Source organism: Ornithorhynchus anatinus, chromosome 14 (assembly GCF_004115215.2).
Source record: "Ornithorhynchus anatinus isolate Pmale09 chromosome 14, mOrnAna1.pri.v4, whole genome shotgun sequence".
NCBI classification, from domain to species: Eukaryota; Metazoa; Chordata; class Mammalia; order Monotremata; family Ornithorhynchidae; genus Ornithorhynchus; species Ornithorhynchus anatinus.
The window spans coordinates 48,198,593-48,332,508 of record NC_041741.1 but is presented as its reverse complement, the minus strand read 5'-3'; the positions used below and the strand labels follow the sequence as shown (position 1 = coordinate 48,332,508).

The 133,916-nt window shown below is 56.7% G+C and overlaps 4 protein-coding genes across 7 annotated transcripts; all 4 read right to left on the bottom strand.

Moving 5' to 3' along the window:
- Positions 1–5,117: 5,117 nt before the first annotated feature.
- On the bottom strand, positions 5,118–28,949 carry MAPK12 (mitogen-activated protein kinase 12). The gene is made up of 12 exons (XM_029079504.1): positions 28,682–28,949; positions 28,426–28,555; positions 20,083–20,141; positions 16,994–17,105; positions 13,602–13,631; positions 12,826–12,873; positions 11,561–11,675; positions 10,701–10,772; positions 7,958–8,037; positions 7,113–7,191; positions 6,247–6,420; positions 5,118–5,725 (listed from the first exon to the last, which is right to left on the bottom strand). Exons 1-12 carry the CDS (start codon positions 28,804–28,806, stop codon positions 5,655–5,657), a joined length of 1,095 nt encoding a protein of 364 aa, XP_028935337.1. The 5' UTR covers positions 28,807–28,949; the 3' UTR covers positions 5,118–5,654.
- A 5,781-nt stretch (positions 28,950–34,730) lies between these two features.
- Positions 34,731–50,466, bottom strand: MAPK11 (mitogen-activated protein kinase 11). Its single transcript, XM_029079489.2, has 12 exons — positions 50,189–50,466; positions 44,071–44,200; positions 42,467–42,525; positions 41,646–41,757; positions 40,667–40,696; positions 40,525–40,572; positions 40,012–40,126; positions 39,831–39,902; positions 39,030–39,109; positions 38,550–38,628; positions 37,599–37,772; positions 34,731–37,415 (listed from the first exon to the last, which is right to left on the bottom strand). Exons 1-12 carry the CDS (start codon positions 50,299–50,301, stop codon positions 37,342–37,344), a joined length of 1,086 nt encoding a protein of 361 aa, XP_028935322.1. The 5' UTR covers positions 50,302–50,466; the 3' UTR covers positions 34,731–37,341.
- Positions 50,467–53,830: 3,364 nt separating this feature from the next.
- Positions 53,831–65,744, bottom strand: LOC100086109 (acyl-CoA wax alcohol acyltransferase 2-like). Its single transcript, XM_029078685.2, has 7 exons — positions 65,657–65,744; positions 62,079–62,189; positions 61,753–61,823; positions 59,789–59,993; positions 56,898–57,069; positions 56,123–56,322; positions 53,831–54,984 (listed from the first exon to the last, which is right to left on the bottom strand). The coding sequence occupies exons 1-7, from the start codon at positions 65,742–65,744 to the stop codon at positions 54,830–54,832; spliced, it is 1,002 nt and encodes a 333-aa protein (XP_028934518.1). The 3' UTR covers positions 53,831–54,829.
- A 5,023-nt stretch (positions 65,745–70,767) lies between these two features.
- On the bottom strand, positions 70,768–132,482 carry PLXNB2 (plexin B2). Of its 4 annotated transcripts, none has more exons than XM_029078712.1 (37): positions 132,389–132,482; positions 106,339–106,388; positions 97,828–98,986; positions 96,359–96,541; positions 96,119–96,247; positions 95,332–95,432; positions 94,597–94,723; positions 94,135–94,288; positions 92,691–92,805; positions 91,868–91,976; positions 91,551–91,652; positions 90,535–90,627; positions 90,048–90,129; positions 89,105–89,265; positions 87,156–87,304; positions 86,909–87,017; positions 85,798–85,934; positions 85,509–85,679; positions 84,863–84,992; positions 84,205–84,432; positions 82,932–83,108; positions 82,373–82,512; positions 82,065–82,165; positions 81,578–81,807; positions 80,817–80,998; positions 79,960–80,026; positions 79,533–79,679; positions 78,548–78,704; positions 77,791–77,891; positions 76,120–76,204; positions 74,885–75,039; positions 74,260–74,420; positions 73,868–74,015; positions 73,596–73,660; positions 73,168–73,243; positions 72,680–72,754; positions 70,768–72,010 (listed from the first exon to the last, which is right to left on the bottom strand). In XM_029078712.1, the coding sequence occupies exons 2-37, from the start codon at positions 106,350–106,352 to the stop codon at positions 71,906–71,908; spliced, it is 5,625 nt and encodes a 1,874-aa protein (XP_028934545.1). In that variant the 5' UTR covers positions 106,353–106,388; positions 132,389–132,482; the 3' UTR covers positions 70,768–71,905. The 4 variants fall into 4 exon arrangements, with proteins under 4 accessions (XP_028934545.1, XP_028934548.1, XP_028934546.1 ...); XM_029078715.2 differs by lacking the exon at positions 132,389–132,482 and adding an exon at positions 122,729–122,852; XM_029078713.2 differs by lacking the exon at positions 132,389–132,482 and adding an exon at positions 122,148–122,253.
- Positions 132,483–133,916: the final 1,434 nt, after the last annotated feature.

The window sequence follows — 133,916 nt, the reverse complement described above, 5'->3', positions numbered from 1 at the left end:
TTGTCGCTGCACCGTTCTTTCCGAGTGCTAAGAACGGTGCTCGGCCCCCAGGAACGGCTCGATGAATATCAGTGTTCGATTGATTGATTGGAGGATTTGTTAGCCATGGACGCGGGCACAAAGCCCAGAGTGGGGGCTAAACGTATAAGGACCAACTGAGGATTCAGGATGGGAAGTCATAACGGCCAGCCCCCTGCCTCCAGATAGGGGAGGGCCAATCCACCCAGGATTTGACAGGGTCTATCTTCTTTGGGGCGTCTGGGGGGATGTCATCACCAGGCCCCCCTCTACTTTCCCGCACCATACAGTCGGTTTGGCCCTCTGGCCTCCATTCCCTCCTCCCCAGCCTGACCCTAGCCGAGCGGGCCAGTGGCACCGTACCAACACCAGTCCCCTAGCTGGGACGCTACGGGAATTTCCTCCTGGTCTACCCTGCATCCCTCCTGCTGCTGGCTTAGGGGCTGCTTTCAGTGGGGGCAGAAAACCTCTTGTCCTTCAGCTCCCCTCCCTCAAGGGGCTGTGTCGGGAAACAACGTTCTCCCTTCTCCTGACTTCAGCAGGAGAGAATGTGCTTGGACATGAGAAAGGACTTCCTCACTGTCCAGGGGATGGAATGAGGTCCCTGACCCTGGAGGTTGATAGCGTGGCTTAGTGGAAGGAGCCCGGGCTTGGGAGTCAGAGGATGTGGGTTCTAATCCCGGCTCTGTCTCTTGTCTGCTGTATGACCTTGGGCTCATTCTCTGCGCCTCAATTTCCTCATTTGTAAAATGGGGATTAAGACCGTGAGTCCCACGTGGGACAACCTGATGACCTTGTATCTACCCCAGTACTTAGAACAGTGCTTGACACATAGTCCAGCGCTTAGAACAGTGCTCGGCACGTAGTAAGCGCTTACCGTGAGAAGCAGCATGGCTCGGTGGAAAGAGCCCAGGCTTGGGAGTCAGAGGACATGGGTTCTACTCCCGGCTCCGCCACTTATCCGCTGTGTGACTTTGGGCAAGTCACTTAACTTCTCTGTGCCTCAGTTACCTCATCTGTAAAATGGGGTTTATGACTGTGAGTCCCACTTGGGACACCCTGATTATTTTGTATCTACCCCAGCGCTTAGAACATTGCTTGGCACATAGTAAGTGCTTAACAAATATGTGGCTCAGTGGAAAGAGCCCGGGCTTGGGAGTCAGGAGTCATGGGTTGGAATCCCAACTCTGCCACTTGTCAGCTGTGTGACCGTGGGCAAGTCACTTCACTTCTCTGGGCCTCAGTTCCCTCATCTGTAAAATGGGGATGAAGACTGTGAGCCTCAGGAGGGACAACCTGATTACCCTGAATCTATCCCAGTGCTTAGAACAGTGCTCTGCACATAGTAAGCGCTTAACAAATACCAACATTATTATTATTATTATTAAGGGAACCACAGATCCCAGCTGTCTCATTACCCTGGAGGCAGGGGGATGGATTCCTTGACTTCTTGGATCTCATCCAGCTCTGGGGGTCTCAGCTTTCCCAGTCCGGCCCTGCACCCCCAACCTGTCCATCCAGCACCCCCTCTTTGGTCTGAGAATCTGACCCCAGGCCAGGCTGGTTCAGGGAAGAGGGGCCCGGGGAGGGGAAGCAAGGGGGGTGCAGGACGGTGGGTGGAGCCAACAGGGCTGGGTGGGGAAGGGGAGGATGCCAGAAGCCCCTCCCGCTCTCCTCAAAACATCCTTCCTCGTTGCTCACGGGGTCAAAGAATAGTCTCTTAGGAAATGGCTTCTGTGTTGCAAGATGGAGTCACTCCTGCTCGCTGCAATCCTTAGTCTCCCTGCCAAAGGGGAGGGGGCAGGGTCCGTGGCCCCAGGCCCCTCTTTGTGCCCCTTCCACCCCCTCCCCTCAACCTCCTGCCTTTTGTTGGGATCAAAGCCAGGAAGGCTGTGGCGTCAGGATCCCATCTGGCAGCTGGAGACAGATAAAGTTGTCTCCACCCTAATGGCTGGCTAACAGCTGGGGAAGAGGGAGGGAGGGAGGGAGGGAGGGAGGAGGTGTGTGTGTGTAGGGGGGATTTCAGCCTCCTGGTCAGGGTGGGGATAGGAGAGAGGGCACAGGCAACCGGCGCCCATCACCGCCTGGGGAAGTCCGGCACCATCCGGTAGCGCCCCTCCTGCTCTCCGCCGACCACCAACGGGCCCTGACCAGTCGGACGGTGACGATGGAATAGCCACAACAGTATACACTGACCACTCTCTCGGTGCAATGCACTGTGCTGAATGCAGCTCCTCCACTTTTCTGCTGTGTGACCTTGGACAAGTTATCTCACTTGTGCCTCAGTTGCCTCATCTGTAAAATGGGGATTGAGACTGTGAGTCCCACATGGGACAAGGACTGTGTCCAACTCGATTTGCTTGTAACCACCCCGGGGGTTAGTACAGTGCCTGGCACATAGTAAGTGCTTAACAAAAACCGATATTATTATTACAAAACAGCATGACCAAGTTGGAAAGAGCCCCAGTCCCGAGAGTCGGAGGATCGCCATTCTGACCCCGGCTCCACCACTTCTCTGCTGTGTGACTTTGAGCAAGTTACTTCATCTTTCTGTGCCTCGGTTGCCTCATCGGTAAAATGGGGATTGAATCCTTCTCCCTCCGATTTAGAATTGGAGCCTCATGCGGGACAGGGACTGTCTCCAACCTGATTATCTTTTATCTACTCCAGCACTTAGAACGGTGCTTGGCACTAGTAAGTGCTTAACAAATACCGTCATAAAAATAAAAATAAAAAAATAAGGAACGTCCACTTTAATAGTGGAGGCAAAGGGAAAACTATTTTGGAAGAGAGGAATAGTAGAAAGTCGCTGAAGGTATAATTGAATAACACACAGACGGAAGAGCTCAGGCAGGGGATAACTTGGTTCTGGAGGTGGCTGGTGGGTCCTACCACTGGGAATGGACTGGGGAAGACCCGCTGGTAGGAGGTGGGTTTCTACGAAAGCTCTGAATGCGCTGTCATCTGTCAGAATTGGGGAAGGAGAGTATTTCAGGCAGGGGGAACAGCATGGGCGAGGGGATGAAGAGAGAAAGGGACAGTTACATTAGCTGGAGGGGGTTAGACGTTTTCAGGAGAGATGTTAGACTTTTCCAGCCCTCAGCTGGTGGCAAGGTGCCCCTCTCCTCATTATCTGCAGTAGCCACCCGCGCCTCCTTACCTCCCGTAGGTCAGCTGACCAAGAGCCAGCCCTTCAGGTGATAATAATAATAATAATGTTGGTATTTGTTAAGCACTTACTATGTTAAGCACTGGGGTAGATACAGGGTAATCAGGTTGTCCCACGTGAGGCTCACAGTCTTCATCCCCATTTTACAGATGAGGTCACTGAGGCACAGAGAAGTTCAGTGACTTGTCCACAGTCACACAACTGACAAGTGGCAGAGCCGGGATTTGAACCCATGACCTCTGATCCCAAGCCTGAGCTCTTTCCACTGAGCCACGCTGTCACAGTCACCAGCCGGAGAGTTCTAGACAAGACTTCCTGGCCTGATGCAGGACCTCCAAAGGGTCATGCCATCCAATCCTCTGCCTCCATCTTCCTCCTCCTCGGATCTCCAGCTGCTCCTGCCCCACACCCTTCCTCCAGCCATCATTTATGCCGCCCAGACATGAGATACCTCCCCTCTCTTTTTTTTATGGTATTTGTTAAGAGCTTACTATGTGCCAGGTGCTGTGCTAAGCTCTGGGATAGATCCAAACTTATCAGGCTGGACACAGTCCCTGTCCCAAATGGGGCTCGCATTCTTAACCCCCATTTCACAGGTGAAGTAACTGACACCCAGAGAAACGAAGCGACCTGCCCACGGTCATATGGCAGAGACGTGACGGAGCAGGGATTAGAAACCAGGTCCTTCCGACTTCCAGGCCCATGCTCTTTCCACAAATCCATGCTGTTGGGGGGGGGGGCGGGCTGACCCTTCACCCCCCAGTCAAGGTGCTGTTGCCCTCCAGTCCAGCCCCTCGGAAGAGCCTTCCTACATCAGCCCCAACCCGGTCACTCCAGCTGGACCCCACTATCAGGGTGGGGGGGAATTGGGGAGTCAGGCGGGAGCAGTGTCTTTTCCTCCAGGCAGGCCCTCGGTGCCTAGATGTAGCCCTCCCGGCTACCGTCCTCTTGCTTTACTCCAGCCCCTGCCCAGCTTCCCCGGTGCTCCCTCCCCCACCCTGTTTCCAGACATCGGCTCTCAAAGGGTTAACAGCTCCAGGAAAAGGTGGAGGGGCGCCATGACCTAAGAATACAGTGTGGCTGAAGCCCCCCGGAGATGAGAGAGACCCTCACTCTCCCCGCTCCCCCCAAGCCTGGAGAGACCCTTAGACTGTGAGTTTCTGGGCTGACTTGGTGAACCCGTATCTAGAAGCAGCGTGGCACAGTAGAGATAGTAATAATAACAATAACGTTGGCATTTGTTAAGCACTTACTATGTGCAAAGCACTGTTCTAAGAGCTGGGGTAGATACAGGGCAATCAGGTTGTCCCACGTGAGGCTCACAGCTAATCCCCATTTTACAGATGAGGGAACTGAGGCACAGAGAAGTTAAGCGACTTGCCCACAGTCACACAGCCAAGTGGCAGAGCCAGAATGCGAACCCACGACCTCTGACTCCCAAACCCGTGCTCTTTCCACTGGCCTGGGAGTCAGCAGCTCCTGGGTTCTAATCCTGGCTCCGCCACTTGTGTGCTGCGTGTGATCTCGGGCATGTCACTTCACTGTCCTGTGCCTCAGTTACCTCATCTGTAAAATGGTGACTAAGACGGTGAGCCTCACGGGGGACAACCTGATTGCCCTGTAGCTACCCCAGCGCTTAGAACGGTGCTTGGCACATAGTAAGCATGTCTAAATGTACAGTTACCTCATCTGTAAAGTGGGAATTGAGACTGTGAGCCTCACATGAGACAGGGACCGTGTCCAACCCGATTTGTTTGTATCCACCCCAGCACTTAGTACAGCGCCTGGCATGTGGTAAGTGATCAGCAAATACCACAATTATTATTATAGTAAGTGCTTAATACCACAGTAATAACGATAATAATCCCCCAGTGTCCCCTTGCCCCCCTATCCTGAGCGCACAAGGGGAGAAAGTAGCCCAGCCAGCCACTGCCCTACAAAATGATTTATTCCCACACCCCCCTCGGACACACGTGACGGACAATCATGGAGACTGACAGGACAGTGACCCAGCATCTCCCGTGTGTCTCCCTTCCCGACCAGTGGCCCTGATCCCCCCGACCCTAGGGATGGTAACGTCAGATACCTTTGTGAACAGAGAGAAAAGACTTGGGGTCTCCCTGGGCCTGAGTTGGCTGACTGGGGAGCCCTTCCTCCAGGCACGGGGTGGCCGGCCCCTTCCCCCATTTGTTCTCGCCTCTCTCCCCTCCAGGGCCACGCTGGAGAAGTCCTCAAGACCTCGTGGCTCTGCTGCTCTGTGCAGAGGGTGGGCTCCGGGCAGTGCCGGGCTGCAGGTGGGCCGGTGTTGGGGTGGGGGTGGGGGGTCAGCCTGGCCCGCCCTCACCGCACATCCCTAGGAAGCAGGCCGTGGCCAGGTCCGTCATCTCGGGCTCTTAGAATTTCACCGTCCAGTTGCTCCAGGGACCCCCACCTTCCTCCCTGCCTACCCGCCCCGTCCAGGGGGCTGTCATAGCGCTGATTCCTTTGGCGTGAATAGTGGGGGGGGCCTGAAGCTCAGGACCTCCTTGTAAGTGACCCCTGGGGATGAGAGAGAAACAAGGGGGAGGGGTCAGTGGTGAGGCCCGTGTGACTAGGCTTCCTGGGTCTCTCCTGACCCAGGGCCCACTCCAGCCTCTGGCAACCAGGCCCCGCCAAGCTGGACCAGGCTGAACTCGGGATCGGTCGGAAACAGGGTTCCGCGCTCACTTCGGGGACTGAGGTCCGGGTTCTTGGGCTCATTTCTGGGACTGAGAGTTCCAGTTTCCTGGGCTCATTTCTGGGACTGAGACTGAGATTCTTGGAATCACTTCCGGGACTGACAGTCCCAGGGTTCTGGGATCATTTCCGGGACTGAGAATCCCAGGTTCTGGGAATCAGTTCCAGGACTGAGAGTCCCAGGGTGGGCTCACTTCCGAGACTGAAAATCCCAGGAGCCAAGGGCCTGTGTGGGATAGCCACTCCGCCAGCCCCCAACTGGTCCAAGACCCCCAAAACAAGGAAAGGAGGGGGCAGCGCTGGACCGCTGCCCCTCCTCCGGGAAGCCTTCCCCCAGGACGTACTCTTCCACTCGTCCAGCGACCGGTCCATGTTGTCGAAGGAATCGTCGTATGGCTCGGCCTGGGGTTCCTCCTCCGAGTCGTGGACGGACTCAAAATAGGGGTGGCCCATGGCCTCGGCGGCGGTCACCCTCTTCTCCGCGTCCAGCACCAGCATCTGCTCCAGCAGGCTCACGGCTGCGTGCCGAGGCGAGGGGGGTGGGGGAGCGGGAAGGAGTCAAGGAGAGCCGAGGGGAAGGGGCGGGGAGGACAGGTGGCGAGGGAAACGGGCACTGAGAGAGAGGTAGTGCCCACCAGCTGCGTTGTCCTGACCCTCCCTCGCCCTTCCCCTGGAATCTCTGGTCCTCCCAACTCCAAGACCGGGTTTGCTCTATTTCCGGTACCAGCTCCAGTGGAACAAAGGCTCAGAGAGGGGTGGTCACTCATCCAAGATCACACAGCTAGTTGGGGACAGAGCTGGGGATTCAAACCCAGATGTCTTAGCTCCCAGGCTTGCCTTCTTGCCCACCCTCTTGCCTCCCCCAGACCCCGGACTCCCGAAACACCCAGTTCACTCTTGGTTCTCCACTGTCACGGAGAGGGGTGGGGGTACCTAAGGAAAGTCTGCATAATTGATATCCACAACGACATCTACACCCACACAGATACACACACACACATACACTCGGACCCCCAAACACCCCCCACCCCCAACACACACACATACACTCGGACCCCCAAACACCCCCCACCCCCAACACACACACATACACTCGGACACCCAAACACCCCCCCCCCCACCCCCAACACACACACAGGCAGACACGCAGACACACGGAGGTGCTCACAGCCCCTGCGTCTGGCTGGAGTCAGAGGTCGGGACCACGCACCCAGGGGGTTTGCATCCTTCAGGACGGAGGCGAAATCCTTCTTCTCCAACTCCGGAACAGTCTTCATGTAGTTTTTGGCCTTTGGAGAAACACCCATGAACCCCTCACTAAGCACGGGCCCTCAGCAGGCCGAGAAGCAGACAGGGGTAAATGAGCGCCTGCCACCCCACCCCCCTGCCTTTTTAAAAAAAATATGGAATTTGTTAAGTGCTTACTATGAGCCAGGCACTGTACTAAATACTGGGGTAGACACAAGATCATTAGGTTGAATACAGTCCTTGTCCCACATGGGACTCACAGTCTTAATCCCCAATATACAGATGGGGTAATAATAATACTAATAACTGTGGTATTTGTTAAGCACTTACTCTGTGCCAGGCACTGTACTAAGCACTGGGGTCGATACAAGAAATCGTTGGACACCGTCCCTGTCCTATATGGGGCTCACAGTCTTAATCCCCATTTCACAGATGAGGGAACTGAGGCCCAGAGTAGTGAAGTGATTTGCCCAAGGTCACACAGCAGACAAGGGGTGGGGACGGAATTAGAACCCAGGTCCTGCTGACTCCCAGACCCGGGCTCTTTCCACCAGGCCACGCTGCTTCTCATGGGGCGCTTTCCGCCGGACTCCAAAGTGACAGGGAGGCAGGGGGGAGATCCGGGGTGGGGCTGGCCCTTCCCACCTCTGGCTGGCCAGTGGGGCTACTGTCTGTCGCCCCTCAAGCCAGTTTCCCCCCGGGGCCCCGTGCAGGCCATGGCCGGGCCCCCCTGCTGCCCGGGGTAGAGAGGGCACGCCAAGCGGAGTCTCTCTATCCTCTGGGGCATCTCCTCGGGCAAACACTCACGTCCTGACTCTGCAGTCTCTGGATGAATTCGGGAGGCGGCGTCCCCGTCACCTTCATGATCTCGGTCAGCTGGTCCAGGTCTGAGAGGCTCGAGGTCAGGAATCACAGGCTGGGGGTGGGGTGGGGTCCTCCAGCTGCCCGGTGCCACGTCCCGCCTCCGACCGCACCGGGCCCTCCCAGACCGGGCCCGGGGAAGGGAACGGGGGCAGGGGAGCGGGCGCTGAGGAGGGCAGGTGGAGGGAGTGGAAACCCCTCGACAATTCCAACCAAGTCGAACTCCGGCAACTGCCCTGTGAATCCTTGACCTCCTGTGTTCAGGGGGATCTCACCGCCCGCCACCCCCTGCCCCTACACACCAGTGACGCCTCTCTCGCCAACTGCTCTAAGCCACCAAAGGGCCACAAACCCCCACTGCCTCCCAGAAGTCTTCCCAGCTTTCCCCTCCTGCCCGTCAAGACCCTGATCCAGGCGGGAAGTCAGACTCTCTCAGCACTCTCCCCCTGTGCCCATCAGTGACTCCTCTCTTGCCAACCATCACCCCTCGCCCCCTCCAAGCAGTCTTCCCGGATCCACTCCCCGAACACACACGGCCCTGGTCTTCGAGGGTCCGGCTCCCTCGGCCCTCTGGGCCAGCCCTGGGGCTGCAGCGGGATCTGCCCGGCTCACTGGAAAGAGCACGGGCTTTGGAGTCAGAGGTCATGGGTTCAAACCCCGGCTCTGCCACTTGCCAGCTGTGTGACTTTGGGCAAGTCACTTAACTTCTCGGTGCCTCAGTTCCCTCATCTGTAAAATGGGGATTAAGACTGTGAGCCCCACATGGGACAACCTGATTCCCCTGTGTCTACCCCAGCGCTTAGAACAGTGCTTGGCACATAGTAAGCGCTTAACAAATACCAACATTATTATTATTATTATTATCTGCCCTACGCTCCAGAGGGTTTCTCTCACCCACCAAAAGTTTGCCCGTGGTGGGTTCTAATCCGCACATTTGGACGTGGTTCTGATCTCTGCTCTGCCACGTGTCTGCTGTGTGACCTTGGGCAAGTCATTTCAGTTCTCTGTGCCTCAAGTTACCTCGCCTGTAAAATGGGGATGAAAACTGTGAGCCCCATGTTAGACAGGGACTGTGTCCAACCTACCTACTCAGCGCTTAAAACAGTGCTTGGCACATAATAAGTGCTTAATAAATACCACAGTTATTATAATTATTATTATTACATTTATAACACTGAGAAAAGACAACACATTCCCTGCCTTCAGGGAACTGACCTAGTTAAGGGGGATAAAGTGAAAGGGGGGGTCTGGGTCCTTGAATGAAAACCCTCAAATTTCCAGCAAGTCTTTCCTGACAGACTCCCACTACCCTGTTCACATAAACCCATCAGCCACCCTTAAGATTCTTGTGTCGATCCATTTATGTATATATTCCCCCCATCTCTTAGTTGACTCATTTTGGGTTGCCTTCTGGGGTCACCGACTGTATCTATGTTTTCATTCGATTGTTTATTCTTCTTCTCAGGTTGAAATAATTTGAGGTCTTTCCCATTCAAGTGTAAGTTCCCTTTGGGCAGGGACCGTGTCTTGTGATTTGGGGGAACAATTCCAAGCATTTAGTTCAGGCACTGCATTCAAGGGACCCTCAGTGATGAGGATGATAATGATGTTATTTGATAAGTGCTTACTATGTGCCAAGCGCTGTTCTAAGCACTGGGGTAGATACAAGTTAATCAGGCCAGACACAGTCTCTGTCCCACATGGGGCTCACAGTCAAGGGAGGAGGGCAACCAGGTCCGGAACCCTCATTTTACAGGTGAGGACACTGAGGCACGTAGAGTTAAGTGACTTGCCCAAGGTCACACAGCAGACAAGTGGCAGAGCTGGGATTTGAACCCAGGTCTTCTGACTCCCAGGCTCTTTCCACTAGGCCACGCTGCTTCTCGGTAAATACCATTACTATTAATATTCCCTTTTGCTCCCGTTGTACAAATACTATCTGGATTTTCCTGTCTCCCATTAGACTGTAAACTCTTTCCACTTTTTTGCATGTTTCCAAGTGCCCAGGATAGTGCTCTGCCCACAGTAGAGTGCTCAGCTCACAGTGGGCATCCAGTACGGTGCTCAAAAAACCCTGATGATGGTGTCTCCCCGCCTGTCTGCGTGCCCAGAGAAACCTTCCATAGCCCGGAATCCCGGGACCTCTCAGCCTTCTCTTCCTCGGATCTCAATGTGCCCGAGTCCATGAATGTGACGTTTCTCAGGTCAACTCCCGGCACTGCCCCACCCCACACTGGACGATCCGGTCAGCCCTGGCACTGTGCCCCCTACATCGGCCGGGCTGATCACCACCCTCCCCGCCCTCAGCACCACCCCGCATCCCGGTCGGCCCCAGCACTGCCCCATGCCCTCATCGGCTGCCCCGCTCAGCCCCGGCAATGCCCCGTGACCTCATCGGCTGCCCTGGTCAGCTCTGAACCGACCCGCACCTCCCCCAGCTGCCGCGATCGGCCCCCGGCACCGCCCACGCTGGCCGGCCTACTCGGCCCTTGGCACTGCCCCATGCCCAGCGGCCGCCCTGATCGGCCCTGGCATCGCCCCACACCTCTACCGGCTGCCTCGGTCCGCCCCCCCCCGTGCCCACTCCGGCCAGCCCAGTCAGCCCCCGGTACCGCCCCAAGCCCACTTGGGCCACCCCGGTCGGTCCCCGGCACTGCCCCAACGCCCACCTCGGCCGCCCTAAGGATACGGTCATTGCCTTTGAAGAGGATCTTGCCAGTGATCATCTCGGCCATGATGCAGCCCACGGACCAGATATCCACTGCGGGAGGTGGCCACACGTCAGACTGTGGTGGCTCCCCAGGGCTAAAGCAACCCTCCCCCTACCCCCAAAGCCAGACCATCCTGGCTGGAGATCTGGGAGCTTCCTTCCACTTGGGTGGGATCAGGTGGGAACAAGACCCTCACTCCACTGCCGGGCCCCACCCGTGAGAAGCCACCTCAGCAGGGAGACACTTCTTGACCTCCTCCCTGGCCAGGCCCGCGCGCCCGGCGAACGGTCCGTCCGTCGGCCGGCTCTCCTCTCCGAAACCCTCAGGGTCTTGCTGGCTTGGTTTTGACGCCTTTGTTTTCCCAAGTCCCGTTCCTCTCCCCTCCCCAGGCTCCACCCCAGCCCCACATGGCCTCGGAAGACACTCTCTCAGGTTGTGGAGAACTACAGTGCTCCGAGGACCAGGCTGAGAACTGCAGTGCTCCCAGATGGCAAGGTGAGAACCGCAGTCCTCCTGAGTGGCAAGGTGAGAACCTCAGTGCTCCCAAGCACTGGGCTGAGAACTACGGTGCTCCTGAGCACCAGGCTGAGAGCTGCAGTGCTCCTGAGCAGCAAGCGAAGAAATCGAGTCATCCTCACCCTTCGCTCTATAAAGGGAAGCAGCACGGCCTAGTGGAAAGAACATGGGCCTCGAAGACAGAGAACCTGGGTTCTAATCCCAGCTCGGCCACTCGCCCGCTGTGTGACCTTGGGCAAGTCACTTTTATTCTCTGTGAGGACCCCCCCCAGGACACAGGGCATCCCTTGGAGGGGCAGGGTTGGGGGTGGTCTGATGGTACCTGTCTGGGTATAGTGCATCCAGTTGAGGATGACCTCGGGGGCTCGGTACCAGCGGGTGACCACGTAGCCGGTCATCTCACTATCCGTCTGCCTGGCCAGGCCGAAGTCCAGAATCTGCCAGAAAAAGTCAGGATGTCTGCAGAGGTCCGGGCCCGACCCCCACTCCCTCCATGGATGTCCAGATGTGGGCATGGGTAAATTCCAGCGGGCTCGGCGGTCAGAGGTGTGTGCCGAAACCCTGGGTTCGCTCTGCTGCGGACCACCATGGACCGGGATCCCCCCACCCCGGGGGGATGGAGGAGAAATAGGAGCAGTGGTGTTCGGGGTTTTCCACATTCTTCCCTCTCAGGAAGTTCCTTCTCCTGCCTCCTTATGTCTCTCTTGCTGCAGCTTCCCCCTCATCGCCTCTTGTTTGGCCGCAAGGATGTGGACAACGGCTACCCACCCTCCACCCCTCCTCAGTCCCCGACTGGTAGATGGAGAACGATGACCAGTAGTAGTAGAGAAGCAGCACGGCGGAGTGGATGGAGCACGGGTCTGCGAGGCAGGAGGTCATGGGTTCTAATCCCGGCTCTGCCACTTGTATGCTGGGTGACCTTGGACACTGTGTGCCTGTGCCTTAGTCACCTCAGCTGTAAAATGGGGATTGAGATTGTGAGTCCCACGTGGGACAGGGTTTGTATCCAACCCAATTTGCCTGTATCCATCCCAGCGCTCAGTACAGTGCCTGGTACATACTAAGCGCTTAATAAATTCTTAACAAAAAGATCATTCTAGTCCTCTCTCTTGGTGCTATTGATATCTATCTCCTTGTTTCGTTTTGTTGTCTGACTCCCGCTTCTAGACTGTGAGACCCTTGTTGGGTAGGGATTGACTCTATCTCTTGCCGAATTACACATTCCAAGCACTTAGTACAGTGCTCTGCACACAGTAAGCGCTCAATAAATACAACTGAATGAATGAAAGAATGAATGGGAAAGGGAGGCCAGAGCGGGTGAGGGGAGGGTGGCTAGGCCTGTATTTCCTACCTCGGTTCTGTACCCTTTGGGCATTTGGTATTCACCCCACCCTCACCCTCAGCCGCACAACTTATTAGACATCCGAAATTTATTTATTTATATTAATGTCTATCTTCCTCTCTAGACTGTAAGCTCTCTGTAGGCAGGGATCGTGTCTACCAGCTCTGTGGAACTGTATGCTCGCAAGTGCTTAGTACAGTGCTCTGCACACAATAAGTGTTCAGTAAATACCACTGATTAATTACCTTCAACTCACAGTCTTCATTCACAGCCAGATTCCCCGGCTTCAGGTCCTGGAAAAAAGCCCCGTGTGAGAGCTGGCCTCAGGAATCTGCCCCCTCCCTCGTCTCCCCACCCCCTTCCCCGCTCCTCCACTTCGATTTCCCTCTCTTCAGTCCGGGGCAGGGGGGAGTCTCCCCATCGTACGGATTGGGAGACTGAGGCCCAGAGGGGGGCAGGGACTTGCAGTCCAGGGGCGGAACAGCACTCCAATCTCCCACACCAGCTAGGCAAGGGGCTGGAGGTATGTATGGAGGGAAAAGAATTTGGGCTGGAGGTCAACAGCAGAAGCGGGGAGAGAGTGGAGGAAGAGGGAGGAGGGAGAAGGGCAGGGAGCGTGGCCTAGGCCTGGGAGTCAGGAGACCTGGTTTCTAATGCCAGCCCTGCCACTTGCCCGCTCTAGGCAAATCATTTTGTTTCTCTGTACCTCAGTTTCCTCATCGGTTAAATGGGGGAGAAATCCCTGTTCTTCCTCCCCCTTAGCCTGTGAGCCTTGTGTGGGACAGGGCTATTTCTAACTTAATTATCACAACCACTCAATCATATTTATTGAGCACTTACTATGTGCAGATCACTGTACTAAGCGCTTGGGAGAGTACAATACAACTATACATGGACACATTTCATACCCACAAAGAGCTTACTATCTAGTCTATCCCAGTGTTTGGTGCAGTGCTTGGCACACTGAAAAAGAAAAGAAAAAGAAATGTCCAGCCCCGCCCCAGAGCCCGGCCAAACTCACCCGGTGGATGATCCCGGCGTCGTGGATGTACTGCGGGAAAAGAGATGGTGGGGTCGGGCCGGTGGGCGGGGGTTTCCACGTGGAGGGGGTGGCTCCCCCCGCCACAGGGCTCCTTCTCCCCAGCCAGTCCCTGGAGCCAGTCAGCCCCCGTCCCAAATTAGAGGGCCTTGGGAGGGGCGGAAAACTGGAGCTATGCACTCGGGGGTCCTGCCCCCCGTCGGCCCCAAACCAGAGTCTCCCTGAGGGGGCGGAAGATCCCTGGGGAGGTGGGTGGTGGGCTGCTGGTTGCCCTGTGTCCCCATGCCGAGATGGGCAGTGGGCTGCCCGCAGAGCCAGACCCCGAGACGTATCCCTGACACAGGGGCAGCCGCGGCCCGAGAGAGTGCTTGGAATTCCCCGATCCACCCGGACGTAGAGAAGCCGCTGGGTCTGGGCGCCTCACTCGGGTCTCATTTCCACAGGAAGAGGCAGGGCCGGGACAGCCAGGCCGGAGGAAGCCGGGGAGCCCCTTCGGATCACACGGATCACACGGGGCTGATCGTGCCCTGTGCGGGACTTTGCCTGGGCCCCCAGAAGACACCGGATGGAGATTCAGGCGGAGACTCCGGCCAGGCAACGTGTGCCTGTGGACGCCTGTGTATATATGCCTGTTTGGATACATACGGGCACACGGATGCCGCTATGTACCCCGGGAGTTGGCACATGCCGTGTATACAGACAATGAGAAAATCTCCCTCACGTCGACGGCTTCCCAGCTGAAAGGGGTAAAAAACAAGTTAAGAGAGACAGAGGAGGCTGAGGAGGCCTTGACCCCCTGTGGGTCACGGCTCCGGAAAGGACACTGACCAGCTGCTTTCTGAGCTCATCAAGACCAAACAAGAGCAAAGGGTCATGTTGCAGCGGGAGGCATTGCAGCTGGACATCCAGGGGGATGAAAGGTGGATAATAATAATAATTATATGGTATCTGTTAAGTGCTTACTATGTACCAGGCACTGCACTAATCGCTGAGGTAGATAAAAGCAAATCGGGTTGGACACAGGCCCTCTTCCACAGCGGGCTCACAATCTCAATCCCCATTTTACAGATGAGGTAACTTAGGCCCAGAGAAGTTAAGTGACTTGCCCAAGGTCACAGAGCAGACAAGTGGCAGAGCGGGGATTAGAACCCATGGCCTTCTGACTCCATGGGGGCCTGTGCTCGATCCACCGCGCCATGCTGCTTCTCATAAGCAAGTTAAGTTTTAGGGGGTACGGGATGGACCACGTCCGAGCATGAGGGGTGGGGTCCAGGAGGCGACCAGCACACGGCTCCTCCGAGCATCCTGACGCCACTTTTAGAGTCAGAGTCCCGGGTTGGGTGGGCCGTGGGGCTGACCCATCCAGGACCTTGTCTAGAGGCTGCTTTCTAACACCACAACGGGTCACCTAGGATTCAGAGTGGAGTCTCAGCCTGGGGAGATCATTCAAGGAAGAACAGACCCCGTCTGTCCTGGGGAGCTTTTGTTACTCACCCTCTTGGAGGTAGGGGGCTGACCCGGATGACCTCTCCATCACTAAATCCTATCGGTTCCACCTTTGTAACATCGCTAATATATGCCCTTTCCTCTCCATCCAACCTGCTCCCATGTTATCCTAACCCACCTGGATTACTGTATCGGCCTCCTCGTTCACCTCCCAGCCTCCTGTCTCTCTCTTCTCCAGTCCATATTTCACGCTGCTACCCGGATCATTTTTCTACAAAAACATTCAGGCCATGCTTCCCCACTCCTCTAGTGGTTGCCCATCCACCTCTGCATCCAGCAAAAAGTCCTCACCATTGGCTTTAAAACATTCAGTCACCTTGCCTCCTCCTACCTCGCCTCACCTCTCCTACCAAAACCCAGCCTGCACACTTCGTTCCTCTAACGCTCAACTTCTCACCGTACCTCAGGCTCATCTATCTCACCGCCAACGCCTTGCCGACTTCCCGCTTCTGGTCTGGAACGTCCTCCCTCCTAAAGTCCGACAGTTACCCTCTCTTCTTTCAAAGCCCGATTGAAAACACATCTCTAAGAGGCCTTCCCTGAATAAGCCCTCTTTTCCTCTCTTCCCTTCTGCGTAGCCCTGACATGCTCCCTTTATGCATCCCCTCTCCCAACCCCGCAGCACTTCCTTACATATCTGTAATTTATTTACATACATTAATGTCCGTCTCCCCCTCTAGATGTAAACTAGAGGGCAGGGACTGTGTCTGTTTGTTGTAGTGTTGCATTCTCTCCAGTGCTTAGTATAGTGCTTTGCTCATAGTAAGCACTCAATAAATATGGCTGAAGGAATGAATGAAAAGGTCCCTCTCAGGTCAGGGAGGCTCTGAGCCTGAAGCTGAAAACTCTGACCCCACTCTACTCCACTGATTAGCTAATGCTTCTTCCTCCGCTCCCAGCCCCCGGCTCTCTGGCTCCAGAGTCCTGCCCTGGTCTGCCCCAGGCCACAGAGTTGGGGAGAAGTCCGGACAGTAAAGGCACATCTGTCCTCCCGGCTGGCAACCATCGGCCAAGGAGTCCGTCCCCTCTGGCCAGGGGCAAAAATGGAGGACCATCAAACCTCAATTACCCAAGCTACTGCTATCAGGATGTAGGTCAGATAATACAACAGAGGCCAACCCCTGGGGTGACGGGCTAGGTGCCTGCTGGGCTGCGGAAATCGGCAGTGCCAGAAGAGCAGAAGCGGGGTCACTGGAGCCTGGAGAAAACTTTTATTCTGGGCTGTCGGTGAGTCGAGTGGGGGCGAGGCGAGGAGGGGGTGTCACAGATTGGGAGAAAGTTAGAGGAAAGGCAGGACAGTAACAGGCTGAGATCTCAAAAATAGCCTGTGCAAAGTCCACACTGTGGTTAGATAACCCACCCTGCAGATAGAGAACGGAGTGGCGGTCTTGCGAGACGGAAACCAAAGCTCAGAAGTCACCGGGAGAGTCCTCCCTGGCAAGGCCTGAGAGTTAGACCTGGGTTCTAATCCCGATGCTGCTATTTCTCTGGCCCTCAGTTTCCTCACTGGCCAAATAGGGATTCAATTCCTGTTTCTTCCTCACCTTTAGAGCGCGAAGCCCAGGCGGGACTGAGATTGGGTCCAATCTGATTGCACTGTATCTTTCCCAGTGCTTACCACAGTACCTGGTGCATAGTAAGCACTGAACGGATCCTACAGTTAGGATGATGATGATGAAGTGGGGAACTGAGGAATGGCCGAGGAGAAGGAAGAAACCAGGTGTCTGTCTGGAAAAGTTCTGGTTGAGGGTTTAGAGAGTGGGATGATTCCCCTGACTTGCCCCCTGCCCGCCCCCACCGAGCCCCCAGCTCCCCAGGCCCCGACCCGGGGCGGGGTCCACGACACGAGGGAACCGGGCACAACGGACCTTGAGACCCTTGAGCATCTGGTAGACCAGGAACTGGATCCGATCCTCAGAGAGCTTCTCGTGTTTCATGATTTTGCCCAAGTCGGTACCCATGAAGGGCATCACCAGGTAGCTGGGGGAAAAGAAGGAAGGGCCACGAGGACCCCCGGCAAACCATCAGTGCGAGCGCAGAGCCGGGGATTGAGGCAGCCCCCTTCCTGCCCACCAAACCCACCCAAGGCTGGTAGGCAGGGAAATAGGGAGCTCCCAACCTTCTCCTCTCCAAGCCACACACCCCCAGTGCCATTCCCCGCCCACCCAGATCCATGGGTGGGATGCACCAATAGCCAGCACCCCCACCGCGGCCTCCCTTGGAGCCCCTCTCCATTCCGGGTTCCGAGATCCCGGCTCTCAGACCGCTCGGGTCATCGGCCCAGGGCTAAGATGTGGGTGCAGGGGCCACGATGCGGCCGACTCCTGTCCCTAACCCAGCTGATTCTGAGCCACCCCATCCCTCCGGTCCTCCCTACACAATGCCGATTCCAACCAACACCTCGTGGGGGAGGGCTTCCTGGAGGAGGTGGCTTTGCGCTCTCGGTGAAGGTCCAGGATTCAGGACCGGGTCAGGAAGCTGCTCCACATGTGGGGACCAGTGCCATGTAGGTGGTGGGAGGACAGAGGTGGGAGGTACAGAGAGCTCAGGGTTGGGGGGGAAGGGGGAGTGGGGTGGGAGTCGCTATTGACAGGCAGCAGCCACTAATCACGGGTGGGCAGAGTCCCCTCCTCTCCCTGAACCCAAGCACCAGCTCTCCCAGCCAGGATCCAAGGGCAAGACGGGTCCTGGTGACCTCTGACCTCCCAATCCCCCCCACACCCCTCGACCTAGTGGATTGAGCCTGGGCATCAGAAGGACCTGGGTTCTAATCTCGGCTCCGCCGCTTGTCTGCAGGGTGGCAGAGAAGTCAAGAAGCCACTTGACTTGTCTGGGTCTCACTTACCTCATCCATAAAATGGGGATTAAGACTGTGAGCCCCCTGTGAGACAGAGACTATGTCCAAACTGATTTGCTTGTATCCACCCCAGCACTTAGTACAGTGCCTGGCACATACTAAGTGCTTAACAATACCATAATTATTATGAATAGTGGTAGTAAGAGCTTAACAAATACCACAATTATTATTAAATCCCAGGATCCCCTGGATGGGGCGGCACCTGAGTCACCGTACCAGAAGGCTTGGAATAGCCACAGTCGGATGGCTCCTAGGTGCCCCGGGCTCTGGGCTGGGAGGGCACAGTGGCATCGGGGGGGCGGGGGTAGGGTCGGGGGCGAGGCTGCTTCAGCAGCAGCCGCCAACGAGAAGGGACACAGACGCTCGGGATTTCCCCTGTGGGACCGACCGGTCGGCCTGCCGGGCCGGGCAGGCTCAACTTTCCCCTGGGGCCCTTCCCAGCTCCGGGTGCCCCCTCCCAAGGTGAAAGGGCGGCTCAGGTTACGGGCCCGGGGCCAGGAAGGGGGAGGGGATGGCCACTGTTGGGACACCGAATCCCCAGGACAGGGGGACGCCCAGAGCGCACCGACTTGCCCGAACACTGTGGTGAAACACGAATCCTCCAGATGCCCCAACCTCTTCCCTGGACGGCCGCCCGACCCTCAGTGTGACCTTCCCCGGGGAGGCCGCCCCTGGGGGGCCCCAGGACATCTAACTGCGTCTCCCCAGCTGCCCGGGTCACCGTTGGGGTCAGGCAGGCCAGCCCCCAGCCTCCGGGATGAGCTGCATCGACCGCCCTCCCCCAGTGGACCAAACCCCCATCCCCGGTCCAACCCTCCCTGTCCTGGGTACTTCTTGCGGGGGAGGTTCTTTCTCACATCCAGCCCCCCCCCCCCGCCTCTCCTAATAATAATAATAATAATAATGGGACTTGGTAAGTGCTTATTATGTGCTAAGCACCCTTCAAAGCACTGGGGTAGATTCAAGTTAATTAGGCTGGACACAGTCCCCGTCCTGCATGGGGCTCACACTCTTAATAACCATTTTCCAGATGAGGTAACTGAGGCCCAGAGAAGTGAAATGACTTGCCCAAAGTCACAGAGCAGACCTGTGGCGGAGCCGGAATCAGAACCCAGGTCCTTCTGCCTCTCAGCCCTCTGCTCTAGCCACTAAGCCACGCTGCTCCTGCTGCAGTTTCCTTGGCTTGACCCTCAGCCTTCTCTTCTCCCAGGATCAGTATCTCCAGACCCCAAGCAGCTCCTCTTTCCTGACGGATCCTCGTCCTCTGGGAGCGAGCGGGTCCGGCCCCCGCTGGAGGGGCCAGCTGTGTGTTCACGTCTCTGCCTGGGAGAATGTGTGTACGGGTATCCATGTGCGTGTGTGTCGTGCCCTGTGTGCATCAGTGTGCAAATGTGCCTGGGTGGGTTGTCTGTACGTGAATGTGTGTCTGGGTTTTATAATAATAATAATAATAGTATTCGTTAAGTGCTTACTATGTGCCAAGCAGTGTTCTAAGCGCTGGGGTAGATACAAGGTAATCAGGTTGTCTTAATCCCCGTTTTCACAGATGAGGCAACCGAGACGCAGAGAAGTTACGTGACTTGCCCAGAGAAACACATCTGACGAGTGGAGGAGCCGGGATTAGAACCGACGACCTCTGACTCCCAAGTCCATGCTCTTTCCACTGAGCCATGCTGCTTCCCCTATGGTCATAGTTTTATGGTCTTTTGTGTGTAGTATGAGTGTGTGTGTTTCTGTGTGCACGTCCCCTACGTGTGTACGTGTTTATGCGTGTCCTTACACATGGACCCGAGTCGACTCCTGCAGCGGAGGCCCCCACCCCGCCACCCTTACAAGGCTGGCTTATCCACAGGAAGACTTGTTGGGTGAAGCTGGGCTAGTTTAGCCTGGAGAAGGGAGGGCTGACGGGAAGGGACTGACCCCTCTGCCTGGACGGACAAGGGTGGGGAGAGGTGCAGTCATCTCCTTGGGCTGGAGGCAGGGGGCTGGACTGGTTGGGCTTTCCTGAATTCTCCAACCAGAAGAGACTTCCCTCCCCTCGCCAGGCGGCTGTGGTCCCGGGGTCCGTCTGTCCCCGGGGTGACGCTGGTGGTCACTTACAAGTCGTTGAAGTCGTCCAGGGTGTCATCGGGGGTGAAAACGTCCAGCAGACCGATGACCTGGGCAGAGCGGAGGGTCGGGAGACGAGTGAGGAGGGAGCATCCTCCACCCTGTGTGTGCCCCGTCACCCACCCAAGGCCTCCCGGCCCCCCTCGCCACCACACGGCTTCCTCCCGCGCCCCAGAACCTCCGCAAACCTCTGCCTGCCAAGGTCCTGTGAGCTCTGCCTGGACATAATAATAATAATAATGTTGGTATTTGTTAAGCGCTTACTATGTGCAGAGCACTGTTCTAAGCGCTAGACACAGGGGAATCAGGTTGTCCCACGTGGTGCTCACAGGGGACATGACAAGTCCCCTCTCCTCCCACCCACTCTCTCCCCCAGAGAAGCAGCATAGCTTAGTGGATACAGCACGGGCCTGGAAGCCACAAGGATCTGGGTTCTAATCCTGGCTCCGCCACGTCTGCTGCGTGACCCTGGGCAAGTCGCTTCACTTCTCTGCGCCTCAGTTACTTCTGTAAAATGGAGATTCAGAGCGTGAGCCCCTGTGGGACAGGGACCGTGTCCAACCTGATTAACTTGTATTTACCCCAGTGCTTAGAACGGTGCTTGGCACATAGTAAGCACTTAACAAGTACCATAATTATTTTGATTATTACTAGGGACCCAATCTGCATTCCACTCCAGCACTGCCCTGGTTCCAAGTTCTCCCAGAGAACCCCATTCACCCAGGGACAGGAAAGGGAGACAGAGAAGACTACAGTTCCCTTTAGTCCTCTGCCTTGCTTTCGTTAGGTCCGCCGTCTGATTTCTTTGACTGCCTCGTTCCCCGACCTCTTCCACCTCCAGTTCTGTCTTTAGGATCAGGTGACGAGTGACCAAGGTGGAGAAGAGCCAGGGACCGGGGGTGGGCCGTGCTGTGTGATCTTGGCCGAGTCACTTAATCTCTCTGAGCAGAGGGGATGGATTCTGTCCCCAACCCAAAACGCCGTGATTGTTCGGGTCATTGTCCTTATTACTCTTAATAATAATAACGTTGACATTTGTTAAGCACTTACTATGTGCAAAGCATTCATTCATTCATTCAATAGTATTTATTGAGCGCTTACTACGTGCAGAGCACCGTACTAAGCACTTGGAATGGACAAATCGGCAACAGATAGAGACAGTCCCTGCCCTTTGACGGGCTTACGGTCTAATCGGGGGAGGCAAAGCACTGTTCTAAGCGCTGAGGAGGATACAAGGTGATCAGGTTGTCCCACTTGGACCTCAGAGTCTTAATCCCCATTTTTCAGTTGAGGTAACTGAGGCATAGAGAAGTTGACTAGCCCAAAGTCACACGGCTGACAAACGGCGGAGCTGGGATTTGAACCCATGATCTCCGACTCCCCAGCCCGTGCTCTTTCCACTGAGCCACGCTGCTTCTCTCGACTGTTAGTGACTGCTTTGTGCCTCAGTTTGCTCATCTGTAAAAATGAGGCTAAAATACCTCTCCTCTCTTCTATTTAGACTGTGAACTCTGTGTGGGACAGGGAATGTGTCCAACCGAATTATCTTGAATCTACCCCAGTGTTTACTACAGTTCTTGGGACACAGTAAGCACTTTAATTCCATTATTATTATTGCTATTATTACTTCAGGGATCTTTACAACAGTTCCCACACTCGGTGCAAACTCTTCTTGATTACCTAACTTCCCCTCCCATCCCTCTTCTTCCCCCTCACTGTTCTCTTCCCCACTCTTCTTCCTCTTCCCCCTCCCCACCATCACACTCCCACCCTTGCTTCTCTTCCCGAGACTCAGACTCTGAGGCTCAGGGGCCAACCCCACCCTAGCAAGTTTTTCTGTTCTGTTACCGGCGAGGCGCAAGATGCCAACGTTTCTTTGGCTTCCCTGGAAGTAGCCTGGATTCAACTCCCCGTGCTCAGGTGTGAGAGAAAGAGTCAATTCGCTTGCATGAGCCTTGGGAACGGGCAGGCTGGTAAACCTCAGTCCTTATTTACAAGGCCATATTACCCGGGCCAACTCGGTCACCAGGCCCCGGCCGGGGGTGCGGCCCGGCAGGGATGTCAGAGGGGGAGCCTGTCTGGGTGAGAGGGGTTTCCCCCATCTCTGGGGGAAACATCAAGGTGCTCCCCAGTCCCACTGGATCCTGGAGCACACAGTCTTTTCCTACCAGTCCAGAGGGTTCGTCCATCAGACATACAGAGCGGAGGGCACGTGGGGATCGGAGGAGATGGGGCGCAGGGCCCACCGGTCCCCAACTCGATGGGGATCCTTCATGCCTCACCTTGTCGCTGCAAACCCCCTCGCCCCGACTCCCCAGGCCGGAAGTTTCCCTGGCCTTGCCCCAGGGTGGGTTGGGGGGAATGTGTTCAGGAAAGTCACTGGAGCCTCCGAGCTGATTTCTCCCATCGCCCTGGCCCATGCCCTCGCCCCCAGCCGCCCCCGTCCTCAATCTCCCGGGCCTTTCTCCACCCCGGCCCCTCCCACGAGCAGAGAACAGGCTCTCTCTGGCCCCGGCCCGGACCGGACGTGCCGCTGCTCTGCTGGAACTTCCCTGGCCGGGATTCCCCTCCCTGCCCCCACCCCCGGCCGCCTCCGACCCCACTGCTGGGTCTTCTAATCCCTTCCCTCCCAGCTGATGACTCAGGCCCTCTCCTGGCCATCAGCCTGCGGCCTGGGCTGACCTACCCTCCGGATCCGAGCCCCCCAAGCAGCCCCCAGCCTGGCCTTCAGAGAGCAGCACCCTGGACACCCTGTTCTGGGGGCTATTTTTGGGTGGTGACCCAGGCTAGGGGGGCGGTGGCGGCGAGGGAGGGGGTCGAACTCCTCTGGGCTCAGACCAGCCGCTCGGACGCCACCAAGGACTACCTGAATAGGGAAACGTGTATTTGGGGTGGGGGGAGGGAGGTCTGTGTATGTTCAGAGTGGGCAGGAAGTGAAGAACTGGGAGAGGTGTCAGAGCTGAGGGGCGGGAGGGGCGGAGAGGGGAGTCGGCCCCCGCGAGGAGCCAGCTGCGCCCCCTTTCCATTTCCCCCAAGGATGAAGGAAAGACCCAACAGACCGAAATGGAAGCCGAAGGGATTGGGGTTAGACTGGGGAAGATTTTTTTTTTTCTTCCTCTCATTCATTCGATCGTAATTATAAAGCGCCTTCTGCGTGCAGAGCACCGCACTAAGCTTTCCTGAGCAGCAGGGTAATCAGCGCGCAAAGATGATGAGTAACCAGTCCAAGATCACACAGCTGGTCAGGATCCACGCTCAGACTCACACCCCATAAGTGTCTGGCCTTGAACCCGAGTCTTCCAGCCCCTAAAGGGTCCCTGCTCAGAGAACCATTTCCAGCCGTTCTCTGTCTCCGGACAGAGCCAGAGGAAATAGGTCTCCCTGAATTATGAGGGAGTCAGGTTATGGCTCAGTGGAAAGAGCCTGGGCTTGGGAGTGAGAGGTCGAGGGTCCTAATCCCGGCTCCATCACTTGTCAGCAGAGTGACTTTGGGCAAGTCACTTCACTTCTCTGTGCCTCAGTTCTCTCATCTGTAAAATAGGGATTAAGACTGTGAGCCCCACGTGGGACACCCCGATGACCTTTTATCTCCCCCTGTGCTTAGAACAGTGCTTGGCACATAGTAAGCGCTTAGCAAATACCATCATCATCATTATTATTAGAGACCTTTATGGAAGAGGGGAGGGAGACAGGGGACTCTGCTTGGAGAAGAGGGAGAGTAAACTGGGGCACTTAATGGGAGGGTTCTTCCCATTTGGGCAAATTTCCACCATTTTTCTGAGAATCCCGTGTGAACTCTGTCCTGTGCCGCTTGAGGTCTCCTAGGGGGAGAGAGCAACTGAAATGGCACTTATAAAACCTCAGTGAACTCGAAAAGGGCCTAACAACCTCCTTTCCATCCAAGAGATGAGAAACTGAAATCTAAACAAAAGAGACCGTCCTCATCCTGCCTCAGCCACCCTGACTCCAAAGGGGGGGCAGCCTTAAGACTCGACCACCCTTTCGTCCATTCAATCGTATTTATTGAGTGCTTACTGGGTGCAAAGCACTGTACTAAGCACTCGGGAGAGTACAATATAACCGTAGACACATTCCCTGCCCACAAGGAGCTCACAGTCTAACACACAGCAAGTGCTCAATCAATACAACTGAATGAATAAATGAAAAGAGCTCACCCTTTGGGGCCTCTAGCCAAGGAGAGTCCCAGTATCCTGGAAGTCTCCCAAATCCCCCAGTCTCCCCACAGCCCCTAAATCCAACTTCTCCCTGAGCTGGGCTAGCGGGGGCAAAAAAATGTCATACACACAACCGTTGAGGGCCAGATGGGCTTAAACCGCAGCAGGAAACTGTGGTTGGATATAAAAATGGATTTCCTGACTTTCAGAGGAATAAATACTGGATGAACTCCATCTCTTCTAGACTGTGAGCTCATTATGGGCAGGGAATGTGGCTGTTGGATATCGTACTGTACTCTCCCAAACACTCAGTATAGTGTTTTGCACACAGTAAACACTCAATAAATGCAACTGAATGAACAAACAACCAGAGGATGAACAACAGTCCCTGAGCAGTGCTGTCCTGGGTCACCCTAGTGGTCCCTCTAAACTGTAAGCTCGTTACGGGAAGGGAACGTGCCAGCTAATTCTGTAGTATTTCACTCTCCCAAGTGCTTAGTACGGTGCTCTGCACACAGTAAACGCCCAATAAATACCAGCGTGGCCGAGTGGAGAGATCACGGGCCTGGGACTCAGAAGAATCTGGGTTCTAAGTCCCGGCTCTTCCACTTGTCTGCTGTGCGACCGGTCAATTAAGTTCTCGGTGCCTCAGTTACCTCATCTGTAAAATGGGGATCGAGTCTGTGAGCCCCACGGGGGACAGGGACTGTGTCCGACCTGATTACCTTGTATCTACCCCAGCGTTTAGAACAGTGCCTAGCACACAGGAAGCGCTGACAAATGCCATAAAAGAAAAGATTGGTCATTTAGTCCATCCGGCAGAGGACTCTGTCTTGGACAGAACGTTTGGAGGAGCCGTGTGCTGGTCGCCCTCCTGGACACCAACCCTCATGGTCCTGACCCCCTCTCCATCCCCGATTCTCCCCCAGTGACCCAGCAGGGACCATCCAACACCTCTCACTTGCCCCTCTCCATCTCTGACTGTCTTCCAGTGACCCAGCCTGGACCCCTCATCCATGGATCCAACCAAATCCCCCCCTTGGAGCTGCCGAGTTTCCGGCTGCCCAACGCCCTGAGGGAACAGATTCCAGGCTCTCACCCCTCACGGGGGGGGGGAGAAGAGTCTCCTTGTATTGGGTTTGAACCTGCCGCCCTCCGGCTCCGGCGGGGCCCCTCGCTCTCGTGGGGTGGGATTTGGGGAACAACAAATCCATTTCTGTCTTGGTCTCCCAGTTCAGGAAAGAGACCTCCCATTCTACAGTTCCTTGACAAAATCAGTTCACTGTGCGGCAGCAAAACCCAGATGAATGTTGGGCCCCCGGAGGGGGTCAGCACAGGTCCCGAGGACCAGTTCTGGCCCCGTCCGAGCCCCGGTCTCCCGCCCCGGACGCTGCGTCCAACTGGGGGTGCCGGGTCTCAGGATGGAGCAGGGCCGAGCTGGAGCTGGGGCAGAGGAGCGTACCCAGGAGGGTCAGGGGGATGGCGGAGCATCAGCACAGGAGATGCTGACGGGGTCAGAGCTCTCTAGCCCGAGATTGGCAGCCGGGGCCCCAGGGCCGGACCCGTGGTCACAGCGCCACGGAGCCGGGGAGGGGGTGGGCAGGGCAAACACAGAACTGCTGCTCCCTAAATCGCTCCCCACCAGGGTGAGGGGTCCCGCTGGAGCTGGAGGGCGGCAGGTTTAAGCTCGACACAAGGAGACGTGTCTTCCTCCAGCCCGGGGCGAGAACCTGGGATCTGTTCCCACAGAGAGTCGCGTAGACGGAAACCCCGGCAGCTCCTGGGGGAGTTTGGGTTGGAGTGGACCTGGCTAGGTCACTGGGGGGCAGTCGGAGGTGGAGAGGGGAGAGTCAGGAGTGTTGGGTGGTCCAGACCGAGTCACCGGGGGACAGTCCGGGATGGAGAGGGGAGAGTCAGGGGTGTTGGATGGACTGTGGTGGGTCTCTGGGGGAGAGTCAGGGATGTTGGATGGTCACTGGAGGTTGCAGGGGGTCAGTGGTGTGGATTTGCCAAGTGGACTGAGACAGCCCTGGGATTGTGCTCTAGCCCCAAACCCTCGACTGGGGTGTTGACCCCAGGGTGCCTGTGGAGAGCAGCCCCTGCCAGGCAGGAGTCCCAAGCCAATAAGGGTCCCAGCGCTGAAGGAGGAGCTGGTGGGGGGGGGGGGTCTCTGGGGCACTGGCCTCAGGCCCGGCGTCTGTTGAGGAAGGGCAGGCTGGTGAGGCAGAGATGGGGGCAGGTCTGGGGACTCCTGCTAATAATAATAATGGTATTTGTTAATCACTTACTCTGTGCCAGGCACTGTTCAGAGCCCTGGCGTAGAGCCAAGCTCATCGGGCTGGACACAGTCCCTGTCCCACATAGGACTCACAGTCTGAACCCCCATTTTTACAGATGAGGCCCAGAGGATAATAATTATAATGACGATGATGACGGTATTTGTTAAGCACTTACTATGTGCCACGCACTGCACTAAATGCTGGGGTAGATTCAAGTTATTCGGGCTGGACACAGTCCCTGTCCCACGCAGGACTCACAGTCTTAATTCCCGTTTTCACGGATGAGGCCCAGAGAATAATAATAATGATGATGATGGTATTTTTTAATAATAATAATGGTATTTGTAAAGCGCTTACTATGTGCCAGGCACTGTACTAAGCACTGGGCTGGGTACAAGTTAATCAGGCTGGACACAATTCCTGTCCCACACAAGACTCACAGTCTTAATCCCCATTTTTACAGATGAGGCCCAGAAAACAACGATAATGTTGGTATTTGTTAAGCGCTTACTATGTGCAGAGCACCGTTCTAAGCGCTGGGGTAGATACAGGGTCATCAGGTCGTCCGACGTGAGGCTCACAGTTAATCCCCATTTTACAGAGGAGGGAACTGAGGCAACGAGAAGTGAAGTGACTTGCCCACGGTCACACAGCTGCCAAGTGGCAGAGCTGGGATTTGAACCCATGATCTCTGACTCCCAAGCCCGGGCTCTTTCCACTGAGCTACGCTGCTTCTCTATAATGACGATGGCCTTTGTCAAGCACCTCCTATGTGCCGGGCACTGTACTAAGCACCGGGGTGGGTACTAATCGGGCTGGACCCAATCCCTGTCCCACATAAGACTCACGGTCTTAATCCCCGTTTTTACAGATGAGGCCCAGAGAATACCAATAATGACGATGGCCTTTGTCACGCACTCCCTATGTGCCGAGCACCGTACTAAGCACTGGGGTGGGTACAGGCTAATCGGGCTGGACCCGGTCCCTGTCCCCCGTGGGGCTCACGGTCTCCATCCCCATTTTCCAGATGAGGGAACCGAGGCACGGAGAAGTGAAGTGACTTGCCCGTAGAGCAGAGAAGTCAGCTGTGTGACTGTGGGCAAGTCACTTCCCTTCTCCGCGCCTCAGTTCCCTCATCTGTCAAATGGGGATGAAGCCTGAGCTCACGTGGGACAACCTCCTTCCCCTGGATCTCCCCCAGCGCTTAGAACAGTGCTCCGCACGTCGTAAGCGCTCAACAACTACCAACGTCGTTATTATTATTATTACCGGAAGGGCTGGCTCTTGGTCAGCTGACCTACGGGAGGTAAGGAGGCGCGGGTGGCTACTGCGAGAAGCAGCGTGGCTCAGTGGAAAGAGCACGGGCTTTGGAGTCAGAGGTCACGGGTTCAAATCCCGGCTCGGCCATTTGTCAGCTGTGTGACTTTGGGCAAGTCACTTCACTTCTCGGTGCCTCAGTTCCCTCATCTGTAAAATGGGGATTAGGACTGTGAGCCTCTCGTGGGACAACCTGATTCCCTTGTGTCTACCCCAGCGCTTAGAACAGTGCTCGGCACATAGTAAGCGCTTAACAAATACCAACGTTATTATTATTATTACTGCAGATAATGAGGAGAGGGGCACCTTGCCCCCAGCTGAGGGCTGGAAAAGTCTAACCTCCTCCAGCCAATGTGGCAGACGAGCGGGATTAGAACTCGGGTCCTTCGGACGGACGGAGGGGGGGGGTGAGGGGGCGCTCCCCGCTGTGACCACCAGGCGGCGCTGCTCCCGCAGTTACGGGGGGCGGGCGGGAGAGGGCGCTAGAGAGCGGGCGGGCGAGCGGTCCGGCTCGGCGGGCGAGTGTCCGAGCGCAAGGGGCGAGCAGGGGGGCGACGACTCACGTTTTCGTGGCGCATGTGCTTGAGTAGCCTCAGCTCCCGGTAGGCGCGCTTGGCGAACAGCTCGGACTGGAAGGGACGGTACAGCTTCTTGATGGCCACCTTGGCGCCGGTCCGGCTGTCGATGGCCGAGCTGGGGGAGGGGGCGGCACGTTACGGGCAAGCGGGGAAACCGAGGCCCGCCCTGCCCTGCCCCCGGGGACAAGGAGCGGACGGGCCGGGGGGGGGGGGTGGACCGGGCAGCGGGGGGCGCTCTCACCAGACGGCTCCGTAGGCTCCGGAACCCAGGGGCTGCAGGTCCCGGTAGAGCTCCCGCACTTCCCACAGCGTCTGGGTCACCTCCTGCCGGGAAAAGCCGCGCCGCGGGGGCGGGGGGTCGGACATGGTGACCCTCCCCGCCACGACGGGAGGGAGGGAAGGAGGGAGGACGGGGGGGGGGGGTCCCTGCGACGCCCTGCCCTCCGACACCGCGGCCGCGGGAGGCGAAAGAGGAGGAGACCCTCGCTCACTGCCCCGGACACGCCCATCCCCGCCCGTTGGTCCCGCCCCCGGCCGGGAGGCCACGCCCCCCGGGCCTCCACCAATCCGGACAGGTCCCCGCCGTTGGCCACGCCCCCATCTCCGGCTCCGCCCCCCCGGACACGCCCGGTCCCCTCAGGCCCCGCCCCTGACTGGCCTCGACCAATCCAAACGGAGCCCGCCCCTGGCCACGCCCCGACTCCAGGCTCCGCCCCCTGACGGTGTTTATTTCCCCAGACCCCGCCCACTGGTCGCGCCCACTTCTTCAGGCCCCGCCCCTGACTAGCCTCGTCCAATCCAAATGGAGCCCGTCCCTGGCCACGCCCTCTCTCCAGGCTCCGCCCCTGGCCACGCCCAGTCCTGTCAGGCCCCGCCCCTGACTCTGCCCTCGACCAATCCAAACGGAGCCCGTCGTGGCTAGGCCCCCGGATCCAGGCTCCGCCCCCCCGGACACGCCCAGTCCTGGCAGGCCCCGCCCCTGACTAGCCTCGACCAATCCAAACGGAGCCCGCCCCTGGCCACGCCCCGACTCCAGGCTCCGCCCCCTGACCTGCTTATTTCTCCAGGCCGCGCCCACTTCTTCAGGCCCCGCCCCTGCCTAGCCTCGACCAATCCAAACGGAGCCCGCCCCTGGCCACGCCCCGAAACCAGACTCCGCCCCTGGCCACGCCCATGCCCGCCCGGTCCCGCCCCTGGCTCTAGCCCCGCCCACCCCGGCGGGCCCCCGTCCAGTGGACGCGTCCCCTGGTTCAGGCCACGCCCCCCGGCCTCGACCAATCCAGAGTCCCCTCCCCTGGCCACGCCCCGAATCCAGGCTCCGCCCCTGGCCACGCCCAGTCCCGTCAGGCTCCGCCCCCAACTCCGGCCTCGACCAATCCAAACGGATCCCGTCCCTGGCCACGCCCCGATTCCAGGCTCCGCCCCCCCCAATCTTGGCATTTGTTAAGCGCTTACTCTGTGCAGAGCACTGTTCTAAGCGCTGGGGGAAATACGGGGTCATCAGGTGGTCCCACGTGAGGCTCCCAGTCTTCATCCCCATTTTCCAGATGAGGGAGCTGAGGCACAAAGAAGTGAAGTGACTTGCCCACAGTCACACAGCTGACAAGCGACAGAGCCGGGATTCGAACTCATGACCTGTGACTCCCAAGCCCGGGCTCTTTCCACTGAGCCACGCTGCCTCTCCGCTGCCCGGTCCTATCAGGCCACGCCCCCTGTGAGGCCCCGCCCCCTGACCAAGCCCCGATCCCAGTCTCAGGCCCCGCCCACTCCTGGCAGACTCATTCATTCACTCAATCATTCATTCAGTGAAATTTGTGAAGCGCTTACTATGTGCCAATCACTGTTCTAAGCACTGGGATAGATACAGGGTCATCAGGTTGTCCCATGTGGGGCTCATAGTCTCCATCCCCATTTTCCAGATGAGGTCACTGAGGCCCAGAGAAGTGAAGTGACTGGCCCCAGGTCACACAGGGGACAAGTAATAATAATAATAATAATGTTGGTATTTGTTAAGCGCTTACTACGTGCCCAGCACTGTTCTAAGCAGTGGGGTAGACACAGGGGAATCAGTTTGTCCCACGTGGGGCTCACAGTCTTAATCCCCATTTTCCAGATGAGGTCACTGAGGCACAGAGAAGTGAAGTGACTTGCCCAAAGTCACCCAGCTGACGGTGGCGGAGCCGGGATTCGAACCCATGACCTCTGACTCCAAAGCCCGGGCTCTTTCCACTGAGCCACGCTGCTTTGGCAGAGCCGGGATTACTCTTCAGGACCTCCCCCCCCACAGGAGGGACAGAAAGGCCCCGGCTGCCCCATCTCTCTCTCTTCCCTCCCTTCCAACCTCAAGCCTCAACTGCCTCATCTATAAAATGGGCATCAAGACCGTGAGCCCCACGTGGACCAACCTGTTTACCTTGTCTCTACCCCAGCGCTTAGAACAGTGCTTGGCACACAGTAAGCGCTTAACAAATACCATTATTATTATTCTATATCTATGATTCACCAAGATTCTCCCTTTCTAATCCGACTTCCCCTCTTCTGCTCGGTGAGAAAGGTACGGAGGGGAAGCAGAAGCTCCAGCGCTTACAGTGCTTGGCACATAGTAAGCGCTTAACAAATACCATCATTCTTCTTCTGCTTCTTGAGAAGCACCGTGGCCTATTGGTTGGAGACCGGGCCTGGGAGTCAGGAGGTCATGGGTTCTAACTTGTCGGCTGTGTGACCTTGGGCAAGTCACTTCACTTCTCCATGCCTCGGTTCCCTCATCTGTAAAATGGGGATTAAGACTGTGGGCACCATTTGGGACAGGGACTGTGTCCAGGCATTCATTCATTCATTCAATAGTATTTATTGAGCGCTTACTATGTGCAGAGCACTGGACTAAGCGCTTGGAATGGACAGATCGGTAACAGATAGAGACGGTCCCTACCCTTTGACGGGCTTACGGTCTAGGCAGGTAAAGAAGCAGCGTGGCTCAGTGGAAGAGCACGGGTTTAGGAGTCAGAGGTCATGGGTTCTAATCCTGGCTCCGCCGCTCGTCAGCTGGGTGACTTTGGGCAAGTCACTTCACTTCTCTGTGCCTCAGTTACCTCATCTGGAAAATGGGGATTAAGACCGCGAGCCCCGCATGGGACCTGATGACCCTGTATCTACCCCGGCGCTCAGAACAGTGCTGGGCACATAGTAAGCGCTTGACAAATACCAACATTATTATTATTAATCGGGGGAGACAGACAGGCAAGAACAATGGCAGTAAATAGAATCAAGGGGAAGAACATCTCATTAAAGCAAATAAATAGAATCAGGGTGATGTACATTATCTTGTATCTCCCCCAGCGCTTAGAACAGTGTGTGGCACATAGTAAGCGCTGAACAAATGTGATTATTATGAAAGGCAGCTGGGGCCCAAGGGGAGGGGCAGGTCTAGTGGGATTTGGGGGTGGGGCAACAGGGGAACCCTCTGCTACCTTCCCACACCCAAGCACCCCCAAGGGCAGAGGATGAGCAGGAAAAGGACGCAGATAAGTAGCCCGGAGCTGCAGCGGCGGGGAATTAGGTCAGATTTCCCTCTGTTCTTTCCTCCCTCTGCTCCTCCCTCTTCTTTTCCTCCCTCTTCCTCCTCCTTCCTCTCCCCTCCAGATGTGCAGAGCTCTCACTTTTCCCAGCTGGGGCAGCTCCAGGATTCCTCCCTTCCTCCCTCCTCCAGATGTGTAGAGTTCTCACTTTTCCAGCCCGGAGGGCACTAGTGACCTTCCTCCCTTCCAGCTCCAGATGTGTAGTACTCTCTCTTTCCCAGATTGGGAGGTTTCAGTGGCCCTCCCCTCTCCCTCTTCCCTTTTATTCATTCAACCGTATTTATTGAGCACTTAATAATAATAATAATAATAATGTTGGTATTTGTTAAGCGCTTACTATGTGCAGAGCACTGTTCTAAGCGCTGGGGGAGATACAGGGTCATCAGGTTGTCCCACGTGAGGCTCACAGTCAATCCCCATTTTATGGATGAGGTAATTGAGGCACAGAGAAGTGAAGTGACTTGCCCACAGTCACACAGCTGACAAGTGGCAGAGCCGGAAATCGAACTCATGACCTCTGACTCCGAAGCCCTGGCTCTTTCCACTGAGCCACGCTGCTTACTGTGTGCAGATTGAAATAGTTGACAATTTCTCTCTCCTGGGATCGATAATCAATACAATAATAAAGGAACTAGTAATCAAGAAATACACCCAAAGTTGATGTTAGGAAGACTTGCTATGGAGAGCCTGGAAAAAGTCGTGAAATGTGCTGAGGTAAAAATTCACGCGAAAATGCAAATTGTCAGTTCTATGGTGTTTCCAGTGACAAAGTAGGGATCCGACAGCTTGTTAGTGAAAAAACAGGATAGAAAGAACACCGATTCTTTTGAAATGTGGTGTGGGAGAAGGCTCTTGTGAATACCATGGACTGCCTGAAAAACAAACAATTGGATTTTGGAGCAAACTGAGCCAAAGTGGTCTTTGTAAGGCCAAATGACTCGACTTAGATCAGCGTATTTTGGACCATAATGAGGACGACTAATTCTCTGGAGAATAAATAAAAAAATAAATGGTGGTATTTGTTAAGCGCTTACTATGTGCAAAGCACTGTTCTAAGTGCTGAGGGATGCAAGGTGATCAGATTGTCCCACGTGGGGCTCACAGTCTTCATCCCCATTTTACAGATGAGGTAACTGAGGCACAGAGAAGTTAAGTGGCTTGCCCAAAGTCACACAGCTGGCAAGCGGCGGAGCCGGGATTAGAACCCACGACCTCTGACTCCCAAGCCCGGCCTCTTTCCACCAAGCCACGAAGACACTAATGCTAGGAAAAGTCCAGGGAAAAGGTGGAAAAGGCAGACCAGCAGCTAGATGGATAGAGAAGACAGGCCGTTCTGGAGAATATATATCCCGAGAGTCGCTGTGAATTGGAAATGACTCGTCGGCACTTAATAACTGTGTGCGGAGCACTAAGCGCTTGGGAGAGTACAATATAACAATAAACAAGCACATCCCCTGCCCGAAATGAACTTTGTCCCTCCCCACCCCAGATGTGCAGAGCTCTGACTTTCCCATCGGGGGAAGGGACCATAGCATCCTTCCTTCCTCCCTTCCTCCCTCCTTCTTTCAGATGTTCAGAGCTCTCAGTTTCCCAGCACCAGTGTCCCCGTTCTATGTTCAGCGTCCCTGGATGTCGTCAGGACTCCCTGATGGCGGGGTTCAGGCACAGACACCTTCACCCAGAGGTTGTTTCTCAGGGTGGGGGGCTTCGGACCCCTGTCCCACCCTGGCTGTAGACACCTGGGGTGGTTCCAAGGAGCAGGGAGGGCTAGGAGGCAGTCGGGCATAGGTGGGGGCAGGAAAAAGGCTTTGAGACTCCGAGTTAATCACCGTGGTACTCGTTAGGTGCTTACTATGTGCCAAACTTTGTTCTAAACGCTGGGGTAGATTGGACACAGTCCCTGTCCCACATGGAGCTCACACTCTTCATCCCCATTTTAAAGATGAGGGAACTGAGGCCCAGGGAAGTTTAGTGATTTGCCTAAGGTTACACAGCAGACGTGTGGAGGAGCTGGGTTTAAAACCCAGGGCTTTCCGACTCCCAGGTCTGTGCTCTAACCACTAAGCCACACTGCTCCCCAGCATGGGGGGAAGGAAGAGCACAGAGGCCCCCCAGAAGACCTCCCCCCTTCTCGCTCCCCGGGCCGAACTCGCAACCCCACACCACAACAAAGAAGAGTGGGGGCAGCCGGGCCGGGACAGGGGATAACAGGAAGGGGCAGAGAGACCCCAGGGAGAAGACGGGGATTTAACCGATCAATAGATTGTATTTATTGAGTTCTTACTGTGTGTAAGGCACTGCGCTAAGTGCTTGGGACAGTACAGCATAACAGAGTTTGTAGACATGTTCCCTGTCTACAGTGAGCTTCCAGTCTAGAGGGGGAGACAGATATTAATATAAATAAATTAATTACGGCTATGTAGGTAAGTGATGTGGGGCTGAGGGAGGGGTGAATACAGGGGGCAGACACAAGTGAAAGGGTGAGAAGAAAGTGGGAGAAGAGGAAATGAGGCCTCGGGTGGGGAAGACCTCTTGGAGATGTGCTTTTAATATGACTTTGAAGAGGGGGAAGTGATCGTCTGTCAGATATGAAGAGAGAGGGAGTTCCAGGCCGGAGGCAGGACTTGGGCAAGGGGTCGGCGGCGAGGGAGAGGAAAGTGATTTAGCGACGCTTTCGGGAGGGGCGTCTCTGGATCAAGAATCAGCAACCAGAAAGCCGGTCAGTTTGGGTGTTTATTCAGAGCTTAGTACAGGTCAAGTGCAGTGCTCTGGGGTTGTAAACAGATGGGATACATTCCCTGTCCCTGTTGGGGCTCACAGTCTAAGAGGTGAAGAGAGCAGAAATCATCCCCATTTTACAGTGGGGGAAACCGAGCCACAGAGAGATTAGGTGCCTTGACCCGGGCCACATTGCAGGGCAGGGGCAGGACTGGGATTAGAGCCCCTTTAATCGATCAATCGATCGATTAACAATAAGCTACTGCTACCCACCATGCAGGGTAGAGGGCTGGAAGCTGATGGGGCAAGCCATCTTCCTGCCTGAAACTTGCTCTGGAGGGGCAGGGGCACTAAGAACCAGCGGCGGAGGGAAATGAGCCCTCAGCCATGCCATTCTTGGTCAGTTCCACAGGTCATCCAGTCCACCCTCTTGGTCAAAGACGGGCCGTCCAACATTCCTAATTCTCCCTTCTCCATCCCTGACTCCCTCAGGGACCCCGCATGGACCATCCCACTTCCCTGACTGACTCTGACTCCATCACTGACTGTCCCCCAGTGACCCATCCTGGACCATCCAGCACCCGTGACTCTTCCCTCTCCATCCCTGACTCTCCCCCAGGAACCCAGCCTGGACCTCTCACCCATGGATCCATCCAAATCCCCCCGGGAGCTGCCGGCATTTCCGGCTGCACGGCTCCCTGTGGGAACGGATCCCAGGCTCTCACCCCCAGCTGGGGGGAAGAAGCATTTCCTCGTGGGAGGTTTGAACCTGCTGCCCTCCGGCTCCAGCGAGGTCCATAGCCCTGGTGGGGTGGGATTTGGGGAGCAGCAGTTCCGTACCGTCCCTGCCCATTCCCTCCTTGGTTCTACGACCTCCAGTCCCGTCCCTCGTCAGGCAGCCGAACCCTGTCCGGGTCAGCGTCTCCTGCGCTGGTGCTCCTCCATCTCCTGACCCTCCCGATTGCCCTGTTCCGTCCTGACCTATCTGAGATCCCACGACCAGAATAACCCCTTGAGCCGGAGGACAAGCAGGCAGTGGATTAGCAGAAATCATCCCCATGTTGCCCTGTGTCCTGTCTGTCCCTCCCTGGCTTTTCCTATCAGAGATCACTGTGTCTTTGGTTTGGACATTTGGTTTTGGTATTAGTGGGTGTGTGCGCGTGTACTGATTCTCCATCTGGCAGCAACTGTGTTCTCCTCTCCTAAGTGCCTGGCTCAAAGATGTGCCCACAGGGGACCAGGTAGAGCTGACCCTGCCCCTCTCCTCTGTCAGTGCCCAAGGAAGTCGGGACCGTTCTTTGCCCGGGCATCTTCAATCCCTCCCCTCCCTGCCCCAGGCCCGAGAGCTCAGAACAGGTCAGTCAGGGTACGGGGGACCACCGCCTCCCGTCCGGTGCCACTCCCTAGGCCTCCCACCCTCACCCGCGGGCACCCCAACCCTCAGGACCCTAATCTGGGTGCACACCAAGTCAGGGAAAAGGGCACTCGACACCCGCGGTGAGAACAGTCGGGCTTCCCGCAGGACAAGTTGGGGTCCTTTCAGTAACTGGATCCCGGGGGAGGCAGGAGACTCAGCTCACCGGCAAGGCCATTCAGGGTTCAGCGTGGGCTGGATCCAGAGGATCCAGTCCTATGCCTGACTGCTGCTGTTGCCTGCCCTGGCAACAGCTCTGTGGAACAACGCAGGCCGGTGTCCTCTGGGTTCCCGGCCTTGGTGGCCAGGCCAGCGCCTCCCCAGTGCCCGCTGCAACATCATCATCACTGTGGTATTTGTTAAGCGCTTACTATTTGCCAAGCACTATGTCAAGCTCCTGTCCGCACTGGCCCGGGCACTTCGCACAACTCCGCACATGCATGTAAGCAGCCACTCAGCCTGCACATCCACACATCCGACCCAACCCTCCCCCCCACCCCCCGCACGTGCCCTGGGAACCCAAGAAGACAAAGATTGACTACGTCGACTTTCTCCTTGCTGCAGCCCCCTGGCCCCGAGAAGACATTGCAAACCACCCCCTCCCCCCAAATCCCGAAGGCACTGGCTAAACATGGAACCTGACGGGCCGACAGACGGACAGATGGACGGGTGGTCTGACGGGGCCCAGCCCAGGATCTCGGCGGCGGCTTCCGGGCCAGCGCCCGCTCCTCATGACAGCAGCCACCGTCCTCCTGGGCAGGGAGGTCCAGGAAAGGGTTCACCCCCCAACCCCACCCTGCCTCAACAAAGCATCTTTTCTCCTTGTCCATCGTATGGGGGCTGGGGGCTGGGGACCCGGCCCTGGGGACGGAGTATGCACAGAGCCCCGAGCGCCAATCGAGGCTGAGGGGCTGGAGGCTCCACCCAGGGCCACCCAGGAGCGGGGTGGGGGGATTTTGGAATTCAGGCCTACATTGAGCCTTCCCCCTGACCACTGGCCCCCCGGGACAGAACTTGGGAACATTCAGGCTCTCCCAGTAAGGCCTTGCCCTGGTCCTCCTTCTCCAGGTCTTTCTTCTTCTTCTCCTCCTCCTCCTTCTTCTCCCCCTCCTTCTCTTCCTCCTCCTCCTCCTTCTCCTCCTCCTCCTCCTCCTTGCTGTCCTCCTACTCCTCCTCCAGCCAGGGCAGCAGGGCTCACGGCTCGATCTCCACGGTGTCCAGTTTGACGTCTGGAGGCTTGAAGCTGACCACTTCCCCATACGTGAGCTCTGGAGGGGCGGACCGGTGGACAGACGAGATGAATGAACCCCAGGGAAAATTCACATAACCCCGATCCGGAAATCCACCCCTCTCTGGGAGCTTGCCCTTCTGCCTAGGGACTCGCCCCCACCCCCCAACTGCCCCCCGGAATTAATTGATTGACTGGGGAGGAGCCAGGGGGCCACGCCCACCTCTCCACTCATCCACTGTCCTCTCCTTGTTCTCGATGGTCTCGTCGTAGGGCTCGGCCTCGGGCTCATCCTCGGGGTCGTGGTACTGGGCGAAGTAAGCGTGAGCCAGAGCCTCGGCCGCGCTGACCCTCCGTTCGCTGTCCAGCACCAGCATCTTCTCCAGGAGGTCCACAGCTGGGTGCGGGCAGATGGACGGACGGACGTTGGACCGGTGGAGGATGGACCGTGGAACGGACGGACGTTGGACCGGTGGAGGATGGACCGTGGACGGGGCAGGTGTGGGAAGAGGATAGATTGAAAATAATTCCCCTACGCCCACGTCCACTGTCCGGCAAAACCCCCTCCCACGGCTGGCGTAGACAGGGCAAAGCAGGCGAGCACCCTGCCTTTACTGAGGGGGGTTCGGAGTTCAAGTTTGGGGGAGGTAGGACTAGGGGAGGGAGACAGGCTGGGAGGACAGAGGATGGTTGAGGGAGATAGGCCAAGAGGAGAGAGGCCTGGGTGGAGGAGACGGACAGAGGGGACAGAGGACTGAGGGGGGTGCGGGAGACAGGCCGGAGGGACAGAGGACTTTGCGGAGAGATAGTCCAGAAGGCAGAGGACTGGGAAGAAGGCAATCCGGGAGACAGAGGACAGGGTGGAGGGAGACAGGCTGGGGCACAGAGGACTCAGTGGGGAGATAGTCTGGGGGGACAGAGGACTGTGGGGGCAAGACAGGCTGGGGAGATGTTGGACTGTGGGAAGAGACAATCCAGGGAGATAGAGAACTTCAGGGGGAGACAGTCTGGTGGGCAGAGGACTGGAGGGGGAGACAGGCTGGGGGGCAGAGGACTGGGAGCAGGGAGAGACACGCTGGGGGGACGGCGGACTGGAGGAAGAGACAAGCCAGGGAGACGTAGGACTGGGGACCCTCCCTATCTGATCCCCAACCCGGCAGTGCCCCCTCCTCACCAAGTGGATTGGCCCCTCGAAACACCCGCTTCAGATCCTGCTCTGGCATATGTGGCAGAGACTCGATGTATTTCCTGGCCTGTGGGTGAACAGCCAGTTAAACGACTTCCAGATAAAAGCAAAGCCCACGAGGTAAAGGGGGTGAGGATCTGTTTCGCCCTTTACCTCCGATGCCCTGGTGATGCCCCAACCTGCCCCAAATCCCCAGGGGAGCCCCTCTTCCGGCCCCTCATCAGCATTCAAGGCAGGCAGAGGGAAGAGGGTCTTCCTTCGGGCAAAGGGAGGATGAGGGTCCCGGACTCCCACCACCCTCTCCTCCTGCCACACCTCCCGCCCCCCGACGGGCAGCCTCTCCCCAGCCCCCATCTGCAACTCCCATCATTCCCCGGCCCCCACGGCTGGAATCCCTTGCGCCCGCTCCTGCAGCTGCCCTCTGCCCTCGGTCACCAGCAGTCTGGTCTGGTCCAGCCGGGGACTCACATGTTCAGACGAGATCTTCTTCAGCAGCTCCGAGCTGGGCGTCCCCACCACCTCCATGATCCTCTTGAGCTGGTCGATGTCTGGCTGGGCTCAGGGAAACGAAGATGCATCTGAGGGGAGCGGCCCAACCCCGGGAAGGAGGTGGGGACCCCACCCGCGACCCCATTCCTTCATTCTTTCATTCAGTTGAATTTATAGAACGCTCCCCAGAGTCAGGAACCCACCCTCTGCCGGACAAGACTTTGCCTGGTGCCGCTCTCACCCCTTGCCAGACCCCCACCTCCAACACTACCCCACTCAGAGTGCCCTCCCCGCCCCTCTTTGCCAAAGCACACCCCATCCCTTCTCTTCCACCTTCCCTGAAACCCTTCCTCCTCTCAGGAGAGCTTCCTGAGTCAGTCTCCTCCTGACCCTGGTGGCTCTGATCAGGCCAGCTTTTCATTCGTTCATTCAATCGTATTTATTAAGTGCTTACTGTGAGCAGAGCACTGTACTAAGCACTTGGGAGAGTACAGTACAACAATAAACACATTCCCTGCCCACAATGACTCCTAGGCCCCTGGGGGTCACTAGGCGGGGGTCTCTGCCGCTGGTGCTCGTGGGAACTTTTCTGGGCTCCCAGGGCCCTCCTCATCGGTCACCGGTCTGGCAGAGAGGGACAGACGGGCATGGCCGGAGCTGCCCAAGTGGACCACCCGCCACCCCCCCCAACACGTTGGACTCGTTGGCACCATCCTGGCCTGGGGGCGGGGGGACCTCTGCCGCATACGGGGTCAGAATTGAGGTTCACATCAAGGATACAGTCATTGCCGGGGAAGAGGGCTTCGCCCTTCAGGAGCTCCGCCATGATACAGCCAACTGACCAGATGTCCACTGCCAGAGAGAGGGGAATGTGGATCTTGATGGGGGCCGGGATTGGGCTGGGGGGGGAGGGGAATGGGCCAGAGAGCTGGCCCCCACCCCCTCCCCCAGGACCACCTACCCGTCTGGTTGTAATGCATCCAGTTGAGCATGATCTCAGGGGCACGGTACCAGCGCGTGGCCACGTAGCCGGTCATCTCGTCGTCCGCCTGGCGGGCGAGGCCGAAGTCCAGGATCTGGAGGGCACAGTGAGTTCCGGACAATCCATCGGTCAAGAGCACTGCCGGGGCATCATTGCTGCGGCCACAGCACTGGATGGAGCGTGGGGGAGAGCATGCCAGCTGAGGGGGATGTTCCCGTTCCCTCCCTGTCCTGGAGGAGATAGCCCCTTCTTAAGCTGGGCTGGGCCCACTCCCTGCAGGGGTAGGCCCAGGACAGTGGCTCCAAGCCGGGCCCCGTGGCCGAATGCAGGAGGAGGAGGAAGGGGCGGAAGTGTCCGGAGGGGACGTTTTCAGGAGCCGTGGAGGAGGGGGCCCTGGCTCGCCCGGCCTGGGTCCCCACCAGAGTGGGGGTCCGCGTGTCGGAAGCTCAGCAGGCCCCAGGACGGGATGACTCCGAGGGCGAGGGTCCCTACCCGCAGTTCACAGTCCTCGTTCACAGCCAGGTTGCTGGGCTTCAGGTCCTGGGAGCAGGGCAAAGAGGCGTCGGTCCAGCCGGGGGTGCCCGAGGGGAGACCCCGGCCCCACCCCCGGCCATCCAGCTGCCCCTCTACTCACCCTGTGGATTATCCCCGCCGAGTGGATGTACTGCGGGTCGAAGGGGAGAGGCATGAGGGTCCTGGATGGACACAACCGGACAACCCCCTCCTTCGCCCCTCACACCCACCTGCTCCCGCCACCTCCCCTGGCATCCCGACCCCGATCCCGGGACTCCCCGGCCCCTCACCCCCTGACACGGTGCCTCCAGTGTGGTCCCCCCATCTCCTTGACCCCGGGACGACCTACACCGCAATGGAATTGAAAGAAGTGCCGGCAAGCAGGCCCACTGCCTGGTTTCTATTCCCCTCACTATCTGATTTCCATTGGTCACTGGACCCTGTGGGCAGGAATAAGGTTTGGGCTGTTGCGGCTCGCTAGCTACTCATGGAGCCACCCAGATCCCCGTCTGGAGGAGGAATTGTGGGGTCTGTTCTAGCACCTTGGCCTTAAACCACATATACAAAATAATAATTCATTCAATAGTATTTACTGAGCACTTACTATGTGCAGAGCACTGTACTAAGCACTTGGAATGTACAAATCGGTAATAATAATAATAATAATATTTGTTAAGCACTTACTGTGTGCCGGGCATTGTACTACATGCTGGAATGGATACAAACCAATTGGGTTGGACACACTCCCTGTCCCACGTGGGACTCATAACCTCAATCCCCATTTTACCGATAAGGTAACTGAGGCACAGAGAAGTGAAGTGACTTTCCCGAGGTCACACAGCAGACAAGTGGCAGGGCCAGGATTAGAACACATTACCTTCTGACTCCCAAGCCGGTGCTCAGAGCGGTGCTCTATCCATTAGGCCACGCTGCTTCACACCCGCAAACTCACGCCCATACGCGCGCACACATGCACACACTCAGTACACAGACATTCGTACACTCATCAGACGCTATTACACATTCACTCGCAAACCCATAGACACACACCTGGACAAACTCCCACAACCAGGTAAGCGCACACGCACGGGGCTTCGCACCTTCAGGCCCCGGAGAAGCTGATAGACGAGGAATTGGATGTGGTCGTCCGTCAGCTTCTGGCACTTGACGATGTTGTTCAGGTCGGCCCCCATCAGGTTGGTCACCAGGTACCTGCAGGAAGGTGGTGAGCAGGGCGACGGGCGCTGGGTGGGGCCGTGGGCCTGGATGGGCAGGACCGAGGATGGGGTAGCGGGAGGCGGGAGATGCTGTGGGCAGGGCAGGCCCAAGCAGAGGCACCAGGTCCCACCCGCAAAGCCCCCACCAAATCCCTCCCTCCCCTGACACTCTGCCGCCGCAGGACCAAACACCCGCTCCTCCGGATGCCCAGAAGTGGCCAGCAAATATGTCCGGCGCTTCCTTCCGAGCCTTTACCATTCCCGACCCCCAAGGTGTCCGCTTCCCAGGCTGGGCACTCATTCATTCATTCACTCATTCAATAGTATTTACTGAGAGCTTGCTGGCGTACAGAGAGGGTACGGAATAACAATAAACAGTCACATTCCCTGCCTGCATCGAGCTTAGCGCCTGCCCAGCCCGGCCCCCGCCCTGGCCCCCAGCTGCCCTGATGAGAGAAGAATCAGCTGGAACATCGACCCTATCTCCGAGCCCGGCGTGACTGTCTGCGGTTGCCCAGGGACCCCCAATCCCAGTGTGACCGCCTGTGGGTGACAGGGGACCCATGAGCCCGGCGTGACTGTCTGCAGGTCACCGGAAACCCCCAAGCCCAGAGTGACTGCCTGTGGGTGGCCAGGGGCCCCCAGATATCTGCAGGAGACGGGGACCCCAGAGCCCAGCATGACTAGCCGTGGGAGAGACTTACACTTCGTTGAAGGTATCAATGGAGGAGGCCGGGGTGAAGACGTCCAGCAGGCCGATGACCTGAGACAAGACAGGATGACCGCTTAAGCTCCAGCTGGACAACCCGCCCCACCTCGGGACTCCCATGGCATGTCTCTTCCTTTCTGTCCTTGGGGCCGGGGGGACACAGGGCTCAGGCAAGGGGGTGAGATTTGGGGGGGTACAGGGAGAGGTCCTCTGTGAGGGCAGGGATTAGGGGAGGCAGAGAAGTGTCACCCACAGTTTGGGATGGAGAGTTAAGTCAGTCAGTCAATCGTATTATTCAGCACTTACAGTGTGCAGGGCACTGTCCTAAGTGGTTGGGAGAGTACAACATAACAGTAAGGAGGCAGATGGTCAGTCAGTGAATCAGTGGTGTTTATTAAGTGCTTACTGTGTGCAGAGCACTATAGTAAGCTTTTGGGAGAGTACAATATAACAGAGCTGGTAGAACTCTCTGTTTCCCAGAGAGTACAATATAACATTCCCTTTCCACTCCCCTCCCCAGCTCCCCCTGGGTAAGACCTTTCTCAGTTTGGCTGTGCTCCTGCCCCAGGGTGGCCAGGGATTGCCATGGGGGGGCTGGGGCGGGGCGGGGGTGATAGCCCTTGTCCAGGCTTGGGAAGCCGGCCACAGGAGAGGGAGGGGGCTGACCGGGAGAGCGAACCCTTGACCAGCGCTGGAGAGGGAGGAGGGCTTCCTGCCAGAGAAGCAGTGTGGCTTCTTGGAAAGAGCCCAGGCTTGGGAGTCAGAGGTCATGGGTTCTAATCCTGCTCCGCCACTTATCAGCTGTGTGACTTTGAGCAAGTCAGCTTCTCTCTGCCTCAGTTCCCTCACCTGTAAAATGGGGATTAAGACTGTGAGCCCCACGTGGGACAATCTCATTATCTCGTATCTACCCCAGCGCTTAGAAGAGCGGCTGGCACGTAGAAAGCGCTTACAAATTCCATCATTATTATTTCCCTCTTCAAAGGCCTACTGAAGGCTCACCTCCTCCAAGGGACCTTCCCAGACTAAGCCCCCCTTTTCCTCAGCTTCCCTTTCCCTCCGCATCTCCCTGACTCGATCCCTTTGCTCTATCCGCCTCTCTCCGCCCCACAGCACTTGTGTATATATGTACAAATCTATAATTCTATTTATATGAATTCCTGTTTCCTTGTTTTGATGAGTATATATCTATAATTCTATTTATTTATATTGATGCCTGTTTACTTATTTTGATGTCTGTCACCCCCCTTCTAGACTGTAAGCCCGTTTTGGGCAGGGATTGTCTTTATATGTATATGTATATATGCAGAGTACAGTAAGCACTCAATAAATACGATTGAATGAACATTTTTGTTATTAAAGAGGAACACTGCATCAGCATCAGGAAAGACGGTGAGGAGAGGGCCTCTCTGTCTCTTTCTCTCTCTCCATCTGCCTGTCTCTCTCCATCTACCTGTGTCTCTCCAACTCTGCCTGTCTCTGTCCTTCTGCTCCCTCCAGCTCCGTCTCCAACTCTCTCCCCCCGAATCGATCTCCGTGTCTCTTTCGTCCGTCAATCTCGGTCACTGCCTCTGTCTATCCGTCTGTGGGGCGACTCACGTTTTCATGCTTCATGTGTTTCAGCAGCCTCAGCTCGCGGTAAGTCCTCCTGGCGTGGACGAGGGACTGGAAAGGCCGGGAGAGCTTCTTCACCGCCACCTTCTTCCGGGTCTGGGTATCATATGCCGAGCTGGATCAGGGAGATGGGAAGAACCGGGACCCGTCCCGGGTCAGGTGTGGGTCCACCCCACACCTAAGCCGTATCCCCTCTGCCTCTCGGCCTGCAGAAGGCTGACCCCCTCAAGTCTGCTTGGGCCGAGGCTCCTCCATCCCCTGACCATCCTAGATGCCCGCCTCTACCCACCTCTGCCTTGCCCATCCTGAGAGACACTGTCTTGGTTTGCAGTAAAGTCCAAGGGGAGCCGGAAGCCCGGAGAGGATTGTGTGTCCCAGCTGGGGGTCGCGGGTGGGGCCACCCTGGGAGTCTGGACAGGCCCTGGGTCACTCTGACCCGAGAATCCAGGTGGGCTCCTGCCCCTCAGAGCCCTGGTGGCAGGTCTGTGAGCTGAGTGGTCCCTGGGAAGTGGGAGGTTCAGACTGGACAAGCCCTCGGCCACAGCTGGTCCAGCCTGATGGTTCTGCCTGGGTACACGGTGCCCCGACTCTGGGCACCAAATATCGAGTCCATCATGCCAGGACGATGCATCACACATATGCACTCCGCCCACTGGCACACCTACTCTCAACAAGCAGGCCCATCAGGGACCAGTGGCAGTGGTAATCCAAACTGATTACCTTGTATCTACCCCAGTGCTTAGAACAGTGCCTGGCACATAGTAAGTGCTTCACTAATACCATAATAAAGAGACACCCTGCCCACAACATTCTCATCCTATTCTCCTTCCCTACTGCATCACTCATACCCTTGACTCTGTACCCCTCAAGTGCTTAGCTAGTCACACTCCCCCCGACACCCACAGTACTTACTGTCCATGTCCTTACGAGCTATAATTTATTTGGGTGTCTATCTCCCTGCTTAGACTATAAGCTCCTTGCGGGCAGGGGTCATGTCAACCGACTCTATTGTGTTGTCCTCTTCCAAGTGCTCAATACAATGCTCTGCACACAGCAAATGCTCAATAAATACCAATGATAGATTGATTATGGTTTTCCTTCTCTCTCCCGTAAACCCTACTCATCCCCCACCAGGCCCTCCCACCTAATTCCCAGGCCCAGAATCCACCAAATAAAATTTTCTCTCTAATCAGTGCCTCATAGACCCCTTGGAGCTCGAGGGGACAGAGCCCAGTTCCCCAGAGAGAGACAGAACCATTGGGGACTGGGTAGGGACCCAAGCTGTCTGGCTCAGACCATCCCCTCGGCACTCTGACCTCCAAACAAACCGTTTCAGAGTCAGAGGCTCTCCTGAGAGGTCATCTGGTCCAACTCCCTGCCTCTGTACAGGACCTCCCCCGACCCTGCTCCAGCAGATGAGTCTCTCTTCCCTTCGGAACTCCCTTGGTCAAATTCTTGCCAAAGAGACCCCAAACTGGGCAGCTGGAACAGAAACAACCACCCTGGGTGGGGTGGGGGATCTCATCCCTTCCCAATCCCTTTACCGGGAAGCACCTGGATGGTGGAGGAGAGATGCTTTTTCCCTGTTCAAACACCTCAGTTTTCAGGCAAGAAACCTCCTCTGTCCAGGCTGGGAGGGGACAGGAATGGTGGTCACTGGTGGGGAGGGGAGCCCAGGTGAAGAGGGGGCCAGCAGGGGAGAGGGCGACACTGTCCTAGCGGTCTCACCCAGCCAGGTCCACCTGCCTCAATCAGCCCATCTCAGGCCAGGGAACCTGCTTCCAGTGAAAATGTTTTGATGTTTTGGCTCCTGCCCCCCGTGCCTCCTCCCTTCTCCTCACTGAATGGTGGGGAGCCCCCAGGTGGCTCGGGGTTGAGGGGCAGATCCCTCGGGCCTGGGCAAGCAGCAGGGCGCAATAGCCAAAGCCTCTTCACCCCCTAACTCATGGGGGGTTCTCAGAAATCCACAGCCTGTGCACCCCAGCTCCCAGGATGGGTAAACACCTCAGACAAACCCCCTCAAATTCCCTCAGACAAACCTTCTCGGAGAAACTCCCTCAAACTTTGTCAGACAAACCCCCTCAGACAACCCCTGAAACCTTTTCAGACCCCTTCAGATAAATCCCCTCAAATTCCCTCAGAAAAATTCCCTCGAACCCTCTCAGACAAATCCACTCAGACCAAACACCCTCGGAAGAGAAACCTCCGGGATTCTCACTCACAGGGCCTGGCCATCTTCTGAGAAATTCACTCTCCTGGCAAGAACACCTCTGAAAAAATAAATCCTCTAGAACAGAGTTTATTCGGACAGTTCAATTAATCAATCAATGGTATTTATTGAACACCTGCTGTGTGCAGACCCTGAACTAGGCTCATGGGGAAGAACAACAGAGTCGGTAGACAAAATCTCTGCCTTCAGTAAAAAACAATAATAATAAATATGGTACTTTTTAAGGGCTTATTACATGCTAAGCACTGTTCTAAGCACTAGGGTAGATACAAGCAAATCTGGTTCAACACAGTCTCTGTTCTACAAGGGGCTCACAGTCTTAATCCCCATTTTACAGATGAGGTAACTGAGGCCCAGAGAAGCGAAATGACTTGCTCAAAGTCACCCAGCAGACTTGTGGCAGAGCCGGGATTAGAACCCAGGTCCTTGATGATGATTATGATCGTATTTGTTAAGCACTTACTATGTGCCAAGCACTTTTCTAAGGGCTGGGGTAGATACAAACTAATCAGGTCGTCCCACGTGGGGCTCACAGTTTTAATCCCCATTTTACAGATGAGGGAACTGAGGCACAGAGAAGTGAAGTGGCTTGCCCAAGGTCACACAACAGACAAGCGGCAGAGTCGGGATTAGAACCCCTGATCTCTGACTTCCAAGCCCGGGCTCTTTCCACTAAGCCACACTGCTTCTCGAGGTGCCTCTGACTCCCAGACCTGAGCTCAATCCACTAAACCACGCTACTTCCCAAGGAGCTTACAGTCTAGCTGGGGAGACAGACATTAAAATAAATATAGGTCAGGGAAGTAACCAAATATAGAGATTTTACATAAACGCTGTGGGGGTGGGGTGAGTACCTAAGTGTTTAAAGATGGGACTGAGAGAATGGAAGAGCCAGGAAAGAGGGAAACCAGGGTGAGGAGATGAAAGTTTAGTCAGAGAAGGTTTCTTGGAGGAGATGTGACATAAATAGGGCTTTGAGGAAAGGGAGAATAATGGTCTGTCAGATGGGAAGGGGGAGATTATTCCAGGCAGGAGGGAGGATAAGGAGAAGCCTAGTCTTCCTGATGGAGGATACCAGGAAAAGCCCTGGGAGCCTGTCCACAGAGTTACCTTTCCTCATCCCCAGACCAAGCCTCCATCACCCCTGAAGAGGTTAATCATAAAGCACCCAGGGAACATGGGGCAGAGGACACTGGCCGGAGGCAGAGGGGGCCAGAGGAGGCCATGGGGCCTGAGGAAAGGAGAAAAGAAACTTCAGTCCAGATGAATGCCATGGGGATGGTCTGGCTAATGGCCGGGGCGGCGGTGGGGTGGGGTGGGAGGGATTCTGCCAGCATGGCATAGTAGCATGGCCTAGTGGGTATGGAAGTCAAAAGGTCATGCCTTCTAATCCTGACTCTGCCACCTGTCTTCTGGATGACCTTGGGAAAGTCACTTCACTTTTCTGGGTTTCAGTTACCTCATCTGTACAATGGGGATTGAAACTGTGACCCCACAAGGGACAGGGACTATGTCCCACTCGATTTGCTTGTAACCACCCCCGCGCTTAGTACAGTGCCTGGCATATAGTAAGCGCTTAACAAATACCATCATTATTATTACTATTATAATCTTGAATCCAAAGTGAGAGGGACCCTGTAAGGTCATCAGGTCCAGCCCCCTCCGCTCAGGTGGTTAAGGGACCACCCACCCAGGATAAACGGGGTCTGTGCTTTCCGTTACAGAGTCCCCGCCCCATCCCCTCTCTTGGGGAGGGGGGGGGTCCCAGGCTTTATCACCCCTGTCAGGCAGGATGTCCTCCTTGTGTCTAACCACAGACTTGTGTGCTTTAGGGTAAGCCCACTTCATCTCATCCGGTTCTTAAGAGAGACACTTCCTGCCCGGGGTGGTGGAGGGTGGGGGTGGGAGTTCACTTCTCCTCCCCTCGGAGTCCTGAGGGGAACCTGAAGTTTCTCTTCCAGAGCCCCAGGGAGGGGAGGACTTCGTCAAGTCCTGGCTTTTGAGGGAGCCAGAGCAGGAGCCGGGTGGGGAGGGAGAGGGAAGAAAGCAGGAGGGGCAGTGGAGATAGACCTGAGGAGGAGGAAGAGCAAGAGGAGGAGGGGTGGAGGGAAGGAGGAGAATGGGGAACAGGGGAAGGACAAGGGGAAAGGAGGAGAAGGAGGAAAGAGAAGTGGGAGGGACAAGGGGAAATGGGAAGGGGGAAGGAGGAGAAGGGGAAAGAAAAAGAAGAAGAGGAAGGGGGGGTGGGGGAGGGGTCGCCTGTGGTGGGGAAGAATTGGGGGCTCCCTTGCCTCCTCAGCATCTAGTTCCAGAGGACCTGGGTCAAATCCCTCGGCCCCAACCTCTGGGACCCCACCCTGTCTGCAAGCCAGGGTCAGACCCCTGCCACCCCAAACCCCGACTTTACTATCTGCCCTGGAGGCTGGAGCCTGCCTGATCCCACTCCCACACACAAGGCCAGGGTCACGGTCAGCATATCACACGAACACACATGCACACAGACACACACACATGCATACACGGTCACGGTCACTACATCATATATGCACAAACACAGTTCCAGGTTTACATTACCATATTATACACAAACAGAAGCACAGGATCCTAGGGACACAGTTACCCTATCTTATATACACAAATTCAGTCCCAGGTTCATAGTTACTGGATCATACACACATACACACAGAGTCACCATATCATAGATACACAATCACAACCCCACACTGTCCTGATGTCTGACACACAGTGGCGTGGTATCATACGGTGCGCAGAGCACTGCGCTAAGCAGTTGGAGAATACAATATAACAGAGTTGGTAGACACATGCCCTGCCTACAAGGAGCTTACAGTTTAGGGGATCCAGAGTCATCCCCCGCCCCCTCCCCTTCTCCCACCCCAGCCACAGGCGTGTTCTCTCTCTCTCTCTCTCTCACACACACACACACACACACACACACGCTTATACATACATGCCAGCTTTCCCAATAATAGGAGGGGGAATTATAGGGGAGGGGCTCCATTGAGAGTCACAGATCTCCTGCTAAGTAGTGGGAGGGTGGGGAGGCGGGAAGAAGGGGGCAACGACCCCAGAGGATGGAGACTTATCCAACAGTCTCTAGGGGAACTCTCATATATAGAGTGGGGTGGAAGAAGGAGGTGAGAAGGTGGGAGTGGAAGGGGAGGAGGAGGAATGGGTGAGGAGGAGAAGTAGGGGTAAGGAGGTAGAGAAGGTAAAGAGAAAGAGTGAAGAAGGTACGAGGAAAGAGGGAAAGAGGTGGGAGGAGGAGAGGGACCCTCTAGACTGTGAGCTCAGAATGGGCAGGGATAGTCGCTCTTTATTGTTGTATTGTACTTTCCCAAGCACTTAATACAGTTCTCTGCACACAGTAAGCGCTTAATAAATACCAGCAAATGAAGGAATGACGGGAAGGAAGGGAGAAGTGGAGGGAAAGGAGGGGTGAGGTAGGGGGAGAAGGGAGGAGAGGAGAAGGGGAAGTCTCTTTACGACGGCCACATGGCCAGGGGTCCCACCTCAGAAAACCGCAGATCCAGAGACACACACAATTACAGTCAGACCCTCACCGACTCAGGACCCTATCGACACACGCACACAGACACATGGAGACACACCATTAGTCAGAACCTCACAGACACACAGTCACAGTCAGACCCTCACGGATACAAGCCCGGAGAGACAGATACACACCCCCACACACACAATCGGTCCCCAGCAGGCACACACTATAGGTGGCCGGCCGAGGCAGGGTCTTCGAGGCGGGGAGGGACGGGTCAGGGGGCGATGGGAGATGAGGGATCCCCCCCACCCATTTCCTGGAGGAGCCCCTCACCACCCCGGTCCGGGCCCAGCACGTACCAGACGGAACCGTATGCGCCCGAGCCCACCGGGCTGAGGTTCTGGTACCGGCCCGGCACCTCCCACACCGTCTTGTTCAGCTCCTGCTTGTGGAAGCCGGCGCCATCGGTCATCTTCCGGAACCGCCCGGCCCCCGGCCCGGCCCCCGGCCCGGCCCCCGACCCCCAGGTCCAGCTCTGGTCCAAGCCCAGTTTAGCCCGGTCCCGCAGGAGCTGCGGGAGGAGACGGGGGAGAAGGAGGGACAGAGGAGGAGGGACCGAGGAGGAGGAGGAGGAGGGACCAGGCCGGGGAGGAGGAGGAGGAGGAAGAGGAAGGACCGGACAGGGGAGGAGGGACGGGGGGGCTCGGAGGAGGGCCTCCCCTCTCCCGCCCCCCATGCTAGGCTGGACCCCCAGCGGCTCCGGCCTGGAAAGGCCGCAATTCCCGTCCGCTCCCCGGGCAGCCCCGCACAAGGACCGTTCACCGGCCCCTCCCCGTGTCCCCGCCTCCCCGCCTTGTCCTCATCCCCCCACTGTGTCCCCCCTTCCCTCCCGAGGGATACCCCTCCCCCCGTACTAAAGCAGGCTGGGCTGGTCCGGCCCACGACAGCCGCTGGGCGGACTCCGGCCGAAAGCCCCAGCCTCAGCCCGAGATTCATTTATAATAATATATAATGATATATTATACATAATAATTATGATGGTATGCGTTAAGCACTTACTAGGTGCCAGGCACTGTATTTAGTGCTGGGGTGGATTCAAATAAACTGAGTTGGACACAGTCCTTTGTCCCACATGGGGCTCGGAGTCTTAATCCCCATTTTACAGATGACGGAACTGAGGCCTAGAGAAGCGATGTGACTTGCCCAAGGTCACACGGCAGACAAGTGGCCGAGCCGGAATTAGAACCCACGACCTTCTTTCCTGCACAGAGCCCAGCCCCGGACAGCCCCTGCACCCTGCCTGCCTAACCAAAAACCCTTGCCCCCCGCCCAGCCTCCTCTAGCCACTTGCTTATCTTGTATCTCCTATCTACCCCAGCGCTAAACAGACACCATTATTTTGATGATGATGATGATCATGATCATTCTGTGGTCAAAATCCCGTGGATCCCGCCTCTCTGACTACAGCTTCGCAACATGGATCTGCCTGCGGTCACAGGGCTCACTGTCCGGCCTGAGAAGCGTACGGAAGGGGTGGGGGTGGGGAGAGGCCTGGGGGGACAGGAGAGGGCCGAGGTAATAATAATGATAATTATGGTATTTGTTAAGCGCTTACTATATGCTGAGCACTGGCCTAAGCACTGGGGTAGATACAGGGTCATCAGATTGTCCCACGTGGGGCTCACATTTTTTTAATCCCCATTTTTACAGATGAAGTAACTGAGGCACAGAGAAGTTAAGTGATTTGCCCAAGGTCACACAGCAGACAAGTGGCGGAGCCGGGATTAGAACCCACGACCTCTGACTCCCAAGACCAGGCTCTTTCCACTTAGCCATGCTGCTTGGAGAATAGGTGGGGGCTGGAAGCTTCTGCCCCTTCTGTGTCGCCCTGACTTTCTCCCTTTGCTCTTCCCCGCCTTCCCAGCCCCACAGCACTTCCGTCCATATCTGTCATCTGATTTATTTGTACTGATCTCTGTCTCCCCGTCCACCCCCAGGACCGTAAGCTCGTTGTAGGCAGGAAATGTCATTGTTTACTGTCGTATTGTACCTTCCCAAACGCTGACTACGGTGCTCTGCACATAGAATGCACTCAATAAATAGGATTGATTGAATGAATAAATGAATGCTGTCTTCCCCTCCCCCATTGGGTCCGGGAGGGGGCTGGGAGAAGTGAGGGGAGGGGGTGGTTCCCTCCTCTCTTGACCCGTTCCCTCTCGCCCGATTGACTGTCACTGGAGCAGAAGGATGGAGTCAATGGGCCCTTTCTGGCCGGAGACAAAAGCCCAGGAGATGACAGGCCCCCTGGCTGCCCCCTCCCCCCTGCTTGCCCCCGGTTGCCCCCGACTGAGAAATAAAAAGGGCAGAAGCCCTCTCTCCATAATCCACGGTCACGGACCGAGGGAGGGCCTGGATAATTGAAATTGAAATCCGCACAGGGAGCTAGCTTTGACCATCTCTCCCTCCAGGTCTCCGGCAGGAGAAAAGAGGGGCGATGGGAGGGAAGGGGAGGAAGAGGTCTGGGTGAGACCGAGTATCGGGGCGCGGGGGAAAGGAGGGGAGTCTGGGGCCAGGGTGGGTGCCCCCTACACCCGCAACACCCTGGCTGGGAGCAGAGGGACCCCCTCAAGCTACAGCGGGTGTAGGCGTTGGTTAGGAGCTCAACAGAGGGTTCGGCGGGGGTGGGGGGCAGCCCCCTGCTTGACCCTTCCCCACCTGGCTCCTCCTTCCCCCCACCCCCAAGATTGCATGGCCTGATTCCTGAGCCCTGAGCTGCTTCTCCCGCACAGGCCTGGCCCTTTGGGACCCCGCCTGCTCTGGAGGATGCTTCAGTGAGACCTTCTTCTGTACTTGCTTTTCAACCGGCGTCTCCGCCTGGCCCCTCTGGTTGTTTGTTTCTTTGTTTTTATGGCATATTGTAAGCATTTACTATATGCCGGGCACTGTACTAAACGCTGGGGTAGATACAAGCTAATCGGGTTGGATGTAGTCCCCGGTCCACATTGGGCTCACAGTCTTAATCCTCATTTTCCAGATGAGGTAACTGAGGCACGGAGAATAATAATAGTAATAATTATGGTCTTTGTTAAGCACTTACTATATGGCAAGCACTGTTCTAAGCACTGGGGTAGATACAAGGTAGTCAGGTTGTCCCACATGGGGCTCAGAGTCTTAATCCCCATTTTCCAGATGAGTGAACTGGAGGCAGAAAAGTGAAGTGATTTGTCCTAGGTCACATAGCAGGTATGTGGAGGAGCTGGGATTAGAACCCAGGTCCTCTGACTCCCCTCCCAGGGCCGGGCTCTATCCTAGAAATGAGGGAGGGAAGGGAAATCAGAGTGCGGGAGTGGGGAAAGAGTCACGGGACAGAGCATAGATTTACGACAAAGACAACCCCCCCCCAAAACTCACCCCAGATCCTGCACCCCAAGGGTGTTTTGCCGGGGGATAGTAGACCCTCCCTCCCTCCTCCAATCTGCTAGACCACATCCCTCCCCTCCTCCACAACCTCAAAACTCTCCTCTTCTCCCGGATCTCTCCTGACTAGTCTCCATCATTCCTGGACATATCAGTCCATCAACCCCACAGGCGTTAGGAAGGATACGTTCAGGAGGATATATTTATTTTATTTATTTTTTTCATTTTGGGCTTTATGTGTGAAATCGGGGTCCGCCTGTCTCTCCCGTTAGACGACAAACTGAGCAGCAACGGCGGCCTAGCCCAGGCCTGGGAGTCAGGGGACCTGGGGTCTAATCTTGATCCACCGTCTGCCTGCTGTGGGACCCCGGCAAGTCACTTCACGTCTCTGGGCTTCAGTTTCCTTATCTGTAAAATGGGGGTTTCATCGCTTGTTCTCCCACCTTAGACTGTGAGCTCCGTGTGGGACAGGGACTGTGCGGGTCTGATCGTAATTACTCGTCCATTCATTCAATTGCATTTATTGAGCGCTTACTGTGTGCAGAGCACTGGACTAAGCGCTTGGGAAAGTACAATACTGCAATAAAGACAGTCCCTGTCCACAACGAGCTCACAGTCTAGGAGGGGGAGACTCAGCTCTCAGCACAGGGTTTAGCACGTGGTAAGTGCTTAACGAACACCAGGATTGCTATCATTTAGCTCCTCTCCTAGAGGAGCCCACAGACCGTTACCTCGCCACATCCTCTCCCCGTCCCCCTCCCCTGGCTCCTGCTTTAGGCTAAGGTGGGCGACTGGTGGGTGACTGCTTAAATTCCTTGTCTCTGGTCCCCTTCTCACCCCCGCACCGCGATCCCCTTGGGGGAGAAGAGGTGAACACGATGGCTTCGCCCTCGAGGCCTGCCCACCGCCCCTGGGGCTAGCCCACCTCCTCGGGGAGCTAGCCCACCGCCCCTGGAGCTAGCCCACAGCTCCGGGAGCTAGCTCATCGCTCCTGGAGGAGCCCACAGCTCCGGGAGCTAGCCCATCGCCCCGGGAGTAGCCCACAGCCCCGGGAGTTAGCCCACAGCTCCGGGAGCTAGCCCACCGCCCCTGGGAGCTAGCCCACCGCCTCTGGGAGCTAGCCCACAGCCCCTGGAGCTAGCCCACAGCCCCTGGAGCTGGTCCACCGTCCCTGGAGTAGCCCACAGCCCCGGGAGCTAGCCCACAGCTCCGGGAGCTAACCCACCGCCCCTGGGAGCTAGCCCACAGCCCCTGGAGCTAGCCCACAGCCCCTGGAGCTGGCCCACCGCCCCTGGGACCTAGCCCTGCCAGCGGGCAGACAGACGGACAGAGGTCGGGCCGAGCAGACCGACCAGGACCCGCGGCCCGGACAGCTCTTCGCTGCTTCCAAGGCTTGTGGGTCCAAGGATGGGGAGCTCCTCCTCCTTGCAGGAGCCGCCGCCCCCTTCCCCCAGCCCCCCGGGGCTCGGGACCCCCCTGAGTGGAAGAGGCGGGGGGAGGAGCGGAGGGGGGGGAGGGGGCCGCTTGCTCGGCCGCGTCCCCCTGGCCTCGGGGGCGGTCCCAGCCGGGGCGAGCTGGAGCCCTCAGACCACGGTCAGCTCCTGGGTGTCCGGCAGTCCGTAGTCCGCCTTGTGCTGGTCGAAGAGCCTGCGAAGGGCGGCCACGTAGAGGCCGTGGTAATGGGCCACCGTCTCCTCGCTGGGGGCCTGGATCCTGGGGAGCGGCAGCGGAGCCCCGACTGGAGGACAAGGGACGGACGGACGGACGGACGGACGGAAGGAGGGAGGGAGGCGGGAGGAGCAGGAGGAGGAGGAGGAGGAGGAGGAGAGAGAAAGTCATCCACACCCCTTCCACCCCCCACCCTAAGGACCGCCCCCCAGCCACACACACAGGTCCCTCCCCGGACAGTGCTTGGCACAGAGTAAGCACTCACCAGATACCATAATTATCAATTACTATCCCCATGGCCTTTCCCTCCCCCGCCCCCGTACTCCATGGGCGGTAGGAGGGGGAGAGGGAGAGAGGAGGGAAGGGAAGGGGAGAAGAGGGGGGAGGAGGGGAAAGGGAGATAGATGGGGAGAGGGGAGGGAGAGGGGAGATGAGAAGAAAGAAGGAGAGAGGAAGGGAGAGGAGGAGAGAGGAAGGGAGAGGAGGAGAGGACGAAGGAGAGGAGGAGAGGGAGGGGAGAGGAGAGTGGAAAGCAGAGGAGGAGAGAAGGGAAAGGAGGGGAGGGAAGGGAGAGGAGAAGAAAGGAGGGGAGAGGACGAGGAAGGAGGGGTGAGAGGAGGGGAGAGGAGAGGGAAGAAGGAGAGGGGAGGAGAGTGGAAGGGAGAGACGGAGAGGAGAATGGAGAGGAGAGGAAAGAAGGAGGGAGAGGAGAGTGGAAGGGAGAGGAGAAGAAAGGAGGGGAGAGGGCGAGGAGGAGAGGGGAGAGGAGGGTGGAAGGGAGAGGAGAAGAAAGGAGGGGAGAGGGCGAGGAGGAGAGGGGAGAGGAGGGTGGAAGGGAGAGGAGAAGAAAGGAGGGGAGAGGGCGAGGAGGAGAGGGGAGAGGAGGGGAGAGGAGAGGAAAGAAGGAGAGGGGTGGAGAGTGGAAGGGAGAGAGGGAGACGGGAAGGGAGAGGGGAAGAAAGGAGGGGAGAGGGCGAGGAAGGAGAGGTGGGAGGAGGGGAGAGGAGAGGAAAGAAGGAGGGAGAGGAGAGTGGAAGGGAGAGGAGAAGAAAGGAGGGGAGAGGGCGAGGAGGAGAGGGGAGAGGAGGGGAGAGGAGAGGAAAGAAGGAGAGGGGAGGAGAGTGGAAGGGAGAGAGGGAGACGGGAAGGGAGAGGGGAAGAAAGGAGGGGAGAGGGCGGGGCGGTGTGGGGGTGAGGGGCAGTCTGACCTACGGCGGTGACGGTCCTGTGGAAGGGCAGGAGGCCGCGGGAGCCGGGGCTGAGCCCGCTGCCGTAGAAGGCGCAGGGGTAGACGTGGCCCAGGGCGCGGAGCCGGTCCTGGAGGCGGCGCTCCCAGCTGCCGGCCCGCAGGCAGCGCTGACCGTACAGATCGTTCTCCCCGAACGAGTAGCAGGGCACCAGGGCCACCCTGCAAGGGCCACCCGGAGGCTGCGGGGACCCGCGGGGAGGGAGGGGGCGGGGGGGCGCTCTGGGCGGGGGCGGGGAGATTGGGGGAGGACTGTGCCCCCTTTGGGGGGATGCGGAAGGTCTGTGCCCGCGTGGGGGGTCTGGGGGCTGTCCGTACCCCCGAGAGGAGCGGGGAGGTCGGGGGAGGACCGTGCCCCCTTTGGGGGGGGGGGATGCAGAAGGTCTGTGCCGGGTGGGGAGCTTGGGGGGGGGGGCAGGAGGACAGTCCGTGCCCCCTTTGGAAGGTACGGGGACTGTCCGTACCCCCTGTGGGGAGCGGATGTAGGGGGGAGGTCTGTGCCCCCTGTGGGGGGTCTGGGGAACCGTCTGAACCCCCCGCGAGGAGTGGGGAGGTTGGGGGAGGCCTGTGCCCCTTTAGGGAGCATGCGAAAGGTCTGTGCCCGGCGGGGGGGCCCGAGGACAGTCTGTGCCCCCCGTGCGGGTGGGGAGAGGAGATGAGAGATGAAGGAGCGAGGGCCGGGGAGAATTCTCCATGCCTGGGGCCGGGGTCGGGGCCCGGGATGGGGGGCGTCCTACCCGTGCTGCAGCGCCTTGCGCACGAAGCCCCTACGGTTGCGGAGCACGAGGGTGCTACATCCGGGCAAACTGTAGTGACACTCGGCCAGGCCGCCCACCACCACCACCACCATCGTCCCCTTCCCTCGGCTCAGCAGGTAGTCGATGGAGTCCTCGCAGACGGAGCAGATGCCTGCGGGGGAGACAGGGGCCATGGCCATCCCGCCCCCGACACCTCCTTCCTCCCTTTCCTTTCCCCTCCTCACCCTCTTTTCCCTTCCCCCTCCTTTTCTCCCTTTCCTCTCCCTTCTTCTCTCTTCCCTGCTCCCTTCTCTTCCCCTCCCTTCCCTCCTTCCCCCATCAATTTTCTATCAAGGAAAGACCCCTCATCGAGCGAAACCTCCTCACCATCGACTTCAGAACTCCCCATCCCCTTGCCCCCTCCCACCTCACCTCCCTTCTCTCCTCCGTCCCAACCCTCACGCTCTGCTCCTCCGGGGCCACTAACCTTCTCACTGGGCCTCGGTCTCGCCTGTCCCCCCGTCGACCCCTGGCCCACGTCCCGCCTCCGGCCCGGGATGCCTTCCCTCCTCAAATCCTCCGAACGATCACACTTTGCCCCTTCGAAGCCCTACTGATGGCTCACCTCCTCCGGGAGACCTTCCCAGACTAAGCCCCCCTTTTCCTACCTCCCCCTCCCCATCGCCCCGACTCCCTCCCTCTGCTCTACCCCCCTCTCCGCCCCACAGCACTTGTGTATATATGGACATATTTACAATTCTATTCATTTATATTAATGACGTGTATCTACCTATAATTCTATTTATTTATATCGACGCTACCGATGCCTGTTTACTTGTCTTGATGTCTGTCTCTCCTCCTTCTAGACCGTGAGCCTGCTGTGTGAAGGGATTGTCTCTATTCGTTGCTGAATTGTATTTTCCAAGGGCTTAGTACAGTGTTCTGCACACAGCACTCAAGTAAGCACTCAATACATATGATTGAAGGAAAGAATGAATGAATGATTATACCTCGCTTTCCCCTTTCTCCATTCCCCTTTCGCCCTTCTGGGCCAATACGTCCCCTCGTGGCCAGCCAAAAAGCAGTTTAAACTTTCCCCGTGCCCTGCTACTTCTCATCTGGAATCCCACCTGCTCAATCGATCGATCGATTTTCTACCGCATCAGTCTCTCCCCAGATCTCCCTGCCTCCAGTCTCTCCCTGCTCCAGTCCCTACTTCACTCTGCCGTCTGGATCGTTTTCCTAAAATACTGTTCCGTGCCCATCTTTCCACATCTCAAAACTTTCCCCCAAGGTTTTCCCTTCCTCTCTGCAGCAAAGGGAAACTCTTCACCATCCACTTTAAAGCACTCCATCAGCTCTTTCACCATTATTCATCCTTTTTTCCACCCTCATCTCCTGCCAAACCCCGGCTCCCACACTTCATTCTTTTCTGTAATAATATTAATAATAATGGTATTCGAGCCATCTACTCATCGTGCTTTTTTCTCTTGACTTCTGGCTATGTCCTTCCTTCTGCCCGGGACTCCCTCCCCTTTTTCATCCGGCAGACCACCTCTTTCCCCATCTTCACAGCCCTTCTGCAACCCGCCCTGAATCCCTCAACTCCCTTTCCTATTTCCCTCCTACTTCTGCCTCAGCCACCCCCCACCCCTTTTCAGAGCACTTATCAATCATCGGAATTTATCGAGTGCTCACTGTGTGCAGGATATCGTGCTAAGCACTTGGGAGAGTGCAGTGCACATCTCTTTTTACTCTACTCAGGAAGCAGCGTGGCTCAGTGGAAAGAGTTTGGGCTTGGGAGACAGAGGTCATGGTTCTAATCCCAGCTCCGCTGCTTGCCAGCTGTGTGACTTTGGGCAAATCACTTCACTTCTCTGTGCCTCAGTTACCTCATCTGTAAAATGGGGATGAAGACTGCGAGCCCCACGTGGGACAACCTGATCACCTTGTATCCCCCCAGCGCTCAGAACAGTGCTCTGCACGTAGTAAGTGCTTAACAAATACCACCATTATTATTATTAGAGCATGGACCTGGGAGTCAGAAAGACCTGGGTTCTAATCCCAGCTGCACCACTTGTCTGCTGCGTGACCTTGGGCAAGTCACTCGACTTCCTGTGTGCCTCTGTTACGTCATCTGTAAAATGGGAATTAAGACTGTGAGCCCTGTGGAACAGGGACCGTGACGGACTGAGTTTGCTTGTATCCACCCCCGGTGCTTAGTACAGTGCCTGGCACAAAGTAAGCACTTGACAAATACCACCATTGCTATTAGTATTGCTTCCTCCTCACTAGTTTATTGCAGTGTCTGTCTGTCCCACTAGACTGGAAGTTCCTTGAGGGCAGGCATTGGGTCTTTTAAACCTACTGGGCTCCCCTACGTGCTCAGTACAGTGTTCTGTTCTTAGTGAATAAAGGTGATTGAACGATTGAGTCTGATCGTGCTCCCTCCTCCTGTGTCTCAGTCCACCTTGTCCTCACGGAGATGGAGACCCTCTCTGAGTGGCCTCTCAACCTACTCTTCTCCCAAGTCCATCATGTCTCCCCTCAACAACAGCCCCTCCCCTTGCTTTCTGCCGGTTCCTTTCTGGGTTCCCCATATTCCTTTAGGGGCAACCCCGACTCTCCCCTCTGCACCTCTAACTTTCCCTCCAGCGGTCCAGCGCTGACCTCTCCTCCCATGGGTTGGCCCAACCCCCTTCTGGGATCTGTAGACCGTGTTCCAGTTAGTGTCGCTCGTGGCCCACCCTGACCACCGGCATCCTTTTCCTGCCAGGGATGCCCCAGACACTCCCCACCTTGTCTCATCCCGCGCACTGGGTCCCCGCCGGGTATCGAGAATGGACGAGGCCGACCAGGTCGGTCCCCGGTGGGCCCGGTGGCCCCCTCACCCACAGACATGAGATAATCTCTCAGCACCGGGATCCAGAAGAAGATGTTGAGTGTGAGCAGCCGGGGCTTGAGGCCGGGGAAGGTCCGGGAGAAGTCGCCGCCCTCGGTGCCGAAGAGGCCGAAAGCGCTGTGGGCCATTAACCCGTGCGGGTGTGAGATCAAGAGGTAGTTCCGGTCCGGGGGAAGGTCATGGGTCTTCACCATCTGCCGAGGACAAGAGCGGGGGAGGAAGAGGAAGGAGCGGAGGTGGGGGACGGGGGTGCCGCGGGCATCTCCACCCGCTCCCAACTGGGGTGTGCCCCCTGGCACTTTTGCAAAGCTCCGTGTGTGTGTTATACACTGCAATGACCGACTCCTGGGCACAAAACACGTGTGTATTACGAACCACAGACGCACACCTCAAGTTACACACCAGACGTTTGGGTGTGTATGCACACTAAGGCCTCCTACATTCCAGTCGTCATTTCTATTCACTGAGTCCTTACTGTGTGCAGAACACTGTACTAAGTGCTTGGGAAGGTATAGAGAAGCAGCGTGGCTCAGTGGAAAGGGCACGGGCTTTGGAGTCAGAGGTCATGGGTTCGAATCCCGGCTCCGCCACTCGTCAGCTGAGTGACTTTGGGCAAGTCACTTAACTTCTCGGTGCCTCAGATACCTCATCCGTAAAATGGGGATTAAGACTGTGAGCCCCACGTGGGACGACCTGATTCCCCTGTGTCTACCCCAGTACTTAGAACAGTGCTCGGCCCATAGTAAGCGCTTAACAAATACCAACATTATTATTATTATTATTATATAACAGAGTTGGTAGATCCCTGCCCACAAGGAGTTTACAGTCTAGAAGGAGAAGCCGATTATTAATATAAATAAATCTATTACAGATATAGCGCTCGGCACATAGTACGCACTTAACAAATACCATCCTTATTATTATTAAATGTCCATATACACACTGATTTCTCTGTATGAGTTTCACAAGGGAAGCAGCGTGACTTAGCGGAAACAGCCCGGGCCTGGGTGTCAGAGACCCTGAATTCTAATCTTGGCTCTGCCACTTGCCTGCTGTGTGACCTTTTGCAAGTCACTTCACTCCTCTGTGCCTCAGTCACCTCATCTGAAAAATGGGAGATGGAATATCTGTTCTTGACCCCCTTAGGCTGCGAGTCCCCTGTGGAACAAGGACTGTGTCTCATCTGATTCCACTGCATCCACCCCAGCAGTTGGTATCCAGTAAGCACTTCACAAATATTACAATTGTACACAGCTGTAATTTATTTATATAATAATAATAATGTTGGTATTTTTTAAGTGCTTACTATGTGCAGAGCACTGCTCTAAGCTCTGGGGTAGATACAGGGTAATCAGGTTGTCCTGTGTGAGACTCCCAGTTAATCCCTATTTTACAGATGGGGTAACTGAGGCACAGAAAGGTTAAGTGACTTGCCCACATCACACAGCTGCCAAGTGGCAGGGCGGGGATTCGAACCTATGACCTCTGACTCCCAAGCCTAGGCTCTTTCCACTGAGCCACACTATATTAACCTCCCTCACTAATCTGTAAACTCACTCTGGGCAGGGAATGTTCATTGTGGTATAATAATAATAATTATGTTATTTGTTAAGCGCATACTAGGTGCCAAGCACTGTACTAAGCACTGGGGTGGATACAAACAAATCATACTGGACACAGTACAGGTTGTCCTCGCCCAAGCACGTAGTAGAGTTCTCCACACACGGGAAGCGCTCAATAAATATGATCGAATGAATGAATGAAATTACGACTGTTATCATTTCATCCCTACCCCATACCTACGCGTGTGTCCGCACCATGCAAAAGGACGCAGGGGCTCCCACGGCACATACCTGCCATCTCTCCACCCCTCCACCCCCGTGTACACCCGGACTCCCCGCGTGCCAGGGTTGGGAGCGGGGGGCTGGGCGTGGGTGGGGTGAGGGTGCTCACCTTGAGCGGAAAGTATTCGCAGTACCGCCTCCACAGGCACCAGCGTCGCACCCAGGGGACGGTGCGGCCTCCTGGGGACACGCGGGAGGAAGAGCTGGGGTCGGGGTCACGGGGTGCTGGGGCGCCCCGCCCTCTGTGCCCCCGGCCGGGAGCCCGCGGAGGCCGGGACCCCAGAGGGGCTCTAGGGCCTCAGTCCGGAACGGCCTGCCCTGCCACCTCCCCTTCCACACACCCTGCGGCCCTGCCCGGCCTCGGACCCCGGGCCAGGACCCCCTGACCCCGGCCAGCCCCGGCACCGGCCCCCCGGCTCGGGCCCGCCGCCCCACCTCTCCGAGGGGTCTTCCAGTCGTACAGAAGCCAGCCCAGCAGGAAGAAGAGCAGCTGCCAGGAGGAGGTGAAGAGGACCAGGTAGAGGCTGGAGAGGCCCAGGGTGACCACTGGAGTACAACAGAGGGTCGGTCTTATTTCCGCAGGCTCCCCCTACTCCAGTCAGAGCCAAATGGGGGGATGTGTGCACACAAACACAGACACACGCACTCTCTTTCTCTCTCGGTAATAATGTAATAATAATAATAGGAGGAGCCGTATGGCCTAGTGGCAAGACCACGGGCTTGGGAGTCAGAGGTCGTGGGTTCTAATCCTGGTTTCGCCACTTCTCTGCTGTGTCACCTTAGGCACGTCACTTCACTTCTCTGGACCTCAGTGACCTCGTCTGGAAAATGGGGCTTGAGACTGTGACCCCTGCGTGGGACAGTCTGATTATCTTGCATTTACCCCACCCTTTAGAACAGTGCTTGGCACATAGAAGCGGCGTGGCTCAGTGGAAAGAGCCCGGACTTGGGAGCCAGAGGTCATGGGTTTGAATCCCAGCTCTGCCACATGTCAGCTGTGTGACTTGAGGCAAGTCACTTCACTTCTCTGGCCCTCAGTTCCCTCATCTGTAAAATGGGGATGAAGACTGTGAGCCCCACGTGGGACAACCTGATCACCCTGTATCTCCTTCAGCGCTTAGAACAGTGCTTTGCACATAGTAAGTGCTTAACACATACCAACATTATTATTATTATTATAGTAAGCACTTAAATGCCATCATTATTAATCATTATTATTATTAATAATGTGGAACAAGGACTGGGTCTGGTCTGATTGCATGCATCTATCTACCCCAGCACTTGGCAACTACTAAGCACTTAACAATATCACAATTTTACATATCCATATTTTACTTATTTATATTTGTATCCATCTCCCCTGCTAGTCTGTAAGCTCTGCTATGGGCAGGGACGTGTCTGTTTGTTGTTGTATTGTAATAATCATAATAATTATGGTATTTGTTAAGTGCCTACTACATGCCAGGCACTGAACTAAGCCCTGGGCTGGGGTGGATACAAGCAAACTGGGTTGGACACAATCCCTGTCCCACGTGGGGTTTACAGTCTCAATCCCCACTTTTCAGGGGGGTTAACTGAGGCGCAGAGGACTTAAGTGACTTCCCCAAGGTCATACGGCAGACAAGTGGGGGAGTCGGAAATAGAACTCGTGACCTTTTGACTGGAAGATCCGAGTTCTATGCACTACGCCACGCTACTCTTCCTTAGTGCTGATATACCCTATCACAGACACACCCGGACACCTCCGGACTCTCCCCAAAATACCCTCATTCCCTGGGGGGGGGGGACTGGACATTTTGGCCTCTTTCTTCTCTGAATTGAAGACAGCTCCCCCAGAGCAGATCTCACCTTCAAAGGCGCCTTCTTGGAGCAAACAGAGGGCAGACAGAAATGTGTGCCAGCCTATTCATTCATTCCTTCGTTCAATCAATCAAATTTAATGAGCGCTCACTGCGTGCAGAACACTGAATTGAGCGCTTGGGAGAGTAAAGCGGGAAGCAGCGTGGCTCAGTGGAAAGAGCCCGGGCTTGGGAGTCAGAGGTCATGGGTTCGAATCCCGGATCTGACACTTGTCAGCAGTGTGACTGTGGGCAAGTCACTTCACTTCCTCTGGGCCTCAGTTACCTCATCTGTAAAATGGGGATTAAGACTGTGAGCCTCACGTGAGACAACCCGATTACCCTGTATCTACCCCAGCGCTTAGAACAGTGCTCTGCACATAGTAAGTACGTAACAAATACCAACATTATTATTATTACTATTAAAGTGTAACTCTGTAGGTAGACAGGTCTTCTGCCCTTACGGAGCTTACAGTCTAGACGGGGAGGCAGATATCATGTAAATTAATAAATTTCGGATATGTCTGTAAACGCTGAGGGGCTGAAGGCGGGCTGAATGAGGTGCGGGCCCCCGTGAGAGTCCGCTCTCCGAGAGCAGGGCCGCTCACCCCCTTTTATCAGAAGTTCCAAAGAGTCCAGGGCCCCAGAGATACAACCACCACAACGCCATCACCGGCGGACCCCGGGGGCCTCAAAACCTCAGCACGGGAAGACAGACCAGAACAGCAACAAGGATCAGTAACAGAGAAAAACCAGAACACGTGCGAGATCCCGCCACGATGCAAATGATGAACTCGGTTAAAGCTCAGGGGACTCAACAGAGCCTGGAGGGGCCGACCATGGACTCCCCATTCTCAACCCTTCCCGGATTCTTCCCGGCCTGTATCCCCCCTCGCTCCCAAGAACCTCCCGTTCTCGGCCCACCCCTGCCAACGCTTCCTTTCTTCGCCCCCCACCATTGCCCCCACCGACAGTCGCTATGGCAACAAGGTCAGACCCTTCCCAACATCCTACAGGAGGTCACAGCTTCACCCCTGCAGTATCGTGTGTGTGTGTGTGTGTGTGTTTGGTAGCTAGGGCCTGCCCCTTGTGCAGCAGTTTTCACACCCACAGTCCGTGTCCAGCTCAGCTCCGCACACGCAGACCCGCTCAGTGTGGTGGCCCTCTGTCCACTGAAGGAGCTCAATAAATACAGGTGATGATGGTGACGATGACAGTTGCTCAGAGATCCACAAGTCCATATACACGTTCACACGGACGTATACAGGCACACATATTTACACAAAGCACATACATAAACCCACAAACACATGTGCATAGGTAGACATGTATAGGTATACATAAGTAGTGCTCATGTACATAGAGAGGCACACATCTGCACGCGTAGACAGAGCACATACAGGTCCACACGCAGATGCATCTACTCAGGTGCAGTTAAAGCTCAGGGGGCTCTACAGAGCCCGGGACACCGATGCATCTACTCTACACATGTGTATTCAAATAGGCCTTGTCTTATGTTGTCAAGTTGTCTCCGATCCATACAAACAGGTACACACACACACATTTATGTATTTTCATACAGGTACTCACAAATACATGGATGCATGTTTGTACATAGAGAAACAGTCACACTCATATACCCTCATAGAGACAGATGCTCACATGGATAAATATGGCCAAATGCATAGACAGAAATTCAAACACACACACACACACAGACAAATATACCCAAGTGCAGAGAGAGATACTCACACAGACATATGCATATATGCACACAGACAGATTAATATGCCCAAATGACAGGTGACTACACACATAGAAACACTCAAGTCACACACACTTGGCGGCAGCTGCACACATGGACAAATATGCCCAGATGCACAGATAAATATCCACACAAGCTCTCACACAGATAAATACACCCAGGTGCGCAGCCAGATGCATGAAAGGACGAGGACACACACACACGGATAAATATGCCCGGCTTTGCAGTCAGATGCATACACGTGCGCGCACACACACACAAAAACCCACCCCCCACACATGCCCACATACAGATCGATACGCCCAGATGTGCAGATGATACACAAACACACACACCCTCACAAATAATTATATCATCGTTCTCCGGTCCAGCCGCACAGTCCCCCAGGGCCGCCCGTGGTCCCTGCTCACCGATGAGGATGCCGCTGAGGGCCCACTGGAAGATGGCCAACACCTCCAGGACTACCCGGAAGCCCGTTTTCCCGCTGGCCCCTGCCATGCCGACCATCCAGGCCACCCCGGGAGCCCAGCAAGCCGGGCCGGACTGGGCCGGGCCGCTGCCTTTTCTCACGTTGCTTCCCTCCTCGGGCCCGGGCCCCGCCTCCGTCCCCCTGCCCGCATCTCTGCCAGCCTCTCCACCTGACCGCCCGCCCACCCGCCCGCCCACCCTCCACACCCTTTCACCCATTTCGGCATTGCAGCAGCAATAAGGTGACGCAGGCCTGGGTTGGGACATCTCCGGCCCCGGTCAGAGAAGCAGGAGAAACCTGGACACCGTCCCTGCCCTACAGCCTTGAGGACCCGTCTCAGTGACTACTGTGTGGACAGCACTTTACTGAGCACCACTCAGGTGCAGAGCATTGTAGGGAGCATCACCATCTGGATGCAGAGCACTAAACTGACTGTAGTGGGAACAGGGAGACCGGTGTTTCCTGGATCTGGCTTAAGGGAGAGGGGAAGGATGGCATCCCCAGGGAACGTGTCTACCACCTCCAGAGTATTTAGTACACTGCTCTACACACAGTAAGTGCCCAATAAATACCATTGATTGACTGACTGAGTCCCAGAGCAACCTTGCTAGCCTCGACCTCCTCTGACCTACAATCTCACAACATTTCTCCCCTCCAGGGCATCTGGAGGTGGAGTAGCATGGCGTAGTGACCTGGGAGTCAGAAGGTCGTGGGTTCTAATCCCAGCTCCGTCACTTGTCCGCTGTGTGACCTTGGGCAAGTCACTTCACTTGTCTGTGCCTCTGTTTTCTCATCCATGAAATGGGGCTAGGGACCGTGAGCCCCATAGAGGACAGGGACTGTGTCCAACCCGATTCGCTTCGCTTCAACCTTAGCGCTGAATAGAGTGCCTGATACACAGTAAGTGCTTAACAAATACCAGAATCATTACTATTATTATTATTATATTATTATGATCTCCTCCTGGACAACCCACCAGCACCCCAAACCCAATAGTTCTAAAATGGAATAACGATGATGATGATGATATAATAATAATAATAATAATAATAATAATAGTCACTGGGGTATGTGTTAATTGCTGACTCTGTGCCAAACACTGTAGAAAGCACTGGGGAGATATGACTTAATCAGGTCAGACACAGGCCCCACCCTGGGGTTCAGACTGTAAGCCCGTCAAAGGGCAGGGACGGTCTATATCTGTTACCGATTTGTACATTCCAAGCGCTTAGTACAGTGCTCTGCACATAGTAAGCGCTCAATAAAAACTATTGAATGAACTATTGAATGAAGTACTACTGAAACTCCCCCGTAATTAACCTCCTGCTAACTTTCCCGTCTCTGTCCATTAAACACTCTTGTAACCTCCCTGTTGACCAGTCACGGGTACTTATTGAGCGCTTACTGTTTGTAGAGCGCTGTACCAAGCACTTAGGAAAGTGCAATATAATAGAGTTGGTAGACACGGCCCTTGCCCACAAGGAACTTCCCATCTACAGGGAGAGACAGACATTCGGAGAAATTACCGATTACAGAGTCTAAGCATATAGGCATAAGTGCTATGACACTGGGGTGCTTAAGGGGCACCCAGACAAGTGCATGAGTATCAAAGTGCTTAAGGGGCACCCAGACTAGTGCAGAGTTGGTGCAGAAGGGAGGGGGGTAGGGGAAATGAGGACTTAGACAGGCAAGGTCCCTCAGAGGAGATGTGACTTTAGGAAGGTTTCGAAAAATAATAATTGTGGCCATTATTAAGCGCTTACTATGTACCAGGGAGCGTACTAAGCACTGAGGTGGATACAAGCAAATTGGGTTGGACCCAGTCCCTGTCCCAAGAGGGGCTCGCAGTCTCAATCCCCATTTTACAGATGAAGTAACTGAAGCCCAGAGAAGTGAAGTGACTTGCTCAAGTTCACCCAGCTGACAAGTGGTGGAGCTGGGATTAGAATCCATGACGTCTAATTCCCAGGCCCGGGCTTCGGGGGTCTGTCATCCTGGACCCCTCTCTGACTTTTCAATTCTCACAATCGACCGCCACATGGTGCCAGTTCTTTCCTACGCAACGTCTCTCGGTCCATCCCTTCCCCTCCGCCCAAACTGCTGTTGCCCCAGTTCAGACTCTGGTCTGGCCACGTTTAGACCATTGCATCAGCCTCCCCGCCGGTCTCCCGGCCTCCAGTCTCTCCCCGCCCTAATTCACCCCCGCGCTTGCCGCTGCCAGGATAGTCTCCTTGGAAAGTCGCTCGGTCCCCAGGTCTCCATCAGGGAAGGCATCGAGTAAAGGGATTGTGAGAAAGCTGTCCCACTTGACTGGGAGCGGGGGGACGGGGATCGGGTCTGATCTGATTCTGTTGTATTGCCCCCCACGTTTAGCACAGAGTATGTGTTTCAGGACCAAAAAGGTGGCACTGTTGACAAGGGACTGCTGGGTGCTGGGCTGGTCTGCCTGTTTCCTGCCATTCATTCATTCAATCGTACTTACTGAGAGCTTACTCTGTACAGATCACTGTACTGAGCGCTTGGGAGAGTGTACGGCATAACAATACAAGACACATTCCTTCCCCACAAACGAGCTTACAGTCTAGACGGAGATAGGTTGCACACAGTTCTTGTCCCACTTGGGGCTCCTATTCTCAATCCCCATTTCACAGATTAGGAAGCTGAGGCCCACAGAAGTGAAGTGACCGAAGTGTCCCAAGGTGAACCCGCCGTACCCACCATCTCACGGTCAAATGCTATCTTGCGACTGCCCGAGCCAGCGAGGCGGAACCCAGAAGCGTGGGTGGGATACCGCCCCCACAACCAAATCCGCTAGATTGACGGCCCGGGCCAAAAATAAAGACGGTGCCTCTCGCCCCCGTGCCAATCAAATTAGGTGTGGAGTGGGGAGGGAGGAGATTGGATAAACTGAGGCTGGAAGCTGGAATGGCCTAGGAGCACAGGTGATAAATACTTGCGGCCTCTGACTTTCCGTGCAGCAGATCGAGACCCGCAGGTGCTGCGGGTCACCTCTGCCCAGGGCGTGGGATGCCCGCTCTGCCAAGTGAGGAACCGTGGGATGGGTGAGTGCCCCGCTGAACGCTCGTGGGGATGGAAGCTGGGCGCTTCACCTTGGGTGGGTAAGGCATAAATAGATTCCTCCACGTGCCAACAAACCAGAGGTGAATTCCTCCTGGGTGGGACCTGGGTGTTTTTCACGGACAACTAACACGTATGTTCCTCCCGATAGGGAAGTCTTAATATCATTAAATGATCACATTCCCCGAAAGGGGCCTCCGGAAAGGGAGGCTCAATCCTCTGCATCCAAAATGATAAAATAATTCAATTTGCCTCACGGGATAAAAATTTTGTATAAAACTCAGGCTTTCTGTTCCCGGTTTATCTCTCTCTGTCGTCGAACCCATCCCCGAGCGATGGGTGACACCAAGGTCACAGAGCAGACGAGTGGCGGAGCCAGGATTAGAACCCAGGTCCTCCTGAATCCCAGCCCCGTGTTCTCATCTGCAAAATGGGCGGGCACGAGCCAGGGAATGGGTCCATCCTGATTAGCTGGTATAAACCCCAGCATTTAGTACAATGCCCGGCACAGACTAAGTGCTCAACAAATACCATATAAAAAAACCCAACAGACCACAGCCCCTCCCATATTCAAATCCCGGCTAAAATCCAAACAAGCCATCTCCAGTGGGTCCTCAGGCCGTACAAACTCGTCAGCCTCCTCCAGCATGGAGTCAAATCAATTAACCAATCATACGTATCGACTGCATGTTGACTGTGTGCAGAGCACCATATTCAGTGTTTGGGAGAGACAATTCGATGGAACTGATTAGATGCATTCCCTGCCCATAAAGAGCTTATAGTCTAGAGAGGGAGAGTCATCCCCATCCTGAGTCCTCCTCTCTGCTTATTAATCAAACGTACATTCAATCAGTCATATTTATTGAGTGCAAACTGCCATTACTCCAACTTCCTCTGGTTACCCTTTTGTAAATATTTTTAATGTCTGTCTTCTCCATTCGAGAGAGTGAGCTCTTCACGGGCAGGGACTGCGTCCCTTCTCTGCTCTGCACAGAGAAGCAGTGGAGAAGCAGTGTGGTCTAGTGGGAAGATCGCAGACCTGGGTTCTAATCCTGGCTCTACTACTTGCCTGCTGTGTGACCCTGGGCAAGCCACTTAGCATCTCTCTGCCTCAGTTTCCTCACCTGTAAAACAAGGATTCGATATGCGTTTTTTCCCCCACTTAGACCGTGAACCACACGGGGGACAGGGACTGTGTCCAATATAAGCACCAGTGTTTAGTATAGTGCTAGAAATGTAGTAAGCACTTAATATCACCATTATTATTATTATTACCACTGACCATCCCAAGTGCTTGATATAATGCATTACCCATAGCCGGCACTCAATAGTTCTGCAGGAAGCAGGGAAATCCTGGCCATTAGACCAGGCCACAGATTGCTCCTTTTCCTCTCCCCTAGAGCAGTCCGTCGTTATTTATTGAGCAGAGCACCGTAATGAGCACTTGGGAGAGTCCAATATAACAAACACATTCCCTGCCCACAACGAGAGGGACTCAGGCCCCAGGGGACAAACATCCAGAGGCAGGGGACTGGACTGGATGATCCATGGCATAACGGATAGAGCCCGGGGCCTGCGAGTCAGACGGTCATAGGTTCCAGGCCCGCCATGCCATGTGTCTGCCGTGTGATCCTGGGCAAGTCACTTCACTTCTCTGAGCCTCCGTCACCTCATCGGTAAACTGGGGATTGACACTGTGAGCCCCACGTGGTAGAGGGACTGCGTCTTGAGGGACCCGGTTTGCGTTTTGCGAATGAGGGACCCGATTTGCTTATATCCACCTCAGTGCTCGGTATAGAGCCTGGTACATAGTAAGCGCTTAAGAAATGCCATTATTACTATTATTAATGATTATTATTGCTTCTGCTCCATGGGCTTGTGACCTGGTGCCGAGGGTCTAGACAGTCCCTCAGTCCCCCACCCTCTTGCCCAGCCGCACCCCTAGACCCACACAGCCAGGAAGGAGTTCAGACGTTTGGTGGAAAAGAACATTATATTTGCTGGACAATGAACAAGACTGACACACGGTGAAGGGGTGGGACTGCTCTCTCCCCAGCAATCCTGCCAGGCTGACTCCTCTTCCAAAGAGGCCCGAGACTACACACAGACACGTTTCGATATAAAACAGGAGGCCTCCCGTTCCTCTGAGACCGAGACGGCTGGGCCGAGACCACCTCTCCATCCGTCTCTCCGTCGATCCGGCCGGTCCCGAGGAGCCGAACCCGGTGGGAGGCTGGAGGTGGGTTGGGGGAGGAGGGCGGGGGGCGGGGGGCACAGGGACGTACCTATTTTTCCTCCTCCTACCTGCCGCTCGACCCCGGTGGCCGGGATCAGGGGTCGCCGCCTCGTCTCCGTGCGTGGGGGCTGGACCGGCAGCCCAGCCGCTATCCCTGTTCGGTCGACGGGGACGGCCTCCAACCCCCCCGAGGGTCTGGCGGACCTCCCCCCTCTCCCCGGTCCCCCCGACGCACACACGACGTCTCCCTGCGGCGGCGGAGTGGGGCGGGGCGGGCCTTAGCCCCTCCCCGACCCCAAAGTTCGGATAAGGCACATTAGCGTCGCCGCCGCGACCGGGACACTCGTGGTTCGGAAAGCGAGACCCTCAAATCCCTCAGCCTGATGCCCCCGGGGGGCCCGGGACCCAGCGAGCCCCTGCATCTGGCTAGCTGACTCCCTGAGCCCAGTGGGGAGGGGCGCCGTATCCGGGGCGGGCGGACCTCAAGGCGCCAGGCCGGCGGGCGCCAAGGCTCACGGCTCCGGGACGGCCGAGGCTTGGATGGGTGGGAACCGGCTGCCCTGGGCCCCTGCTCCGGCCGGGCTCCGGCCGGGCTCCCTCTGCTCCTCTCCAACCGGCCTCTCTCCGAGTCAACGCACGCACACGGGTTCCCGACAGAAGCGAAATTTACAGTAAAAATTCTCTTTACATTGCGGCTCGGCTATCAAAAATGCTGCCCTGCCCAGCGCAGCCCAGATGGGACAATAAAAATATAACACTATTTCCTGGACCGCGGAGAAGGAATTTCAACATCTTCGGCGGAGGGCGGGGGTTGGGCCGGGGGGGGCCGGGGACGCAGTTATTGCTGTTCTCGCGCCCGAGGTCGGAGGTCAGAGGTCAGAGGTCGGTGACTTTGTTCTCCAGCGCGGCGGCGATCTGCTGCAGACGGAAGGCGAGCTGCATCTTCTGGGCGGCCGGGTCTTCCTCTAGCGCGTTGGTGATCTGCAGGACGGATGGCCGCGTGAGATGAACCCGGGGAGGGGGGTGGGGCAATCCTGCTTTCTCTGAGCTTTCCGTTTGGTCGTTGCCCTCACCGGTCCCCGAGAATATCCAAGCCTCCATCCTCCACCTTCTCCAAGACCCCTGAGTGCCACCCCAACTCCCCCCACCCCCAAAGCGCTATCTCTATCCTGAGGCCGGACGGGCCTCGGCCCGAGTTCCCGACAACCCAAGTTAGAGACGAAAGAATCTTGCCCACGGGGGGAGGGGGTGGGGTTGTAGGGGTCCAGAAAAGGCCAGGGCGTGGGGAATTGAAGGCATGGAAGTGGTTGGGCGGGGGGCCTCCATCCCTAGATATCTTCAAGGGCAAGAGGAACCCCCTAATCCTGCCCCAAAGTGTCCAAGCCAGGGGAGGGGGCTGCCCTGCCCAGAGGCAGAGGGTTGGATGAGTTGATTCATGCACTGGGACACTGCAGGAGGAGATGAGGTTGGAGAGGTCGGGGAAGAAAGCCATCTCGGGCTTCCCCCAACATCCCCCTCAACTCCCCTACGTCTCCGGCTCCTCCCTCTCTTTCTCCCTCCCACCCCCCCGTCCAACCTGAGCCATGGAGGTGTAGGGGCAGGGAGGAGGAAGGGGCCCGGGAACACTGAGCGAGGAAGTTATGCACTGACCTCATCGTAGTATTTCTGCGTGTACTGATACAGCTGGTGAACGGCCACTAACGTGTTCAGAGAGTCCGTGTGTGCCTGTATGGGGGAGGGGGGGAAAGAGGGTGGGACACAGGAGAGAGACCGGAGGTGGGTGAGGTCGGGCCGGGAGCAGCCCAGGAGCCAGGGATGGGAAATCGGGCCTGGGGCTCCGGGGGCCGCCCGGCCAGGAGATGGCAAGGCCGAGGGGGGGCTCAGCCCCAGCCTCCGGGGGGCATCTGGCGGGGGAGGGGGGAAGAGGGGCCAGCTGCTCTCAGTGGACGAAGACCCAGGCTTACAGCGGCAGAGGAGGATATCGTCGGACACGAGTTGGGGGTTGGGCGGCCCGGGGCCGGGGTCTCCGGTCTCTGCCCCGGGGGATCCCTCAGGCTCGGTCCGCCCTAGTTGGGCAGCCTCTCCCGGGCCGGGTGGGAAGGCGGGGGCACAGAAGAGGGGTTCCCGCCCGCACTCACCCTGGAAATCTCGGCCAGGTGCGTGTTCATGTCCTGGTCGCTCACTTGTACCATCTGACGAATCCCTTTGTAGTAACTGCGGCCGGGGCGGGGGAACGGACGGAGGGAACGACGGGTCAGCTGGCCCCGGACTCTGGGCCAGCCCCGATCTCCCCGCAGGAACTGGGCTGCTCAGGGACCACTCGGACCCGGGGGGAGGCATAGCGAGCATGTCCCGTGCCCATCCCCGAACAGCGGGCCGGCCCCACTGAGCAGCGTGGTGGGGGAGCCTGGCAGGGATGGGTGGGGCTGGTCCAGGGAAAGCAGTTGGAGAAACTCTCCGTGACCCCGTCGAGGGTTCAGGCTGGAGGATGCCCTGCCCCTCCCCATCCCACCCGTGGGGTCAGCATCCAGACTGTGCCTCCAGCCCCCAGCCCCCAGCCACTTACTCTTCTACCATCTTCTTGTAGGTGGAGATCTCCTTGGCGTACAACAGTTTGTTGCTTGGGGAGTCCTGGGGACACATATCCGGAAGGGTCAGTGCAGCTTCAGGCCCTTAGGGTCCAGAGCCCCACCCTGTTTTTCTCCCCCAGCCCGGGAGAAAGCGTATCCGGTTGGGGAGGGAAGAGTTCCGGGATGGGGAAAGGCAGAAAGGGCGGGATGGCAAACAGGCGGGTGGGAGTGGGAGCGGGAGGGATGGGCGAAGGGAGGGGGAGCTTACACGGCTCAGCTTGTGCTCGGTCCGGGTGCAGGCGTCCATGAAGGTCTGGGCGATGACCGACAGAGAGGCATCGACTACCTCGTTCACGTGGACGTCGAAGATGAAGTGGGGATTCTTCAGAATGTTCACCCAGAAGCGGAGGGGCAGGCTGTGGGGGGGATGGGTGGGAAGCAGGAGACAGGCGAGCCGTGAGGAAGGGGTTCAGAGCCAGGGCCGGAGGGAGGCGTGTGCGTGTGTGTGCGTGTATGCCTGTGTGGATAACTGCAATGGTGTGTGTGTGCGGTGAGTGAGTGGGTGAGAAATGAACTTCTTCCCCAGCCCAGGGCCGGTGGTCCAGGGGGCTCGCAGGGGGCCTGGGGGAGTAGGAGTTCTGTCCTTCTGCCCACCCTCACCTGTTGGTCTTCCAGATGTGGATGGTGTCCTCGTCCTTGATCTCGTGCCTCTCGGCCTGCTCGTCCAGGAAGTCAAAGAAGTACTTGACGGCAGGGGGCACGGTGTGGCCGGAGGCGAGCGCGCTGTGGAAGAAGTCGTCCACGAACTGCTGCAGCGTCCCCTGGGGAGACAGAGGGCCGGCGGGTGGTCGGTCGGGACGGCGGCGGCTCCGGCTCCCCTGCCTCAACGGGAGGGGTCGGTCGGCCCCTCCCGGCGCCCCAAAACCACAGTCCGCTGCCCCAGGCCAGTCACGCTGACCCCACGGAAGCGGGTCTTGTTTCCCCTCCCTGCCTGTGAGGAGGGAGGGGGTCTTTGTGTGTGTCTGGGAAAGAGCCTCTCTCTCGTGTGTCTCTATCGCTGTCTCTGTGTACCGCTCCCTCCCAGACTGCCTTGCCCAGAGGAGGCTCGCGAAGTCACCCGGAAGGCCCGGCGGAGGCCGGTGTTGACGTCGGGGGAGGCCCCGGCCAGCCTCCAACCCCGTGACCCACTGGAGGTCCCAGCGAGGCCCGTGGAGGGAACCTTGGAGGGAGGGGAGGCGGCGGTCTGCGGGGTCACGGGGGGCTGGGGGACGGGGGAGGGTCCGACCTTCACGGAGAGAAGCCGCGTCAGGTAGATCTCGGTGATGGCCTTCGTCCGCTCCTTCTCCTTGACGCTGCCCCGCTTGGACCTGCCCTCGTCCACCTCGTCCATCGGCCGCACCAGGTGCCAGACTTTGTTCTCATCCTCCAGCAGGGCCTGGCCTGGAAACGCCCCCATCCCGAAACCCTCAGGTGGGCCAGGGGATTGCCACACCCACGGCAGGGTCAGGGGCGCTCCCACTAGTTGCCACCCACTTCCTGGGGGGTGAAGCGATCCCTTCGGCTGGGGGCAGGGATCGGGAATACGGAGGGCGGGGCGGGGGATGGATAGATGAGGGGTCGTGGGGCAACCAGAGGTTGGAATTGCCCACCAGGATTGACAGATTGTCAGAGAGGGAAGAGAGAACTGGGTAGGGCAGCAAGACGGGAGATGGCCTTTACTACTTCGGAAAAGCCCGACAGAAGCACGAGGCCCAGACCTTGCCCACAGAGAGCGACTCACAGAGACAGACAGATAGACGGACGCGGAGCAGAGGCTCAGAGACACACAGAGCACCAGACTGAAAAAGACACACAGACCCAGAGAGACAGACACCCCCAGAGAATCTCTTTGCTTCCCCGTCTCTGAGGCCAGGCAGAGAGCAAGGTCTCTGGAAATCCCCTCCCCGCCGGGCACCGGCTTCCCGGATGCGCGGATGCAGACGTGGGACTCACGAAATTCCCGTCTCCCCGCCCGACCGCGGGGGGTAGCCACCGGCGTCCGGCTGGGCAGAGCCAGCGAAGGGCCCCTCCCAAGGGTGTCCTTTCTGCCTTGCAAGTGGGGAACCCCACTTCATGGGTCCAGATGCTGAGGCCTTTGAGCCCAAAAAAGGGGTGAAACTCTAAACCCAGAGATGAAGCCCCAAAACCCAGTGGGACCAAGATTGGGGGCGGGGGGCACAGAGACAGTGTGTGTGAGAGAGACAGTATGTGAGGAAGAAACAGAGTGAGCATATGTGAGAGACGGAGACAGCGTGAGCACGCATGACAGGCAGAGACTGTGTGGGCGTGTATGACAGAGTGAGAGCGGGTAAGAGACAGGCGGGGCCAGAGAACGGGAGTCCTGCACGACGGATTCAGGGGGGAACATAATATAATATAATAATATCCACTGGGGTTTTTGTTAAGGGCTTATAAGCGCTGGGGAAGACTGCCCGCCTCCACCCACAGGAGCTGGGGGAAGAGAAGGCAGAGGCTACTCACGCTCCCCAGGAGCATCCTGCTGGTTGTCCTCCGGCTGCTGAGAGACGCCCACCTTGGACAGGAGGAGGGTGGCTCCGTCCCGCACCTGCAGGGGGAGCCATCTACATATCCTGTCTCGTCCTTTGGTACTACGGGTCACTCCCACCTTCTCCACCCGGCCCACGTCCCCGTCCCATTCCTGCGCCATGCTGGACCGTGGCCTAAAGAAGGAAAGGCCGAGGGCTCCAAGCCCTGGGAGGTTTCTGAGGGGAAGAGTTTGACCAGCTGCTCTCTCTGGCCACTGAGGAGCCATTGAGAGAGCACTGGATCTCCCTCCCGCCGTCCCACCCAGGGGACCAACCCTGGAATCGGCTCTCCGGGAGGAGATGGGGTCCACGTCCCGGAGCTCGTGCAGAGAAGAGTAAATAAGAATAACTGCGGTATCTGTTATGCACTATGTATGAAGCACTGAACTAAGCGCTGGGGCGGATGTGAGCAAATTGGGTGGGACACAGTCTCAGTCCCACGTGGGGCTCACATCAATCCCCATTTTACAGATGAGGGAACTGAGGCACAGAAAAGTGAAGTGACTTGCCCAAGGCCACTCAGTGGCAGACGAGTGGCAGAGCCGGGATTAGGACCCATGACTTTCTGACTCCCAGGCCCGTGCTCTATCCGCTACTCCACGAAACCCCGCCCGTCCTAAGTGGGTCGCCCCTTCAGCCGCCTGGTGGGAGTGGGTTGGCCTGGATGACCAGCTCTGGCTTTCTGGATTGATTCCCGCTAGACTGTAAGCTCCTTGTGGGCAGGGGATACATCTAATTCTGTTGTAATCATAATAATAATAATGGTATTTGTTAAGCGCTCTCCCAAGCGTTAAGTATAGTGCTCTGCACACTGTAAATGTTCAATAAATACCACTGATTGATGGTTCTGGCCTCGGGACATCCACGTCTCCCTCCCCCAGAGAGAAGACTGAGGTCAGTGACAGCCCAGACAGACCCTTCCTATTTCCTCCACAGATAGGATGAGGGGGTGGGGGCTTTCCTTTGCGGCATGAGGGATCTGGGGTTGAATTAAGGAAGGACCTCTTGGCTTGAGAGTTGGCGATCCACCAGACCGTGGGGCCCAGGAAGGATGGGGAGTCTCCTCCAGAGACCCTCTGAACAGAGTTCTGCCAAGGTTGGGTGAAGTGGGCCATTCAGCCCAGAGACAGGGGGATGGATCAGATAACCCCCTGAAGAGGCCTGGTTGGCTGGAGAATCTGGGAGCAGCTCTGAGCAGCTCCTAGACTGCACCCCTAATTTATACATGTTTCTGGGGCTGAAGTGGGTTAAGGATAATTTTTGTTGTTGTTGTTGCTTTTACTGCAGCAAGGAGGACTGGGGTTAAGACTCTGGAACTAGATCCCGACTGGGCAGAACTGGTAGTTGAGGGGCTGGGGCACTGCCTCTTCCAATTACTTCAGACCACGAGAGGCATCTTGTGGCTTCGCTACTTTGGAAGAAGATGTCCTGGGAGGTGGGGGGGATTAAGCGGGTGACCGCTCCCGACCCTTTTCAGCCCTATGGTTCTGTGATCTGAGTAATTTCAAAGGCGGGGCCCGAGATGAGCCACCCTTTCCCACAACCCCCTGAAGCCACGGCCACTTGCTCTCCTCTTCCTCTTCCCCTCTGCCCTACCCCTCCTTACGTTGTAGTGCATCAGCGTGTTGATGCGTCTCCACCGGCCATCCCGCAGGGAGGTCAAGTCCAGGTCCGACAGGATCTGCGCCGTGGAGCCCGGCCGCCACTCTGTGGGCAGACGTCATTTTCTGGTGATTTCCCCTAACCTCGGCTGCTGCCCCCGGCCCACCCTGACTCGGGCACCCGCTTGTCGTGCCCCCATCCCACTCGACAAGATCCCGGCACTAGAGAGGACAAGACTGGACCGACTCTCTCTCTGTCCCCCTCGCGTTGGTCGGGGTCCCGCATCCCTCATGAGGGAAGTCGGCCACGGGACCTCAGCCCCTGCAAGCTCCAGGACAGTACACTCTGGACTCTTGGACTACATGCTCCAGGCCTGCGGCGGGAGTAGGAAAGGAGGTCACGAGCCATCCCGACACGCGCTCATCTGACCTCGCCTCGGCCGTCCGCTTGGACGACTCCAACTGGGGGGCAGCAGCTGGCCCCGGTTGCAGAAACGCTGCAGGAATGCCTCTCCCTCTTTCTAGCCCAGCAGGAAAGCCCCCACCCCCACCCGGATGTCCGGGTTTCACATTCACCAGGTGTGGCCTCTAATGGAACCAGGCGGCTCCCGGGGGACGGTGGCAGAGATGACCGTCTTGGGAAGGCCTGGCCGGAAACACCCAGGCGAGGGTCCCCGGGGTCCCCCCCGACACGCCGACGACTAGAGGTGGCTGTGCAGAGATCATCCCCCGCGCAAGGGGAGGTGGGCGTGCAGGACGTACCGAGGACCACGCTGTCGGCTCTGGGCCACTGCGAGCAGGGCAGCGTCCGATACACCTGGTCGATGATCTTCTCCTTGACTTGGGAGATGGTGTCGCAGTTCAGGACCTTGACCGGGACGGGGTCCGTGCCTTCGTCCTGCACGATGACGCTCACCGTCTGCGGCCGGGATAGAGGTGCCTTCAGCCGGGGACCTCGTTTCTAACATCCGGCACCATCCCGGCTCCCAGAGTGAGAGTGATTCGCCCACGGGGATCCAGGTCAGTTTCTGTTATCGCGCAGTTGACCTGCCTGCCTGTCTCAATATCTGTCCCAGGTGGTTCCAAGAGCTCTGAGGACAGAGCTCTGCAGTTGACACTGGGGGAGGGGCAGACAGAGGAGGACGAACGGGCTTTGCCCTCGAGGGGCTGCCAGTCTGACGGGGAGACAGGGGACATACATGCATGTGCATACACACTCACACACATATGTTCTAATGGGCGCTGGGGGAGGGACGGGGGAGACAGAGTCACTGTCCCTGCTCTGGAGGGCCTGCCGGTCTGATGGGGAGCCAGAACACAAATAAACACACACAAACACACTTCTCTGCACTGGAGCAGGGACAGACTGTCTGCCGTGGGGAGACAGGACAGGATGGGCACCAATACACAATACTCCGTGCACATCCTGAAGAGGATCTCAGAAATGAACATCAGAATTCTGCCCTGCCAACACCCTTCTCTAGGCTGGCCAGCCGGGGGGCGGTTGCCCAGATTCGGCAGTCCAGGAAACACTCCCTGGCCCACGGTGCCCTTTGGCACATTAAGCGGGGTATCTCAGAACCACGGCAGGGTGTCATGGGCAGAGTGCTGGGGAGGCATCGTAAGCAGGGCTCCTCGAGTAGGGTGTCACGGGCAAAGCTTTAAGCAGGGAGCCATGAGCAGAACAGCACGCTCAGAGGGCCGCAGCTGTCACCATGAGCGGGCGCCACGGCCGGGGGGCACTGACCAGCTGGCTGTACTCGACGTCGTCGCCCAGCAGGCCCGTGTCGTTCAGCGTGTACTTGGCTTTCCTCTGCACGGCGTCCACGGGCCCCTTCTCCACCTGGTGCTTGATGGCCTTGAACAGCTTGTACAGAGGCTCGCCGGCACTGTCCTGGTGAGGGGACCGGACCGTGGGTGGGCGGACGACCTCTGATCCCGGCCCTTCGCCAGGCACCCAGAGATGCCCCTGCTAGATGCCCCCACTACCTTGTGGTACTGGTCCAAACCAAGAGACATCCACTGGTCTGAGCACCCCGCTCTACCTCCCGCCTGACCCTGGAGATGCCCCCCCATCTTAAGATACTGGTCCGGACAGATGGACATTCAGTTGGTTCCAGCCCCCCGCTCTGCCCTCCTTCCCTCATCCTGCCCGTCTGAGACGCCCCCGCTACCTTGAGGTACTGGTACAGACAGATGGACATCCAGTTGGACAGCATCCTTTCCACCACCGTCTCTGACCTGCCAAACGGGGAGGGCGTTTTATCATTAGCGGAACTGAAACCCTCCAAAACCCTCTGGCCCCGAGTCCCCATCAGAACCGTGGCCTCCTACTTCTGTCCCCCGCCCCATGGGACACCGAGGGTCCGCAGCTATGCCAGCCCGCTGCCAGGCTGTCCGTGGCCTTGAGTACAAGAGAGAGGAAGAGCCCAGACCCAGGAGCACTCAGGTTGGCCCAAGAGGTCTGGGGAGGACTATGGGAGGGGGCAGAGGAGATGGGGAGGAAAGTGGGAGGTTAGAGGAACTGTAGGGACTAGGGAGGGCTGCAAGAGGAACTGGAGGGGACTGGAGAGGACTGGGAAGGAAGCAGAGTGGCCCAGCGGATAGAGAACGGGCCTGGGAGTCAGAAGGTCATGAGTTCTAATTCCGACTCCACCACTTGTCTGCTGTGTGACCTTGGGCAAGTCGATTCATTTCTCTGGGCCTCAATTCCCTCATCTGTAAAATGGGGATTGAGATTTTGAGCCCCATGTGGGACAGGGACCGTATCCAACCCGATTTGCTTGTATCCATCCCAGTGCTTAGTACAGTGCCTGGAACATAGTAAGCACTTACAAATGCCCTAATTATTATTATTATCATTATTATGGTAGGGACTGAGAGGACTGAGGAAGACTTCGAGAGGCCTCGGGGAAGAAGACAGGAGGAGTGAGGAGGACTGGGGGGTACTGAGAGAGAGCGGGAGGACTGGGAAAAAGCAGAAGGACTGCCGGGGGCTGTCGGAGAACCCAGCGGACATGCCCCGCCGTACCTTCGGAGCATGAGCTTGGGGTTCTTGGCCCCAACGTACTGGTCCATGAGCTCGAGGAACAGAGTGCGGAGGATATCGGTGTAATACTCCAGCTTCCCGTGCAGAGCCACCGTCAGCAGCGACGCAAAGTACACCTTGGCCCGGGCGGAGAACTCCCGCTGGTTCTCCAGTGTGTGGATGAACTGGGGGCAGAGGGAGCCGGCGGGGGGCCGGGCTCAGCCAGGGAAGGCAGACACAAAGCAGCCAAGCCCTGGGAGCGGCCTGTAGCGGTTTGACCACAGCCTCCCAACCCTCTCCTGAAGCAAACCCACCCCCCCGCATCCCTTGACCCCAGACCCGGAGACCCACAAAACTCCAAAAGCCCAGGAATCACAGCCTGGGGAGCAGTATATGGATTTTAGAGCCATTGCCTGATTCTTTTAGGGCTGCCTTCCAATTTGTCTTAAGTTCCAATTCCGATAGTTGGAGGAATAACAGTGGCCGAACCTCGAGCAGGGGGATTTATTCCTCCAACAACTACCCTGCCCCTGCCCCCGCCCAGTCCCCCTTGCTCCCCACTTCCCCACCCAGAGTTGGGATTGACCCAAACTCCACCACAGCTCCGCTCCCTCCACTGGTCACCTCTCCATGGTTAAGACATTCTAGGGCCCCGAGTTGCCAGGCAGACCCAGATGAGTTGTCCCTTCTACACTAAGCCCAGGACCTTCTCCCCCCGGCTGGTGACGCCCCTGAGCCCCGGCAGGCCGTGGGGTCGTGCTCACGGTGATCAGAAACGTCTTGCTGTTGAGCAGGTTGGAGAACTGGTTGAGGGCCTGCTCCACAGTCTGCCTCCGGGCCTCGGGGATGTCCAGCTTCCCGGTGATCATGACGTCCTTCTCCCCATCCTTGGACGGCAGGAAGAACACCCGGTCGGTGTACGTCTTGTAGTCCAGCACGGGGATCCCGGCGTCGCTCACGTCATTGGTCTGGTCCTCCATCTCAATCATCAGGTCTGTAGGGAGAACCGGGCCGGGCGGAGGCGATCAGAGGAGGTGGGCAGGTGGTCCCAGCCTCACGAAGGCCCCACCGGTCAGTCAGTCTGACTACCTGTTTGTCACCCCACCTTCGCCTCTCCTTCCAGCTCCTCCGGTCCATCCCATCACCCCTCCATCCCCAGCCACCCACTCCCCCAGAGCTGCCCCCTCCGGTCCACCCTCCCATTCAGCTCTCCCCGGCCTCCCCGCTCCCTGCAGTCCAGCCCCGTCGGACCTGTGAACTCCTTCTTGCAGCGATCCCGTACGCTCTCCTCCAGCCCCTCCAGCTGCGACTTGATCTTCTCATACTCCCTCTCTGCCTGTTGGCTTTTCCGCCTTGGGGAGGAAGATCCCAGGTCACAGGAGCACGAGGGCTGGGAGGAGTCCCGGGGGGACAGAGGGGGACAGAGCACGAGGCCAAGCGGCAGGAGGAAGGGCTGGTCAGCCTGGTGGTGGGGGAGGCCATGGGCCAGAGAGGGGCCCGGACGGGGTGGGCCAAAGCTGCAGCAGGAAGGCCGCTGGTGAGAGCCAGGGTAGCCCTACCTGTAGCAGTAGATGGAGATGGCGATGATGGCGACCATGGGGATGATGACCAGCGGCAGGATGACGCTCAGAGTCGTGTCGCTGGGCCGTGTGTCGTACTCCACCCGCCCCAGGGTCCACTCGCGTGTCCCGAACCGGACCTGCGTGGGGTGGGGGTGGGGAGCGGGTGACTCTCTTGCTAAGCATAGAGGCTTCGGGTCAACCGTGGATATCCGCCCCCATGCTTCCCCGGTCCCCTACTCGAAGCGGAGCTGCACATCACAACCCTTTCCTCAATGAGCACTTAGTACAGTGCTTTGCACACGGTAAGTGCTCAATAAATGCGATTGAATGAACCGGAACAAGCAACCATGGTCCATCCCTTCGACCGAAATGATGTCACCGGAAACCTGAAAAACTGGAAACCACTTCCACCTACCAAAATTCAAATTCAAAATTCCCAGGTGCGCCAGAATTCAAAATCTCGCTCCCGCCTTTCCCCACATCCGACCTTAGGGTGGGGTTGCAGTGGGAGAAACAGAGGTCCGAATGAGGGGGCGGGGAGGGCCGGACGACTCACGGTGAACTCTGGAAGGTTGGCGGTGGTGTCCCTTTTCTGTCGCTTCTTCGGGGGCGGCTGCACCTCGGGGGGCTCGCAGTACAGGTCCGTCTCCGTCAGGGTCTTCATGAAGCAACGTTCCTCTCCGACGAAGGCTTCGGCCTCGTGGATGGTCATGGCCTTGTTCAGGTTCGTCCCCTGTGACGGGGAAGCCAGGTGGCGGGCGGGAGGTTGGCTGGGGGCTCGGACCTCCCGCCCCTGAGCCTGTGCCGTCCCCCTGCCCAGAATGCCCTCCCGACCCCTCCTCCTCTCCTACCCCCTACTGCTTCCAAATGCCCATCCCCTCAAGTTGGACTGACCAAATGACCCTCCCCAGCAGACTCCAGTCCCTCCGACCCCTGTCCCCACCCTCCTGCAATAGTAATTGTGGTATTTGTCAAGCGCTCACTATATACTAAACCCTGGGGTAGATACAATATAAGGAGAGATTGGATGCAGATCCTCTCTCACCTGGGACTCAATGTCTGAGGTGGGGAGAATGGGTATTTTATCCTTTTTACGGATGAGGAAACTGAGGCCTAGAGAAGTGAAGTAACTTGTTCAAGGTTACACGACAGGGCAGGGACAGAACTGGGATTAGAAACCAAGTCTCCTGATTTTCCCTAGGCCACCCTGTATTTCTTCTGACAAAAGGGCACGGGTGTGTGCCCAAGGGAGGAGGAAAGGACCCAAATTTTATTGGTGGGGCTTCCTGGGCCCAGGGAGGCTGGGGATGGGTGTGGATTGGTATCCCGGCTCTGCCACTTGGCAGCTGTGTGACTGTGGGCAAGTCACTTAACTTCTCTGTGCCTCAGTTCCCTCATCTGTAAAATGGGAATTAAGACTGTGGGCCTCACATGGGACAACCTGATTACCCTGTATCTACCCCAGCGCTTAGAACAGTGCTCTGCACATAGTAAGCGCTTAACAAATACCAACATTATTATTATTATTATTAAATTTCCTCCTTATGTGCATGGCTAGGATGTCACTGGCATCCAACAAGATTATGCCAGTTTGAGAGGAGAAGGCACTCTAGTTCTGGGTTCTAATCTCAGGTCAGCCCTGGCCCTGCTGAGCCACCTAGGGAGGGCTGCTGCCTCTCTCTGGGCCTCAATTTCCTCATCCGTGGCCCGACCCCCCAGGGAAGAGGCGGCGGTGCTGGAGTCGGTTTGCTGTGCCTCACGCGTTCCTCGCCAAGTGACTGCCGGGTGTCCGGATGCTCAAACGCCCTTGCCCGCAGGCGCCGGCTCACCTTAGCGTGGATCAGTTTGTTGACTTGTTTCTTGATGCCGTCGGTGAAGTTCTCAAAGGTGGGATCGGGCACGTATTCGAAGGTGCTGGAGTCTGTCTTGAGGGGCACCCGGTGCCCGTCCATCTGGAGGAGGGTGGTGATGTTGTACGGTTCTGAGTACTCCGGCAGGGGAGGAGACAGGAAGACGATCTTCGTGTCGCTGTACCTGGTGACGTTGGTGCCCACGACCTGAAAGGGAATGGGACGACGATGGGCTCAAGGGGCAACAGAGGGATTGGGGGGTAGTGGAGGGCTTGATGGGTCTGCAGTGGAGTGGGGAAGGGGATGGAGGACTCAGGGATGGTGGCGGGGGCCGCAAGAGTGCTCCGGGAAGTGGGATCGAGCTTGGGTGGGCAGTGGAGGGCAAAATCTGCCCCCATTGCAGGGATTCTGGGGCCCTACCCTACCACCGGCCAAGCTCAATGGTGCTTCAGGGATCCCCAGGATCAGCCCCATAATCTATCCAGTTGTCGCTGGCGTCGGCTTCAGGACAACTGGAGGAGCTGCATGATTGGCGTCCTACTGGACACCCACCCTCACGCTCAGGGATGGACCATCCACTGCCCCGACTCCCCGACTCTAACCCTGACTCTCCAGCAGTAACCCAACCCAGACTGACCGTGGTGGCCTGCGGGTTTCTGGCCTGGCGCCGCTTCCGCCGGGAAGGCACGGGCTGAGCGATCACCACCATGGAGAAATTCTGGATCAGGGCGAAGCCCTGGCCCGTCACGTTGATGTTCCGGCCGCCGCTGCGGGGCAGATGACATGTCAAATCTCCTTGCCATAAGCCTAGCTCTGGGGCTGGGGGCCCTGCTCCTCTGATGCCCTTGGTGCCAAGAGCCAGGCCAGCCCCTTCCAGGACTCTGGACACTTAAGACAGTGGTTTGGGATACCCAGGGGTGGAAAAGGGCAGGTGACTGGGAGCAGCCGGATCCCAGTAATAATAATAATAATAGTAATAATAATGATGGCATTTGTTAAGCGCTTACTATGTGCCGAGCACTATTTTAAGCACTGGGATAGATACAAGGTGATCAGGTTCCCACATGGGGCTCACAGTCTTAAACTCCATTTTACAGATGAGGGAACTGTGGCACTGAGAAGTTAAATGACTTGCCCAAAGTCACACAGCTGACAAGTAGCAGAGCCGGGATTAGAACCCAAGCCCTTGCTCTTTCCACTAAGACACGCCGCTTCTCTAATCCCCCCACAAAAGTGCCCACCCACTAGCCCCCTCCTCTCAGGCCCACCCCAGCGGCTCCCACCTCATGAAGCTGCGGCCAGGCTCAAACCCTTGGACGACCGGGTTATCTCGATAGAAGAAGACGATGTTCCCATTGGAGGCCAGGAAGCTTCCGTAGGTCACCGACACCGACGCCTCAACCAGGGAGCTGGAGGGGCCCGTCCGGCACGTGATCTCCTTACCAAACGAGACCCTGGAGCCGCGAGGAAGAAGCCAGTGGTGAGCGAGCGCTGCCAGGCCCCGTCCGCTGGTGAGGCGGGGGTTTTCGGGGCCGGCGGGGTGGGAGGCCCCGAGGGGTCAGTCAGACTTACACAACGCAGGGGATATTTCCCAGGGAGACGTTGACGTCTTCACGGAAGCCGGTGTCCAGGTAGTCGCCGGTGACGGTGATGAGGGTCCCTCCGGCGAGGGGCCCCTCTATGGGCTCGATCTTCGTGGCCTGTGGCTTCTGGGCAATCAAAATGACTGAACTCAAGAGACTGAGCCAGGTCCCCCTTCCTGCTGCCGACACTGGACCCAGGGGACTAAGCCAGGCTTCCCTCCCCACCATCCGATTATATACTCTACATAACATGGATTATATAAGATCTATTATACACAATATATTATGCCTAAGTATATTATTATATACTATAAATGATTTATTTATATTAATGTCTGTCTCCCCCTCTAGACTTTCAGCTCATTAGAGGCAGGGAACGTGTTCACTAATTCTCTTGTACTCTCTCAACCTCTTTATATAGTTCTCTGCACCTAATAAATACCACTGATTGATTCATTCAGTTACTCCCCTCCCTCCCCGCTGGACCCAGGACACTGAGCCAGGCTCCCTGCTGAGAAGCAGTATTGTTTAACGGAGAAGCAGCGTGGCTTAGTGGAGAGAGGCCGGGCTTGGGAGTCATGGGACATGGGTTCTAATCCTACTCGGCCACTTGTCTGCTGTGTGACTTTGGGCAAGCCACTTAACATCTCTGGGCCTCAGTTACCTCATCTGGAAAATGAGAATTTAGACCGTGAGCCCTACGTGGGACAACTTGATTACCTTGTATCTACCCCAGTACTCAGAACAGTGCTCGGCACATAGTAAGCGCTTAACAAATACCATAATTAATGAATTCATCTAGACTGCCTCCTCCCCACCCTGAACCAAGGGGACTCCTCTCCTTACAATACGCACGGTGCCCCTCACCCCCGTCCCCGTCTTGCACTTCAGTCTACACTACCTCTTGCTTCACAATCTAGACTGCTCTCCCCACCGCTAACACCCACTATCCCCATTACCCCACCCCATTGCCCCTCCATCCCCATTACCCCGCCCCATTGCCCCTCCGGCCACACCCAAGACAGTGAGCGGGTGTGACCTGTGCCCCCCCCCCACTGGATGGACATCCCCCCGGGGGAGACCCCCTCGGCCGGGCCGACCTGGTACTTGAACTGGACATGGGGAGGGGACTGGCCCAGTTTCCCATTGATGTCGACTTCGATGCCGCCAGTCATATTCTCCTCTCCGGGCTCGACCGTACACACGATCCTGGGGAGGGGCACGAGAGGAGGAGGGTTGGTGAGGCGGCAGAGGAGGGGATGGGGGCCTGCTCCCTTCTCTCAAGGGCAGTGGGGGAGAGGAACAGGAGGGCAGCACCCCCCAATCTCCCCCCGGCCTCCCGGGCACCTGGTGGACACGGAGTAGAGGGCCGGGTAGAAGGTGCAGTTCCGGCCGGCCACGGTGATGCGCTGGACATCGCTGGCCTGCACTCCCAGATTCGAGCCCATGATGGTCAGGCGGATGCCCCCGCCCAGAGGCCCGGTCTCCGGCTGGATCTGGTGGGAGGAGAAAACATCAGCTGAGGGTCTTTGCCCAAAACTGTCGGCGAAGCAGGAGAGGACAACCTGCCCCAGGGTGACCCAGGTCTGGCTCAGCCCCGCTGCCTGTCCAGCCCAGGATTCTGCATCTGGTGGGGGATTCAGAACATTTGTAGCCCTCTAACCCTCCTAGATACCCACCTTCATGGTCAGGGACAGATCAACTGACACTCCTGACTCTTCCCCAGTGCCCCAGCATGAACTCTCCAACATCTCTGACTCTCCCCCTCCACCCCTGATTGTCCCCCGGTGATCCAGTGTGGACCATCCAATACCCCTGATTCTCTCTTCTCCGTCCCCGACTGTTCTCCAGTGCCCCAGCCTGGTTGGCTCACCCAAGGGTCCATCCAACCCTCTTGGGAGCTGTCGGCGTTTCCGTCTGCACGGCTCCCTGTGGGAACGGATCCCAAGCTCTCGGCCCCCACCCGCTGGGGGAAGAAGTATCTCCTTGTGTCGAGTTTGAACCTATTGCCCGCAGGCTCCAACGGGGCCCCTTGTCCTGGTGGGGTGGGATTTGGGGGGCAGCAGTTCTGTTTGCCCCCTTCCTTCCTCCCTCCCCACCCCCCCAATCCCTATGGTTCTGTGACCATGGGTCTGGCCCTGGGGCCCAGGCTGCCAGTCTCAAGCTGCAGAGCCCTGACCCTTCCGTCAGCATCCCCTGGGTTGACGCTGCTCCATCCCCCTGACCCGCCCGGGTGCCCTCTTTTGCCCCAGCTCCACCTTCAGCTTGGCCCTGCTCTGTCCTGAGATGTAGCACCTTGAGCTAGACGCAGTATCCCGGGGCAGCAGTCCGGGGGTCAGACAGGGCTAGAACTGGACTTTGGGACCTGTGTACCAACCGTCCCTGGGGGTGGAGTCACCAGAGGTAGGGAGAGTGAGCCTAGAGAGGAATCCCATTTCAGGGGAGTTGTGGAGAAAGCACCTACAGAGACTCAGAGTGCCGGAGGTGGAGGGTAGTTCTCCCTTTGGCCCTTCCCCCCTCCACAGCTATCTCCCTCCTGCCTTCTGAGACCCTGAGTTTCCTCAAACCCATCCCGACTCCTTGGGAAGAGAGGAAGAGGAAGGCCCTGCTCGGATCCTTGCACTTGGATATTAATGATGGTATTTGTTAAGCGCTTACTACGTGTAAAGCACTGTTCTAAGCACTGGGGAGGATACAGGGTTATCAGATTGTCCCACGTGGGGCTCACAATCTTAATCCGCATTTTACAGATGAGGTAACTGAGGCACAGAAGTTAAGTGACTTGTCCAAAGCCACACAGCTGACAAGTGGCGGAGTTGGGATCTGACCCTTTAGGCACTTGGTATTCACCTCCTCCTCAGCCCCACGGCACTTATGTCCACATCTGTAATTTTTTTTTATTTATTTATGCGGTCTATCTCCCCTTCTTATGACAGAAGATGGGACATTCTGAAGAGGGTGTGTCCATGGAATCGCTGTGGTCGGAAACGACTCGACGGCATTTGAAGATGATCTCCCCGGCTAGACCATAAGCTCCTTGAGGCCAGGGGACAGGTCTACCAACCCTTGTACTGTCCTCTCCTAAGGGCTCAGTCCAGTGCTCTGCACACTTTCAGTGCTCAATGAATACCACTGATCGATCGATCGACTGAAGAGGAGGAGGGGAGAGCGGCACTGACCTCATTTCCCTTCTGGACCCTGAGGGTTAAACCTCCCCACTCCCGGCCAGCCCCCAAGCACAACCCCCCAGGCTGCTGGCCAATCCCAGGCCCCTGGCCAACCCCGGAGACCCCCACCTTGGTGATGACCGGGTTGGGGCACTGGGTGGTGGGATCGCTGCAGGAGGCCTGGTAGAGGCAACGGCCCTGCCCGCCGCACCAGACGCACTGATACTCCGAGCTGGCCGCTAAGCACAGGCTGCAGTCGCTGCGGCCGAAGGAGCAGTTGTACAGGGTCACTGTGGGGACGGACACGCAGACAGATACGGGGGAGATAATAATAATCAGTTACGGTATTGGTTAAGGGTTTACTACGTGCCACGCACTATTCTAAGCGATGGGGTAGATACGAGATAATTGGGTTGGACACAGTCCCTGTCCCACACGGGGCTCACAGTCTTAATCCCCATTTTACAGATGAGGGAACAGAGGTGCAGAGAAGTTAAGACACTTGCAGAAGGTCACACAGCAGACAAGGGACGGAGCCGGGAGTAGAAACCATGACCCCGGCTGGAACCCGGGGGCTCTGGACAGATCATGCCGACGGGCCTCAGACCTGGCTCCTACGGCCCTCCGGCCACCAAAGAACATATAATTACAATAATAATAATAATAGTGATAATTGTAGTATCTGTTAAGTGCTTACTATGTGCTAGCTTCTCTAGCCTCTCTACTAGGCGCTAGAGTGGATATATTATAAGTCGGGTTGGACACAGTCCCTGTCCTACATGGGGCTCATAGTCTCAATCCCCATTTTACAGATGAGAGAACTGAGGCCCAGAGAAGAGGAGTGACTTGCCCAAGGTCACACAGCAGACAAGTGATAGACCCCGGATTAGAACCCAGGTCCTTCTGACTCTCAGGCCCACGCTCTAGTCACTAGGCCATGCTGGGGTGGGGAAGATGGCCAGACAGTAGGTGGGAGGAAGCTGGTGGTTTTGCTTGAGTCCCATGCCACTCCTACCCCTCCCCGCCAACCTGCCCCCGAGTCCTGCCCTGTGCCCCTCAGCAGCTCCCTCACCCTGCAGTTTGCTGTCGATGTGTTTCCCGTAGGACCGGACATACAGGTTGAGCGGCACTGTCTCGATGGTGTCCAAGGACAACTGCAGAGGAGACCCGCCGAAGACATCAGGTGAGGGAGGGAGAAAGGGAGGGGGGCATGCGTGGCCCGGGGGCTGGGGGGGCCCTGAGATACCCCACAGGTGGGAAGTGGGGGAAGGGCCCAACCCCACCCCCCGCCACTCGCCCCTCCCTGCCTAAAGCTCCTACTGGAACCCTGGGGGCACCACACCACTTTCAGAGTGGACTTGGAGGCTGAGGCCACCCCCGCCCCACACCCACCTGTACCACCCAACCAGGGGCAGCGCCGGGGGTCATCCGAGGTCGTAGCAGTCCGCTGGAACCAGTCGGTGCAGAACTCAGGACAGACCCGGCCCCTGTCCAGTGTCGAGCCTCACCCCTCCGCCCCCCGACCTCTCCAGCCCTGGGCCTTTGGACTTCAGATTTACCTTGGGGGTCCGGAAGGAGAACCTGCCCTCTTCCAGCATGATGGCTGGCTTCTCAAATGCCAACAACTCATTTCCCACCATCAGGGAGGTCATCTGTGGGACAGGGAGAGGAGAGAGTCATCTGGACTCGGGTCCGAGGGCCCCTGCCCTCCTACCTGTCACGACTCCTAACCCCTCCCAGCGAGGGGTACCGCACCCTGGGCCAGGGAGGTAGACCAAATCGGATTCATCCTCATCCCATTTCTTTGCCAGATGGAGGAAATGAGGCCCAGAGAGAGGCAGGGGCTAGTCACGGGTTTCATAGCAGTTTGGGGCCAGAGTTTGGACTTAAACTGAAGCGGGAGTGGCCCACAGGCCCCTGTGGGATCAGGTCTCAAACTCAGAGAAAAATCTGAGACGAAAGGTCTGAACCGTGAGGAGCTCAGAACCCTCCCCATCCCTCAGGGCTTAGATTTCATTTTGGCTGAATTGTGTCTCTGCCTTCCCCAAATCCCCAAGGAGGGCAGTGGGGCCCGGGCCAGGACACGATGTCCTGGGGCGGGGTAGGGCGGGGGGGCCGGGGGAAGGGATGCTTGAGGGTGGTCGGGACGACCCTCTCTCTGCCGGTCCCACATTCCACCCCACCGGCCGGTGACCCAGGCCAATGCTGACCACGGAGGCAGAGTCAGTTCAGCCCAGGACCCAGACAGATTGTCTCCTCCCGCTCCGCCCCTGGGGGTGGTTCTTGGTCCCTAGGGACAACAGCAGCAGCAACCGCGTAGGGGAGGAAATAACTGGAAGGTGGGAGTGGGAGGAGGAGGGGAAGAGGAGGAGGAGGAGGAGGAGGAGGAGGAGGAAGAGGACAACAGATTCTGTCCAGAAGCACAACACGCGCAGGGAGAAAGGCAGGAGAGGAAGCACTCAGACCCGATGGCTAGGTCCTTGTGGAAAGGGTTCATCCACATGCCACGCGGGGGGTCCCCCCAGGCTTCATATCCCCCCACCCACCACGACTCCAAAACCACGGCTCCTCCCACCTGGACGCTGTCCAGATTCTTTCCCTGGAAAGTCACGTCGGTCTCGTGGTTCATGGGGATGACCAGGGGGTTGGGGTCCAGGAACTGTGGGCAACCGTCTTCCTGCGGAGACCAGTGTTTGGAGGCCTAATTAAATCCAGTCCCGTCACGGGGACGAGACCGTGTCCCCCTACCCACAGCGTCGCGGACTCTGCCTCGAGCTAAACCTTCCTTTGGGCTCCAGGCCCGGAACCTCTGGCCAGCTGCTTCATAGTCCGGCTTATGGCCCTGGCCCCTCTTCGATGATGGCCCGGTTTCCCCACCTCCAGGCCCCTCACCATGTTTGACTTGATGATTCCTTCCTCTGGGTTGGGCGAGGATTCCCGGCACACGTGATATTTCAGATCCCACTGGCAGTTCCACCGGTTACTGGCACAGGAAATGCACCTAAAAACCAATCGGTCGATTAATTGATTTGAGCACCTATTGTGTGCACGGCACTGTTCTAAGTGATTGGAAGAGTGGGACAGTACAGTAGAGTTAGTGAATCTGACCCCTGCCTTTGAGGAGCTTACGGTCTACTGTGTGCAGAGCGTTCGACTGAGCACTTAGGAAAGGACAATACAATTAGTGGATCCAATTCCTGCCCTCAAGGAGCTTACAGTCTACTGTCGGAAGAACACCGTACGGAGTGCTTGGGAAAGAATTATAGAGTTAGTTGACAAGATCCCTGCCCTCAAAAAGCTTATGGTCTACCGGGGGAGACAAATACTAAAACATTTTCCAAATAGGAGGAAGAAGGAAAATGGATCTGAAGGTGGGTGAGTGTATAAGTACAGGATCTGCACAAGAGTACTAGAGGACTTCGAAGTACAAAGACGGTGTGCTTGGGGTGGATACCAAGAGCCTGGCTAGGAGTTGAGAATAAACCCAAGGGAGAGGAATAATCAATCAGGGAAGACCTCCTGGAGGAGATGAGATTTCAGCAGGGCTTGGTTGGAGGTTTCGTGGCTAGTTAGCAGGCTGGCCACTTATCAGTAAGACTAAGGTGCAGCGACACGGGAGGTTGGGAGACCTGGAGTCAGGCCTGATCAACCCCGGCTCCAAAGATCCACCCCGATTTGCCGGCCAGCACCCCCATCCCGCCGGCACCATACGTACGGGAGGTTGGTGGTCAGGGTCATGGCCTCCTTGCAGTCGTAGAACGGGTAGATGTGGGAGGTGAAGAAGATCATGTTCCTCATGAAGGTGAGCGTGATGGGGACGGCGACGTGGTCTGAAAGGCGGGGGAGGAAAAGTCCTGCAGCAGCGCAGCTCCCGGCCACGGTGCCCGCGGCCTCCCCCGCGCCCCCAGTGTCCTGACCCCGGCCAGCCGGGCTGGGGGAGGGAGCACCGCCATCCAACTCTCCTCCTCTGCATGGGCACCGCGGAGAGACGTGGCCCAGAGGAGCTTCGGGGAGGTGTGGCAGGGAGGGATGGGAAAATGCCAGCAGAATCGGGACCCTCCCAGGCACGGGCTTCTCCCTGGCCCAGCTCCCCCAACTCATCCTGCCACTCCATCTCCCGTCCTCGCATTTGCCCCAGCACCCCATTTCTGGCTCCCACCTCCCCATCCTCCACAGCTCCCTGTCATCTCTCCCTGACTCTATTTATTGTCATTGTTCTTGTCTGTCTGTCTCCCCCGATTAGACTGTAAGCCCGTCAAAGGGCAGTGACTGTCTCTATCTGTTGCCAACTTGTTCATTCCAAGCGCTTAGTACAGTGCTCTACACATAGTAAGCGCTCAATAAATACTATTGAATGAATGAATGAATCTCTCGCCTCATAAAGCCCTCCCTGGGGTCTCTCTGACCCTGCAGGGATCCTACAGACAGTCCGGACCCCGAGCCGATCTCGGGGAGGTCGGTTCGCTAGGCAAAACTGGTTGCAGCCAGATCATCCAGGGCTGCTCCCCACCCACCATTCGGCTCTCCGTGTGCCCCGCTCCCTTTTTCCCATCTGGTTCCCTGCCCTCCCCTGCCAGTCTCGCCTTCTGAGGCCGAGGGACCGGTTTCCCAACCGAGGCTGCTCACGCGGCCTCCTTTCTGGTCTCCTGGGGGGCATGGGAGGGGTTGCTTGCTGGCCTGCCGGGAGGCCTTATCTGACCGGAGATCCTGGGGCCCGAATCAAAGGTCCCACGTCCCGGCGCCTCGGCTCCTGAAGGGCCTCCAAGGGATCCGTCCCTCCCGGCCCCTTCCCTCCCTGTGGTGTGGCCAGGCCCACAGCCCCCGGTCATCCTGGGACATGGGGGCCCACCCGCAGGGAGGGCGGGAGGCTCAACTCGGGAGGAGCCCAAATTTGGATGCAGGTCTGCCGGCCTCCAGGCCCCCAAACCCCTGGAACTGGACCTCCGGACAACACTCCGGTCACCCCTACCATTCTGGACCCCTTCTGCCCCCCCCGCCAGCACTCCAGGGGGGCCGACAAAGGAGTCTCGCTGTTTTTCAACTGGAGAAACTGAGCCCAGCTAACACGAGTGACCGGTCTGCAGAGGAGGGCGAGGGCAAATCGTCCTAATCTCAGCTGGGGCCGACCGGAAGTCTGGGCCGGAGGGGCTGGGGGTTACCTTGGCCCTGGGGCGTTGGGGGCACGTTGACCGGGGAATCACACACGATGGTCCCGCTGTCCAGGTGGGCGGGGTGGGATGGCTCCTGCCCAAACTGGCACAGGAACTCGGTTGTTTCCATCCACGTGGGGAAGGGGCTCACGGTCAGACGGACCTGTCCGGGGCCCAGCACGGCATCTGTTCATTGGCCCGCACCAGCCGCCTCCCCGCATAGGGGTCATTCCATTCCACAGCCCCCAGACTCATCCCCACGGGGGTCACTGTGCCCTCTTCCCACCTCCCCTCCACTCCCCGCCACCTCCTTAGTAGAGGTCACTGCACCCCCCCTCCCCCCGCCTCATTGTCTGTCACCCTGGCCGCTGCCCCAGCAGGGGTCATGGCGTCCTCCGCTGGGCTCCCTTCCGACCTCCACCCTGGCCACCCCCCTTCAGGGGTCGCAGTGTCTCCGGGGCCGCCCCTGACCTGGCCGCGAGCCCGCCGGCTCATGTTCTGCGGCTGGGCGCTGGTCACTGCTGGGCAGGAACTGTTGCGGCTCCAGAGCCAGCGGTCAGCCTCCTCCGCCTGGGAGCAGTCGGTACGCCGGGTACACCTGGGGACGGAGCCATGGCACGCTCGTTGTTGGGTAAGGATTATCTCTATCTGTGTCCAAATTGTACTTTCCAAGTGTGCTCTGCACACAGTAAGGGCTCAATAAATGAATGGATGGATGAATGAATGGGGGCGGGGCGCACACGTGGAGTTTAATGATGATCTCCCACTCCGCTCTGAACCCCCTAAACCCTCTAACCCTATCACCGGCCCTGTCTGGCCCCCAGACTCCCAACACCCGCAGGCCTGCCTGATGCCCCCCACCGGCAACGACTCCTCCCATCCTCACCCTCCTCCAGGAAGCCTTCCCAGTTTGACCCCCAACCTGACTTCCACTGCCCCAGCATTCTGGCCCCCTGCCCCTCCCCATCTCATCTCCCTCTGTCCACCACCAGCCCCCCTCCTACTCTAAGGCAACCATATGAGTCTGGTGGGACCACGGAATCCCAGCCCCAGCCTGGTCCAGACCGGCTGGGACAGAGCTCCACTGACACCTGCTTCCAGGGTGGGAAAGGTGGGAAGTGGTGCTGAAATGAGACTCCCGGTTTGTCTCCTGGGACCTTCCCGCCCAGCCCCGGCCCCACCCCCTCGGATTACGCGGCCTCTCACCTGCCCTCGAAGACGCACCACCCGCAGTATGGATCCATCGACTGTCTACACTCCAAGCAGGTGGAGAGGGCCGTGCAGTCCTGAACTGGCAGACGGAAAACCTAGGGGACAGACGCGGTCGCTGGATCTTCGGGGGGCGGGGAAGGGGGACGGGTAGGTGTGTCCCAGCGAGGACGGCAAGGGGAGCAGTTCCGACCGGGTCTGATCCCCCTCTCTGCCCCGTCCCCTCCTTCCTCCAACACCCAGAACAGGATGGGGGGCGGGAGGGGAGAATCAGGTTCAATTTATTCGATGAAAGATCCCCTAGTTCAAGAGCGGGCCTCTGGGCACGGTGCCAGCAGTGGCTGGGTCGGAGGCTTGGGAGTTCAGGATTTCAGGGAAGTCAGGACCGGGGCCAACCAGCACAGACACAGCAGGCTGGACCATAGGGGTGGTCGTGGACACCCTCAACCCTCTGCTCGCCTCCCGTCCATCCCCGACGCTGGCACGGGCTCGGGAATTGAGCCGGCACCAGGGTTGGGGGTTGGGCCGGAGGAAAAGCCGGCCAGGAAGGGAGAGGCCAAGGAGGTCGCGTCTGAGAAGCCGGGGGCAGCCAGGCGGCACAGAGCAGGGTCAGACCCTGAACGTGTCACTGGGATGGGGACGAGATTTACCGGGGGACTTCCCTGTCCGGGAAGGCGGTTGAGGTGGCGGGGCCAGGGGAGGAGGGAAATGTGCCCAGCGTCACCGTGCGAGCCAGGGACGGCGTTGGGAGCACCGGTTAGGAGGGTCGAGTGGCCACGGGTACCTTGTCCTGCGTCATGGAGTAGATGTTCAGCCCGTCCGCCGACAGTAGGAGGTCATTCTTGATGCGCTTGTTGAGATCCACCGTGATGGTCCCATACTCCGTGGCGTCTCCGCTGGCTGCCAGGAACACCTGTGGATGGCGGATGGGAGGGGGATCGGTGGGGACGGTGAGGGGCCGAGGAAGGCCGAGTTTGGGAGGGTGGGGGGGACAAGGAGGGGGAGGGGGGCCGAGCTCACTCACCTTGAGGATCTGGCCGTTGGACGTGCCCAAGAACGCCACGTTGTGTCCCTCCTCGGTTGCCACTGCGACGGCCGTCAGCTTCAAGCCCTCCTTCTGGAGCAGAGGCTCACCCACCAGCCCATCCCGGCTGCCCAGCGGGTAGGGAAGGTGCTCGGAGCCACAAGGGAAGCGCAGGCTGTCCCCCTGAGAGGGTGGGGACAGGGATCGGGTCAGGCACGAGGTGGGCTCGGGGTGGGGGGGGAGCCCGGTCTACCACTGGACAGAGAGAGGCCGCAAGACGAACCCGACTCTGCCCTCGACTCCCTTTGCTGCTCCCTGGGAGAAAGGAGGAGGGGAAGGGAGATGGGGGAAGGTCCCACCATAATAACCTCTATGGTACCCATTAAGCGCTCATTAGGTTCCGAGCACTGTATTAAGTGCTGGGGTAGATACGAGATAAGCAGGTTGGACACGGTCCCCGTCCTATACGGAGCTCACAGTGAAAGGGGGAAGGAAGGCAGGTCATAGTAATAATAATAATTAAAATAATAATAATAATAATTGTGATATTGGTTGTGATTACTATGTGACAGGTACTGTTCTAATTACTGGCACTCTCACAGTCTCAATCCCCATTTTACAGATGAGGAAACTGAGGCCCGGAGAAGCTAAGTGACTTGCCCAAGGTCACAAGGCATAGCTGGGATTAGAACCCAGCTCCTTTGGTTCTCACCCTCTCCATTAGGTCACATTGCTTCTCCATTGAAGATTGGGGTGGCTAGGAGCCTGGAGTGGGCCAGCGGCAGCAAGGGGCCAGGAGCTAGGGCCATATCTGGGGATCCAGATACATGAAGCAGCATGGTGTAGTGTATAGAACATGGGCCTGGGAGTCAGAAGGTCATGGGTTCAAATCCCTGCTCCGCCACTTGTCTGGTGGGTGACCTTGGACAAGTCACTTCACTTCTCTGGGCCTCAGTTACCTCATCTGTGAAACGGGGATTGAGAGAGTGAGCCCGAAACGCTTGCATCCCCCACCCAGTGCTTAGTACAGTGCCTGGCACACACTAAGCACTTAACAAATACCATAACTATTATTATTATCCAGACCCAGCCACCCCCAGCCTGTCTGGTCCCGACATTCATTTGGCTCGTTCCCTCTTGCCCAAGTGCCCCGCCACCCCTCTGCTGGATGACCGGAAGAGGCCAGGTGGTCCGTCGCCCCACAGTGATTCGTCTACATCCCAAGGGGGTCTGAGGTCTGGGAACGGGGGCCCCCCGGGGCTTCCACCCCAGTCCAGGGGGCTCCTCGTCTCTTTCCCGGAAGCCCCATCAAAAACACCTCCAAGCCAACAAGACCCGAGGTTGAACTCGGATCCCGGCACCCATCTCTCCGGCCTCGCGGCGGACAGCCAACCTTGCACGGGATAATCGGGCTGATGGGCTAGCCGGCCAGCCAGGAGGGGCCCGGCCTGGCCCCCCGCCCCACTCACCTGCGCATGCTTGCCGCACTGGGATTGCAACTGCTCCCCGTGGAAAGGCTTGTAGAAGATGTCTCGGCCTTCCTCCCGCACCCGGGTGTAGCACGTGTCCCGGTTGGCCTCCATCTTCTTGTTGATCTGATCCAGCGGGAAGGAGCAGAGAGCCGAGCGGAGGCCCCCTCCGCTCTGGCCGTCTTTGCTGTAGACGGCGTACAGCACCTGCCGGCTGGGCGCCGTGCCGCCGCCCTCCGCCCCCGGCTCCGGCCGCGGGGACGCCGGGCCCCCCGGCGTGGCGACCGAGGCCGCGAGGCAGACGCCGAAGGTCTCCCCGTCCCGGTGGCACTCCAGATCCATCTCGAAGTAGGAGTAGTACGACGGGTCGTGTTTGCACATGCGGGCGATGAGCGTCCGGTTCTTGGCCGGGTGCTTGTCCTGATGGTTGAAGATGAAGAAGACGTAGGCGCCGTCCTCGAACACGGCCACGAACTGCTGCGTGTTGGGCACCAGGTAGCCCGTCTTGAAGGCCGTGTGGTCCGTGTAGGCCTCGAAGGGCTCCTTGCCATCCTGCCGGTCCAGCAGGCGCGTGCTGATGATGATGCCGTTGTCGTGGGGCCCGTTGCCCTTGCCGACGAAGAGCACCCGGTCGCACGGGCACTCTGTCCCGGCCGGGGCCCTGGGCAAGTCCGTCACCAGCCCCACGGTGGCCACCCGCTCGTCGTTGCTGGCCACGAAGGACTTCTCGCCGCTGTCGTCTTCGTAGAAGAGCACCTCGGAGATGTTGTCTTTGTGGTGCAGGGTGCAGATGCCCTTGAACAGACTCCCGCACACGACCAGCCGGGCCTTGGGCCTGTCCAGCACCAGCAGTTTGTTCACGTTGTCGGTGTCCATGGCCTCTTGGCAGTGGGTGGTATCGATGGGCGGGGTGCACTTCTTATTGTCTTTGGCCGGGCCCGTGATGTACTCCTGGACCAGGCGCAGGTCGGCCGTGAGCTGGTACAGCCTGTTGACCGCCCCCAGGTAGACGGTGCCCGTGGCAGGGTCCGTGACCAGGTGGTTGAGCTCGGAGGGGCTCGAGAAGAAGTCCAGCCGCCGGGGCTGGGAGGCGCCAGAAGCCCAGAAGCAGCTGAGGATGGTCAGACCCCAGACCCATGGAGCCATCGCTCGAGGGGGCCTGGAGGGAGAACGGAGAAGGGAGTGGAGGAGTGCTCAGCTAGGCCCAGACAGATAGGACCCCCTACCCCCATTTTAGGGCCCAACCCCCTCAACCCACGCCATCCTAGCTCACGCCCTTCACCCCTCCCTCTCCCTCTTCCCATGGCCGGCAGCCCAGCTGGAACTCCCTCTCCCCATCCTCGGAATCTCTAAACAAATCTCGCTGTGGGCAGGGAAGAGGTCTGTTCGTTGTTGTATCGTACTCTCCCGAGCGCTTAGTACGGTGCTTTGCACACAGTGAGGGCTCAATAAATACAAATGAATGAATGAAACCACCGCTTTCAGGAAGTGTTACCTGATTCCCACTTCCATCTCCACGAGAAGCAGCATGGCCTAGTGGAAAGATCATGGGCCTGGGAGTCACAGGTGCAGGATTCTAATCCCTGCTCTGCCTATTCCTTGCTGACCTTGGGCAAGTCACTTCACTTCTCTGTGCCCAGTTCTCCTGTTCTCCCCCCTACTTAGACTGTGAGCCCCATGTGGGTCAGGTTGTGTGCCTGGCCTAATTTACTTGTACCTAACCCAGGGCTTAAAACAGTGTTTGACACAGAGGAAGCGCTTAATGAACACCTTTTTAAAAAAATATGGGTGCTGGAGATCGGTGCTTCTCAAGTATAATGCCCCTACTGATGGGGGGCACCGGTTCACTGTCTATACCCACATAGGCCACAGGTGATGGAACAGGGATTAGAACGCAAGCCTATCCTCTATCCACTAGGCCACACTGCTTCTGGTTCCCTTCCCTGACTCTCTCCCCTGCCCCGGATGGGCTTCCTGCTAGAAACAGCCGTGGTTTTTAACACTGCGACAAGTCTTGGGCCATTTGGTCTATCAGTTCTGGTCATGGGGTCCAGGGGTGCCACTTCCTGCCCCCAACAACCCAGCGGGCTGGATTCCTGGCTGTGAGGGTGCCTGGATCTGACCCCTGAGGTCCCCTCCTCTTCCTGCTGACCCCCCACCCCACCCCCAGCTCCACCCCCTGCCTCAGGCTATTTCTCTCTCAATCAGTGGTATTTATTGAACATTTACCACGCGCAAGAACACTGTACTAGATTCTTGGAAGAGTACAGTAAATAAAGTAAATAGATCCTCCCTCTCTACTCTAGAGAGTAGACCCGATCCCTGCCCTCGAGGAACTTTCAGTCAGTTGGGGAAAGTGGCCAAGTTGGCAGTCGGGTGAGGATCTAAGTGCCTACGGAGCGATTATGAAAGTGCTCCGTACTGAGCGCCCCCACCACGAGAAGCAGCATGGCTGAGTGGAAGGAGCCAGGGCCTGGGAGTCAGAGGACCTGGGTTTTAATTCCAGCTCCACCACTTGTCCGCTGAGTGGCCCTGGGCAAGTCACTTCACTTCTCTGTGCCTCAGCTACCTCATCTGTAAAATGAGGATTAAGGCTGAAAGCCCCATGTGGGACAGGGACTGCGCTCAACCTGATGATCTTGCATCTACCCCAGCGCTTAGTAGAGCGCCTGGCACATAGTAAGCGCTTAACAAATACCACTAAGAAAAACAAATAAATAAATAAAAAGTCCAGGCAGGCCCGGCAACACTGTGGGGTTTGGCCCAGCTGTCTCCCCGGACGACAGCATTCAGCAGCCAGCTGTTCTGCCTCTCTGCTGCAGAAGGAATGCACGGATCAGACTGAACACGAGGTTGGAGGGATTTGGATTAGACTTGCAGAATGTCTTCCCAGTCGGGGAGCCGGGGGCAAGGCTAGGGGGGCAGGTCACCGTGGGGGAGCTTGCTGTTTCCTTCTTCCTGCTCTGGAACTGGAAGAGTTCCACCAGGAGGCAGGGGGCTGGACTTAATGATTCCCATTCAGTCATTCGTTTCACTGAAATCAGGCTCCGAATAAAATCGTAATCGACCCCCAAGGCGGGGCGGACGGGCTGTGATCATTCACCCCAGGGAGAGCGGATGCTCGGTCCAGGGACGACGGGCAGGGGAGACCAAGGCCCGGACTCCCTTCCTCCCTCCTGGGTTGCAGCTGCCTGGCGCTGCCCAGGGAAAAGCACTGGCCTTTTCCCTCCTGGTTGCCATGGCAACCACCAGACTCACCCCTCCCCCACCCTCTCCTCCCTGGCCCAGCCAGAGAGGGCCGAACCACGGAATGCCCCCTCCCATCCCCCCTCCCCCCCCCCCCCCCCGCCAGGGGGGCGGAGCGGCAGGGGTGTCCAGAGCCCCAGGGGTGGGGGCCGTAGACAGGAGCTATGGGTGAGTGGGTCGGGTTGGGGACAGAGGCCCTGAGATCCTCCCTTTCTCTCTCCCTCCCTCTCTTCCTTCCTCCTTCCCTCCCTCTCCAGGCTCCTCCCGCTCCTGGAAAACAAGCCTGTTACCTATGGGAACTCGGATTCTCACCCAAGCTGGAATGCCGCCGTCACTGCCGGCCAACGACGAGACAAGTGCCCGGTCCCACTGAGACAAGTGCCCGGCCCCGCTTCGCTGAATCACAGAAAACACACACAGACACACAGATACACACACACACCCTCCAAGATAAACACATGCAAACACAAACAGTAACAGTCCCAGGGACACGCACACAGTCACAGGCACACCAAAGTCACACTGACACGCATTTATTCATTTTAAAGTCAGCCTCCTCCTCTGCAAGTTCGTTACGGGCAGGGAACGGTCAACCAACTCAGTTGAACTGCACCCTCCGAAGAGCTTAGTATGGGGCCCTTTCCTCTGTAAGTGTTCAATAAGTAAGAGTGATTGATTGAACAGCACAATTATTCCCGCAGCCAGAGACACAGCCATAGCCACCTCCAGTCAAACAGCCCCACGCAAACACAGACAGGCATATGGTCACAGACACACAAGAGCACAGAGAGGGACACCTAGAGTCAGGCATAAGACATGGAAAGACAAACAGTCTCACGCAGAGACAGGAACACTGTCAGAGAGACACGCAGACACACAGGCAGACACGAGAAGCAGCAAGGGCTATTGGAAAGAGCACAGGCCTGGGAGTCAGAACTCCTGGCTTCTAATCCCAGCTCTGCCACTTGTCTGCTTGTGTGACCTTGGGCAATGTCACCTTAGTTCTCTGGGTCTCAGTTCCTTCACCTGTAAAATGGGGATTGAGACTCTGAGCCCCATATGGGATCACCTGATTACCTTGTATTGAGCCCAGCGCTTACAACAGTGCTTGGGACTTAGTAAGCACTTAATAAACACCATCATTATTTTATTTTTTATTACCCCTAGCCCTCAACACCTTGTCTAAGCCCTAGCCCACTTCACCGCCCCCAGGGCTATCGGGGTCCCCAGAAATCCGCAGAGCACCGAGCCTGGAGGAAGGTGGAGATGAAAAGAGGCCCAGTGGAAGTTGAGCTAACTTTGTGGTTGCTAGATTTGGGGTCTATCGGTCAACCCAGAATCAAGCCTCACTCCCAGCCACCCGGTCTCCAGCCGCCGGTCTGTGCAGAACCCCCGCAGCCCCCTGACATGGGACCCTCAAATGCCATAACAAGATAAGCAGTTTAGACTTTCTGGAGCCCTCAGGTCTGGGTTCAGTGGTTCCGTCCTGGCTGGTTTGTCCCTGCTTCCTGCTTTATCCTTGGCCTTCTTCCAAATTCCACCAACTGTAAATAGCTTCTATCTGACTCCCCGACTAGAATGTAAGCTACAAAAGGGCAAGGGAGCATGTGTCTTGGTCTTCTCGTCTCTCCCAAGTGCTTGGTTCAGGGCCTGGTAATCGGAAGGCACTCAATAAATTCCACTCATTAGTGACCTCATTTGTAAAATGGATATTTAAACTTAGTCCCTCCTTCTTAGACTGTGAGCTCCATAGGGGACAGGGACTGTGTCTGACTTGATTAGCCTGTATCTACCCCACAGCTTCATACAGTGCTTGGCTTAAAGTAAGTGGTTTAGTGGATAGAGCACGGACTTGAGAGTCAGAAGGACATGGGTCCTAATCCCAGCTCCACCGCTTGTCTACTGTGTGACCTTAGGCAAGTCACTTCACTTCTGTGGGCCTCAGTTCCCTCATCTGTAAAATGGGGATTGAGACTGTGAGCCCCACATGGGACAGGGACTGTGTCCAACCCAATTTGCTTGTATTCACCCCAGCGCTTAGTACAATGCCTGACACAAAGTAAAAGCTTAACAGATACCATAATTATTATTAGCAAGTGCCATTAAAAAAATGATTAATTGACCAATCAATCGGGCAATCAGTTATCTTAGATTCCTCCACTCTGGCCACTAGCAACATCAGCCATTTGCAGGCTGAGTGACCTTGGGCAAGTGACTAAACTACTCTGGGCCTCAAGTTTCCTCATCTGTAAAATGGGGGTTCAATACCCACTCTCCTCCAACTTAGACTGGCATCCCCATGTGGGACAGGACCAGTGTCTAGCCTATTTTGTATCTACTCTAGTGCTTGTTAGAGGTTTCACACTAATACTACTAAGAATTGTGATATTTATTATGCACTTACTATGTGCCAACCACTGTCATAAGCAACAAAGTAAACAGAAGTTCATGAGAGGAAACCCAGTCCCTGTTCTAAATGGGCTCATAGCAGTGTTTCTGTCTGTCTCTCCCTCCCTCCTTGCTTTCTCCCTAGTTTTTATAGATTGAATCATATTTATTGAGCGCTTACTGTGTGCAGAGCACTGTACTAAGAACAATGAGGCCCAGAGAGGTTAAGTGACTTGTTCAAGGTCACTCAGACATCCTCTGTGGCCGAACTGGGACTCAAATTTGAGTCCCTGTCTCCCAGGCCTGCGTTCATTCCACTGGGCCCCACCGCCTGGGATGGACTGTTACTCCTTCAGTGGGGGAGGTCCTGACAATTTGAGGATTCTGGGAACCCTCCCCCCACCCTCGCCCACCGCCCCCCGTGTTTGCCAAGATGTTTCCAGGATGAAGGATCCGGCCGGCGGCCCACAGCTCATGGTGTTTCCAGGAAAGTGGTTTCACGGTTTCCTGTTTTGGAAAGGTTTCATCGGAAACCCCTTGGAGGGTGAACAGAGCAGGGGTTTTCCTTGGGCAAGTTTACGGCAAGGCAGAGCTCTTGAGGGGTCAGACCCCTCCTCCGGCTCGAGCCAGGTCTCTTCCTGGTCAACTTGGCCACTGATCCAGCTCAACTGGCCCCTCCTCTCGCCTGCTGCCCCTTTGTCCAGCAAAGCCCCTCGGCTCTGGCCTCCTCCTCAATGCTCTCCCATCCTCCCTGCCCCCCTGCATAAGCCAGGGACCAACCTACCGGCATTTTCACATCAAACGGGAACTCTGACCCTCAACTTCCTGGCTCCCCACCCACCGGCTCCCTCTCCACTCCCTTCCCCAACTCCATCTCATCTCACGCTCTTCGCTCCTCCCAAGCAAACCTCCTCACTGAGCCGAGCTCGGGGCCTCTGCTTTGGGTGAACTGACAATCTACCCGGGGAGACAGAGAGGCCCAGAGAGAACACAATCAGAATTAGTTCTCTGTCAAAACAGGGCTGTGCTCTTGAAAAACCACACAGTACGGGTTGCATTGCCAACACGGGGTCAGATGTTGCGTCCCAGAGTCCTTCTGCCTGTGCCTGGTGCTGTCTGCCCCTCCCCCCATCCCACAACAGTGCTTTCCCTGAAAATGCCCAATGGAAACACGCACTATGGCAGAACTGACCGTTCTTCCACAAAGGAAAAGAAGCAGCTGGTTAGAATAATAATTATGGAAGCCTTTACTCTGTGAAAAGCATTGTGCCTAGCACCAGGATAGACATAAGATAACCGGGTTGGACACAATCCCTGTGCCAGACAGGGTTCATAATCTAAAAGCAAGGAAGAGTGGATAGATGAGGAAACTGAGGGCCAGAGAGGTTAACTGATGTGCCTAAGGTCACACAGCAGGCCAGTGGCAGAGCTGGAGCTCGAGCCCACTCCCGGTCCTGTGCTCTTTCCACTAGACCACACTGCCTCATACTGGCAGCAGCTTATTTTAAGGATGGAGGTGATGGTGGGGGTTGGGGGGGGGGGCGTCCTTCAGTGGAGGGCTCTTGGGGATGACCGGGAGGACCTGGAGGACAGCCGGTGGTTCTTTCCAGACTAAGCCCTCACCCCTCTACTCCTTGTCTTCCCTTAATAATAATAATAATAATAATGTTGGTATTTGTTAAGCGCTTACTATGTGCCGAGCACTGTTCTAAGCGCTGGGGTAGACACAGGGGAATCAGATTGTCCCACGTGGGGCTCACAGTCTTAATCCCCATTTTACAGATGAGGTAACTGAGGCACAGAGAAGTTAAGTGACTTGCCCAAAGTCACACAGCTGACAAGTGGCCGAGCCGGGATTCGAACCCATGACCTCTGACTCCAAAGCCCGTGCTCTTTCCACTGAGCCACGCTGCTTCTCTACTTCCCTTCTGCGGCACCTATGTGCTTGGGTCTGTACCCCTTAAGTATCAAACAACCAATCAATCGATTATATTTACTGAGCACTTACCATATGCAGAGCACACAGCTGGGGAACGCACAATAAAACGGAGTTGGCAGACATGTTCCCTGCTTATAATTTAGAGGGACCCCACCCCCAGCTCCAAACCATTTACATAAAAATCCTTCTAGTCTCCCAATTCCCCTATCTGGAATTTATTCAACGTCTGCCTCCCCCGTAGACTGTAAGCTCCTCATGGGCAAAAACTTATCTATCAATTCTATTGTACTCTCCCAAGTGCTTAGAACGGTGCTCTGCCCACAGTGATCACTTAATAAATACCACTGATTAACTGATTGGAGGATCTGGGCTGAGGGCAATGGATGCTGCTCCCACCCAGTGACCCCCGGCCCCGATGTCCACCCAGAGTCCCGAAATGACCCCCGACTGCTTGCCAGCCAGCGCCAACCACCACCTGGCCCCCCGGTGCCCTTCCAGATGTGGGGCCCGATCCCTGCCAGGTCATCCATTCCATGCCCCTGGCTCTGAGCAGGGCCACCATTAAAGATCCTGGCCCTCCCTGGGAGCCATCTCACTCTCAGTTGAGCAGAGGGTGGAATGTGGATAACCGGAGTCCTCAGCTAATCCAGAGTCCTTGTGTTTATCACCTGCCTCGGGAGGTCTCCTTGAGGGGCTCCCAGAAGGTGGACTGGGCAGACAATACCTCAGTCCCTCCCGGTCAGTATTCCCCCAGGATAGCAGGGAAGGAAATGAAATCCATGAACTGGACATGCCGAGGGCCTGGGTCCTTCCCACAGCCCAATCCCGCCAACCTAGCCCTGCCCCTGCCTCTCAATCCCAATCTGCCACTCCCTGAGGGGCAACCCCATCCCCACCCTCCACGGGTCCCCACACGGGCCGCGGGGAGTGGTACTTACAGCCTCTGGGCCATCGGTCCCCTGAGCCCGGGCTCAGCTCTGCGGCTTGTCTGCAAGGAGAATGGGAAACACACGTGAACTCTGTGAGTGGGTGGTGGGTCTCCCTAAAATGTAGCCCGAGCACACGCTCTGCCCCACAGACAAACCCCAGGATGAGGGTTGCCCTTGGCACAGACTCAGGGTACCCACACCCCCAACCCTTAACAAGACCTGCCACCACTGCCTCTAGTGCCCGTCATAATAATAATAATAAGCAGCGTGACTCATTGGAAAGAGCCTGGGCTTCGGAGTCAGAGGTCATGAGTTCGACTCCCGGTTCTGCCACTTGTCAGCTGTGTGACTGTGGGCAAGTCACTTCACTTCTCTGGGCCTCAGTTACCTCATCTGTAAAATGGGGATTAACTGTGAGCCTCACGTGGGACAACCTGATTACCCTGTATCTACTCCAGCGCTTAGAACAGTGCTCCACACATAGTAAGCGCTTAACAAATACCAACATTATTATTAATTGTGGAATCTGTTAGGTGCTTACTATGTGTCAGGCACTGTACTAATCGCTGGGGTGGACACAAGCAAATCGGGTTGGATACAGTCCCTGTCCCACGTGGGGCTTACTGCCTTAATCCCCATTTTAGAGATGAGGTAACCGGGGCCCAGAGACGTGATGTGACCGGCCCAGGACCACACAGCAGACAAGTGGCAGAGCTAGGATCAGAACTCATGACCTTCCGACTCTCAGGCCCATGCTCTATCCACTATGTCATGCTCTAAGCACCTCTGCCCCCACAGCAGTTCCTCAGCCACTCAGGAGTCGGCCGAACGAGGCCACCCTGGCCTATTAGTCCCTCCCAGTTGGCCCCGGCCTCCCGGCCCCCTCCAGCTGGCCCACCCCCTCCCTCCATCCAGGCCTCCATTGGCAGCATTCCCAGGAGCCAGGCTCCACCCCTTAATGTGGGATGGAGCAAAGAGCGGGCCGTGGACCCCTGCGAGCCGCCAGCTCAGACCCTGGGTCCCTTGTGGATCAACAGGTGGCAGGCACGGGCACCTGGCTTCCTTCCACTTGGCATTCAACCCAGGCCCAGGAGGCCTGGCTGCTGCCGACCCCGGGGATTCCAGAGTCAGCTGGGGGCTCTCAACCTCCGGAAACGTAGCCTCTCTGGGAGCCTTCCAGGCTGACCCCCCTGTTCGGTCTCGCTGGCCCCTCCGCCATCGCGGGGCTCAGGATGGGCCTAGGCATCAGTTCGCTTGTGCTATTATCAATCAATCAATTTATTGAGCACTTACTATGGGCAGAGTACTGTACTAAGCACTTGGGAGAGTACAGTATAACAATATAATAGAGTGGGTAGATACGTTCCCTGCCGACTATGAGCTTACAGTCTAGAGGGGGGGAACTCTCAACATCCAGTCCCTTCTGCTCAACTCTATCAATCGATGATATTTATTGAGTGCTTACTGTGTACGGGCACTGTACTAATTGCTTCAATCCCATTCACCATTTCCACATCCCTTGCCAGAATGAATCGCTTTTTCACTCATTCAATCGTATTTACACGCTTGGAAAGTACAATTCGGCAGCAGATAGAGACAATCCCTACCCAACAACCCCTTTTTCTATTTGTACCTCTGCCCAAAGCGTGCAATGTAGTGCTCTGCACTGAAGAAGGCACCCAGCATAGTGCTCAGCCGATAGGGACAACCAGCACAGCGCTCTGCACATGAGAAGCAGCGTAGCCTAGTCGATAGAGTACGGGTCTGGGAGACAGAAGGATCTGGATTCTAATGCCGGCTCTACCACTGGTCTTCTGGGAGAGTCTCTGTGCCTCAGTTAACCTCATCTGTAAAATGGGGATTAAGACCGTGAGCCTTCTGTGGCACAGGGACTGTGTCCAACCCTGATTATCTTGTATCTACCCCACCACTTAGTACGGCGCCTGGCTTATAGCAAGCGGTTAACAAAAACCATAATTATTATTACTATTATTAAGGGATGCCGGGCACATACTAATAAGCCTCAGTTTCCTGATCTGCGCAACAGGGAGACGCTCTTAAGCCATCACTACTCCGTGGCAAAGCTGGGAAAGAGGTGATGGGAAAGTGCTTCAGTGTCAAAGAGCCAAAGACTCTGGCGGAATCTGCCTCGGCCCTGTCCTCGCTGGCCCAGTGCCCGGCCCTCCAGCCCGGCCTCTGTTCCAGGAAGTCTCAGGAAAAGCCCCTGCCCCTGTTCCCACTCTCAGCCCGAGGCAGCCGCGTGGCCTGCGTTATCGGGCCCAGCCGGACCCCCTCCGGGCCACGCTGACCCGGCCGGATTTCCTGTGCTGATCAGGCTGAACGCCGGGGGCCTTCCCCGTGGCCCCGCCCTGCCCCCTGGAACTTGGCCAGAAAGAGTTTCGGCTGGCAGGAGCCAGGCGTGGGACGGACGGAGGTGGGTGGATCGGGTGGACACTGGGTCCCGGCCTGGAGACAGATGGCACTGGCTGGGGACAAACTGCCCAGGAATTTCTCCCCTGTACCCACTTGGCTCCCACGTGCTGGGCAGAGTGTGCATACATGTCCATGTGTGGGTGTTTGTGTGTGTGTGTCCGGTCTCCCTCAGTGGGCTGAAAGCCCCCTGAAAGCAGGGACTTGGTCTCCTCCTCCCTCAATCTCCAACATCCTGGGACAGATTGAGTGAGTGTGTTTGTGGGTGTCTGGTCTCTTCCAATAATGGGCTGACAGCCCTCCGAGGGCAGGGACCATGTCTCCTCTCCCCAGTAGCCCAGGACAGGACCTCAACTGAAGGCCAGCCAACTGCTGGGCATTAGGAAGGGGAGGAAAAGGTACCAGGCCTGAGGCCCAGCCCTGGACTTGTCCCCGAGATTGAGCCCTGGGCCTGTCACCTGATAAATCCTGGTCCACCCTCCTTGAGGACCCTGGGACTGAGGTCCAGCCCTGGCCCTGTGCCCGGATAAACCCTGGTCCACCCACTCCGGTCTCGGAAAGGACGAGGCGGAGGAGAGGAACCAGAGGATCAAGGGGACGGCACAACTTCCGGGCAAAGAGCCATGGAAGGAGTTGGAACCACAGGCTGAGGAGGGCAGGACTGTTTGAAAAGAAACTGGCACGGTACCATACTGGACACCTGATATGTGCACAGCCTGTGTCCAGTACTCAGGAAACTTGTGTTCTAGTCCCGGCTTCACCACCTGCCCACTGGGGGACACTGGGCAAGTCACTTAGCCTTCCTGTGCCTCAGTCTGGCTTGCGCTCCCTTCACTACCCAAAATTTCCCTCTCTAAGGTCACCAACGTCCTCCTTCTTGCCAAATCCAGTGGCCTCTGCTCCATCCTAATTGTCCTTGACCTCTCTGCTGCTTTCAACACTGTGGACCATCCCCTTCTCCTGGAAACATTATCGAAACTTGGCTTCACTGACACTATACTTTCCTGGTTCTCCTATCTCTCTGGTCAACCTCAGCTCCTCCACTGCCTCCCACCCCCTAACTGTGGGAGCCCCTAAAGGCTCAGTTCTGGGTCCCCTTTGAATTCTCCATCTACACCCACTCCCTTGGAAAAGAAGAAGTGCTCCTATGACTTCGGCTACCATACTGTCTGCTGTATCACCTTGGGCAAGTCACTTTTCTGTGCTTTAGTTGCTTCATCTATAAATGGGGATTAAAACTGTGAGCCCCATGTGGAACAGGGACTGTGTCTGACTCAGTTTGCTTGCATCCACCCTAGCACTTAGTACAGTGCCTGGCACATAGTAAGCGCTTAACAAATACCATCATTATAATTATTATCATCTCTATGCAGATCTACCCACCCAGCCTGCACACAGTAAGCACTCAGTAAATACGATTGTTTGATCCTTTTCTTTCTCTGCAGCATCACATTTCCTCCTCCCTTGAGGATATTTCTATTTGGATATCCCACCGACATCTCAAACTTAACATGTCCAAAACAGAACTCCTCATATTCCCAGGCAAACCCTCTCCTCCTTGCGATTTTTCCCATCGCTGTAGAAATGCCACTGTCCTCATCTCACAAGCCTGCAACCTTGGCACTACCTTCAACATCTCTCTCATTCAACCCGCATAATCAATCTGTCACCAAATCCTATCAGTTTCCCCTTCACAACATCTCGAGGATCTGCCTTTTCTTCTCCACACAAACCACTACCACTTTGATCCAAGCTCTTATCATACACACTGTAAGCTCCTTGTCGGCAGAGATCACATATGCTAACTCTATTATACTGTACTTTCCCAAGTGCTTAGCATGGTGCTCTGCACACAGTAAGCACTCAATAAATACCACTGATTGACTGACACAGTGATAGGTCCATTATACCCTGACTTCTCCATCAGTCCCTTCTCTGCCTCCCGTCTCTGCCCTCTCACTGATCCCCGGATCATTTTCCTAAAAAAAAGGTTCTTTTCCATCTCCCCACTCCTCACAAACCTCCAGTGGTTACCCATTCACCTCCAAGGCAAATAGAAACTCCTTACCATTGTGCTTTAAATCACTCGATTAGCTCTTCCCCTACAATCTCACCTTGCTGATTTCCTATAACTCAACTCTGTTCTCTAAACACAATCCTCCTCCTCACTACCTCGATCTCGACTGTTGTGCCACGGACACGTAGTCCTCATCCTGCCTCTGGCCTGTAACTCCCTCCTTCCTCATATCAGGCAGAAACAGTGTGGCTTAGTGGATAGAGTTTGGGACTGGGAGTCAGAAGGACCTAGGTTCTAAACCCGGCTCAATCACGTGTCTGCTCGTTGACTTTGGGCAAGTCACAACTTCTCTGTGACTCAGTTACCTCATCTGTAAAACAGGGATTATGACCCCCTTGTGGGAGAGGGACTGTATCCAACCTGATTAACTTGTGTCTGCCTCAGCACTTAGAACAGTGCTTGGCACATAGTAACTGCTGTTAAGACAAGTACCATGATTATTAATTATTTTTATTGTTATTATCTGTCAGTCTATCACTCTCTCCACCTTCAATACCCTACTAAAGTCCCACCTCCCCCAAGAGGCCTTCCCCAACTAGGCCCTCATTTCCCCCATTAGCCCTCCCTTCTACAATGCCTATGCACTTGAATCTGTTCCCCTAATAAGGCTGATATTCCCCCAGTTCAAGAGAACTTAAACAGCACGGAGTTGGTAGTCAGAGGTTATAGATTCTAATCCCGGCTCTGCCATTTGTCAGCTGAGTGACTTTGGGCAAGTCACTTAGCTTCTCTGTGCCTCAGTGACCTCATCTGTAAAATGGGGATTAAGAGTGTGAGCCCTATGTGGGACAACCTGATTACCTTGTATCTACCCCAGTGCTTAGAACAGCACTTGGCAGGTAGTAACCTCTTAAAAATTCCATCATCATCATTATTATTACATATTCCTGTACTCTCCCATTCCCCTGTCAATAATTTGTGTTATTTTCTGTCTCCCCTTCTAGACTGAGAGCATCTTGTGGGCAGGGATCTTGTCTTCCGATGTATTTTTCTCTCCCAAGTACCTAGTATAGTACTCTGCACACAATAGGCACTCAATAAATACCACTGATTGACTGATTGAGGATAAAATCTCTGTTCTCCCTCCCCCTTAGATTGTGGTCGCTGAGCAGCAGGACAGGGACCGTGTCTGATCCGACTGTCATTAGAGCTTGAGGCCAGCGCTGGTCAACCAAAACGCTACTCACTCCCCATTATCCCAGGCCAAGAAGTCCCCTTCGCAGATTATCCGGGCTCCTCTGCCGCTGCTTGTCCAGCAGACCCCGCTCCCAAAGACACAGTGGAGAAAGAGAGGGAAACTCAACCTACTCAGCTTGCTTCTGTTCAGCCACTCAGATGGGGTCCACCCGGAAAGCAGTTTAGGAAAAAGGGCACAGATTCTGATTATCCTCATCACCCCACCAGTCCGCTAACCCTCCCCAGCCCGCAGGGAGAGGACCGAGCTGAAACCGTGGTTTCGGGAGGCCTCCCTTCCTGCAGAAAACCGGTCCCTGCTCTGAGGGCCTGACTGGTGTGAGTTTGTCGTGGTGGCCAGGGGAGGGAGAGAGGAAGAGAGAGGAAGAGGGGGGAAAACAGGGAAGGAGGGAGAGGGAGAGGGAGAGAGAGCACAAGGGAACGAGAGAGGGAGGGAGAGGGTGAGAAAGATGAAGGGAGAGAGAGACAGGGAGAGGGAGAGAAAGAGAGAGGGGAGAAAGGGAGAGGGAGAGAGAGAGAGGAAGAAAAGGAGAAGGAGAACACAAACACCTTTGTTTCCTTGGTTGGTCCTGGCTGGTAGGAACCACAGGAGGGGAGAGAAACCACCCAGAGCCAAAACAATACCTTAATACCTTCACCATGAGTCACTGCGGGCCTGACAGAGACCATGGCACCTCAGGGCCCAGAGAGAAGCCATGTGGGAGTGGGGAAGCTGGATTATCCACCTTGGTTCTGCCTGGGTCCCTGCCAAGGTTGCTCCTGTGAGACCCGGATGGGGGAGAGGAGGCGGGCCATGGGTGTGGCTGGAGGAGCGGCCAGGGAGAGGGCCAGGAATGAGCGGGGAAGCGGGAGCCGCTGGTGAGAGTGGAGAAAAACCAGGCTCCTGTCTGCTGGGCCCGAGGTTCCGGCCCCTGTCCCGGTCCCTGTCCTGGCCCCAGCAGGCTGTGCACTTCCTAAAAACAATACCTCTGCCGCAGAGTCAGTGCAGGGAGAAGAATCAGATGAGACAACAGCAGGATGGAGCTAAATCAGACACATGGAAAGACAGCCCATCAGATTAGGGCGTCTCCTCCATTGGTGACTAGACCGGGGCAGGGCCAGGGTGGCCGGGTGGCCTCCGCAGAGGTGACATGGTGGACACAGCAGGAGGAAGGTTCACTCCCCCTCAAAATGCCGTGAACCATGGATCTCCAGGCTTCGCCGCTGGTGAAAGGAGTTCCCCCACCCTGGCTCCCACTCAGCCCACAAGTAGTCAGTAACTGCGCTGGGCCCACCCTTCACGCCCCCGGCTTCCTCGCTCTGTGGTCACTGGATGGTCCCCATACGCCCACGTTGCTGGGGCCCGCCTCCCCCGCCCCCATCTCCCACCTTCTGTCGTATCCGCTGTTTTGGATCACCCGCAGATCATCAAGAGTGGCCTCTGGAGAGTCCCGGCCGCCTTCCTGCCTGGATCCCGTGGGGGCTGTGCTCAGCAGAGGAAGGGGTGCTCTCGAGGTGACCCCTCAGACCTGCCTCCGGCTCCTGCTGAGCTCAGAGCCCCAGCCCTGGAAGGAACCAAGGAGACACCCACCCCCCCACAAACACCACTTACATAACCATTACGCAGACCCGCACATGAGCACATCACCACCTGCACACATGTGCAGACACCTGCATACATGAGCACAAGAGAAACACGTTGACACACCCCTACATACACACAGGTGCATGCAAGCACTCAGCCCCATGTGAAACAGGGACTGGGTCTGATTCGCTTATCCTGTATCTATCCCAGTGCTTAGTTCAGTAGTTGGCACAGAGCAAGAGCTAAATAAATACCACAGTTATGTGTGCGTGCACATACGCACGCATACACAGGCACGCACATACATGGAATCTACCACAAATGAGGCTCTGTGCCCAACCCCCCTCAGCCCCCGGGGCCTCTGCCAGCCAAGGGATTTAGCTCCCACCCCTCACGCCCCAACCCCTCGCTAACAGAGCCAGACAGCTGGGGGCGGACATATGTTCCCGGTCACTCCCCCATGATAGTGGCCGACAATCCATCCAGAAATCGGTCAGTTCGGGGTCCTGGTAGCTGCCACCCCTGACTGGCCACAGAGGTGTTGAAACCTGAACACCTGCCTAACTCCCCCCTCCGGCCCCCTCCCCAAGAACTGTGGACCTGCCCCTGCCCCCAGTGCCCCATCAGATCCCAACAAGCCCCCGGACTCAGCCAGCAGGGCCAGAGCCTTCCCAGAACCCTTAGGTCAGTCAGATGGCCAGCTGGTGTGGCCTGCCTGGACGCTTCCCACCTCGCCAACCTGGTCTGGATGTGGGGGCCCCCGGCACAGACAGCGACCAATCTTCCATGCTGGGCAGCCCTCGGATCCCAGCCAGAGGCAGCTGGAAGCCACTCTGACTGGTCAGGCTGGTGGGCAGGGTGGAGGGATCTTGTCAGAGAGGAGGCCCAGGGGAGGGGGCTACTTCTCAGCCCCCATGCAGAAGCAGCACTGGATGCCCCTCTTGCCCACAGACCTCGATCAGACCGGGTCTGTCCCTCCCTCCTGCAGGGTCGGTCAGCGAACTTCACTTCCTGTTCTTCAGATGCTATATTTAGCCTAAGAGCTTTGCCCTGCCTCCTTCCCTCGGAGCCTTAGATCCCTCCTGCTCTTCTCTGGGGGAGGCCCCCAGAGCCCTTAGGAGTGATCACCCCATCACCTGCCCCCATAAAAGCAGGCTGCCAGAAGAGAGAGGCCCCTGGGTGCTGGAGAGAGACCCTACCTGCCCCCCCCAAGTCCAGGTGGCTTCTCCCACCAAGGCAGGCAGAGCTGGGGGAGGCCCCTAGGATCCGAGTAGATCTCATTTACTATCCAGGGATGGGAAGACCAGGATCTCCATCGTACAGATCTTTAGGGAGCCTGCCAGCTTCCATGTGGGGGCGGGGAGGGGAGGCCAGTCCTGCTCTTGCCCCTAAATAATAATAATAATAATGATGACATTTGTTAAGCGCTTACTTTGTGCCAAGTACTGTTCTAAGCACTGGGGTAGACAGAAGGTAACCAGGTTGTCCCACGTGAGGCTCACAGTCTTAATCCCCATTTTAGAGATGAGAGAACTAAGGCACAGAGAAGTTAAGTGACTTGCCCAAAGTCACACAGCTAAGTGAATCCCTGTGTGAGGTCAGACAGGGCACCGCCCAGAGACACTGACAGTCCCAGCCAGCACCAGGGAGACAGACCAGCCCGCAGGGACGTCCGCGGTCTGGGAATCCGGACCGGGCTGGCAGCCTGGGTGCCGTCGGGAAGGAGGGACCCAACCCAGAAAGCTTTCCAGAGAGGATGGTGAGGGAGGCAGCCCAGAAGCAGGCTTTCAGACCGGACCATTACTCCTGGATGCCATGGCTGGAGGCCCCGATCTCCCTGGTCAGCGGGGGGCATGTGGGCTGCCGATGGAGCAAGTCTGCCCCGGGCATGGGAAGCCCAGCAGTGCGGATCCTCAATCTGCCCACCTGAAAAGTGAAACTCAAACAAACCCAGACTGACCCCACCCTCAAAACACACAGACACACCAGGCCCAGTGTTGGAGGTCCAGACCAGATGCAGGGTCCAGGCCGGAATGGGGCCGGGCCTGGGTTCACACTCTGGAGGGGTCTCGATTCCCACCTACAGGTCTTTCGGCCGAGCCTACCCCAGCGCCCCATTGGTCAGTGCAGTCAAACCCTTGACTTGGCTCAAGTCAAGCTGCCCAGTCCGCCACGCTCCCATGAGTCACTGTGTGCTGACGCCCTCCCTCCCCGCCTCCCAGACGCCCACGTTGCCTCGTTCGCCCAGCAACAGATCCGGGGAGGGGAGGGGGTTTCTGTGGTCCCGTGCCGGCGCTGACTCACACTGACCCTTGCGTAACACCCAGCCTAATTGGGCTGGGTGGTTGGGGGGAGATCCTGGGACCCTTTCGATAGGGTCACCCGGGCCCCATCACACCAGACTGACCCCCCGCCGGTGCCTGAGACATGCACCCCATTAGGGTCAGCCCCCTGCCCCTCGCCAGCCAGTTCCCGGAGGTCCGGCCCAGGCCCCGCTGCCCACCCCTCGCCTCCCCGGAACCAATCGGGTGACGCCCGTCAAGGCCGAACCCGGGTAGCCCGGACAGGCCTTGTCTCCGACACACTGTCCCCCAACCCACGCCAGCCCACCTTGTTGTTTCTGCTCCATTGAGACCCAACCTCAAATTCCTCAGCAACCAAGGGCCTTTGCCCAAGTAGCCACCCGGCCTCTGTCCTGCCAGGTTCCTGCCGGAAATACTTCCAGCTGCAAGATGAGGAGGGGAGGGGTAGAACCCAGCTCAGCCGACCATGTTAATTTTTAACAGCAGCTCAGAGAGATGAGTCACATGGACTATCTGCGGGTTCTGGAATATCAGAATTCCCCCTCTCGTCGCCCCACTTCTCCCGACCCCCCAGAAAATTGAAACTGGGTTTTTCATGGCTAGGCTGAGAGTTGAACCAAGGCCAGCAAAGTCGCCAGGTCACCCTCTGCCTTCTGGGTTTGAACGAGACTCCCACCAACCCAGCAGAGCACAGGCCCCAGCCCTCTCTGCTGGCCCAGAAAAATCGAGCTTAGTTTCTGGGCTGGGTCCAAATGGCCGAAGGCTCCCCAGTGCCTCAACAGTCCTGGACCTGTACCTCCTGACGGGGGCCCTGGAGTGGTGGAGGGGATGGGGTCAAGGGCAGGAGCAGAAGCAGACACCCCCAGTCATACCCCAAAGCGATGTCACGGACAGCAGCACCCCGACCGATGGCTTTGGGCTCTGTGGGGCCCAGGAGGAGAAAAGACCCCAATGACTCACAGCCGGACTGTGGGGCAGACCGTGAAGGTCCGGCCTAGGCTTTCTCTGAGATTGCCCCAAAATGGCCACAGCCCCCAACCCAGCCATGTGGAGGGAGGAAGGGGCAAGAGGCTCTAGGCGCTGGGTCATCCTGAGACCGAGCATCCAGAATGGGGAGGCGAAACAGTGAGGCCTAGAGGATAGAACACAGGTCTGGGAGTAAGAAGGGCCTGAGTTCTAATCCCAGCTCTGCCATTTGTCTGCTGTGTGACCTCGGGCAAATCATTTAACTTCTCTGTGCCTCAGTTGTCTCTTCCATAAAATGAGCATTAAGACTGTGATCCCCACGTGGAACAAAGACTGTAACCAATCTGATTAGCTTGCCTCTACCCCAGTACTTAGTACAGTACTTTATACAGTCCTCAAAAACCTCCAGTGGTTGCCTATCAACCTTCGCATGAAACACAAAAACTCCTCACTCTTGGCTTCAAAGCCATCCATCCCCTTGCCCCCTCCTACCTCACCTCCCTTCTCTCTTTCTACAGCCCACCCCCTACACTCCGCTCCTCTGCCGCCGCTCACCTCCTCACGGCTCACCTCCTCACTGTGTCTCGTTCTCGCCTGCCCCGTTGTTGACCTCTGGCCCACATCCTACCATTGACCTGGAATGCCCTCCCTCCTCGCATCCGCCAAACTAAATCACTTCCCCTTTTCAAAGCCTTACTTAGAGCTCACCTCCTCCAGGAGGCCCTCCCAGACAGATTGAGCCCTCCCTTTCCCTCGGCCCCTCCTCCCCAGCCCATTCCCCCTTCTCCCTCTCTGCTCTACCCCCTTCCGCTCCCCATAGCACTTGTGCATATTTGTAAATATTACTTATTACTTTATTATACTAATGATACGCATATATAATAATGATGACATTTGTTAAGTGCTTACTATTCATTCATTCAATAGTATTTATTGAGCGCTTACTATGTGCAGAGCACTGTACTAAGCTCTTGGAATGAACAAGTCGGCAACAGATAGAGACAGTCCCTCCCGTTTGACGGGCTTACAGTCTAATCGGGGGAGACGGACAGACAAGAACAATGGCAATAAATAGAGTCAAGGGGAAGAACATCTCGTAAAAACAATGGCAACTAAATAGAATCAAGACTAAATATTCATTCATTCAATAGTATTTATTGAGCGCTTACTATGTGCAGAGCACTGTACTAAGCACTTGGATTGTATTATGTGTCAAGCACAGTTCTAAACACGGGGCACTGTTCTAAGTGCTGAATCATATATCTATGATTCTATTTATATTGATGGTTGATGCCTGCCTACTTGTTTTGTTTTGTTGCCTGTCTCCCCCTTATAGACTGTGAGCCCGTTGTTGGGCAGGGATTGTCTCTACCCGTTGCCGAATTGTCCATTCCAAGCACTTAATACGGTGCTCTGCACACTGTAAGCACTCAATAAATATGATTGAATGAATGAATGAATTCAGTGCCTGTCACACAGTAAGTACTCAACTAATACCACTAAAAAAAAGGCTGGGGGCCAGAGGGGACCTTAATCCCTGAAGCCTCCATGTCTAGCCCCCTCCAACTCCTACTGCCTCTTGCTGCCCATCACTGAGGTCTCCACACATAAACACACCAAAACAGCCGGATGGACAGGAGGAAGGACAGACAGATGCAGTATCTCCCTTTACTCTACTCCCCTCCCTGCCCCTCAGCACTTGTGTACATATGTATATATTTATAATTCTATTTATTTTTATTAGTGATGTACATATTTCTATAATTCTTTTTATTTTTAATGATGTTACTGATGCCAGTTTAGTTGTTCTGATGTCTGTCTCCCCTCTTCTAGACTATGAGTCCATTGTGGGCAGGGACTGTCTCTGTTGCTGAATTGTACTTCCCAAGCACTTAGTACAGTGGTCAGCACACAGTAAGCACTCAATAAATATGACTGCATTGAATTGGGACCCCCGGGGCCTCGGGAAACTGAGAAGGGAGGGGCTGGTTAAGGGGGTCATATGAGGGCCCTTCTCCGAGCTGATTCCATTCCCCAAGCCTTTAAGGGAGACCCCACATCTCGGGAATTTGTTGCAGACAAAGATGGATTTGGAGAGGAATAAGGCCCCAAGCAACCCCATCCCGGGTCCATCCTAGGGCTCATCCGGCCCAGGACTCTGTCTCAGGCAGAGGCAGCAGAACTCTTGAGGAACCTTGTGCTGGTCGCCCTCCTGGACACACACCGTCTTGTTCAAGTGTGGACCAACCAACACCCCTGACACTCCCCTCTCCATCCCTGTCTCTCCCCCACTCACCCAGCATGGACCATCCCACATCCCTGACTCTCTCCCAGTGAGCCAGCACACCATCCAACACCTCTGACTCTCCCCAGTGACCCAGTCTGGACTATCCATGGATCCATGCAAATGTCCCTGGGGGTTTCTGGTGTTTCCAGCTGCACAGCTCCCTGTGAGGATGGATTCCATGTGCTCACACTTCACTCCCTCATTGAGTGAAGAAGTAGGTGCAGTGAGCAGACAGGCAGAAGCAAAGACAGATGGTGTGGAGAACCCTGAGAAGGGGGGAATGGGGGAAGGGAGGAAGGAGGGAGGTGGTGGGGGTAGGGGGGAGTGCTTATTGAGAGAGGTTGCTTTCCAACCCTATCTGGAGGAAGTGGGCAAGGAGAGAGGAGAGTGAGAGAAGCTAATAATAATTATGGTATTTGTTAAGCACTTGCTATTTGCCAATCACTGTACTATGTGCTGAGGTAGATACAAGATAATGAGGTAGGACACAGTCCCTGTCCCACATGGGGCTCACAGTCTTAATCCTCATTTTATAGATGAGGTAAGTGAAGCACAGAAAATAATAACAATAATAATAATGGAACGTGTTAAGAGCTTATTATGTGCCAAGTACTGTTTTAAATGCTGGGATAGATACAAGGTAATCAGGTTGGACATGGACCCTCTCTCACAGGGGGCTCAGTTTTAACCCCCATTTTACCGGTAACTGAAGCACAGAGAAGTTAAGGGGCTTGCCCAAGGTCACAGAGCAGAGATGTGGTGGAGCTGGCATTAGAACCCATGTCCCCTGTCTCCCAGGCCCATGCTCTTTCCACTGTGTCATGCTGCTTCCCTGGGGCTTGCTGCTAGATTCTTGGGGCTCCCGGGGCAGTGCTGGCTGGAGGCAGGGGCATAGATGAGATGACCTGTTAGCCATACCCTGAAAACCCTTCTGCTTCCTGCCTGTCCAAGCAGTGGCCACAATCCCACCCACAACTTCTCTAAGAGACAGTTCTCTCCCATCCTACTCGGAGGGGAAACCCCAGTGGGTTTTATGTGTGTGAGAGCTCCCACCACCCTCAGAATCGTCAGAAATCCATTCCAAAAGAGCCGCACAGATGCCTGCCTTCACCCCAGCCTCCCACTGGAGACCCGCTGCAGAAACACCCCAAAAACACCAAGCTCAGGGAAAAGATAACTCACAGCCCCAAAGGCCGAGGGCCAGGAGGCAGTACTGGGGGGTGGGCACGAGCAGAGACACACCGGGGCAGAGAGACAGAGGGAGTACTAGAGAGACACAGGACACAGAGACAGGTCACAGAAACGAAGCAGAAAAGTCAGTCCTCAGTCAGGGTATTTGAGTGCTCGCTGTGTGCAGAGCACTTTACTAATCGCTTGGGAGAGTATGGTATAACAGTGTTGGAAGACATATTCCCTGCCCACAAGGAGCATACATCCCCAAATAATATTTTAGGATCATGTTCAATAGCTAAGATTATTATTATTATTATTATGGTATTTGTTCAGTGCTTACTATGTGCCAAGCACTCTTCTAAGCACTGCGGTAGATACAGGGTAATCAGGTTGTCCCACCTGGGGCTCACAGTTTTAACCCCATTTTCCAGATGAGGTAACTGAGGCACAGAGAAGTTAAGTGACTGGCCCAAGGTCACACAGCAGACAAGTGGTGAAGCTGGGATTAGAACCCCTTCTCTGAATCCCAAATCCGTGCTCTTTCCACTAAACTCTGCTGCTTCTCTTCCAGGGTGGGGGAAATAGGGTGGGGGTTGGTCCGATAGATACCCCTCACGCCTCCGGCTCACCAATCATGTTTCTAGGAGACGCTCTTGGCCTCCGGGCCCTGGGAAGGTCAGGACTGTCTGTACTGACCTGGTGAGGCCCTGAGAGATTAACCTGGAATTCTCTCCCCGAACACAGGGGTGGGAGGAATTCGTTTCACCACTCCCCACCCCGGGAAGCCGGGACCAAGGACACAGCAGGCTGGATTCCCAGCGGTCCCCAGCCTCCTCTCCCTCTCCTCCCCCTTCTAGCCCAGCTAGCCGGCTCCCCTCCCCCATCTACCCTAGCTAGCCGGCTCCCCTCCCCCATCTACCCCAGCTAGCCGGCTCCCCTTCCCCATCTACCCCCTCTACCGAGATCCCCTAGACCCACTTGTAGCTTCTGTTTGCCGGCACCTTCCCTTCAGTGAATTGTTCCAGTCTTGCTCCTTTCCCAGAAGGTGGGATCGACTCTCTCCACTTTACAGATGGGGAGGCCGAGACCCAGAGAGGGTAAGAAGCTTGCCCATGGTCACGCAGCAGGCCAGAGGCTGAGCCGGGACCAAAATCTGGGTCTTCCAGCTCCCCACAGGTCCACTCCAAGACCAGTCGGCACCCTAGGGTCAGAGGAGGGGAGTTCAGCCCCAAGGCCTGGTCAGTGAGGACAAGTGCTGGCCACGATTGATAGATCTCAGGAATGGGAAATCCCCTTCCTCGCCACCAGTGGGGGTTTGGGGAAATGGCCATCGGTGCCCCCCTCCCGTCACTTGGGCATTTGGAGCTGCCCGGGCCTCAGCCCCGGGTGCAAGGCAGGGGCTGTGCTCTCCGGAGCTGGGTGCGGGGGGCTGGGCTGGACTGGACTAAGCCTCCCCTGAGCAGTGAGTGTTATGCCCCAACTCTGACAGGATGCTCTTGCCCAGCAGATGCCAGCCCTGCCCCCTCTCCGGGCAGAAGGGAACGCCGGGGAGGTGGGCTGGACTTGTAGAAAACATGGCGTCGGGGGCCAGGGCAACCCCTCAGACCCTGAAAGGGCCCATGCGGGAGATGGTGCCCGGATGCCCGGGACCCCAGGCTCAGGCCCAGTGGACCAAGGGGGTGTGTGCCCATGTGCCTGCCAGCCCGGAGAGGCCGGGGCCATGTGGGCGGTGCCAGGGACCAGCTTTGTTCGTTTGCCCGGCCTCTGCCCCCACAGATGCCTGTCTGAAACCCCAGTGTCAGTCTCCCCCACCGGCCGCCCTACCTTGCTCACCGGCTCCCGAGGGTCCGGAATGCCCGCCGCGCCAGGGGAGGGGGCTGGGGCTGGACAGGCAGCCCCCTCCCCGGGCCCAGTTGTCCCGCCGATCCACACACGCTGTGCACTCTCGGCCCAGAAATCCAGACCGCCACCGCCCACCCGCCCGCCAGATGCAAACCAGATGTGTCACAACAAGTCTGGGCGGCGGGGGCGGCGCCGGCTGGGGGCAGGGGGGAGGAGGAGGAAGAGGGGAAGGAGTAGGGAGAGGACTGAGCAGTGGGAGGGGGAGGAGGCGGAATCCGAGGTCTCCAGGAGAGGTCCGCCCCAAGGCTCCCCCGTTCCCACGCCTCTCAGCCGAGAGACACAACAGGGGACCGGGGGAGCTGTGGCCAGATTCCCCTCCCACCAAGGCACAGGGGAAGAGGGGAGGAGGGCGGGGGTGACCCAGCCATCGAACACTGCCTGGGGAGCAGGGCACCCCATCCTGAGGGTCCGGTTCCTGGCTGTGGGGACCATCCCCACCCACCCACATACGGTGCAGAGCTAGCAGTTTCCGGAGCCCACCACTCCCCAGTCCCACCACTCACGCCAGGATGGACGGGGCAGACGGATGGACGGATGGATGGACGGACGTCAGACGGATGGGGTCGGGTCGCTGAGGTGTGCGGGGCTCTGGGGCTTGGGCTCAGGGTGCGGGACGGGGTGATCCTAGTCTCAGCTCTGGCCCCGCAGTGGCCCGACTCGGACTTTGGCCTCCCCCGCCCCGCTGGTCCTGGACACTCCGAGAAGGGCTGGGCCAGGCCCGGGGAGGGGCGGGACGGGGCGGGGCGGGATGGGGAGAGCAGCGGGGCACCTTCGCCTCGACAGGTTTCATCAGACCCTCGTCCGTCCGGGGGGCAGGGAGAGAAGACAGGGAGAAGGAGGTAAGACAGGTAGAAGAGAAGACAGGTAGGAGGGGAGGGGAGAGGAGACAGGTAGAAAGGGGGGAGAGACAGGTAGAAAGGGAGGAGAGACAGGTAGAAAGGGAGGAAAGGCAGGTAGAAGGAGAGAAGACAGAAGAGGAGGAAACAGGTAGATGGGAAGAGAGGATAAGTAGAAGGGGAGAGAGGAAGACAGAAGGGGAGAGAAGATGACAGGTATAAGGGATTGGAGACGACAGGTAGAAGGGGGAGAGTAGACTGAAGGGGAGGGGAGAAGATAGCTAGAAGGGGAGAAAAAAACAGGAGGAAAGAAGACAAGTAGGAGGGGAGAAGAGACATGTAGATGGGAAAGAGAAAGGTAAAAGGGGAGGAGAAAGATAGAAGGGGACAAGACAGGTAGGAGATGGTAGATGGGAAGAGAGAAGAAAGGTAGTAGGAAGCAGATGGGAGAAGGTAGAGGGAAGAATACAGGTAGGAGGGGAGAGAGGACAGGTAGAAGGGAGAGAGAAAAGTAGAGGGGGAGGAGAAAGATAGAAGGGGAGAATAGACAGAAGGGGGGAAGAAGACAGGTAGGAGGTGGCAAGTGGGAGGAGAGATGACCAGTAAGAGGTAGCCAGTAGGAGGAGAATACAGGTAGGACCTGGCCTGGAGCAAAGGTGAATCCCAAAGAGCCAAATGCCCAGTTTCCCCAAGAGGCGGCGGTCATCTGGCAGCCCGGCCAGCCGGTTCTGGGATTGGGGCGCAGGGCAGCGAGCCTCAGCCCCAGTGAGGGCCACCACCGGACATCCCGTCCGAGACTCTTTCGTGCTGGGCGAGGGCAGAGTGGGGCGCCCCCACCCTCCATGGCTCCAGAGGCCTCGAGCACCAACTTCACTTTCTTTATAGCCAGGAAATGATCAGCCCGAGACAATACTCTCGGCATCCACCAGCCTCGGGCAGGGCAGACTGGCCCACGCACAACCACCGTCGGCATTGGGCACGCGGAGGGGCTGGGGCAGGAGGGGTGCCGGACCAGGGGGCGTGGAGGAGAGTACCAGTAGTGGTGACTAATAAAATTGATTTAGTCTCCTTGGTGCCAGCCGCCCAGCAACACAAACGTTCTCTGCCTTTCAAGGAGCTTAAACTCTAGTGCTGGAAACAGACTTAAAAATATTTACAAAGAGTGAGAAAATAATAATAATAATTGTGGTATTTGTTAAGCACTTACTGTGTGCCAGGCACTGTACTAAGCACTAGGGTGGATACTAGCAAATCGGGCTGTACACAGTCCCAGTCCCACACGGGACTCACAGTCTCAATCCCCATTTTACAGATGGGGTAACAGGCCCAGAGAAGTGAAGTGACTTGCCCGAGGGCACACAGCAGGCACGTGGCCAGAGCCTGGCTTAGAACCCAGGTCCTTCTGGCTCCAAGGCCCGGGCTGTATCCACTAGGTCATGCTGAAAAAGTCATTGCTGAACAAGTGCTTAGTAGAGCTCTCTGCATAAAGTAAGCGCTCAGTAAATACGATTGAACGGACAAGAATAAATCTCATCTCCCAAGCCATTTTAATCCCTTGTTCTCGTAGCTCAGTGGAAAGAGCATGGACTTGGGAGTCAGAGGTCGTGGGTTCTAAACTCCTGGTTCTGCCACTTGTCGGCTGTGTGACTTTGGGCAAGTCATTTCACTTCTCTGGGCCTCAGTTCCCTCAATTGTAAAATGGGGATTAAGACTGTGAGCCCCACCTGGGACCTCCTGATGACCTTGTATCCCCCCCAGATTTTAGAACAGTGCTTTGCACATAGTAAGTGCTTAACAAATGCCATTATTATTATTATCTTTCCTTTGGCCCAAAACTTCCTCTCTCCTTTCATCTGGCCAACTACAGCTCTCCTTATCTTCAAAGTCTCCATGAAATCCCATCTCCTCTGGGAAGCCTTCCCTGACTTACCTTTCATCTCTCCACTCTCTTTCCCCTCAACTGCCAAAACATCTAGGCAATCACGTGCTCCCAAAGCCACAAAGTACTTGTGTGCATATTTGAAATACTTTGCTACTTGCTCCGATCTACTGCCATTTAGTATCTGAGCCTCCCTCTAAACTGCAAACTTCTTAGGATCAATATTTTTTGGGCGCTTACTGGGTGCAGAGCACTGTTCTAAGCACTTGGGAGAGTATAACACAACAATATAACAGACACATTCCCTGGATATATACATATTGAATCGAACAATGGTATTTGAGTGTTTACTATGTGTAGAGCACTGGATTAAGCGCTTGTGAGAGTACAGTATAACAGAATTGGAAGCCATGTTCCCTGCCCACGAGGAGCTTCTAATTTAGAGGCAGGGATCTTGTCTTCTCCCTCTCTTGTCCTCACCCAAGTGCTCAGTCCAGAGCTCTGCGAAAGTGTGTCCTCAAAAAATACCATTGGATGATAATAATAGTAATAATAATAATGACAGAATTTATTAAGTACCTACTACATGCCAGGCACCGTACTAAGCTCTGGGGTGGATACGAAGTACTCAGATTGGACACAGTCCCTGTCCCACGTGGGGCTCACATTCTTCATCCTCATTTTACAGATAAAGTAACCGAGGCTCAGAGAAGTGAAGTGACTTGCCCAAGGCCACAAAGCAGACATGCGGCAGAGCCGGGATTAGAACCCACATCCTCCGACTCTCAGCACGGTTGAGGGATGGAAGGCTTCACACCCCCTGTCCTAGCCATCAAGAGAGGGGTGGGGTTAACCAAGTGGGCTGGGGAGCTGGAGTGATCACGATGATCTGACTCCCGCAGACCTCCTCTACGAAGGCATCCCGAAAGGTGGGGGCGGAGAACACTGAGACCAGTGGTCACCAGTAGTGTGGCCCAGTGGAAAGAGTTTGGGCTTGGGCAATCACAGCCCTCAGTCGGGGACCAGGGTTCAGCCTTAACCACCCCGTCGTGCTGGGCAACCACAACCCTCGGCCCTGATCCCGCCCAGCCTCAGTGCCTGCTCTCCCAGAGATGCGGAGAGACAGACAGAGTTGAGATCGCCTCTTCTCCCCCCCCCAACTTCAAGAAGCAGTGCACAGCTTTTTGGAAAGAGCACGGGATCGGGAGTCAGGACACCGGGATTCTAATCCTGGCTCTGCCGTTTGCTGTGTGACCCGGGGCAAGTCTCAACTTCTCTGGGTCTCACTTTAATCATCTGTTAAAATTAAAGATGAAATACCTATTCTCCCTCTTAAGCCCCATATGAGACAGGGGCCATTTCTGATCTGATTGCACTGCATCCTCCCTAGTGTTTAGCATAGAGTCAGCACTTAAATACCTCAGTGGTTATTATTATTGTTAGAGACTGCGAGAGGCATGGATGGTCAACCCAGAGCCCTAATTTATTTAAACCCTTGACTCCAACCATCTTTCCAGCAACTCCAGTCTGAGATATCTGCACCGGTTAGATCCCCGTTCTCCCGCCTCCACCCTCTGCCTGTCTGCCCGTCCCCTCTATCCTCTGAGTGGGAGTTCCTGGAGGGCAGGAAATGCGTGTTCTTGCTTCTGTTAATAATAAATAATAATAATAAATAATTAATGTTGTTCCATCCCGGGTGCTCAGTATGGCGCTGCCAAAGTCTCGACCCGGAGAACATGAGGTTGGTAGTGGGGGGGGGGGGGGGACCGAGGCACGTCTTCAGGGACAGACCCAAGACTGCTAGTTGGGGGGGCAGGGACGGGGTGGTAGGGGCACAGTGGCAAGGAAGGCAGGGACAGAACACCAGGTGGAAGCTCCTCGTGTCAGGGAATGGGTCTCTTTGTTATTCTGCCCTCTCTAAGTGCCTAGAACAGTGAACCACATCAAGTGGGAACCCATTAAATGGCACTGCCACCATCTCCCCAGCCCCCTAAGGCAGCCCGCAGGAGGAGGAGAGGGGAGTTGAGGTCGGCCTGGCACCTGCCCTGCCCAGTGCACCTGCACCCAGAGATCCAGGCGTCAAAATCCCCTGATGGCTGTGCCCGCTTGGCCCCTGGCCTGAACTCTCCAGGCCGGCTGCCCCGCCCCCAGCTGGACACCAGGACCACCTGAGGCCCAAGTGACACCCGACCTAGCTGCTCCGGGGCAACCAGAGTGGACCGGTCTCTCCCGGGAAAGGGTGAGGAGTGGAGACCGGGCCCCAGGAAGACTCCGCTTCCCTACCCGATGCACCTGTGCTCACACACGCACACACACGCCCCTTCACGCACACTTTCACCCCCCCACGCGGGCACACCCACGCCCACCCTCGCAAGCGGGTACCCCCAGGCCGTCACACTCACCCTGGCGCCTCACTGGCACACCCTCGGCCCCAGAGCGGTTTCCCCGGGCTTGGCGGGAAAACCCTTTGTGTCTTGGGCCCGATGAAGCGGGAGCTCAGGCCTCGGCCAAAAACTCGGCTTTCCATCTCGATTTCCCTCCCACCTCCCGCCTCCTTTCGCCCAGCAGCTACAGCTCCCTGCTCAGTCAGCAGTTGTTCCCGCCCCCCGACCTCTCCCCCCCACCCCCACCACTTGCCATCCCCCCCAATCTCCCCCGCCCCCCACCAACTGTTTTCAAATGGAAATTCGGCAGGGGGCAAGGAGGGGGGCGAGGAGGGGGGCCTGGGCCAGAAGGTGGCAGCATCGCTGGTTCCCCTCAGTCGCCCCCCGCCCCCCATAAGGGTACACAGGGACCCACTCTGGGGGCTGAGGAGGAGAAATGCCCACACCGATCCTTCAGGGGAGGATGCACTGAAGGAAATGGCAAGGTTGCTCAGCCCCAACTCCTCCCCCTCCACCCCCGCCAAGGACCCCACAGTTTCTGCCCACAAACACCAGGGCTTCGGGAAAGAAAAACTGAAGCTGGTACTGGGCGGTGGTCCGAGGGTGGGGGAACGAGACCCTCTGTGGCTAAACCCCACCCCTTTCTTGGCTTCCACAGGCAAAGGGGCGGGGGGCGGGGGATAGGGGACTAAGGAGAAGAGGAAGGGGGAGGATTACTTTCTCTAATGGTCTTGACAAGCCCCCGAGTCCACCCCCTCACACACACAGGCACCTTAATTGCTTGGCAAACAGAAGGAGCGCATGTTAGTCGCCAAAACGCTGGTGAGACTGGGGTTCTATTCACAAGGAAACTTGAGGGTCCCCTAACCTCCAGAACGCTATTGATGATCCCAAGTAAACTTCACCCCTCTCACGCCCAGTTGCCCCCCACCCCAAGACACTCGGATCGGGACTGTCTTCGACAGGGGAACCAGGACACTTGGAGAAACCGTGAGCTGGTTGTCCTGCAGAACTCCCACCCATCCCACCCACATCCCCAACTGTCCCCTCTCCATTCCTGACTCTCCCCCAGGGACACAGCAGAGACCATCCAACACCCCCGACTCTCCCCTCTCCATCCCTGACCGTTCCCCCATTGACCCAACCTGGACCGCTCAGCCGTGGATCCATCCAAACCCCGTTGAGAGCTGCCGGAGCTTCCGGCTGCACTGCTCCCAGTGGGAACTGATTCCTTGAGCTCACAGTCCCCTGGGAGAAACGTTTCCTTGTGTCGGGTTTGAACCCACCGCCCTCCTGCTCCAGGGGGGCCCCTCGCCCTGATGGGGTGGGAGTTGGGGAGCAGCGATTCCGTATTCGCCCCGCCCACTCCCTCCGCCGTTCTGGGATCTCCCCCCTGCCCCAACCCATCACAAGGACACCGCCATCGGGCAGCGTCCCGGCCGGTGCCCGTGTTCCTCCCTCCACGGGCCGGACCCCGGGCATGCCCGTGGCCCGTGTGACGGTGCTGACAGCCCTGGTGGGCGGAGGCCGTGGAGATACCAAGAATAGTGAGCAGTGGAGGGGGCTGGGTGAGGAGGGGAGGGGGGTCTGTCAGCTGCACGGGGCGGAGGGGGGAGGGGTGTGTCAGCCGGGGGAGGGGGTGTCAGCCAGCGCACATGGGAAGGGTTTTCAGAGGGGAAACGGAACGCTGTAATCCCGCTATCATCCTGTCACGGAGTCAATGGCCTAGCCAGCGTCAGCAGAGCAGGCTCTGGGGAGCCGGGAAGCGGAGCCGGCTTTTCGCCGGATAATAATGAGGTCTAACACTACAATTAGGCTGGTTCACATGGGCTGGTGTGCCCAGAGCTGCTACATTCTCCCGCCCCTCCCGCATATACACACACATCCCCACCCCCACACTCACATCACTCTGACCCACACACGTTTGTACACAGAGGCACAGCAGCCAGGCACACAGAGGTGTGCACACACACACACACACATACACCCACAGAGGTACTGAGAGACTTGATCATATCATAATAATTATGGTATTTGTTAAGCGCTTACTATGGGCTGAGCACTGTTCTATACACAGGCACCCAGAGATGTGTAATAATAATAATAATGGTATTTGTTAAGCATCTACTATGTACCAAGTACTATTCTAAGTGCTGGGGTAGTTACCGGGCAATCAGGTTGTGTCACGTGGGGCTCATAGTTTTAATCCCCATTTTCCAGGTGAGGTAACTGAGGCACAGAGATGTTAAGTGGCTTGCTCGAGGTCACATACCAGACAAGTGGTGCAGCCAGAATTAGAACCCATGTCCCTTGACTCCCAAGCCTGTGCTCTTGCCACTAAGCCAGGCTGTACACACACACACACACACACTCATGGGCACGCAGAGGCGTGTACACCCACCCAGACAGCCCCATTCTGTCTGGGGCCACCTGCAAATTGGGGGAGCTGAGCTATCCCAGAGTTCTGATCTCTGAGGGTTGGGGAATTCCCCCTTCCCTCCCCCCAACATTCCCCCACCTCCCTGCCCCCAGGTCTGGTGAAGCTTTAGGATCCTGGAGTCAGAACTGGGAATTTCGGAAACCACAATCGAGAAGCCGTTGTTTAGTAAATACCTCAGGAAGGTAGCTAATTACGGGCTTCCAGTCATTTCCCAGCAGGTAATGACTCTCTGCCAACCTGCAGGCTTTCCGCTCCCACGCTGCCCCCCAGGCTGAGTCACAGCAGGGGGTCAGAGGGAGACACCCCATCCCCAGGGCCCAGGGAAGACCATGCCCGGGGTCTCTGCTCTCGGGTCTCTTCCGTGTGGGGAAGGGTCTCTGGGCTGGCGGGTAGAGGAACCACTGGACTGGAAAGGCCCGATACCCTGAGATCAGGGAAGTGGGCCCCTGGGACTGGACCAAAGACCTCGGCATGTGCCCGTTGGCTTCGAGCATTGGAGGCTCTGGGTCCCCCTCCCCAAGGGTCAATCTGGATCACAGTCCAGTCCTCTCTCCCATCACCCCATCCTGTCCCCCTCTCGCAAAGGCTCCCTGTGCTGGCACTGCCAGGCCCTGCCCGGGCTGGGACTCCAGGGTCCCGGCCTGCGTGCTGGCACCGAAGCCAATGCCGGCCTCCAGCTCCTCCCCCTCCTCGTGGCTAGAGGGTCTGGGTGGGAGTAAGGGTGAACAGTTGCAGCAGCAGCGATGGATTCATCTCTCTTTTGCCAAACTCATGGGGGTCCTGCCTACTCAACCATGGGCACCCAGGACAGCTGTTGCTCCCACCATCCCCTCATTCTTTCCTGGGGAGTCAAACCCGAGGCCGGTGGGATGTCAGGGGTCTGGGGGGCTGGCCAGGCCAGGCCTGAGCAGGACCACCCGATCACCTGAGCGGGGACCCTCGGCTGGAGTGATGCTGGAGTCACCCCTCCCCTGCCCCTCAGCACCACGGCTCCAGGGTCCTGCAGCCTGCCCCACCCAGGCAAAAAAATACAGGGAAATGTTTTTCTAACAGATGCCCTGATGCCAGAAACTCTCCACACAGCAAAATCCTCTGTTTCCCCAGCGAGAAGCAGCACGGCCTAGTGGAAAGAGCACGGGCTTGGGAGTCAGAGGTAGTGGGTTCTAATCCCAACTCCGCCACTTGTCCTCTGTGTGACTTTGGGAAAGTCGCTTCACTTCTCTGTGCCTCAATTATCTCATCTGGAAAATGGGGATGAAGACTGTGATTCCCCACTTGGGACAAACTGATAACCTTGAATCTATCTCAGTGCTTAAAACAGTGCTTGGCATATAGTAAGTGCTTAACGAATAGTATTATTATTATTATTATTATTGGGACCCTCCTTTCCACAAAGACCCTTCCCCCTGTAGGCCCCGCCTTCCACAAGCTCTGCCCTCCACACAGGTTCCACCAGTGTTGTTGTGAGAAGCATTCCTTCTCCCTCGCTGAAAGTTTCGGATTGGGGTGACCCAGAAGGAGGGGGCAAAGGGACAGGGAGACAGAGGGTGTGAAATCACTGCAAACTGCCTCTCACATGCTGTTCCTCTTGTCTGGTACTCCTCCTCCTCGAGCCCTTGTGGGCCTTATTGGCCACATGTGTGTACTTCTCCTGCTTTATGGGGAAAGCTATGGGCGGGAACAAGAGGCAACAGGAAATAGGTGAACTCCCGGTGACTTCAGCCCATCTCCCTTCTGTGTCTTGAGGAAAGCCGACCCCGGCACTCGACCCCAACCCACCGCAGAAGTCCGAGGAGCGGGAATCCCCCAACCTTCGCCCGCGGGGATTCCCCCGAGCCTGTCCTCACCAACTGTAGACCGTACTCAGAGCAGATCGGCAGCCCCCTCACATCCCCGCCCAGCCCCCAGTCTAACCCTGGTTCCTTCCCGCTGGACTTTGGTATCAGGCTCCTTCCTGGACCCCCTGCCTTTGGCCTTTGCCTGTCAATAATTATAATAATTATAGTAATTATGGTATTTGTTAAACTTACTATGTGCCAGGCACTGTTCTAAGCGCTGAGATGGTTACAAGCAAATTGTGTTGGGCACGATCCCTGACCATATGGGGCTCACGGTCTCAATTCCCATTTTCCAGATGAGGTAACTGAGGCCCAGAGAAGTGAAGTGACTTGGCCAAGGTCACACAGCAGACAAGCGGCAGAGTCGGGATTAGAACCCATGACCTCCTGTCTTCTACTGGATCGCCTCCCACACACATCATTCCCTTCTTCCTCCCCCTCCGATGGCTCCCGCCTTGCTCCACCTCAAACGAGGACTCTGTCTGCTTGCTTCCGGGCTTCCCCCCTCCCCCCCAGGCTGGGTCCTCTGCCCGCTCTGCTCCCTTCCGCAGCCCAGCTCACTGGTGTGGTCGAAGCCAGCACCAGCCGGGTTATGTCGCTCCACAGCCTGGTCCTTCGACTACAGACCTGAGCTCCCTGACAGGTCACCTCAGCTCCCCGGGCTGTGGGTGGACACAGTTCGGCAATACTCACACCAGGAGCCTGAGACCAGGACATCGCCTCCCCCCCTCCACCCCCCATTCTGCCTTTCCCCTGTCACCCGAGCTGCAGGATATGGGCTCTTACCTGGGGGCTGGCGGGACAAGTGCATCGGTGCCCAGCCTGTCTCGTGGTCCACTCTGGCTCGTGGACAGGCCACGCCCGGGCACAGGGAGCCTCACTTCCAGTGACACCCGATGGCTCGGAACCGGGGCAGTTCAAAGTGGGTCGGGGGGCCGTCCGCTGGCTCAGCTCTCAGCTCTCTGCGACGGCCAACCTGAAAGAGTAAAGGTCACAGAGTCCATCCTCCTGCCTCTGAGGCCCAATCAAAAGGGGGTGGGGGGCTTGACCTGGGGCCCACGGACCCATCCTCCCCTTCCCGCTATGGCTGGGGGTTAGGGAGAAAGCAGCCCCCCATGTCATCTGACTCTAGAGAAACACCATGGCCTAGTGAAAAGAGCACCAGCCTGTGAGTCAGAGGCCTGGGTTCTAATCCTGATCCTCCAATTGTCTGTGTGACCTTAGGCAAGTCACTTAAATTCTCTGCGCCTCAGTTAGTCTTAATCCCCATTTTACATGAGGTAAGCCCCACGTAGCACATGGACTGTGTCCAAACCCCCCCACCCATTAAAATGGGGTTCAGAAGCACCATCTTATATCTCATCTTCCTATCTCTCTGAAGTAGATAACTGGGCAAGTAGTACTCGAGTAGAAGTAGCAAAATGTCCTGTGTACATAATGCCATTTTTTTGATTTAGAAAAGATTTAATGAAACGTCAAATTCCATCCTGGCACTGATCTCTAAACTCCTTGTGGGCAAGGCCTGGCACTTAGAATGATGCTTGTCACATAGTAAATGTTTATCAGATACCATTAAAAATAAAATGTCTTTTATTGTTGTATTGTACTTTCCCTAGCACTTAATACAGTGCTCTACACATACGATTGGCTAATTAAAAAAAAAAATCCCATCTCTGTCACTTGTCTGCTATGAACCTCTCTGTGCCTCAGTTCTCACTTGTCTGCTATGAACCTCTCTGTGCCTCAGTTCCCTCGTCTGAAAAGTGGGGATTCAGTGGCTGTTCTCCCTCCTACTTAGACTGTGAACCCCATGCAGATCTGATTATCTTGTGCAGCGCAAGTGCTTAACAGATACCATAATTATTATGAAAACCCCAGGTGGCCTTGCTGGGTTGTGAGGGGCTCGGAGCCAAGCTCAGTTCATTCAGCTGACCACTGCCACATTGGCGGGCCGCTCACCCCCTGGAGACAAACAGACGGGGCATCGGCAAAAGGGGAGGAACGGGTTAAAGGAGAGAGGGGGAGGAGAGGCAGGCCTCCCCCTCCTCCCCCCGCACTCTGGCGACCAGCGGGCAGCCCCAGCGGGCAGCGAGGCTGGCGGCCGCTCATTATGCAGCCTCAGCTGCCAGTGATGGCAGGGCGGGGGTGGGGGAGACCATCACGTCTGGCGCTGAATTCTCAACTGGGGTTGGGGAATTGGGGGGTGGGGGGCAGAAAAGGAGGAGAGGAACCCTGCTCAATGCCAGGCCCCTCCCCGCTTTTAATCTCCCTGGCACCGGCCCAGAGAGGAAGAGCGGCTAGAGAGCTGCCGGGT

Bases quoted from the DNA above. Each gene is read 5' to 3' on its own strand.
- MAPK12 (XM_029079504.1), bottom strand. From the start codon at position 28,806: ATGTCCGACCCCCCGCCCCCGCGGCGCGGCTTTTCCCGGCAGGAGGTG. The intron at 17,106-20,082 runs GTAAGTGACCAC...CTTTTCCCCCAG, and splicing joins CTGGACGACTTCAACGACTT to CTACCTGGTGATGCCCTTCA. The intron at 6,421-7,112 runs GTGCGTGGTCCC...CTCGGCACGCAG, and splicing joins GAAGGATGCAAACCCCCTGG to CCGTGAGCCTGCTGGAGCAG.
- MAPK11 (XM_029079489.2), bottom strand. From the start codon at position 50,301: ATGACCGATGGCGCCGGCTTCCACAAGCAGGAGCTGAACAAGACGGTG. The intron at 40,573-40,666 runs GTGAGTAGAGGG...CCCTGCTCCCAG, and splicing joins CGGCGGGGATAATCCACAGG to GACCTGAAGCCCAGCAACCT. The intron at 40,127-40,524 runs GTAGGGACCCTC...TGTGCCCTCCAG, and splicing joins ACGAGGACTGTGAACTGCGG to ATCCTGGACTTCGGCCTCGC.
- LOC100086109 (XM_029078685.2), bottom strand. From the start codon at position 65,744: ATGGCAGGGGCCAGCGGGAAAACGGGCTTCCGGGTAGTCCTGGAGGTG. The intron at 61,824-62,078 runs GTGGGGCGGCGG...GCGTGTCCCCAG, and splicing joins CTGGAAGACCCCTCGGAGAG to GAGGCCGCACCGTCCCCTGG. The intron at 54,985-56,122 runs GTCAGACTGCCC...CTTGTCCTCCAG, and splicing joins CAGGACCGTCACCGCCGTAG to TCGGGGCTCCGCTGCCGCTC.
- PLXNB2 (XM_029078712.1), bottom strand. The intron at 85,935-86,908 runs GTCGGCCCGGCC...TTGATTGCCCAG, and splicing joins ATGTCCAGTTCAAGTACCAG to AAGCCACAGGCCACGAAGAT. The intron at 83,109-84,204 runs GTGAGCCGGCGC...TCCCCGTCACAG, and splicing joins ACAAACTGATCCACGCTAAG to GGGACGAACCTGAACAAGGC.